This window comes from Heloderma suspectum, chromosome 3 (genome assembly GCF_057233095.1).
Source record: "Heloderma suspectum isolate Gila_16-S chromosome 3, 16-S_ref, whole genome shotgun sequence".
Taxonomy (NCBI): Eukaryota; Metazoa; Chordata; class Lepidosauria; order Squamata; family Helodermatidae; genus Heloderma; species Heloderma suspectum.
In genome coordinates, this window is record NC_139460.1 from 91,644,832 (window position 1) to 91,776,443 (window position 131,612).

Here is a 131,612-nt window from a genome sequence, read left to right on the forward strand (position 1 = left end):
GAGTTATGTAATTGCTTTGCTTTCCAATATCCCTAAGTGCAATTTGGTAGCAGTTAGCATCCTTGACACTTCACAGTGGCTTACGTGGAGATGAATCACTTATTGATTTGTTAGAGGTTGGATGGGTAAGTGAATCATGTAATAGGAAACCCAAACTCGCTTCTCAAGAAAAGCCTTTTGAAACTCAAGGGGGTTTCAAAATCACAAAAGAACTGAGTGCAGGAAAAGGACAGAGGTGAGAATTTCCTGAGATTCTGCAGGAGTTGATCTTGGAAAGGACACACCTTTTTGTCTTTTAAACTGCAGTCTTCCCTTGGAATGTGACAGAGAAATCAGATTATGCAGGCAGTTAAAAGAAGGGATTTTTTTCCTTGCAAGGGGCTGCTGTAGAGCAAGTCATTCTGCCTCCTCTCTTGCTGAGGTTTGCAGGGTTTTGTAACATGATTTTTAAAAATTGATTTAAAAAGAAAAAGCAACAGTTAAAAAAAAAGAAAAAATGAAGGAAGGCTAAATGAAGATAGGTAACATTTCTGCTCCCTTCAATCGATACTTATATTGTGATTGTATCATAATTATTTCATTGGGATACTCAAGAAATGACAGAAAGGACGAACAGGTACGAATAAATATATCAGAACTTCCTTAATTCTTCTTTTCTCATATCTGACAAGTGAGCTTGTGTATAATCAGAGGGGAGAATCCAATGCTGCCCATCTGCTAACGGAACTCGCTGCTGATTCTGCTCCGGGAGCAGCCAGCCCCACCACTTCTGGTCTGCAAGCGGTCCCTCCTGCTTGTGCTTGCAGAACAACAATTTAGTGCTTCCGGAAGCAAGCCCCCAAACAAGCAGACATTTTTGTTTCTGGAAGGGGGAGGGTCAGCAGATCTCCCTTATGTGAGCTCCGCTGACCTGCCCCCTTCCAAAACAAACATTTCCACTCATATTGGCTTGCCTCTGGAAGCGCTAAATTGCCATTCCGCAAGTGGTAGGGGCTGCTTGCAGATCGGAAGTGGTAGAGCTGGCCATGCGTGCAAGGGCAGGGTTAGATTCTGCACACAATCCCCCACACTTTGTTTATCCAATCTCTGCATGTGGGCAAGGTATGATGCTTCCATTTGTAAGCCCATGTCTTTGGCAGCTAAATGCAGTCTAAAAAACAAATCCTTATGCAGGTACAGTGGGTGATCCTTATCCAGAATGTGTTACAGAATCAACTTGGGATGCAATCCTAGCCTTGCTAGTTTGTCAACAGAGGGGCCTGAGGATTAGGAAGAGGCAGAAGACTCCCATAAGGGCAGAAGACTTGGGGAAGAGCTGTAACTCAGTGGAAGAGCACGTGCTTTGCCTGCAAGAAGGCAGTGGGTTCAATCCCTGGCATTGCCAGGTCAGGTAGAGCTGATGGGAATTGAAGTCCAACAAAATCTGGAAGGGCACATGTTCCCTCACTCGCCTAGAGTAAGCCACACAAAGTAACAGGATGGTGCCCAATTACACACATGGCACACTGTCCCCAATGGTTAATATACATGAAATAACATTTCTGTTTACTTCTAGGCAGCCTAACTGTAATAAGCAGTGCCTCTAGACAATTCGCTGCTGGGAGGAAATGATCATGAGCTTACCTTGTTGAAGCACAACCACATTTGGTATAAAACCCATTTTTGCACGTGCCAATTTTACGTACAGATAAGGAAACAACCGTAAATCTTCCAAACTCACAAACAGGAAGGAGCGTGACTTGCCTCCTCCCTCACACTTTGGTACAGGACAGCCCCCCACCTCCCATCAAGTTCAATTCTGCCAATATGTATGGAGAAATGAAATGCACACACACACAGGATTGTGCTTTCTCCAGGTGAGATTAAACGGTTTATAATTTATGCCAAGGTTTATAAGGGCCGAGACACAGAACCCATGTTCAACGCCCAATCCAATGCTTGGCGCACAGACAGTACTAAGAAAGCATGGTTCTGAACATGCGCAAAGTGCTACTGCCCTCACACGGAGTCAACACAACATGACTTACCGTTCTAGGAGTGAGGAAAGTAATTTTGAGGGGACGACAAAGGTTGTCCGAGAACATGGTTCTCAGGCAACCTTTGAGGCCCCCCCCCTTTCTTTTTTTGGAAACTAAGCCGGGCTTTCTCTCTCCGTCCGCTCTCTACCCCCACTCTCGGGTAGAGAAAAGTTGCCCTCAGCACCACCGCCCCTCCGCTCCCCTTGGACGGTGCTGGCGAGCCCGGGCGCACAACGCCGCGGAGCTTCTGGAGGAAAACAAGAGCACGTTTACCTGCAAGGGACAAGCTCCGCCCTCTGCTGCTCCTCAGCCAATCGCGAGCGACAGCGCGCCGCGGAAGAGCCAGTGGGACGCCGAGATAGCGCAGCCTGTGTAAACAAGCAGCCGGTACTCAGAGCGGTCCCGCCTCCGCCTCCTCCTGTTCAGTTTTTCCATTTTTTTCCCCGTTTTGGGGAGCTGGCCCAGCCCTCGCCGTTAGGGCTGCTGCAGCTGCTCTGGAGCGCTCTTCCAGGTTTTCGGCTCTCTCCTGCTTCTGCTCGCATTGCCCATCTTTTGTCCTGCCTTGATTGCAGCCTCTGGGGCACATGGCATGTCTGATGGCAGCCTTCTCAGTGGGCGCCGCTGTGGTGAGTGGAGGCTCCCTGCCTCTCTCTTTTTTCTTTCTCATCTGTTACTTTACCGTGTGGAAGGGCAGCGTCGAGCAATCCGGGCATGGCCTCTGCTCTGCAGAACTAATCCTAGCAGGGGCAGTGGAGGCTGGTGGCTCCGATGTCGGTGGGGCTGTGAATCCGTTTCAGTCAGAACCAGACAGAACTCTAAAGGAGCTATCCAAGGCGCGGATCCGATTGTGGAGATTGGGTTCGGCACCTCAGATAGCTCTTTTAGAGTCCTGACTGGTTCTGACTGAAACCCAGAGCGGATTTACAGCCCCACCGAAATCGGAGCCACCTGCCTCCCCAGAGAGCAGGATCCTACGTTGCATATATTGGGTCCATTTTGAAGGACCCGAGCGTGGGGAGGGGACAGGCTGAGTCTCTTGGGACCTTGTTTATTGGGCGGATTAAAGATGGAATTAATAAATAATAAATAACGATTGAGAGGTATTTAAAAAGAAAAGAAAAGCAAGGAGCTGGGATTTGGGAAGCTGGGTTCAGAGAGATCGCGCGTGCCTTTGGAGGACCGAACAGCTCCCGTCCCCCCAGCGATAAAACTGTGTAACAGTAGTGTGCCTGGGTTTTTTAAAACTCATCTTGCCCCTCCGGTTTTCTGGAGCTGGTCGCTTGTTCTGTTCTTTTTGTGTTGAAAATAAACAAAACCTGGACCAAGAGAAACCCTAGATATGCAGATCAGACGTTTGCTCGATCACCAGCGCTAAGCAGAGAGGGCTTAAAAGCGAAAGAGATAATATCAAGTCAAAAAACGGCGAGTTAAGTCATTACAGCCAGAGGAGAGGGGGCGGGGGAGAGGGAGAGGGAGCGAGAACCACTTCTAGTCCAAAAGTGATAGAGCCGGCACAAAGCTTGAGTCGGCGGCTGCCCCTTTAATCTGAGCTTTCCTGGGATGGATCAACCCTCACTTTAATTGGTTTTGTGTGTATGTGTGTTTATCAGCCGAGTGGGAGCAAAGAGGAGGCATCTAGGTTTGTTTTGCTTGAATGAATTGATCTGGGGCGATTCAGCACTGAAATTGCTTTGGTAAGGAAATATGTGTTGTCTTTTGCTGCATTGCGAATGGCTTTGATTCCGCCCCCCCCCCCCAATCGATAGGTGACATGGAAATGTTTTCCAGCGTAGTAACGAATGTGTGTCACGACTATTCCCACAGCCTCGGTGACATTTGCTCCCTTCGGGGCTTTGGAACCCTCCGAAGTTGTGTAGGGCTGTAACTGACTGTGGCACGGATGTTGTCATCTTGCAGGTATAGGCTGTTTAGAAACTGCGGCGTTTATTTTGTTTTTTTCCTCATTTACATCATCCTGGATTTGAAGTCAGCTGCACATAGAGGGGTTTGACCGAAAGTTACCTCTGCCTTGTGCTCATAAAAAAAGATGGAGCGAGGGGAGGGGGGAATTAGATGGTTTTCTGAGCATGCTCAGGCTTTCACGACTGCATCCTAGGATTTGAAAACAGAGGTACAGATAACCTTTCCAGTCATTATATAATGGATTTGGTAGGGTAACCTGGCAGAATGAGACAAAATAATAGGTTTTCTTTAAAGTAACTTTTTTGGTTGGAGGATACAGGTTTTTCACAATTTATGTCATACTACTTTGCAGAGGAATGTATTTATTGCTCTTGTATAACACGAAGCAATTAACATTCTCAAAAGTGACATTGTGATGACACACACACACACACCAAAAAAGTAGGGAGGTAGAATCAGCCTTAAAGTGGGGCTAGGTTGCATAAACTAGGCTTTCGAAAGCACATCAACATGCAACATATACATTAAATATACGTTACTTTAAAACAAATATTCATCATTAGAAAATATTAAGTTGGCTCATTGAGAGAGAGAAGTGTATCTGCATTATCTGAGAAAGAGCCATTTCATTTTTCCATCTACCCCAAGTATCCAAAATAACTAACTTCTTGACTTGATTATGACCTTTTGAATTTTACCAGGATAAGATCAACCATTCTTTTGAACAATGCAAGTGAATTCCTTTGTGTGTGTGTGAGAGAGAGAGAGGGGGGTTACAATCAGTAAATAGTCCCTAGACAAAATGAATGCCTGGGTTCATTTTTACAGGATATCCAGTTTCATAATCTGTCATTTAAAAATAGAACTTTCTCAAGTCTGTTCAATATCTTGGTCAACTTACTTTCTTTTATTTTCTTTCTTTCTTTACCACAAAACATCTAAACAAGAGGAAAAAAATCAACATAAAAGATGTCTGCTCTTGAGCTAAGACGGTGTTACATTTTTATAATTAATTATGAGTAGCCCAGTAGCTTAAGAGTGTGTGTGAATTCTTGATACTTTAAAAAGAGGTCTTCTGAAGCTACATAATCTTAAGTATTCAAAAACTGTGGCACCCAATTTTTGAACAGTTCTTCAAGACAATGCCCTTTAAAACAAATACCAACTGCATAGGAGTACTGTTTGATGGATTTCATTGGGTCTGCTAAATTTGATCCTTCTGTTATTCTACAAAGAAATATTGTAAAACTGCAAAATGTTCTGCTTACCTAATCTTATTTAGTGGGTAGAAACATTTATCCAGGTGTTTTTTTTTTAATAAAAGTTTTGCTGCTTTGAGACTTCCACTTGACTTAAATACTTCCAACAAAGGATAACCCACTACCTCCTAAGGCAGTCTGTCCCATAACTGAACAGCTCTCACTGTTAGGAAATATCTCCTAATGTTAAGCCGAAATCTGCTTCTCTGCAATTTCCATCCATTGGTTCTAGTTCTGCATACAGATCATGTGTGCCATGATATGCAGACTATGCTGACCGGGTGCCTGTTCACATTTCCATGTGTTGATAGATAATAGAAGGCTTATAAGACCGTTTAAAAATCAACTATTTTAAAAGGTAACAAATGCAGAATTCAGAACTCAGGAGTTGAAAATCAGTTCAGTTTGCCAAATCCAGTTAACTCATGCCCAGATATAACTAGGTAGGTAGATGTCCAACAAGACGTCAAAATGTCCAAGCAGCTGGCACGTTAATAATGTGATCTGAATGGATTGAAGTCCATCTATACATATAAATAAAAGGGACCGTGGTGGCTTAGTGGTTACGACACTGAACTACAGACCGGAAGGTCGGCAGGACAGCAGTTCGAGACCCGAGTGCCGCGTGACGGAGTGAGCTCCCGTCTTCAGTCCCAGCTCCTGCCAACCTAGCAGCTCGAAAGCAAGAAATTGCAAGTAGATAAATAGGTACCGCTTCAGTGGGAAAGGTAACAGCGCTCCGTGCACCTCGGTGTTCAGTCATGCCGGCCACATGACCACGGAAGCGTCTTCGGACAGCGCTGGCTCTTCGGCTTAGAAATGGAGATGAGCACCACACCCTAGGGTCGGACACGACTGGCTGTTAACACCTTTACCTTTAACATATAAATTAGCATATGAAATTGTTATGCTAATTGAGGTCCACTTTTTTGGTTATGCATTTCCCCAGTTTTGGCAATGCATAAGTGGCCATCCTTCTGACACCTCAGCTTGAAGTGGAGAATCCATGTTCTAATTATGTTCTCCTGCCTCCCTCAGATTCATTGCCTTTCCTTTGTCCAGTCATATCCTGGCAGTACACATACCAATAAAAACTGGTTTGTGTCCAAAAGTGGTTCAAGGATATGACTGGACAAAGGTAATTTGTGGACAAATGCTAATTGATATGTACATGTATAGTATACATATTTAGATATAAATATGTATTTATGGTTATATGTATAGATGGAAATTTAGAAATAATTACACTTTCATTAGAAATACAATACATCTCACCATAGTGGAGAAGACTGACAAGGCAGGCAGAAGGTAGATCTCCAGATGTGTTGGACTTCATCTCCCAGAAGCTCCCGCCAGCCTGGTCAATGGTTAGGAATGCTGGGAGTTGAAGTCCAACACATCTGGAGATCTACTTTCTGTGCACCTCTGGACTAGGTGACTTTTGTGCTTGCTCAGTCTGCTGCCCAGGTGCTAATTGCTGATGGGCCACTTGAAGGCCCCTGTTCTCCCTCCCTGTTTATGGTTCTTTGAATTTAAATCAGACTTGGACTGAGGACAGTCCATCAAATAGAGGACACTTTAAATTAGAGGACTGCCCACTGACAGTTCTCCAAAATAGAGGACTGTCCTCTGTAAAGTAGGACACCAGGCCACACTAGGTGTCAGGGAAGTTGAGGGCAGAACTGGGAGCCTTATGGGCTGGTATGAGGATGATGTTTTGACAGCTGTCATATAAACTACTGTCACCTATGTGTGCTCAGGCCTCAGAACTATCTTCAGGCACAGAATAGGTGTTTGTGCAACATCAGCTGCTTTGATTGGCAGGCATTACAATGCTCCGGGATGGGCCAGGTTAAGGGTGTTTTTTTGGATAGGCCCTTGACCTGTGGATGGCACATAATGATGGTAGCTTTCTTGGGGTGAAGGGATGGCACTCCCTTGGCCTCACAAAACATGGTATAGCTGGATCCAATTTTGCAGGTTGCAGCATAGGAAGAGCAACAGTTTGTAAAATGAAACTGAAATGTAAAATATTTATTAAAAACGTGCTGGCAAGGGTCTACCTATCAGATGCTTACTTTAACAAATAATCAGCATATCGGTCACCACATCAGGCCTTCCTGCTATATGATAATTATTTAAAACCATGTACTTGATATATTTTGCTTCAAAAAACATACAACCCCCCCCCCCCCGATAAGAAATGTTGAACAAATGCAACATGGTGTCACCCTGTTTCACTCTGTGCTAGGCCAGTGGCACAGTTAGGACTGAACTTTGGGGCATATGTATGGGGGCTCATGAGCCACAGCCCAGCCAAAACAGACCATGATCCACCTCCCCTAACTACAACTCCCTGTTCAGGCCGGATTTGATGGAGGGAATGTATGTAGGCCTAAGTTAGTGAGTGTCAAAACATCATGTAGTGAGTTGCTTACAGCACTAGGTGATTGCTGGTTGCCCCTCTTCCTGTTTTGCAACCAGTTTCCTCTCGAGAAAGATAGTTTTATGCAATAACTCACCATAGCCTAATAAAGTACAAACTGGCCAAGGCAAGAAAAAAACTTCATTGGGGGTGAGGTGGGGCAGGGCTGAAAAAAGGGAGGGGGTTAAAGAGCACAAAAAATCAGGGCAGCAGTAATAAACATGATGGGTAGGCCTGGGCCTACCCTGGAAAAGTGGTGGATAGGTTCAGTCTACCCTGAAATTATCCCCTGGGCCAGGACTCATATAAATACTGGAAGCCTAGCTGTTTGCCCTGCCTATTGTACTTTAGGCTCCAGCCCCACAGTTTCAGCCACTGACTTCAGCAGGGCTGGTCCCTAGACATTTTGTTGCCTGAGGCAAAGAATAAGATGGCGCCCCCTCTCATTCCATCTACAAAAGCTGACTGGACTGGGAGATAATCAGTCTTCAGCATCCTCCACTGCTCCTGAAGGCAGCAGCCAACCTAGGAGGTACAGGACAGGCCACAAGGGACACAGGTCTCTCCTCCAACACCTTGTTGCTGCCTCCCAGCATCTGCCACCTGAGGTGAGTGCTTCACTCTTAATAGTAGGGCTGGCCTGGAATGTCAGAAACCCTGATATGAAACACATCTTGTGTCCTGGGCTCTGATCCCAAGCAAGTTTACTTAGAAGTACATTATTTGGGAGTCAATGGGTCTTTCTCCCAAGTATGAGCTTAAGAGTCCAGTGCAAAAAGAGTTAGGATAATGGAAACAGACTCTGCATTATTCTACATGTAAATCACACAATCACAGTGCGATCGAAAATGAAGGAGGTCCCTTTCCTAAGAAAATATCCAGCTTTACTAAGAATTTTTTGAGGATTAAAACAAACAGTTATAAAAATGGTCATTCTATAAATGTTGTTCCTATAGTAGGATCCCTTGGTTCATAAAACAAAACAAGAAAAAGCGAATGAATTCTGCCCAACTATATCACCTTTGATAAAGTACAGATAGAGGCACATTGTGCAAGACATCCATTGAAATATCTATTTATCTTTTGCATCTAGTCTGCTCAGTACACTAAAACTGGACCTTAACAATACACTTTTCTCCTCAGGAGCAGTCCTGACCTTTTCAAGGATATACTTTTCTGGACAGATACTGTATATAATCTGAACAATACATTTATTTATTTTAACCTGTCTACACCAGCTATACTAAGGCATTATAATCATGGGAATTGCTGCTGGCCAATGTAATGGGTGTGTTCACATGTAATGCTTTAGCATTCTGAGAACAAGCTGCAGCATGACTTGGGCTCACACACCGCTGGCTGCCCTCCTCATCTGGCATGGCTACAAAGAGGTGTTCAGAAACTTTTGCTTGTAGGGATGGGGGAGAATTTCTCCCTGAAACTTCGGGGGGCCGAGTGCCAACGTGTTCAGCCCCCCGAAGTAGTTTCGGGGAGAAATTCTCCGCGCACCCCGCACCCCCCCTTGGATGGGACTTACCTTTCCCGAATGTCCCTCCCGGTGGCAGGTCCCGGCGGCGGTTCGTCAGGTCTTCGACAGGGGCAGAGGCTGCAGCCGGTCTTTTGACCGGCTGCCACCGCCGCCATTCCAATAAAAGTAAAAAAAAAACACCACGCCCCCGTGATAGGCTACGTGACGATTAACGTAGCCTATCATGGCTAGATTTGCAAAGTCAGCCGTGATAGGCTACGTAAATTGTCACGTAGCCTATCCCGGGTGACTTTAAAAAAAAAAAAAAAGCGCGTATGGCTAATGGCGGCCCCCATAGGGAGCCGCCATTCACGTTCCTTATTTGGTCGCTGTAGTCTACGTAAAGATTTACGTAGACTACAGCGACCAAATGAGGAACGTGAATGGCAGCTCCCTATGGGGGCCGCCATTTGCGTACGCGCTTTTTTTTTTTAAAGTCACCTGTGATAGGCTACGTGATGATTAACGTAACCTATCATGGCTGACTTTGCAGATCTAGCCGTGATAGGCTACGTGACGCTTAACGTAGCCTATCACGGGGGCGTGTTTTGTTTTGTTTTTTAACTTTTTATTTCGCGGCCGGGCAAGGCGAGGCGCCTCCTCCCCAGCCTGAATTTCAGCCGGGCGAGGCGGGAAGCCTCCCCACCGGCCTGAATTTCGGCCGGGCGAGGCAGGAAGACTCCCCCCCCCGGCCTGAACTTCGGGGGAGCAGCGAAGCTCCTCCCCCCCACCGCGAAGCAAGCTGCGAGACCAGGTAAGTGGCTTTCATGCACCCCTAGTTGTGATGTCTGAACTAAGTATTCTGGAGAAATTCGAGACAGACTAAAATGAGCTCAGGTTTCTAAGAATTCGACCTGTGGAGTCCGCTGCAGAGTGACCCCTCAGGCCACATGGAGTCCGTGGGCTTTCGGATGATTTTTTTTTACTTTCCCAAAATTTATGCATATAAATTCGTAGAAAGATATGTAAATTTCTGCTGAGGAAATGTTAAATGGAATGGGGGACAATACGCTAAATGTTGCATACTAAGGGAAATTATGTAAATACTTATGTAAATACTTACGTAATTATTTCCGTATTTTTCCGCATGACAAAAAAAATATTTGCAACCATCTGTGAGCAGATGACGGAACAAAAGGTGCCTGACAATCCACGAAACACGGAGTGGATTTTACACAGTCCTTACATCCCTAGTCTGAACCTAGAGAAACTGTGATTAGTCTTAACTATAGTTGGTAGAAAAAGCCAACTTCAAACCATAGTTTATGAAGCTGGCTTGTTTTCACTAGCCATAGTTAGGATTAACCATAGTTTAGGATTCACATATAATAAACTGCGGTTAATATAAAACACAAGCTGAAGCTTCCAATCTTCTCCTCACAACAACACCAGGGGAGTAGAGGGAGGGGGAGCGCACAAGCCCAAGGCTCTCTGTGGCTTATCCTCATAAAGCTAAATCATGGATGCACTATGTGTGACCGGGTCATTGTTTCTCCACACAAATGGGGGACAGGAACATTCCAGATGGTTTGTGAAGAAGAAATCTATGTTGTGTGACATAGCCCATAGGGTGCAGCTTTTCTAGGCGCAGAGTGGCTAATGCGATAATCCTGTGATTGCCATAGATTAGCCTTTCCTAACATGACACCCTCCAGATTTTTTGGAATTCAACTCCCATCAGCCCCAGCCAGTATGCCTAGTGGTCAGGAATACTGGGACTTGTAGTCCAAAACATCTGGAGGCACCAGGTTGGGGAAGGCTGCTATAGATTAATACTGGAATACTCCTTCCTGTATTGACAATCATGCTCTCTTCTAATATAGTTATGTTGGCATAATATCAGCAGAACTTCTAGATTTGTTTCCTCTTCTTTTTTCTTCTTTTTGACATTACTGTGAGATAAATGTTTAGTGAATGCATTTTCCTAGGAAAACATTTGTGGAAAATATTATTTTTTGTGTACCCCCACCCACCCTCTATTCTAGAATGCCAGCAATTCTGCATCTGCTATGCCTGAGCCAAAGTCGGTATGTGTTTCAGTGGATGAGGTGGTCTCCAGTGGCACAGATACTCAAGATGTCCATTTGCTTAGCGGCCATTTAAAAAAGCTGGAAAATGCTTTGACAGAAGCCCATCGCTTCTCCTACCTTCCCCGGAGACCAGCTGTGAACACTGAATTTAAAGAACTCTCCTACTCTATCCAGGAAGGACCATGGTGGAGGAAGAAGGGTAAGCCAATAAGACCTTTAGTATGCCTCTCAACCTCAATGAAGAATGGAAGTTAGGTTGTAGCAAAGGCAGGGAATGTGATGTTCTGAGGTTAAAGCAATTGAGCCTTTTCTGTTGTAGGACTTAAACCATAGGTGAAGAACCTCAAGCCCACAGGCCAAATCCAGCACTCCTAGGGGCCCAATCTGGCCCTTTGGCCATGCTTCATGCCCCTTTTCCCCAACCACAAGTTGGTGGTTTCCTGGCTTTTATGTCATTGTTCCCCATTCTGAAAGGTTAAAATGCATCTCCTAAAGCTTAGGTTCTATCAGTCAAAGCTTCAAGCTAAAATATGCAGGTATATTTTGACCTGAAAAATATGCCCCTGAAAACTTCTCTGAAATGGAATTCAGCCCTTGGGCTGAAAGAGGTTCTGCACCCGACTTAAACTTTTGTTTTGCAGAGGCATTGCATTGCGATGGCTGTCTCCTGTTATGGTGCTTTCTGTCTTTGGCCTTGAAGATATATTTTTGAGTAAAGAAATAAATAGCTTGCTGACTATTAAATATAAATGAGTGTTTTTAAGAAGGACTAATGGACAAGTTGTACCCATTCTTCTTGGTTGGCATGATAACTCACCCAGAGTCCACAATTCCTTGCTGAACATTAGGTTCAATTCCTAGAGCAGGTTAAGCCTAGCACAGAGTCCAACTTTGAATGCAAAGCTCACCAGTGAAGAGAACTCTTTATATTAGGTTCTTTCAGTTATCTGTGAAAGTGTGCCTTAAATGGTGGAAACAATAAGATAAAGGAAAATGCTCAGTCCATGACCACTAAGTAAGTTGGGAGTGGTCCTCAGATACCTTAAGGTGGGCTCCACTTCCAAGGAAATGTTCACAGTAGAAAAATGAACTGTGCTTGTTAATGAGCAACTGCAGCTGGGAAACAGGAGCATGACCTCTACAGCAGCGGTCTCCAACCTTTTTGGGACCAGGGACTGGTCTCGTGGAAAACAATTTTTCCACGGACCGGGGGTGGTGGTGGGACCGGGCCGCAGTAGGGGTGTGGGAACCCCCATTACCTTGAGTCTGCACAGGGGGAGGCGATCCGTCCCTCCCCACCTGGAATCCTCGCCGGCCCTGGCCGGCTCCGCTCTGTGGCAAATCCGCAGAGCTGCCGGCTGGCTGCGGCTGCTGGTGGACTTCCAGCCGCTGGGATGCAAATGGCGTGCGTTCCAGCAGCCGGAGGTCCACCAGCGTGGAACGGAGCCGGCCAGGGCCGGCGAGCATTCCGGTGGGGGAGAGGGACGGATCGCCTCTCCCCCCCCCCGTGGACCCAAGGTAAGGGGGGTTTCCACACCCCTACTGCGGCCCGGTTCCTAACAGGCCATGGACCGGTTCCAATCTGCGGCCCAGGGGTTGGGGACCCCTGCTCTACAGGATTCCTACACCTGTAGAAGTTGTGCTCCTGTTCTCTTTTTATGGGAAAAAAATGGACTTCCTGTAGTCTGAGAAAAGGTGGAAAAGCCACAGGATGACAATGATTGGGGACGGTCTTGTGTCAATGCTCCATAAAAAGCGAGTAACTGAAGCATGGCAATTCCATACTAAACCCTTAATGTGGAAACAACTTAAGTCCTAGTTCCACAGTTCTGTGAAATGCTGTTGTAACAGAAATATTTGTGATGTTGTTTAAAAGAATTAATATGCACCTCATAGCATAATGCTCCTTAGACCTAGAGTGAACATATATACCCAAACCACTTTTTCCCAATTAAATCTAGTGAAATCAAAGGAACTGATTTGGAGTAACGTCTTGTGGTTTGTTTGATTGTCTTCAATGTGCTGATTTTATAGAACCCCTAAATGTGCACTACAATCTTGCATCTTCAAACTTAGGATCAAATAGGTTATTTGTGGAATTGCATTCAGAACTTTTGAATGACACGTACTTGTCTCAGATTAGTTTCTCAAGGAATCAGGGAGACATGAATGTCACTGGACTGACATTGTTACTGCTCTGTGCAGTTTGAATTATTGCCCCTCAGCAATCTCTCATTGGTGACAAACTGCTAGGTGAGATGGACCAGAGGTTTGGCCCAGTGTTGTGACATTTATCTTTGGGTGAGCAGCATATGAGAATGCCTGATGTGTTTTTATATTCAGAGGAACGTTCTTGAACAAATTATCATCACTGCCATCATAGAAGCTTTTAGGGTCTGTTTTATGATAGACGTTTTCAGAAGATTTTTCCTTCTTGTGCCTTTGTCTGAAGTGCATGGTATTCATTTCAGCTGAAATGCTAAAATTGGTGGCAAACCTATACTTAGTAGGGCCCAAGAAAAGCGTCAGAGATGAATACAAAAACACATAAATGACCTGTTGCCCAGAAAGACCAGGGAGTCATGAGCCTAAAATCAAAAGAAAAAGAAAATATTATGATTTAGCTGTGGATGTTTGAATGGAGCTATAGCTAGATAATCCGGCTGAGCACATTTATTTTGCCAAGGCGAATGACCCCCTCGAAATGTAAAGTTGTGCATGACAAGGCCTATCTTTGGTGTTTCAGAAATAAAATATACATCGCCTGCTTGTTACTGTAGAGATTGTGTGTGCAGGGTGGGATATACCTGAATTAGGAGTTTCTCCTGAACCTGGCAGACTGTTTCTTGGGGTTTAACAACCTATAGAAATGTTGCATTTAAGTAGAAAGGGGTCTTGTTTGCAGCTGTCACACTTTTCATATTGTATAAATATTATCTAATCATGATGGGTGTTGCATTTCCAAAGATTTGATTGATAAAGTAGACCCATGGTGGCCCCAAGCCCCAAAATACCTTAATCTGGGGAGCCTGCAGTTGATGTGGAAGAGTGGGGTTTACTTGTCTCAGGCAAAAGATTATCCGCACTTGTTTGTGATCAGGCTCGCACACTAGGAAGGCTGCTCAGGGACATGACACTCTTATCAGAGTTTTCCAGAATATATATTTTTCAATACATCCAAAGTTAAAAAAACATGTTTGTGAAAAATATTTTTTCTGTAGAATGAAAACAGCAACAACGTTGTGTTTACCAGCAAGTTAACCAGAAGACCAGACATCCATCAGAAACCTATTTATCAAATCATTGTCTAAGGCTGCAATCGCACACGCACTTAACTGGGAGTAATCCCAATAGAACTCAGTGGGACTTACTTCCAAGGAGACTTGCATAGGATTGTGCTGTAAATCTACCAACGAAGTGGAAATTTGTTTATCTGGGGTTTATAAATAGGGATGAACAGATCAGAGCAGAGTGGACAGAATACATCACATTCAGCCAGGTCACAGGTCGCCCAACCTGTGACCTACAATTCCCATCAGCCCCAGCCAGCATGGCCAATGGTCAAGGATGGTGGGAGTTGTAATCCAAAACATCTGGAGGGCTCCAGGTTGGGGGAGGCTGCACTGGGCCAAGGACATGTCCTCTTTGACTCTCTGTCTCCCTTGGGTGCACTTGACCACAATTTTGCAAGACTGCTACATTGTTTGCAGAACTGGGTATTAAAGAATGGAGATTGTAACTTTAAGGAAGTCTTAGGAAAAGGTTAATCTGGCTCTTGCTGAAACAGTGAAACTTCTCTAAGCCCACAAAGGATTATTATACTCTAATTGTCATTTGCGACTTTTAAAAAGACTTTAAGTTGACTATCAGTGTCAGACGTTACTATAAAAACGTAGCTAGCAGCTATGTCTTTTCTTCTTCTTCATTTTAACTTTAAGCGCATAAAATGTCTGCTTAGGGTCTCAGGCTGTCTTTCTCCAATCCATGCTAAAGGACCCCATTGGAGAGTTATCGGTTGGGGTGCTGATCTGAGATGTTCCCTCCACATAGGATGACGACAAGGATGGAGGACCATTTTCTGTCTGGTCCTAATCTAGAACCTCTAACAATGGACACATCTGGCTCAAGGTCCAAATCTAGGGTGTTTCCCCCACAGAACAATTTTTCTATCTGGTCCCTACTTTAAGATCTACAATATCAGCTTGCGTGCTAGTCATTTGTCAACACTGACAAATGGCAGTTTTGGCAGAAACCGTTCTGGATTAGTAAACATATAAAGTGCAGGGGAACATTCAGTTGAAGTCCCCCCCCCCCCAAGTGATATGTGTCCTCCATGGAAGGAATGGGATTCCCAGCAGCAAATGCTTCCGTAAGAGGAAATTACCCTAGAGAAAAAAATGTAACTCTTGAGGCTAGTGTCACATCTTTTAATGAAGTAATTACATTTCCACATGGGTTAGTCTTGTACTGTATAAGCTGGCATGGCTGTTTGTTACCAGTTGTGTGCCTCATGCTTGTAGACCCATGCCGATACACACCACTTTTGACCTGAACTGCCCATTTTAGATGTGTAATTATTAGCGTTTGCTCTAATGCATGCTGAACAATTCCTTGACTCCCCAACTGCTACTTTGTGGGGAAATAGAAGTAGAAATTCTCTAGTTCGCTAAAAGGCTGTCTCTCTTCTTTTCACACATGGCTAGTTAGCAGGAGCTCAGTATGCTGAAGCGATTGTTCATTGGGTGGATTGAAGTCTGCTTTGCCCAAGGGGTAACGAGAGAGAATACAATAGTTTTTGAGAATTCTCAGAAGCAGATTTATAACAGGCTCATCTTTGTGTCTGTGGATTTTGTGTTGAGCTGGTTTAGCATAGTAGCTAAGGGAATGAGCTATGAACGAAGAAGTCCCTTGTTCGAATCTTGCCTCTGCCATCAACTTCCTAGGTGGCCTTGGGCAAGCCATTCTCTCTCTCAGCCTCAGTTCCCCCATTTGCAATATGGGAGGCGATACCACTGACTTAAAAGGCATCCTTTCCCAACCTGGTGCCCTCCAGATGGTTTGGACCACAACTGCCAGCATTTCTTACCATTGGCTATCCTGACTGGGGCTGATGGGAGTTGAAGTCCAAAATATCTGGAGGGCACCAGGCTGGGGAAGGCTGTTCTAAGAATTACAACTAGATAATGCACGTGAAGCACTTTGAACATGGGAATGTATGATACCAGCCTTGCCCAACCTAGTGCCCTCCAGATGTGTTGGTCTGCGGAATGCTGGGAATTGTAGTCGAACACACCTGGAGGGCACCAGGTTAGGGAAGGCTGTATGATACAGTCCTACAGCATTATTCTTTTTCTTTTGGTCATTTAAACAAGGACATTTTCAAAACAAGCAATACATTATGTTATTCTTTTGGTGTGGAGAAAGTGGACAGGGAGACATTTTTCTCCCTTTCTCATAATACTTCATCCCATGGAGCTGATTTGTTCTCATTTATCTACCACCATGCTTGTTTCAACTCAGGTCTGCATCAGATTGAGAGCCTTTTTTTTCTTGCAAGGAAATGTATACATATTTCAATGTGCATTTTTCTAAATGTACACATTTATACATATGCATTTCTTAAATGTACACATTTTTTCCAATGAGAAAAGCAGTTTTGTGCACATTTTTCAAATGTATGCATTCTTTGTGTACACATTTCAAACATACACATTTTTTTGTCGTCATCCACCCCCACCCCCCCCCGCCGAAATTTATTGCAAGCTTCAGAAATGTACAGATTTCATTAGCAAGATGCATTCTGTTCTGCATTCCATCTTGGGAGAAGCAAATTGGGTATTCTTGCATAAAAATGTGAACCCAATGAATTTCTCACCCAACCCTAGCGACAGGTGTCGGAGCAAATACTAAAACTTCATTTCCGTCAACACCAAGAATTGCTGCCGTCAAAGAGTGAATATAGACAACTTTTTACTGTCAAGAAATAACATAATATTACCACTCAGTAAATAATCAACCTTATTCATTCACCCCAAACCTTAAGGCATGTCCTACCAGGGCATTCTTTTGTTCACACTCCATTGAAATGAAGGGGTGCTGCAAAAGAGAACTACTGTACTTTTGTGCAACTTCCGTTCATCTTAATGGGCTTGTGCTGGAGAACTTCCTGACTGATCATGCCCATAATCTTTACATTTTCTTTGTCTCTCATTCTCATGTAACAAGTGTAATAATTGCACACTCTTCTTTCTAACAGAGAAAAAGTATGTCTCCACTAACTTCAGCTTGGATATTATCTTGGGTTCCTGTAAGCAAAGGATTACAATAACACCCACCTTACAAGACAATATGTATTGCTGCCTTATCAGTAGCTAACATGCCAAGTAATAACCATGCCTCCCATCTTGAAGAGTGTGTGTTAACAAAAGCAAATGTGCATCACTTTAGCTACATTTATACCAAACACAGAATCAAAGTAAGATAACTGATCAGAGATAAGAGATTTCTGCTACCTCCCCATTCCAAAGAATGAGCAGAGGGGCCTGTGTCAGGAGGAGAAACGCGTTGGCCAGGTGGGAATCTCCTCTCACCCATATCAAAAAGGATCTGATTTAGCATGCTTATATTTAGTGAATAAAACCTAAACCATATGCCACATTAATTTGACACGCTGTATAAATATCTGTTTTTCTCCATTAGTTGAAAGTATTTGAACTGAATATTTGATATTTTTGGGCAGGGGATCAACACACACTTTAAATGCTCAATTCAAAGCTTTGCTTGGAAATTATTTTTATTTAAATGCATGAAGGCACTGAAAATTGTTAACATGCTAATTTTGGCGTGCCATAACAGAGATATAGATATTTCCTAGTCAAGTGAAAAAAAATTAATCACAACAAACTTAATGCTCAGTTTAAATAGTATTGTATCCATTATGTTACTTTTTAATTTCATTAAACACTGGGTTGTAGCCAATGTTAGTCCTACTTAGAGGAGACCTATTGAAATGATTGGGAGTTAAGTCAGACTAACACTGGATATAACCCAATGGATACAACCCAGTACATTTTTAGAAATGGAAATTTTTCCATGGAAAAATAACAGCGGAAGGTTTTCCACTCCACATTATCACTTAGTAATTGGACATCTGTATTCACCCTCAATTTGTTGTATATAAAGATGTATATAAATCAGGCACCTGCCTGGAGGACTCCTATGTCTGATTTGAGATGAGAAGTAAAAAGTGGTGCAGAAGCACATTAGTTGCCAAAGAAGACTCAATCAAATAGGTGGAAAATGCCATTAAAGAATTTATCATAAGCAAGTCGATAGGGTCAGAGGGCCAAATTTTTTCCTGATGGAACTCGATTTGAAAAGGAAAGTCTGCAACTGAATCTTTGCATTCATTATTAATAAAATGACTGGTACCATAGATCCATCCATTTGGCAGACCATTTCCATCAGCGATTCCATTTTCAATAGGATGTTTGCTTTCAGGGTAAGTGGTCAAAGTTTAAAGTGCAATACAGAGATAGGGCGAATTGTGAGTCTTAGGAATTATAAGCATCCAATCCTGATTACTGTTTTTGTGTATGATTGAAAATGAGTTTCATACACTGAATTCAATCACTCTGAGCATATCACAGAACAATAATATAGGTTGGCTGGCTAGGAAATGCTGGGACTTGAAGGACTTTTAGGTCTAAACATGCACAGGATTGCGTTTGGGGAGAGCAATCCTATGGCCCCTATACAGCGTTTGGGGGGGCCATAGGATAGTTTGGATTCCTCGATTCGAGACTGGAGACAGTGCTCTGACTTCAGACTTAAGAGTCCGAGCTCCCTGCCTCCTCCCCCTCACAGCCATCGCAGAGAGAACCATTCTGGCTGCTTCTCTGAGATCACAAAGGTGACCTTGGAGAGGTGATAAAGGGGGCAGTTCTGTGGGTGGGGAGGGGAGGGGAGGGGACTGGGGAGACTGGCTTATGAGGAATCCTCCACCCACCCCAGCCTCCTTCCCTCCCGCTCCACAGAGCCCCAGTTAGACGGACGAAACCAGGCATCCTAATAGGATTGCGCCCTCAGTTACTTAATCTATACTCTGCATGTTCACCACTGCAGTATTCCCAGGGGATGTGAATGTCTGCCTGTCAGTTGTGGGGTAACAAGCATAGCTGAAGACTGTAGGAAGCTGAAGATGAGGTCAGTGAGCCCTCAGTGTGCTTAAGCATACCTTCTTCCACTCACTGCCACTCTGCCTATGGAAGGTCAGGGTTGAAAGGTATATTATACATGGAAATAGTGTTATAAACTAAAGTTTTTTAGTTACTAAAGGATAAAAAATTATCCAGGGCTATTTGGCACATTACTTGGCAGCAGAACAATTCTGGGTTTTTTGATGGGTGTACCAGTTTTGCACATCTGTTTCTAAATGCATGTGTGTGTTTTTTACTCATTCATACATTATGGGTTGAATCAAGATTTACGTTGGATCAACTGCACTGACCAAATTGGACTTCCTCACTTCCTCCTTTCCACAGCAGCCTCTCCAACCCCCTGTAAAAACAGAGAGTCAAGAGACCCTGCTGAATGGGGTGAGCTGTGGTATTTGGAGGAGGGAAGATCCCCAAAAATCAGGCGTAGAGACCTTCCACAAGTGGATCCCTTCCTCTCACAGAAGGCAGATCTTGAAAGCATCCCTATATTCTTGGGCCAAGAATGTGACTTTAACATCTTAGGCTGCAATCCTATACCTGGGAGTAAGCCCTATTGGATCCAATGGGATTAGGCCTGAGAAGACATGCCTAGGATTGCACTATTAGAACTTCACCTAAAAACCGTTTTACTTGATGGTTTATAGAATGCTTCAGTCATAATCCATTGGAATGTTTCCTCCGCAGGCCCCATTGAAATGGGAATTAGTAGGACTCTTATATACATCCCATTATTTCTAAAAATGTTCATTGGGGATTGCACCCATGAACATTAACTGTTTTGCCCCTTCATTGTACAGCAGTGTCTGAAAAGATGGTTCTGAAGCATTCTTCTCACAGTGTTGGGGTTATTAGTAAGGACAGGTATTTTTTTACTCAGGTTACATTTTTAAAACAACAGCAACAACAACAACAACAACAACAGAGGACTAGTTTAATCACCACTTGTTTTGTATCTGTTGTGAAAGCGCACACATTCTGGTTGGCTGTCTAACTCTTAAACTTCTCAAAAAACAAAGTTTGGGATGAATTTCACCTGGTAATAGGCTCCTGCTTTTTAGCTAAAGTATCTTAAACCTGAAAATGGTGTTTAAAAACTGGCGGGGGGGGGGGGAGCGGATTTCACAATAGGTTACACTCATTGTTGTCAAAATGACAAAACCTGGTTTAAATGTACTGTGTTTCTCTGTTTTTTAAAAAACATGTACATGTTTTTGAGGTACTGTTACAAATTCATTCTGACACATTCATTTAAACAAGCAGATATTTTGTTCTGTATTGGTTACTGCAAGATTCTATATCCTGAGCCTTTTAAAGATGCAAATGATCAAAAATAGGATTTGGTCTATATTATTTGCTAATCCTAGTCAGAAGAGTCAAGAAAAGCCTGTCCTTATCATAGCAGGTACACTGCGGCATGAAGCAGCACTCTCTCATTCACACTCGGTTACTGTCGGTCAATGCACTATAGTAACCTCAGACTGTGATGCTCAAGCAGTGACGAAGCAGCTGCTGATTGGCTGCACTATGTTGCTAAGATGAGAAAGGAAAAGAATGTAGAATACTAAGGACCAAACACATTGCTTGGGGATGCATCGTTCTATTCTGTAAAGCATTTGGATTTCATAGTTTGCACTCACATTAGAGCTTGCATTTTCTAATACAGCAACAAATGTATTTCCATCCTGGTTAACAAAACCATTAACCACATTTAAAAAGGGAAATAGCTAGGTAGTCTGAACTAACAGCAGGAAGTATAAACTTCATCACTGAAACACATTTTAAAAGCAATTCTTTCTGAATTGTACTTGATTGCTTTAAGTTTCCCCCGTTATTATTCCAGCTACAACGATATAGACCCACCTAATCTAAAGATTTTTTTTTCTTTGCTAAAAGGGCTATACAGTATTTTAGCATCTGACCTGTATAAACAGGAGCCAGTGACTTAATTAGAGTATGATGTTAGTGAAGCAAATGTTGTAGCAACCCTTCATTCCCCTTTTTTCACCTTAAAAACAAATAAATGAACAAAAAAAACCCACCAAAGCTTTGCTCTTTTAAAAAATGACCTCTTTGTGAATAGCATGCCATTATAATGCCTAGATAATCTAACAGTAAAGTAATATGGTGGACCTTGGATAGCTCCTTTAGAGTTCTGTCTGGTTCTGACCGAAACCCGGAGCGGATTTACCACCCCACTGATGTTGGAGCCACCAGCCTCAACTGCATCGGACCAGCTGACAACTGACCCTATGTGCACCATGAAACACTCTTTGGTGTGCATAGAGGGGAGGTGGAATGGGGTGCCCGGCTGGGCAACATTTTTACAGACTCAGTGCTTTCCTTCCCCTCTTCCTTGGTCTGTACTGGAACACACAACTGTGCAGTCTGACTTTCCCTTCAGCCATGGCCCCCTTTAAACACAACTGTGCAGTCTGACTTCCCCATTTCCCATGGCCCCCTTTTCATTCTTTTTCTAATAATTTATGTACGTTTGCAAACCTTGGAGTTTCCCCATGTCTGCTGACACCTCCCTGTTGTGTAAGGGTGGTGCATAACCATCAGCACATGAAGCCTGAACACTGGAAACAGAGGGAATGATAATAGTCCACTAAACCAGGGTGTTGCATAACCATCAGCACATGAAGCCTGAACACTGGAAATAGAGGGAATGATAATAGTCCACTCAACCACATTTAGATCAAAAATACATAGTAGACAGTTCACAAGGAACTTTAAAAAGCATGTCTCAATAAGCAGGTGCTATTTTTCAGAAGTGAAGGGCTGTGAATTCCTTCCTTAAAGAACATATTTACATTTGAAGAATTTCCCTCTCTGTGCGTCTCCCTGAAATGATGACATCAGAATCTAAGCTGGCAGGCTGTTGTTTTATAAACTAGATTCAAAGCATAAACAGCGTGGAAACAAACACCTACATTACAGGCATTAAGACATTTCCTGCCAATTACCTGTGGGTGAAATACATTTTGTCATACAGCTCACAGAGACCATTACCACTTAATAATGTATTAAACTGGAGATTTGACCTCATTAATTACATACTTGCAAGAACCAAAACAGGGCCGCGGTGGCTTAGTGGTTAAGATGCTGAACTGCAGACTGGAAGGTCAGCAGGACAGCAGTTCGAGACCCAAGTGCCTCATGACGGAGTGAGCTCCCGTCTTCAGTCCCAGCTCCTGCCAACCTAGCAGTTCGAAAGCAAGAAATTGCAAGTAGATAAATAGGTACGGCTTCGGCGGGAAAGGTAACAGCGTTCCGTGAACCTCGGTGTTCAGTCATGCCGGCCACATGACCACGGAAGCGTCTTCGGACAGCGCTGGCTCTTCGGCTTAGAAACGGGGATGAGCACCACACCCTAGAGTCGGACATGACTGGTTGGGGACACCTTTTACCTTTAAGAACCAAAACAGTACTATCTGCTATCCTAGAAAATTATAAACCATTTCCATTCCCCCCGCCCCAGCTCATGTGCATTTTTGTCTTCCCTTCTTTATGTGAATATAACTTGTGAATGTTCATAACTGCCTCATCCCATAATTTGACTAGCCATTCTTTTATTTCAGGAATGTTTGTTTTCAGTATTTCAAAGCCTTTCAGAAGTTATGAATAACTAAAACCAAGGCAATAAAATTGCTGCCATTTTTACCATGGTAGAAGAGCTTCTAATGGATGAAGATAGCAATTGCTATGTAAACAAGAGGAAGAAAGTAGCATTTTGACTCCTTTTGAAGCATTTGTCTTTCTGCCGGATATCTGAGAAAGTGATTGAGAAAAGTTGAAGAGTGAGAATATTACACAATTGAAAATAATAATTTGGAACGCTTACTGTGGCTTGTCATTATCTGAGTGTCTTTACATAACTGAATCTTTGTTTGCATGGGCATCTGCTCCTAGGGGCAAGGGGGTGCAACTGCGCGCATGCGCGCGCACACACACACACACACACACACACACAGATTCCAGTCATGATGTCTTTCTGAGAGCAGCAACAGGGCTGCTGCACCTTCCCGGTTTGACTCTTACTTTCAGTTTCTATCCACATGGGCAAGGCTCAGGACAGGACAGTTGGTGTTTTAGAGAAATGCAGATGGGGCTGTGACATTGATTGTAGCAACAGTGCAATTCATTAAGGTTTAAAATGGGTTGTTGTGATAATGCACGTGCGCATGCACACACACACACGAATGCCAGTTTTAGCTCTCTCAGGAGGCCGAAGTGGAAACTCTTTCCATCACTCTCTTAGTGTTGGCCTTGGAGCTGACAGTGTGTGCCATACAATTCCACAGAAGTTAGTGTTTTCTCATGTATTGTAGATATAAAGAAACCTCTTGTGAAGGTACCTGAATCTATTGTATGTTGTCTGTAGACCAGAAGGGCCATTACAGGGGTGAGGGGAGTCATGGAAAGAACTGAGGTTTCAGCTGTGGGTGAAAAGACGTCTGGACACCAGTTCTACCCAATGAGAAACAACAGAGGGGCAGACCTGGGGTATTTCTACATTAAGCAAAACCCCCACAAAAACCTTTCCAGAGCTTCCTGCTTTCAGTTTCTTTGTGGGATTAGGAAGGGCTTCTTTACATGGCAGCCACATGGTTTGAACTGAGGGAGTGCCTCCCTCCCTCCCTGGCATGCATGCAAAGGAGGGCAGGGGGAGTCTTGTTTTCGTAGCTTAACTTCTGCTGTACTGTTTTCTCGCAGCCCCCAGGAAACCTCTGACTTACTTCTGAGTAGATATAAAGTGTAAGATTGTGCTGTAAGTCTGCAACCCTTGGCACACTTATATGGGAGTAAGCCGCATTGAACTCAATGGGACTTACTTCTGAGTAGACATAAGATCGCCCTGTAAGTCTGCAACCCTCGGCACACTTACTTGGGGGTAAGCCCCATTGAACTTAATAGGGTGCCCTGAAACAACAGAGGACGTTGCTTGGGGTGCGGGATCAGATGTGTTTCCCTTTGTTGCAGGGAGGCATTTTACCCTCTTCCTTCTCCAACTGAGAAATGCAGAGGCAGGAGAAGCAATCAGTAGGCGATTCTTGCCCTTGCTCCTGTCAAATCTCATCCTGACCATGCCCCCAGCAACTGAAAACAAACACCAACAGCAGACAGACACAGCAGTTTCTTCCACTATTGGAGAATTTCATAGGAAGGTCATGGCGTGCCTGTTCCATGGGCTGGAAAAAATACCACATTTTTTGCGTTTAGGGAAAACATGAGTTAGGCTGGAGGAAATGACGGGAGACATCCTGGAGGGTAACGGCGTCATGTAAAGAGCCCGCAAAAGTCCGAGAGAGAGCCATCTCAATAGCAGGATAAATGTTCCATGTGGTGAACCTCCGGTTTACAAATTTCTCAAGAGGCTCAGTCTACCTATCTTGGTAGACCTGGTGCCCAGGCCTTATTGCTGCTTAGTCACCAGATCTACCAAAAATGGTAGACCTGTTTTCTGATGCTATTAGGGCTTTTTTAAAATATGTAACCATACACAAAATGTACAGTTCAAGGAAAAGTATGCAATTCTAAAAGAACTTTGCTGTAGCTCAACATTCAAGCCGTGTGAAAGTTGCATTGTTAGCTGATGTGAAAATGGCTGATAACAATGCGACAAGTAAAGTGAGTAGTCCGGGCTCCTCTAGAACCCTAAAACCTGATCAAGCAGACTCCACTGCTAAAGACACTCCCCAGAGACTCCACTGCTACCCTCTAGAGCTGCCTTCACCAACCTGGTGCCCTTCCGATGTTTTGGACTTCAATTCCAATCAGCCAGCATGGCCAATGGTCTGGAATTCTGGGGTTGCAGTCCAAAACATCTGGAGGAAGCCAGGTTAGGGAAGACTGCTGTAAAGAATGTTCACTAATGTTTCCAAGTTAAAGGAAATCATTCTAGGATGAGGCATATGAAGTTGTCAATGTTATGATAAGGCAGGTGAGGTCATAAAATATATGTTGTTATATTTTTAAGACAGCTGTACTCTGTCTGTGCATCTCTTGTTTTTCAATCTCTCACTCCAAATAAAGTTTTGTTGGAGTTTGTGATGCTTCTTGAGTATAACACTCTTCTGCTAGTGCTGTTTAATTCCTAGGATCTTCTACTACTCTGTGTAGGCTTCTAAAAGTCATGGAATGTGACACTAAGCAACTAAGAGCACACGTAAGGAAAGTGCACAGATGTGTTGTCGCAGTGCGTGCTGTGCGCATGAATTACAACTACAAACTACTGTGAAGCTTTGCCCCACCCCCCAAATTCCAGCGGATGCCTATGCATACACGAGTCCTATTGAAAAGTATCTGCAGCTTAGAACAGCCTTCCCCAGCCTCGTGTACCCTAGTGTAGTATGTTGAACTACAACTCCCATCATGCCCAGTATTAACACATGACATGAAAAAGTAGATATATTTCCACTTCTGATGAAATATAAAACATTGGGCCAGCATGGTTTTATTTATTTAACATTACATCAAGGCTTCGTGTAATGGTGGAACAATGGCTGTGATCCTTTTAACTTTCCAGCCCTTTGGTATAGGATTAGTGGGACCCCAGAAGGTATAGTCTCCATCCACTGCTATTGCCATTGCTCAAAGTTGTTTTTAGATATATGTTGTCTCTGTGTATACTGTCTGTTTGTATGTTCTTATGTAAATGATTTTTAAAGTTTGTAAACTTCCCAGAGAGCTTTGGCTATGAGGCGGTATAAAAATCTAATTAATAATAGTAATAATAATACAGCATTTGTTTCCCAAAGAAATAGCACTGACTAGAGCAGGAAACATGGCACCCTGTTAGGCATCTGCCACCTGAATCAGCTGAAACAACTGAAACAAAAAATAATGTTCTAGCACTTTAAGAGCGAACATATTTATGAACACTTATACCATTTGTTAGTCTTTATAAGGTTCTTCTTTGGTTTAGATCAGGGGTAGGCGACCTGCTGCCCTCCAGATGTTTTGGACTACAGCTCTCATAACCCCCAACCATTGCCCATGTTTGGGCTGTAGCCCAAAACATCTGGAGGGTACTAGGTTGTCTACCTCAGGTTTAGTTGATTTAGGTGGGTCCTCTTACTGCAACAGACAAACATTACTAAGGCCAGTTTGCCTAAGAATCAATAATCTAGTTAGGAGCCATATCGGATACAGGTCCTGGTACTTATTCTTACATTATTGATCATGTGTACTTTTGCATGTGCGCACGCACACATATACACACAAGGATGTACACAGAGTCTTTGACACCGCTTGTACTCTGGCATCTATACAGAATCTTTTCCACTATGTAGCAAAAGCCTCACCTACCTTTTTAAATCCTCACCTACAGGCCATCCTCTTATTTGTCAAGGAGGAAGTCCAGACAAACAATTGATAAACTTTGGGCTTCAGTGCCCCACTCAGACCCCAACTGGGCTGGAAAAACAGTGATTTGGATCCAGACTTAGACTTAAGTAGACCCATTTACATCAATGGGATTTAATTCCATCATTACCAGTTTAAGTCCGGTTATTTCAATGGGTCTACTGTAGGTATGATTAAATCTGGATGGACCCCTGTGTCTTATGGGAAAATCTGGAAGCAGCATTTTCCTTTTCGTTTTATCGCTGATACTATTCTAAAGAACCAACAGAGTTGTATTTTAAAAAAAATAATTCCTGCCCTACTTCTCAAAGGAAAATTCATTCGTGTTTTCCAACTGTGAACAAGTATAAATACACCACATCGATATCATTTAGTGCAATTAATTGCAAGGTCCATCATGTAAAGTAGGAAGCTGTTTTACAAATGAGAATCAAGTAAAATAATCTACCGGGACAGTTTAAGAGGCCAGGCTGATTTGGAGATAAGCCAGAAATGAGTCTTCTCTCAGATTTAACCTAAGCTAACCTGACCTGGATAGAGACCTACCTAGAGAAGTAGAATTTCAGCAGTATACTTGGGACTGTGTGGAAAATTTGTCAATGTTGTGAAATAGATATTTGCAGAGATTTCTATTTTCTAATCTATTGTCTCACTTAAAAAAAATACACAACTTTGCTTGTGTATTTTAGCTGAAGTCTTGAAGAATATTAGTTTCCTAAAAATTGTTAAATTCTTTTTTGCCATTTGATTATCCTGTGTAATAACTTGAAATGAATGGAGGACGGAGAGCGTAAAGAGGGACTGAATGTCCTCTCTGGAAAGGATGAACATTTATTTTCTGTGTTACCATTTCTCTTGAACAAGGTATTTATTATAATTTGACTTGCCAGACTCTTCAGAAGTGGCAATACAAGTATAGACAAAAAAAGAATAAATTCAATATGGAGATGCCAGCCATTCACAATATAATGAGGGTTTTTGTGTAGTGATGTGATTTGTTTCCAACAATTTGTGATTTGTTTCCAATGGGAAACTGCATACTTTGGAGGAATGTTTTGCTTATACCTGTTTGGATTTTTTTTAGAGGATATTGATAGTTCTTAACAAAAAATTGCTGGAATGCATGGTTTGTGAAATCAGAAATAAAATGACATAGAGATTATGCTGTCACATCTATTAAATCATATAACGACTTGGAAAGAATAGCAGTATGGTGGCGGTCTGGTCCACAGCTGTCAAACTATGGAGGTAGAACAGTTGTGGAGAACCTCCAGCCTGCAGGTTGAACCTCCAGCCTGCAGGTTGTATCTTTCCTACCACCTCTTCTGTGAGGCCACACCCCTTTCCTCAGCCATGGCACACCTATCCAACCAGCCCTATTCCACCTCTCCTGGTATGCCTTGCCTTGACTCCTTGTGTGTAAAACATGCCTCTTTAACTTGAGTGATGTTACAGCTGAGTACTCCGGGGATCCATGCAACAACAAAATGCTCCAGTATGCTTGTTTTTAAATCTTGTTCTGGGGTGTTTGTGCCCTTGTGGTTCTTCATTCTTCTCTGAAGCGCTTTGTTCTTTTCTATAGCTCCTCCCCCTTCCCTGCGGCTGAGTTGAACAGCCTGCTCTGTCCTGTTTGGTCATGACTAAACTTTTTCTGGTGAGTTCATCCTGGATTTTTAGGTGTTTTCAGGGGAGGGGACAGGAGAAGTGCATTTTTGGCTGGCCTGCAAGGATGGGGGAACCAAATGAGTGAAAGTGAATCAATGATCTACGCCCCCACTTTTTTTTTCCTTTCTGGATATTGTGTGTGGGTGGGATGCAGGGGGCGGAGGTGAAAAGTGAAAGTGTATATGTGTTTTGCTTCTGGTTTGAATTTTGGGATGCAATCATGGGGCTGATTTTTGTTGTTGTTGGCTGGCTTTTGTCTGGAAGGGTGGAGGCGGCTGTAGAGAAGCTGAATTTGAATCTGGGCAGCTGGATATTTGTGCATATTTGTTTTGCACCTTTTCTTTTCAACTAAATGGAGCCATTTGTTTCCTTCAGCATTTACCTTTTTAGTGCTTAAAACAGAATAATGTGAATAAGTACACGGAAAAAATAGTAAGATTCATAGGTATGCAGATTATTGTATAGACGGCATAAATGGAGCATGGTTATTCTGTATGAGCATTGACTAAATTATTTACCCTTTTACTGTAGGATGAAAATGTATTAAATTGCCAGATTCAGTGCTGTCTGCACATTATTTTATTAGCTATAATTAATCCAAAATACTGAATGTAGGTCAACTAGGCTTCTTTGAAACAGAAGGAAGTTCAGTACTATTATGGTTGCTCACTTCTCAAAGTCTGAACTATAGGAACAGTAAGAATCAGCCTCCTGAAACCCACTTAATGCAATTCTTTTTCATTCTGCCAGCAGTGATGCACTCGGGTTACTATTTAATGCTTCTACACATTTCAGAAGAAATTATGATGGCTAATTAAAGTTGTTCAGGAATATTTTAATAGGTCCTGTGTTCAGTGTGTTGTCAGTGAAAATATTTTTCATTTCTGAGACATCATTAATGCAAATGATGCAGAAGAAAGCTAAAACACAGTTGTAACGTTCTAGACATAAACTCAAGAGCTGGAAAAGATCCATAACTTGTTTCCACATTCGTTGCAGGAGTTATTTTTAGTACTCAGGAGCACAGATGCTACCGATGCAGTAATTTCTGGAAAATTGTGAAAACCTACCTGTTCCCCCATACTTTTAGAAATATTTAGTAGTATCAGTTGTTTTAAAGGAAATTGGTGGGTTTTTTAAGGTTATGTCTGTTTTGTTGCATGTTTATCCTTTGTACATTGTTCTAAACATTTGGCTAAGTAGGCCTTGTAATTTTTTTTTAAAAAGGACTTTTACATAGCAATCTTATGGTCTCTCAACAGCATCCCTGGGGCCAGAGCATTGTTTCTAGAGAACCCCCTCAGAGGACTTAGTCAGAGCTCTGACCTCGGAGGGCTTTTTCTGAAGTCTGAGCCCCCCTCTTGGCTCCTCCCAGCCACTGTGGGGGTTTCCATGGTGACCATCTACTGGGACCTCATAGAGGGGGAGAAATTGGAGTATCAGGGGTGTGCTGGTGGACAGGAATGGATTAGCCAATGATCGGAGGGATCCCAAGCCCTCCTAGCCCCCAACCACACCGACAGCATAGAGGGAATGTTAAATGGGCTCTGAGGCCCATCTAGCAGATATTCCCTTTTCGGAGGACGGGGAAACAAAAAATGCCTCCAGTGTTCCTCCCGCCCTGCTGAGCCTCCAGGATCAGAGTACTCTGTCAATAGGGCTGCCTCGCCCTTAGGACTGTTCTGTTAAAAGCATAAAATGTTGTAAGTGGTGGCAGCATAATTGGCATAGACATCTCTTATCCCATCACCCAGTGTATGTTCTGTATGAATATTGGTCTGTCATCTTCATGAATGCCTGTGTGTTTCTTCTTGTCAGGTGTTAGATATATCCTGCCAGGAAAGGACTCTATCCATAAGCAATGAGAGAGAGAGAGAGAGAGAGAGAGAATCTATCTATCTATTATGATCCAAGATCAGTGCATATAAGCAACTAAAAGATCTATTTAAAAAAAACCTCACTGCTTTACCATGCAAAATATTTGTATAATGTTTCAATGATTTGAAAAGAAAACATTCCTAGATTCCAAGAAAAGATTAAAATTGTGAACCATGCAAAACGTATTTCATCAAATTTCCTTTTATTTGGAGAGGAACAAATGAACAGATCATGGTTTTTGAGCAAAATGCATCATGATTCCTAATTCCTCAAACCTGTAGGCATGAAGTTTGCCCTGTGCAATGCATCACTGAATCACTTGCATGAAGTCTAGTGGGAGCAGGGTTATTATCGTTCATTGACCCATTTAAGAGGCTCTCTCTCTCACATCACTCTCTAGGATGAGAGTGAGTGGCTGTACCTAGTTATGTGTAGTGTTATGTTTCTCACACAATCCTAGTTTCTGCTTTCAGGAACCACATCCTGACTAAGTCTCCTTATTAAAACGTTTTAGCAATCTTTTAGAGATAATTTAATGTAGAATTGTATCTGTGTAGGATAATTTATTTACATTTTAAAATAACACAATTCTCTCTAAAATTTAAGAAGGATGTTAAGTGCCATAGCCTTTTCTCCATCATTCTTCCTTCTCCCACCACACCAGTGCAAGCCTGCTGACTGCCTGGCTTTCTTCTGTTATGCTGGAGTTAAAGGAACCAAGTCGTGCATCTTGGCATAGCTTACAGAAGGGGTTGGCAACGTGGTGTCCACGGGACAGCGTGCCCCCAGAACTTTTCTTGGTGCCCACCAAGGTGGTGCTGAGTGTGTGTGTGTGTGTGAGAGAGAGAGAGAGAGAGAGAGAAAGAGAGAGAGAGAGAGAGTCTGTGGATGATGAGCCACGGTGTGAGAGAGTGTATATGTGGTGATCCAGAGTGAGAGAAAAAAGGAGATGGGGGAATGTGTTTGCTGGTAGAGGGATGAAGAAAGAGTTTGCCTTCTCTAAAAGAGTTTGCCGTATATCCCTCTTTGAACTAATGTCTTTTCAGACGTTACGTGGTGAGATTGGGAGCAGTCCTTGGGCTCACACAGTTTTCCCCCACAGTGTGCATAGCTAGGAACACAGCTTTATAAATAAGCCCACAAGTTACTCTCTCTCTCTCAATCTCTCTCTCTCTCTCTCTCTCTCTCTCTCTCACACACACACACACACACACACACACACAGTATAGCCTAAGAGGCTAGTAGCCTGCATTTCCATGCTGGCCATGGAGGAGAAAAGCCCCCTCCTCCATGGCCAGTATGGAAACACAGGTTATTAGCCTCTTAGGGTAATAAAAAGACATTGACTTCTACCAAGTGGGCTGGCAGATGAGGGACAGAGCACTCTGTCATATGTCCCCCCTCCCCCAGCACACACACACACACACACACACACGTGTTTCCTTGTTAATCATGGTGGAATATGCTTTCCTTCCTCTGTGGCTAACACAGAAACCAGCAGGCTGGAGGAGATGGAATGGGGTGATCAGTCCCTCCTCTACCAGGCCAGCCCATTCAATCACCAGTATGAAATTCCATGCAGTTGCTTGCATGGACTTCCTGGTTGCCTATGGATAACCCTTATCTTGGATATCATACCCAGATAATCAAAGGAAGATATCTCAGTCAGATAATCAAGGGATCTACCAGTTCAGACTTTACTTACTTCACATGGTGGGAGAGTGAGGGAAGAACTTTGCCCACCATAGTTACCCACAAGACCCCAAACCATAGTTTAATCCTAATTTATAAGCAGACTATGATTTGCAAATCATAGTTTGGACACATGGTAAACTATGGATCCCCACTAAGTAGAAGTAGACATTTTTAATCTTCTTGCCTCATATGTGGGAGAAGTGGACGACGATGTGCACGTGAGCCCAAGGCTTTCTGCTGCTCCTTCCTTATTCTCCAAACCAGGGTTTGGAGGATATCCTGAATTCAGCCACTGTGTAGAAGTCATGTTGGTGATGTTACATCCAGAAAGTTCTATAACTTTGGAAGATTCAGATTTACTGTTTCCTATTTCCTTCTTTTCATTTCAGTTAGTGTAATTGTTCATATTTTGTCCCTATGAATCCTAATCATTATTTGGAAGATGAATATGAGATATTCCATGACATAGCTAGACCTGCCTTGGCACATTATTGGATGTGTGGGCTGCGAGGAGGCATATGTCAGGTCCGGCTTTCTGACACCCTCTTGCAACCTCTTGCAAAAGAACAGAACAGTAAAGTTCTTTATTGCAGGACATCAGGTTACATGGACCAGCTTTTCAGCACTCACAGCAAACTGGGCAGCATTTATAGACAACAATAAATCAAAAAGCATAGGCAGAGGCTATCGGCACATTGCTTTGTTCAAGAGAAAGTTCCAAGGCTGGAATCTTCTCAGAGTCACAGAGTTCAAGTCCAGGAACAGATTTCAAGTCAAGATCTCAGCGGTACAGGCTTTAAGGCAGACAGGAGTACAGCATTCATGAAAAGTCCAGTCAAGGAAGTTTTTTGGGCAATTAAACTGTTGTTCCCAGCAAAGGCTCTTCAGTCTCTCCACTGGCTTAAATACAGGGGAGCTAGAATTCTCCTTCTGATGATCTATCGTGACAGGGGAATCTGGCCTGTAAGCAAGCACTACGTCTAAGAGGGCATCTCCATTTTGCCCTCTTTAGTTGATGCCTTGTCTTGGGAGACTCCCACAAAGCCCCCTCCCCTGTGGAAACTTCCTCCCATTCGGTTCTCACAATCTCAGGCTGTAAATCAGAGGCCTCGTTCAAGGCTGAATCTTGCAGCTGTGGCTGATAGGGAGTATCACCCTCATTCGTCTTGCAATCAGATGGGAAGCTAGGCAGAGCTGAGCTCCCAGGCCCTGGGCGTCCCATGCCTGGACTGGGTTCTAAATCATCCTGCTCTAAATCTGAATCAGACTCTGGCTTCAAAGCCTTAGGGCTCACAGCAACGCTTGGTCTGGGCCCAACAGTATAAGTAACCTTTTAGTGTCTCTTTGGCTCACAAATGGCAAACTGACCTTAACATTTAGCCATTCCATTTTGTTATTGCTTGCTTTAGCAGCGCAAGTTCTGTTAAGGTGTTTCTGCCAGCCAGAACTATATTGTTACTGCCTGCTTCAGCCATGTCCTTAACACCACATTTTTGGTTCGATGAGTATGGTAGCTGGGTGCTGCTTCCTCCAACCTGCTCCTGATTCTTGTGACTCCACCCAAGATTCATATTCCATTTGGGGATTAGAAAACCCTGACTTAGTACTCTCCAAGTATTTTTTTGTTTTGTTAATTTGGTTCCAACATTTTTATGTATAAGTGTCCCACAGAACAAATAAGGTTTACAATCTTGGTGGCTGACAAGACTAGTACCACTTACATGACAATCCATACAGTGAATGGATGCAGTGGGGGGCATGAAGTGCTGTGGCAAGCCCCACCTGATCTTATACACATTCACTTGTCTGTCTGTATGGTATACAAAGGTATACAAATGGCACAGTTAGGGACCATGGGAGAAATCTAACGTTGTGTGAGTGGACTTCTACTCACACAGTGGAATTTTTCTGTGACTGCAAGTCAGAGGGGCTTGCCCAAGGAAAAACGGAGGTGAAGGGAGATGGGTTCTGCCATGTCATACCAAGAGGGAGCGGGGGAATTGGAAATACATAAAATGCTTACTATCCAAGTAGCCATCCAGTTGCAGATCCCTTGAGAAACATTTTCAATAAAGTTTTGGCCTGTTAACCAAAAACGATGCTGTCTTTTCTCTTTATTTGGGGGTCTGGCCTCAGTCATCTGTGTCCTTATTACTTTGTTGATTTTGAATAATTTCAGCAAGATTCATCTATATAGAGGAAGTTTTTAATGTTCTTTTAGAATTTTAAAGGGCATAATGTTTCCAAAAGATATGAGTTAACATGCATACAAACTCACCATATGGCAGTCAACGATGAAATTGTAGCAAAGGACATGTAGCTAGGCAGGAAAAATGAGGTCACGCCATCCACTAAACTTTGTGGCCACAAATGTTATAGTGTTAGGGGTCTATCTGCCTAGTGGACTGTCATGGCACATTCGTTTCTCTGAAGAAAAGCATTATTCAGTTATTAAAGTTATTCAATGAACAGACTGCATGGGGAAGAAAAGCATGGCATGAACAGCTTTATAAAGAGCCATAAACTTTATTTAGTCAAGACTTTGTTCTGTGACTACATAATGCTGTCTGTCGGATCTAATGCCTAGCTGAAATTTAATCCATGCCTCTGAGAGAACAATAAAGTTAAGGAGGTCTATTAGAGTTTCTTGAATTTAAATGCTAATTCAATAAACAATTTGAACTTTTTTCAATCCAAGCCATATTTTCTTACCTGCCCGATACCTACTTTTAGACAAAGGTACATATAGTGCCTAGTGCTGTCCAAAGTCTTAGTTAAGGGATCAGCGTTTGTAATCTCAATCCATGTTTCAATCCCTTGGAGATAAATAGTCGTGTCCCCTTAGTGGAAGATGTTGGTTGGGACACATGTTGATATTAAGAGTTTATCCCATTGGCAATCTAATTACTTCCTACCCATTTATGGGGACATATTCCCAAAAGGCATTCCTTCCTTTTATAGTTCTGACTCTGTGAGTGTCTTGAGACAGGGTTGATTCACATACAAAATATTTGCCTAGGTTTTGAAATCCTAACAGGTGAAGGCCTTTTTGTAAGATAGTTTCAGTAATAAATACTGTAGAAAAAAGAAAATATTCTTTTAGTGTCTCTTTAGCTCACAAATGGCAAATTGCCCCCAACATTTAATCATGCTATTGCTTCTTTGAGCAATACGAGATCCGTTGAGGTGTTCTTGCCAGACAGCACTATATTGTTACTGGAAACTGACTGCTCCTGATTCTTGTGACTCCACCCAAGGTTCATATCCCATTTGGGGACTGAGTCTTTAGAAAACTTTAGAAAACCCTGATTTAGTACTCTCCTCAAGTTTTGTTGTTGTTGTTGTTAATTTGGTTCCAACATTTTTATGTTCAAGTGTGCCACATAAGAAATAACAAATAAGGCTTACAATCTTGGTGGCTGACAAGAATAGCACTACTTACATGACAATCACGGTGAATGCATGCAGTGGGGGGCATGAAGTGCTGCATCAAGCCCCACCTGATCTTATACACATTCACTTGACTGTCTGTATGGTCTCCATAGGTATACAAATGGCACAGTTAGGGACCATGGGTGAAATGTAACGTTGTGTGAGTTGACGTCCACTCATACAATGAAATTTTTCCTCCCTCCCTCCAATAGTCCTCCACGCTTCCCAATATCTGGGTCTCCTAGCCCTCCTGAGCAGATCTTTTGGGGGAAGATGCAGGGAGCTGCAGGGAGGAGGACTAATCCCCCCCCCCTCCCCGGCATTCTGCAGCCAGAAGTCTTCAGTTGGCAGAGGCACACTAGTTGGGTTCCGCCCCCCTTTTTGTACACATATATAGTCCGTAATACAGGTGGCTAAGTGTGCAGAGGTCAGAGCTTGCTGACTTGCTTCCATGCCTCCCATGCACATTCATTATATGCACAATTGTCACATGAATAGTGCTAATATCTAACAAGGGAGACAAAATAAGTTTTCTTGACTCTGTGAACAGCTTGGGAGATGCTGCCTCTATTCATTTCAGTTCTGAAGTTAACCCCAAAATATTTTAAATAGTTTAATCTTGAATCTTCTCAAATAAGTGCCAGAACATGACCTCCTGAGGAATAAGGACTTGATTTACTTTTTATTTGGAAAACGTTTAGAATGTCTTGGGTTGCTTGGTGCTTTTAAACATAACCTATATCCATGGATAAAATGATAATTTCGCTAGAAATGTACTTGTATTGTAAAATATTTGTAGCCACTTTGTGCAGACGTTTCATTTTCACCTGTTGAGAGATCTTGTGTGAACAGAGGTTGCTATGTCGTTACTGTAATTATTTTTTATTATTAATAATAATTAATAATATTTTAGACCTCCTACAGTAACATGGTACTATACAGCAATCAAAACAAAGGCACATAAATAATCAGAGTATGTAGGGACTTCACAAACATTAATTTGACTTCTGTTGTTAATAGAACATTGATTTTATACCAGTTGCAAAACATGCACTCATTTGGTCTAGTATAAGTGACAGGCCATAGCTTTATTCATTGCAAACTATGCCATGGCCAGAAAAACATTTCCAATAACTAGGTGTAGTACTTTCAAGACCACATGTATGTATATTTTTAGAAACAAGCTCTCTGGAAACTATTTAGTGATTGTGATAAAATTTACTTATGTGTTGTTTATTTTAAGCATTTATATGGTGCTTCTCCAGCATGTGTTAAAAGCAGCTGACAACACTGGGAAAAAGAAAACGATAGTAATAATCACTTCAAACAAGCACTTACTCCAACTCTAATGGAACAGCTATTAACATTTCTCCAAGGTAGAGACTGTACTCTAAGGCAAAGTATAATGGGGTTGGAAGAGTCTTGATTGTGATCTCTTGTTCCTGTCCAGTCCAGTCCTGGAGAAATCCAGTGGCTTACCTGGAATTGTTCCAAATTGGTTAGTGAGATCAAAATCAATGTGGCCAATGAATATTTAAAGTAGGAAAAAACACAGCATGTTACTTGCTTGATGATAATAGTATGTTTGTTCTAAGGTCTCATGCTAAGGAAGTGCTTTGTTTCTCTTTAAAGTAATTGAGATGGTTTTATATGGTAATGGCGGAGTGCAATATATTCTATTGAACGTTTAATTTTTGTTGTGAGAATATGATAGTAATAAATTATTGCCAGCAATTGTATTTATTAAAGCATGTTGACTGAAAAGCAGCAGTTTACACACTTGCCACCAGATAAGTACTCACAGTGTTCAGTTTATCATCTGAAATGGTTGAGTGACTCCTCTCTTCAGGCCATGATCACACAGCTGTTGCCTTTGCTGTTGATTTAGCACTTAGTACATAATCAGACACATGAAAGGGTTTCTCCTTGCATTGAATAGGGATGCCCAACAGAAAACAGTATATGCACAGCTTGTAGTGTTCCAGGAAACCTTTCTCCATTAGCTCCATCAGATGGGTAGGGGACCAGTAAGATGACAACACCCCTCTAATCTAGGGGTGCAGAACCTCAAGCCTGGATGCCAAATCTGGCCATCTTGAAGTCCCAATCCAGCACTCTGTGTTCTCCAAAAGGCCATACTTCTTGCTCTGGGGCCTCTCCCTTTCTCCCACACACCTTTCATTTTGTGATTTTCTGGCTTCTGTGCAGTTTTCTCCCCATTCCAGACAGTGTCAATGGCCTAAAATATAATTGTATTTTTGGCTCTGCCCACCACTGGAATGCAGTCCCAAGAGCTTCTCCAAAATGGAATTCAGCCCTTGGGCTGAAAGAGGTTCAACACCCCAGCTCTAATCCATTTGCTATCCAGAACAACATTGTCTAAATGCAATGGAGGTAGTTGTGATAGAGAAAAAGGCTGTGTTTGCTTCTATCATCACAGTGAGACTCTGTGTCATGTTTATTCTGCTTAAGTTTCCTACCCGTTTGCAATTTAGCAGTTTTCTTGACCACCTCAGTATCCTTGGATCCTTGATAAATCAAGGAACAGTCCTTGCCAAGGGCAGGGAGAGATGCTTTGGAGGTATTGCAATGGCCAAGGTATATCGTTAATTTCTGAGCGCAACCAACTTGTGAGCAGTCAAATATTCCTGGAATCAGTATATGTGTATCAGAAAAATTAGTGTTTCAAAATATATAATCACAGGAAGCATGTGGTGCCAATTTAGAATTTATCGGTCAACAGATTCTAAGAAAGATTAGCCTCAATGTTCTGCAACAGAAAGACTAGTTATTTATGTCTCTGAATATTTTTAATCATTGATATGGGATTATAAAGGGCATGATGCTGGTGTTACATAATCAACACACATCTACTTGGTTGACCTTCATAAGCAACAAGACCTTTCACCCATTTCCAGAAAGCATAATGTATGTCATTGTGCTTTATGATCTTAGTAGCCTGAAATGCTAATTTACAAAATCCAAGTCTTTAATTGATCCTGTACCCTTCCCCCTTAAAAGAAAAATAATGCAGCTATGCATGTGCTCTATGTTATGGGTATGATTTGTGGAGATTTAGCCAAATACTTATGAAAGTAGTTGGGGTGTACGAAACACTTACCTTGTTCCGCTGGGGCCATCCGTGTGGGGGGGAGGCACTCCGCCCCCCCCGGAATCTTTCCTGGCCAGCTCCGCTCCATGGCGACTCAGCGGAGCTGCCAGCTGGGGCCGCCCACAGCCGGACCTCCATCTGCTGCTGGGCTGCGGCCGCCATAGTGGCCGCCATTTGCATCCCTGCGGTAGCCGTGATAGGCTACGTATATATTTACGTAGCCTATCACGACGCCATTTGCGTCCCTGTCTTTTGCCGTGATAGGCTACATAAATATATACATAGCCTATCACAGCTACCGCAGGAACGCAAATGGCGGCCGCTACGCCATTTGCGTCCCTGCCTTTCGCCATGATAGGCTTCGTAAATATATAAACCGCTACGCCATTTGCGTCTCTGCGGTAGCCGTGATAGGCTACATATATATTTACATAGCCTATCATGGCAAAAGACAGAGATGCAAATGGTGTCCCTGCGTTAGCCGTGATAGGCTACGTAGATACTTACATAGCCTATCACGGCTTGGCAGGGATGCATATGGCGGCCGCTACGCCATTTGCGGCTGGAGCCCAGCAGCGGCCGGAAGACCACCTGGGGTCGCCTCCACCGCCAGGTAGGCTCTGTCCCGGGGGGATTCCGCGGGGTGGCGGGGGGGTTGCCCCGTTCTGCCACGGACTCCGGGGGCCCGAATTCTAAAGAATCTGGCCTCACTGGAGTCCATGGCGGAATTCTCCAACATCCCTAGAAAGTAGCAGTGTATAAGACACTTAAAGTGCAATCCTATGGCCGCTACTCAGTGACTAGACGGCCATAGGTTGTCCCAGTCGGTTCCTGGGAACCAAGCTCGAAGCCCGCACTTTGAGGTCAGTTCCTGGAGAACCGACCCCCTCCCGTGCCGCCTCATAGGCAGCGCGGATTGGCCCCACACTCCACGCTTGGAAGAGCAACATGGAGCAGGGGAAATGGGGCATTTCCGGGGGTGGGGTGGGGCAGGGAAGTTGGAAGTGCAGGTACGACGCATCCTATGTGTCGACTGGCCTCCCCTTCCCACACTCTGGGGTCCCGTGGCTAGATAGCCAAAATCAGCTGTCTAGCTGCGAAAGCAGGGCTACGATAGTGGGGAGGAGATCCTCTCCTCACCACTCCTCCTGCCCTGCACTGGATAGGCAGTCGCCCCTGAGCTCGGAGGAGACCGTTGATGCCGATAGGATTGCTCCCTTAAAATGATTAGGCTGGTTTTGCAATCCTGTCGAATACATTAATGCCTAGATTTACATTTCTAAAATATATTATTTTTCTTTTTCAGCATGTAAACCCATTTAAAAAGTAAGGCTCAGTATACCTTTGCACTTCCATACATAACAGCCTCCTTTTGCTCTCCTCCCCACTCAGTGAATGTTTAAAGGGACAGGCAGTGACTGAATGCTGGGTTAAAACAGTCTCCTTTCAAAGCAGCAGGGCTGACTCCCATCCCCAAGGTATTTCATTACTTCTGGGTAGACATAAGTCCCTGACCCATGCAGCTTTTCCCTTCTGCAAATCAGCACCGCTTCCACCAGCCCGCACTGAAGCCAGCTGAGGTCACATGAACTCCCAAGCTCCACTGAAGCCGCTGGGACTGGAAAACCCACCACAAATAGTGCTCCCCAAACCCCCAGATTTAGGGCAAGAAACGCCACATTAGCTACAGGGAGAGGCATGCGTCATCTGACCTGATAGACTTGGGGGCAGAACTGGAGTAAAAGCCTGGTGTAGATGAGCCCCTTGTCCCAATGCTAAAGTCAGTGCAAGTCCCAAGAGTTCAACATTACAAGCAAACTCTAGCTCCCCCCCACCCCCCTACTCACAGATCTGGCTTTCCAATATTTAATGTAGTCAAAATAACTTTCTCATATTCTTCCTACAGCTCGGTGTGTCCCTTCCTGGGACATTCTATACTAGGGTGGCCATGTCATTGTCCTCTATTTGAAGGCATCCTCTGTTTGAGGGGATGTGCTGTCTAATTCCAGTTTAAAGATAAATAGCCGTCAGAACTGTTGCCCATCAACAGATAGCACAAGGACATTAGGCTGAACAGGCTGACACACATGTCACCTTGCCATAGTCTTCCACACTATGGTGAGAAGTACTATATTTCTATTTAAATTTTAGTAATTATTTCTAAATCTGCATCTATACATATATTATTAGCACATGCAAATATTATGCAAATCACTGGCTTCTTTTGTTCTCTTGTTTGGCAACATGTTTCCTCTTTTTTTGCAATTCATAAGTGACCACCCCTTTTTATGTACAAAACTCACTTACCTTTTCGAAGGGTGACATTTGCGGTGGGGGGGAGGCGCTCCGTACCTCCTCCTGAAATTCTCTCCAGTTGGCTGCGCTCTGTGGAGATTCTGCGGAGCCGCCGGCCGGGGCCGCCTGCAGCTGGACATCCGGCCGCTGGGCAGCCTGCAGGAATGCAAATGGCAGCTGCCATAGCCACCGCCATTTGCGTCCCTGTATTTTGCCGTGATAGGCTACGTAAATATTCACGTAGCCTATCATGGCAAAAAAAAGCAACAACAGCGGACGCAAATGGTGGCGGCTACGGTGGCCGCCATTTGCGTTCCCTTTTTTTTGCCGTTTTAGCCTACGTAAATATTTACGTAGGCTAAAATGGCAAAAAAAAGGGAATGCAAATGGCGGCCACCGTAGCCGCCGCCATTTGTGTCCACATGTTTTTGTTTTTCCGTGATAGGCTACGTAAATACTTACATAGCCTATCACGGCCTCCACAGGGACGCAAATGGCGTCCCTGCGTTAGCTGTGGTAGGCTACGTAATTATCACGGCTATAATGAGGAAGCAAATGGCGGCTGCAGACGTGGCTGCCATTCGCACGTCAGCGCGGACGGCAGCAGGTAAGTGCTCCGTTTCGCGCGCCTTTCGTGGGCTGCGTGGACAGGGGGCTTTGTTCCGCCACGGATTTCGGGGGGGCGAATGCACTGGCATTCGGCCTCACTGAGATCCGTGGCGGAATTCTCTGACATCCCTACCTTTCACCAAACTTAACAGGCAGAACAGGTTAAGAAGACTCTTTTCTTCAATTGAAAAGCCAGTGGATCACCTTGAATTGCTGCCTTGGCAACAACCGTAATCCCTTCTGCCATTTTATACAAAGGATGCAAATACATGTTCAAGCCATCCAGTTTGCTCTATGCAGCTTCACAATATTTAATAAAAGGAAAGGATAGTTTACAACTTCTTTATGGAAGACACCAGTTTTTGTGTGTGTTCCCCCCAGTTCAAGGTCATGGAGGCATCCACCAAAACCCCTCTTTTAATTACAAATTAGTCATGAATCAGAGAAACAATTTATAGTGAAAATCTTGTTAACCTATAGCGCGCCCCTGTTAACAGTTTCCATGACAATTTGGGTTCAGTTTTATACAGATACACCAGTTTCTCTGATCTTGTGAGAAAATTCGAAAATAGGATTATGTTTTTGTTTTATTTTTATTTTTTCAAATAACCTTTTCCATTCAAGATTCAGGTATAAACTTCAAGCTTTGTATTTCTTTGCACAAATACGTATGCTTTACTGCCCATGGGAGCTTTCTGTGAGCTAGAGCCACAACACAAGTAAGTGGTTCTTCGACTGTGTGTTTTGGTACACAGAGAATCATAAAAATCCATTAAGCAAGAAAAGACATAATTTTTACACAATGTCTTTTGGTTGACAGCACAAAGCCCTTCCATCTGGAAGCACTCAGTATCAAACAAGTGCTTACACTGAAACCTACCAGAATTTTTCATGGTTGCCTGATAAAGTCTAGTTTATGGAGAGAGAGAGAGAGAGAGAGAGATTAAAGGCAATGCTGGCTGGGGAATGCTAGGAGTTGTAGGACTGTTTCTGTCTAAACATGCATAGGATTGTGCCCTAAGTCCCAAATAAAAACTGGCTTGGAGCTTCCCCAGAATCTAGTATGTTTGAACTTCTAGGAAAGCATGGAGTGGATTTCTAAATATTACCTCCCCCCCGCTTTTTTTTTTTTTACAGGTTTCAAGACTCTATTGAAAGGAATTTCAGGAAAGTTCAGCAGTGGAGAACTTGTGGCAATTATGGGTCCATCTGGAGCTGGGAAGTCAACACTCATGAACCTTCTAGCAGGATACAGGTCAGAGATTGTAAAGTTCAATTCACGGTTTGTGTTTTTTGGATTCATACTTAAGGTTTTGATATGGACAACTCAAATCAGAGAGCCAGGATTGGCTGCATCTCCTTGCTGAGTTTACACACTGACCCAGTTTGCACATCGTTAACAACCCATGGTTAACACTTGGGCTTGGTTGTTGGATTCAAACTCTGGGTTGTTCATCCCACAATAACCCAGAATTCTGGGTTCAGATGTCACAATAAACAACTCAGGGCTGGAGCATCACAGAGGTGTTTGTTGCAGCAGCAGTAGGCACATGGGCACGAGCCAGCACGCATGCTCTTCTCAACAACCCATGGTTTGTTAACCGTGCGTTGTTACGATGTACAGAACTGTCACAAACCTGGATTGTTCCATCTAATGTATAGAAAGACCCTCTGATTTTTGTTCTTAATCAAGTAATTTCACTCTGTATTTATAAAACACTTGTTTCTGAAAGCTTAATTTTATATCAGCACCACTTTCACTCAAGCCTGTTTCACCAGATTCTTAATGAATTCCCTCGTTAAAGGTCTACATTAAATACAATTAAATTTTAGTGGCACAAATATTTTCAGTCTGGATGCTGCATTATTGAAGGAACTCCAAAGATGGTACAATTAATACAGTGCCACCATTATGAGGGCTGGTTTGCACATTGCATGTTTGTAAACATAGGACTTGTCTAAATTAGGGATGTACAAAAGTCACTTACCTTTCGCGGATTATGTTTATGTTGGGGGGGAGGCGTTCCGTCCCTCCCCCCGGAATCCTCGACGGGGAGGGAGGCGCTCCGTTCCTCCCCCCCGGAATCCTCCGTGGCCGGCTGTGCTCCACGGCAGCTCCACAGAGCAGCCGGCCAGGCCCGGCCAGGCCAGAGCCGTCCGCAGCCGGATTTCTGGCTGTGGAGGGCTCTGGGAAAAACAAAAAACAAAAACCGCGTACGCAAATGGCGGCAGCTACGGCCGCCGCCATTTGCGTTCCTTATTTTTGCCGTCTTAATCTATGTAAATATATATGTAGACTAAGACAGCGAAAATAAGGGGAACGCAAATAGCGTAGCGGACGCTATTTGCTTTCCCCTTATTTTCGCCGTCTTAGTCTACGTAGATATTTACGTAGACTAAGACGGCCCAAAATAAGGAATGCAAATGGCGGCGGCCATAGCCGCCGCCATTTGCGTACGCCTTTTTTTTTTTTTTTTTACCCAGTCGTTTTAGGCTACGTAAGTTTTTACGTAGCCTAAAACGTCTGGGTAAAAAAAAACATGCGTGGCGGAATTCTCCATGGCCATCCGAATTCTCTGCCATCCGTAGTCTAAATTCTTGTGATTTCCAAAAAAGCCTTTGGACTGTTAGGTGAGTCAGATGCATTGGTAAGAATCATTTCACACTTCATGTTTACTTGCATATGCAGAAACAGGGTTGACTCACATGCCAGTAAAAAAAAAAGTAATGTGCAAGTCAAGCCTTAGTTTTGTTTGGCCTAAAGAATATGAACGAAAATTTCAGCCATTGTTCTTTCCTTGACCAATTTCAGAGAGACCGGGATGAAGGGGGAGATTCTCATAAATGGACAACCCCGTGATCTGCGTTCTTTCCGCAAAGTGTCCTGCTACATTATGCAAGATGACATGCTGCTTCCACACCTTACTGTGCAAGAAGCCATGATGGTAAATTTAAACAATAAATCTCTGCATGACTTGAGCTCTTGTTTTTTACTGTCATTACAGTCCCTTAGGGCTGCTTCAGACTTTATGCAACACTCATGTGTGCTGTGGGTTCAGACAACACAATAATCCACACTCAAGGGTTGAGTATGGATTGAGTGTGTGTTGTTGTTGAACTGCTGGTTGTTGAAACGTGGGTTATCGTGCTGTCTGAACCCATCCACGCCAACAAACCATGATTTGCTAACCATGAACAACCCATGAAGACAACCCATGTTTTGTTGTTGCGTTGTAAAGTATGGATTGTTTGTGGTTAACAAACCATGATTTGTTACTGCAGCTGGGTTCAGACAACACGATAACCCACATTTCAACAACAATCCAAGCTTCAACGACAACCCACACTCAGCCCATAGTCAGCCTTTGAGTGTGGGTTATCGTGTTGTCTGAACCCAGCCACTGTGTGTGGTGTGTTACACTGATATACCCATGACAAGCATAATTAATGTAAAGAGTGTAAAGTGGTCTGTAGACTTGGCCACTCTAATCTTGCTTCGGAGCAGTCGATGGGAGATTTGCCATATATATGAAAGTGAGACAGGGTCCAGTTCATGGAGAGGATCCAGAGGAGGATTGCCAAGCAGCAATAATTTATAGGTTCTAGTTTTGTTTTGTTTTTAAAGCTTCCATTACCGAATCAATATTGTGAAAGGGCTGATTCCTCCATTACTTCTCCACCACTACCAGGGGGTCACTTGCAAGCAACTCTCCATACAGGAGTCAAAACTAATGTGTGAAGTAAAAACACATGGACCTAACAATCTAATCTATGTGGAAAGTGGTTTATTTATAATTTTATTTACTTGTTAGATTTCTATACTGCCCAAGTGGCAAATGCCCTCAGGGCAGCTTACAGTCATAAAAACAACAACAATAAAAGAAACATAAAATAAAACAAAAATTCAACAATAAAAATATCAAAGTGATTCAATATTAAACATTTAAAGCATTAAAAAATCCAGCATTAATAATCTAAGCCACAGATTAAGTATTAAATGCCTGCTGAAAGAGAAGATGCCAGGCTGTTCTCCATAGGAAGGGCTTTCCAGAGAAGGTATTTGATGTACAGAAGAGCTTGTCTTGTCAGTGGCAAAGGGCTGAAGCAAATGAAGGCCCTTTCCAGCCAGCCAGTTCTACAGTTTAGCTGCAGTTTTGTTTCAGTGATACCCAGCTCTAGTCTGTGTTGCCCTTCCCTCTCCCCTTCTAGCATGTCTGTCTTGGGGAGCCACCAGAATAAAACTTCCTTGTCTCTTCCTTCACTTCCTTGTAACAAGGTTGTATGTTCTCCATAAACAAGCACTGGACTTGAAGGCAAAGCCAAACCCTCTTCTGGCATGATGCCGGAGCAGCTGAACTGAACAGACACATCTAAAAATGTGTCATCTAGGGCTTCTGGGAAATCAGCCTGCCAGTTCTGTTTAGGTCTGCTGAGCCTTTGGCTACAGGGTCAACGTCTCTGGAATTTCTTGGTCTGCGTGTGGGCAGCAAGGTCAGACCAAAGCTGCTAATTTTGTTGTTATATATAAATCTTATTATTATCATGAGGTCATTCGGAAATACGATTTTCCTAGGTCATTTATTTGAATGATATGCAAACATAACATCTTTAGTATCAAATGTTTCAGAGTAGCCTCTTAATTATAGTTGTCTTAAGGACGCATTTGCTTGATTTTGGACAGGGGGGGAATTCAGATATGAAATTGTCCTGTTGAATACCTCCTTGCTGTCAAACCAATTACTTCTCAGTTTTAACTTAAAAAAATTAAAGTAACACCATAAGAAGAGCTATGCTGGATCAGACCAAGGGTCCATCTAGTCCAGCATTCTGTACACACAGTGGTCAACCAGCTGCCCATAGGAAAAACAAAAGGAGGACATTAGTACAACAGCACCCTCTCGCCCCAGCAACTGGTATACACCAGCATACTGCCTCTGATATTGGAGGTAGCATATAGCCATCAGGAGTAGTAGCCATTGATAGCCTTATCCTGCAGGAACGTGTCAGCATATAAGAAAGCATATAACAACATCCTACAGGGGTGTTGTGAGAAAGAGAGGCGTAGTAGCATGTCTGTTGGCCTGTTCAGATAGAGTTAGCATGCTAATCATTGATAACCTAGGTGGGCCTGCTGCTGATGTGTTCAGGCCACAATTAAACATGATGAGGTTCATGTGAAATGCTTGAGTCAAGCTGATCCAAGTTACAGCCTGAAAGGATGAACGTGGCGAGTGCGAGATTTATACAATTTGTTACCCTCCTTTCTCATCAAATTGATTTCTGATCTCTTTAAGTATACTGTATGCAACTCCCTTCTTCCCAAGGTTTGTTTGAGCCTAATAAATTATTCAAATATAGAATCAGGGAGGAAGGGAAGTGGTATAAGTACTCTTACAGGATCATACCACTTCTGAATAGAGATGAAGCATTGTTTGTTTGTAAGCACCCTCATATCAAAGTCACCTTGCACATGGAAAAGTTGGATATCAAGGAGAAGGCTTCGAATTAGCCTTGTCCTTGATGTGTAAAATATTTCTATATGTAGGACATTTTTTGACATGGGAATACTTTCCAACAAGCAATTCTCCCTATACAAATGTCTGAGAATATATAGTTGCAAAGAGGTATGCCTCTTTGCCTCTTCTGAACATGCCAGTCAGATATATTTGGGGGCAAGGGTTTAGGGGCCAGAAATCAGTAAGGGGTATTTTAGTAGTTTTTCTTTAAACCATATTTTTTTAAATGTAGTGTGCGATACAATTTTGTACCAAAAATTTGTTTAAATAAGCTCAGTATTTACCCAGAGACACTAAATCAAATACTTATATATCATTATAGAAATAAGTCAATATCCAATATCTGTTTGTTAGTTGCTATGGTGGCCACTTATGAATTATCAAAAAAGAAGAAATGCATCACCAAAGAAGAGGACAATAGAGGAGACAAATTTGCATATGCTGATTTATATGTATAGATGGATATTTAGAAAAAATTATTACAATTTAAATAGAAATAAAGTACAACTCTCCATAGTGTGGAAGACTGTGACCAGGTGACCTGTGTGCCTTGCTCAGTCTGCTGTCCAGCAATTCCTCCTGATGCTTCTTTATATCTTTAAACTGGACTCGGACAGTTTGACAGCCCTTCAAATAGAGGACACCTTCAAAATAGAGGACAGTTCTCTGGCAGCCCTTCAAATAGACGACTGTCATCTGTAACACATGGCTACCCTAAGCTACCTACCCAGATTATTTCCAAGTCAGCCACAAGCAGAACACACACAATTAGGGAAAAGTGGAACACCTTTGAGACATTTCCGTTGTCTTATTAAATCCGATTTCACTATTCCTCAGATGCTTCAGTTGTTGAAGAACAATCACATATGCCTCAAAAAAATTTTTTGCTGAAAACTGGTGGCATCCTGGAAGTGTGCAGAACTCCCTGAAGGAGTTTGCAAGGCCCTGTTGAAACTCTTTTGGCTCCTTTCCAAATTTTACATATATTTTGTCTAAGGAAGGACCCTTCAAATGTAGCTTTCAATTACTTTTCAGTAATTACTATCTATTATTGCTTGTCATCTTACACCAACAGATATTCATCCTAACTCACCCTGTACTTTGTCATGAATATTTAATCTCTTAAAGTGCTGTTTTCTGCAGAATAATCGCTTTGTTTTATTTCTGTTTCAAAGGAGCAGCCATATTAGCCACAAAAATTATGTATTGTAGGAATAGCATGTAGATCCATAGCATGACAGAGGCCCCAAAGATCACTGCTCCTAACAAGGATCATATTTGTGCTGATATTTTAGGTATCTGCTCACCTGAAACTTCAAGAAAAGGATGAAGGCAGGAGGGAAATGGTATGTATATTACTTGGCTCATGGAACAAATTTGACGCAGGTTGAGTTTTTTCCAATGTAATTGTAAAGAACAAGCTGCAAATTGGCACCTTTTTCTTGTGTGGGAAGAAATACGTATATCTGAAACAAATGTATTTAGAAGATTTTGTAGGACATTTGTGCTGGGGGTGGGGGGCAGATTTATGGTAATGGCAGTCAAAGGGTTAAAGTCACCGAATATAAGAATAAGAGGGTGGAGGGTAAATATGCTTAACTAAAGCATTCACAGAAGTCCTCAGACAATGACAGGGATGTTTCATTAAACAATTGGGTATTATATTCTTAGCTAGATTTGCAACTCAGGTTTTGATCTTTAGTAGGCAGCATTATAAATGGTTGTTACCAATATATAGTTAAAAAGGCATTAATTACTGCAAAATATATATTATCTATCTATCTGGGAAAAGAGGGCATTGAAGAAAAGTTGTACTGAAAGATAAAATCCAGTTTTATCAAAATGTTTCTAGTTAAAAATAACTCTATAGAACATGAGGTATTCATTTTTCCTCTACCTACTAGACAGGAAATACACTTCCTCTCTGTGGTAGACAAAGGCACCCTGGGAAATGGAGAAGTGAGCCTTACTGTGATACTGTTTGCATGGACAAAAGGAGTATGGATTCAGTTTTCTTTAAAGAGAACTCCATAGTCATGCTCCCTCCCAGCTTTAACTCCTTCATTGACAACAGAGTTGTCAATAAAATATTAAAATAATATTAAAACAGTTTGAGATATGGCCTAACAACAACTAAAAAGCTTTGGAAGGGCATAGTAGACTTGCATGAGAAGCAGAAGCTCCTGCATGTATTCTGCTCCCTAATAGCAAAAATACCATTTTGTTTCAGAGCCTTTAGTACAGGGGTGAGCAACATCTAGGGGTCAGGGCACTGGAAGCTGGTAGCACCGATTTTCGTGGGGCAGTGAATCCATTCTGGGTTTCAGTCAGAACTCTAAGGGAGCTATCCAAGGTGTGGAATCCTATCCCCAAAATAGGTTCAGCACCTTGGATAGCTCCGTTAAGAGTTCTGACTGAAACACAGACTGGATATATAGCCCCACCAAAATTGGAGTCACCAGCTTCCACTATGCCAGGGGCCCATTGCTCTCTAGAGTGCAAACCCACCAGGGACTGCACCCCACTCTACTGAATTTTTTGCTGCCCTTGCTGCAATCACTAATTTTGCCATGGCAGCAAAAATCACAGTGATTTTGCCGGTAAACAAGCCATGTCGGGAGTTCACGCCTTGCAGAATCTTCCAAGCAGAATGACACTTTTGTGAGGCTTCCAGGAGTGCAATTCTGCTTGCAAACAAAGGTCATGCTCCCTGAACACTTTGTTTCCCTGCAAAAGTACCAGAATTTTTGCTACCACTGCAGCAGATTTGGTAGTTGTGGCAGCGGAACACAGGTTTGGTGCAAAAACAGTCATGCTGTAGTAGATCTTGCCCACATATTTATCAGTTTTTCTTAGCATCTAAAATGAAAACAAAATGTTGATAATCTTGGGAAGCCAATTATGCCTCAGATTTCACATTTGTATATCACAGAACCAAATATGAGCAGTAGTTCTAGAAACTGTTTGTAATATTCCTGTTGTGTTGTTCCAGGTAAAAGAGATCTTGACAGCTCTAGGTTTGCTGCCTTGTGCCAATACCCGAACTGGAAGTCTTTCAGGGGGGCAGAGAAAGCGTCTTGCTATTGCTTTGGAGCTGGTGAACAACCCACCAGTTATGTTTTTTGATGAACCCACTAGGTAATTTGTGTTTCATAGGAAATATAGATGATTATAATGATATACACTGTAAGATGTACTATTCTTTGAATAACAAATAATGGGAACTTCCCTTTATTATTACATTACATTTATATCCCACCTTTTTTCCTCTTGCAAGAAATCCATAGTGGCTTACATGGTCCCCCTCCTCTCCATTTTATCCTCACAACAACAGCCCTGTGAGATAGGCTAAGCTGAGAGTCATTGACTGGCCCAAAGTCACCCAATGAGCTTAATGACCAAGTGTAGACTAGAACCCAGATCTCCCGAGTCCCAGTCCAACACTCTAACCACTACACCACACTGGCTCTCATTGACTTCAAAGTGTGAAGTAGACACTCCTAAGAAAGTGCAGGCACATTCCACAGCCCTACATTGTATGTTTGGATTTGGCAGTGGACTAGAATGATAATCCATGCCTTCTCTCTCCCATTCAGCTCAGTGCACATAGCTGTGTGGTCTGTAATCCCCTGTGCACTGTTGATTTATGGCAATGGAAGTGGCAACACCCCCCCAACCCGAATATCTTACCTATATATCATTTGGTAGCTTGAGAGCTTTCTTTCATCAGCATGCACAAAAGTCCCTTGCAATCAGAAACCTTTGCATGAGTGTTCTAGTATAGATGTCATTCCTTTTAAAAGTTCTTGTCCAGAAAGCAGGTTTTGTTCTGAATTTATGAAATGGAGGCCAACAAATGTACTGAGATGTATAAGTACTTCAGAAACAAGATCCTTTAAAAATAGGACATATATTACTGACAAAAAACTATACGGTGGGAAACAGCTTAAAAAGGAGGGAGGGAGAGAGAGAGAGAGAGAGAAAGGTACTTTATGGAATAGAAATCTTCTTGATGTAATGGAACCTGGCAAGAGTAACCTTGTAATGACAAACTAAAATGTGAAAAAACAATGAGAGATGGTGGTTGTATTAGGCAAAGCCCACTGGAATATCTCCTGTCCACATCTGGGTGAAATTGCAGAGTTCCTGTTCATTTAACTCCAAGAGCCTATTTTGAACATTAGTCTGTGGAAAAACAAACCTGACCAACTACTTTTTCTTTCTCTCAGTGGCCTGGACAGTGCATCTTGCTTTCAAGTTGTATCCCTGATGAAGGCCTTAGCACAAGGTGGCCGGTCCATCATCTGCACGATACATCAGCCCAGTGCCAAACTCTTTGAGCTCTTTGATCAGGTACTGTTTTGATTTGTGTGTGGGTGGTGGTGGTGGGGATACACTGATGTATAAATATTGTGCCCAAGATTGGATCATCTTTTCTAGGGCACAACACTGAAATATCATAATGTTCCACATGTAATGTATTAATACACAAAATGATTAGCTTTTAAAAACCCAGTTCATAGTCAAAGTATATTTTGGTCCTCTTTCCCTTCCTGCATAAGCTTCCTGTTTTAAAATTCTCTGGGTGTTTTAAGCGGTGTGTCTTTCCACCTTAGATATTGGCAGGCATCCCTGTGAGACATCAGGGACATATCTTGGGAAGGGAATGAATGAGGGCGGGAGCATAGAAATGTATTTTCAGAAAGCTTTACATTTTCAGGAAGGTGGCAAATGCAGAGTACTGTGAATCTTCAGAAGAAGGAAAATTGAGAGTTTAGCAGTAGCTACATAAATGTTTTCTTTAGAAGGCTTAGGGCCAATTCAGCTCTTCAGTTACTCAGTCACAGTCTTCTCATGGGACTTTTCTACCTCAGGATGCATATTGGGGAGACTGCTTAGTTGCAAATGTCTTTATGTCATAATCTCCTTTTGTAGGAAAACACACAAAAACCTAAATTGGGGAGAAGGCTATAGGCTGGTTCTGATATGAAGATCTGTTTCTATGTGATGCATCTTGACTGTTCCTAGGGATGCATTCACATGGAGAACCTAATGTGGCAGCTGCACCCTCCCAGAGTTAATTTTTTGTGATCATGGTAACACCCTTTTCAGTCAGCACAATGAAACAAAAAATGCTTCCAAGAGGCCCAACTGGGGATAGGTCATACTTTCTCCGAGGGCCCTAATAAAACAAAATCTGCAGATGTGTGTGCCTAAGCCCCGATGTAACTGAACTCCTTTGGGAAGGAGGGGGCACTTTGGAGCAGAGCACTGGAAGGTGGAAAATTAACCCAACTCCTGCTTGCTGCTTCTCCACTCCAGATCATCACCCCATTGTAGTAAATACATGTTCGGAAACCCACAAAGGGAAAAGCAGCACCGAGCACATGGGATGGGTTAAACCGCCCCCACACACAAACACATACTTCTTGACCCAAAATTAACCTCTCCTGAAGCTGCTTTTTCTTTTCTTTTTTTAAAAGAAGCAGGCATGGGGTTACACACATTCTGCATTTAATATTTAGTTAACTCCTGAGTAAATGTGCCCCAGGGACAAACAGGATACTTCTCACAGAAAGTATTTTAGATGGCTGAACTAGTCCAGGTACAAGCCTTCCATATCAAAATATAATGTCTGGGTGGTTTCAGATAAGCCAACTTCAACATATATGAAATGTGTCAGCAATTAAAAATATAGCTGTAGTAAAGAGGAGATACAAAACATATAGTTATGAAGTTGTGGAGGGATCAAAAGCGTTAGCAAGGATCCAGATACAAAGACGGTTTAGAAGATAGGACAAATGGAATCAGTGGCAGGTATATTGGAGGGGTATAGTGGTGCATACTAGCATGCATAACAAGGAGTATGTTGATGTTTGGGATTGGTTTACATTTTCTTTAATCTAGGTCTTTGGAGAATGCCTGAGATAGATAGATAGATAGATAGATAGATAGATAGATAGATAGATAGATATAATATGTTGCACAGTCAAAAGGACCACAGAATTGCTGTGCTTTCTTTTCCCATTCCTCTCTCTTTGATGGTTTCCTTTTCACAAAAAAGGCCTGTTTTCTACTGTATTTGAAGAGATAGTTTAGTAGATACAAACTCTTCAAATATTTTTTGTTTTCCAGATATTAAGGCCACAATCCAGGAACCACTTACCCCTGAAAAATCCCATTACTTCCTGATAAGTGTACTAACGTCCTGCAGACTGAACTGTATTCCAGTGTTCTCTAATTACAAAACTTAGCAGGCAATCTTGCTACTTTTCCCTAGTCAGACAGCAGTTTACTGAATAGGGTTACAGTGCATAATTCTCTAGCCGGTCTGGAACATTCTTCATCATATCTTGCTTTTCTTTATTTCAGCTCTATGTCCTGAGCCAAGGGCAGTGCATTTACCGTGGGAAAGTGTTAAACCTAGTTCCCTACTTGAGAGATTTGGGTTTAAATTGTCCAACATACCACAATCCAGCAGATTTTGGTGAGTAACATGGAGGCGTTTCTCCTCTCAAATGCACTTCTTGCTTCAAGCTCTTCAGGGTAAAACTGAAATTTCTTCTAAAGGTATACTGTATACATCGTGAAATGATTTTTTTTCTTGTTAACGTGTACCCTCTAGTGGTAGGTAGGGTTATTGAACTCCATGCGGGATAAAAGTCTTGTGCCTTATTAATAATGACAATGAGAATTTGGGCAAATGAAATTTCCCCCTCATAGAACTGCAGTGATGAAAGAAACTGTATGTACTGAAATTCTTCCTTCTGTGTCACTGCTGAAGACACAAAAACTTGGTCACATTTGAATCTCACAACCCTAGTGGCTGGAATTACTAATAACTTTGGATTTTTAAAATTTCTAACCGGAGTGCAAACTAGCTTGAGTGTGTGTGTGTGAAATTATTCTTTATTATTGAAATATATATTCTGCTCTTCTATAAAATAATCAAGGAGGTTTACAACAGGAGTACAAATGCACAACCTTAATCTAGAAATGTATGCCCACATATATGCCCAATAATCTAGAAATATATGCCAATTTTTTTTTTTAAATAGTTGTTTATACTGTGGTGGAAGAAGTCATTGGGACTACATTTGCTACTCCAGCTTAAGTGTTTGTGCACTGGATTGTTTATTTGGGGTTTATACCTAGCTTCTATGAAAACAATCCTAATTATTTTAGCTCTAATTATTATAGAGCTACAGGTTTTAAGTAGGAATGAGTGGATACCCTCACTTCCATTCTGTAAATTTTTTATTAATTTAAACTCAAAATTGATGGTTGAAAAATTGTGTTCCACAGTGGGGTATAACATTTCCAATAATTTAAAATAATCACGAGTTCTGTGGCATAACTGTTCATGGTTTAGAACCCATTTCTTCAAATGCATGGAGTGCTGACATAGCTACTAGGGATGGGGGAAAGATTAATTCAGTTTGCATGTTTCACACTCTTGAACCATCATGCAAACGGAAATTCAGTTATTCTTCAAAATTTGCACTTCTCCGAATTTTGTAATGGAGTTCTCCAGTTAAAATGCATACAAAAATGTGTATATTACAGAAAATAATGTTCAGCAATGCATGTGTATATTAGACAGACATGGATACAAAAATGCATGTATCAGGAGAAATGTGCATAAAAACGCTTCCAAATTTTCTTGCAAACTTAAAAAAAACCCCTCCAAGTTCAAAACTAAAGTTAAGATTGGAAAAACTAGGGGGGTGTTTCCACAACAACAGAAGAAGAAGTGAATGGAGGTGTACCGGATTTCTTTAAAGGAATCAGCTTTGCTGTGCTTTGGTCCATGCAGGGCTCCATGAGCGAGTGTTCTGCATCAGTAAAAATCATTTCACAGAACATACTTCCAGGTGAGGGTGGGGATTGGAGTGAACATCATCTGACTGGCAGGGGCTGCTCAACCAATAAAAGAGGCTTCCCCCCTCTCCCCCCTTTCTCCTTTCCCCTGAAAGTCCAGATGCACCTGCATTTCAGGAGCAAGCCTTATTGAGCACAATGGGAGTTACTTGTGCTAGGAAAGAGCGCGGGGGGACACACACGCAGGGATGGGAAACCAGCCCCCTTTCTAACCCGATGCTGTGCAGGATCTCTATAATGAAGGTGTGGAGTAGTTACTTCCTAAGGCAATAAACCAAACAACAGAGAATTGGAGCCTCGTGATTGTGCTTTACAGCCTTTAGGGGTTTTGTGCTTTAAACTGTGCCATTTCAGTTGAGGGGGATCTCTATAAATTCTGATGTGGGCATTCAGCAGACAAGCCTCATTGACCACAATGGGAGTTACTTTTGAGTAGACAGTAATTGGTTTGTGCAGGGATGGGAAACACACAGGAAACACCCTTTGACCAGGGTCATGGTGAAAGGCACACCCCTGGGCAGGGCTAGCATACCTGAGCTAAATGTGGGGGTTGGGGCACACAGCAACTATACTGGGGAGAACCTGACTTGAGGAAAAGAATCGGACTTTAAGCAGTCTCAGGAAATCCGGTTTTTCCCTGATAAGCTCTGGGGTGGCTGCTGGATATATCCCTAACAACCTCCAAATGCAGCTAGCTCAGAGTAAATCGCTCATGGAGACACCCCCTAGTATTGGAGAGATACCCAGACTGACAGATTGAACCATCCTAGTAGCTACCACTATCCAAAATGCATTTCTAGGCATTTTGGCCCCACACAAGCTTTTCCCCCTCTGTATATATACATACCTGCCAACTTTGAATAATGCTTCATGCATCTGACCTTTGTCTCTTCCATGAATTGTTCCCCTGAAGATGGATTACATAGTTTCCTTCTGTCTCTTTAGTGATGGAGGTAGCCTCTGGCGAATACGGAGACCAGAACAGTCGGCTAGTAAGAGCAGTCCAAGAGGGAATGTGTGACGCAGATTACAAGAGAGACTCTGGAGGAGAAAGTGATCTGAACCCCTTCCTATGGCACAGACCATCTGAGGAGGTAATTCAGATGAAAATGGTTTCTAAAATGTGAAGGTGTTGAGAAAAGGCAACCAGGCTAATTGCCACAGTCCTCCGAACAACTTCTTTAAGGGCAATGCCCTTAAATTACCCAGAAATAAACAGTTCAGAATACAATTCTCCATGACTGTTGGTGCCATTGAAACCAACAGGTTGAGCAAGGATGCCAGAAAGTTGAGGATCAAAGCCTACATGTAAATATTTATTTATTCATTCATTTCATTTCTATACTGCCCAATAGCCGACGCTGTCTGGGTGGTTCACAAAAATTAAAACAAAAAAGCGCAGGATAAATCAATATAAAATATGCAAGTATTAAAACCACAATATAACAATACAACCAGAATAAAACCTAGCAGCAATGCAGAGTTTTAAACTACAGATTTAAAATACCAAAGCTAAAAGACTAGGAAGCTAAAATGCTAAAATACTGGGAGAATAAAAAGGTCTTCACCTGGCACCAGAAGGAGTACAATGTAGGTGCCAAGTGAGCTCATTCCACAGCTGGATTGCCACAGCAGAAAAGGCCCTCTTCCTGGTAGCCACTCACCTCACTTCCTTTGTCAGGGGCTCCCGGAGAAGGACCGCTGAGGATGATCTTAGGGTCTGGGCAGGCACATATGGGAGGAGGCGATCCTTCAGATAACCTGGCCTCAAGCCATTAAGGGCTCTGAATGTTAATACCAGCACTTTGAAACGGACCCAGAAATGGACTGGCAGCCAGTGCAGCTGGAAAAGTATTGGTGTAATGTGATCTTGTTGGCCAGTCCCTGTTAACAATCTTGCTGCCCCTTTTTGGACTAGCTGAAGTTTCCGGACTGGTTTCAAAGGCAGCCCCACTTATAACACATTGCAGTAATCCAGACGAGAGGTTATCAGAGCATGGATAACTGTAGCTAGGCTATCTCTGTCCAGATAAGGGCATAGCTTGTATACCAGCCTAAGCTGATAAAAACAAATACATTGTGTTTTTAGCATTTTAGAGCACAGCCAAGCCTGTTAAGAAAAGGCCTTAAGGAAATTGTCCTAACTAGAATTTGCTTGAAAACATTAATGTTGACATTCTCCTAATTTGATTCCCCCAATATAGTGGATTTAGGAGTTTTAGGCACTCTATAAAGTGTAAAAGAATTCAGTTGGACAAGCTAATGTTTAGCAACGGGAGCAGGGGGGACACGTGGCCTTTCGGATTTGGGTGGACTGCAACTCCCATCAGCCCTAACCAGCATAGCCAATGGTGAGGGATGATTGGAGCATAGCCAATGCTGAGGGGAGTTCTGGTCCCACAACATCAGGACGGCCATACGTTCCCTTTCTCTGGTTTAGCATTTGTGTCTTATAATGAGTCAACAAGAATCACAATTTGAATGGTTGTTTCTTAAGTACCCATCAGTATTGAATTATAAAAGTTAAATGTAATGTCTAAAATTCAGCTGAGTTTAGAGATCATATGAAATGTTTTATTCAGAGTGCTTTAGAATGTCTATCATTCATCCTTCTCATCTGAAACAGAAGAGAAATCAAGGTCTCATATAGATCAAGAAAGCACTTCTTCATACAATGACCATCTGTTTCTGGAAATCACTCCCACACTATGTGTGGTGATGGACACTGGCTTACATTGCTTTACAGGGGGGTTAAATAAATTCATGGATAAGTCTGTTGGTGGTTATTAATGATGCCAGCTAAATGGAACCTCCAGGTTCAGGCAGTGTACCTCTAAATACCACTTGCTGGGTGGGGGTTAAACCGCAAGGGAGAGCTATTGCCTTTTTGCTATGGTTGTGGGCACCCAGACACAAATGTCTGGCTACTGTTGGAAATAGGATGCTGGGCTAGGTGGACCTTTCATTTGATTCAGTAGGGATCTTAAGTTCTTAGTTCAGCCTCCCCCAACCTTGGCCATGCTGGCTGGGAATTATGGGAACTGCAGTCCAAGACACACCTTGAGGCCACCAGGTTGGGGAAGGTGTCAAGGAGAGAGCTTCAGCTATTGGGCGGTATAGAAATGAAATAAATAAATAAATAAATAAATAAATAAGGAGAAGGCCTCATGGAGCCAAAGATATGGTGGGAAAGCGTTTACTTTGTATTGCATGATTTTAGGTTGTGTTTTTAGTGTTTTATTGTAGGAGGGAGTAGGATCCTGCAGGAAGATTTGCAACTCAGGCCACCTGGAGGGAGGAGGAAATGTGGGCCATCCCAGGACTGAAGGAGCCAGGCCGGAGGCCTTATCAGAACTCTAGGTCATAAACCAGCTCGGCCTGCCGAAGGGCCAGCACAGCCAGAGAGATGTGAAAAGCCCAGCTCATCCTCCTTGAGGGAAGGGACAGGGGACAAAAGAACTAGAAGCTGGGCAGGGACTAGATAAAAGAGGCAAACAGCCACTCTTCTTTTGTCCTTTGGTTTCATTCTGTCCGGGTGGAAGGTGTTGGCATTCTGGCTATGACAAAGGATCCTACCACTAGGTGTGACTAGCTAGGCCAGGTAGTCTGTTATTGTTTTATTGTATGTTGGGTTTCCAAACAGGGAATTGGTACTTGTGCGAATTCTAAATTGTGCTTTATTTTGTTTCTCTTCCCATTCCCTTACCCCTTAACTTGTAAAGAAATATCTACCTCAAACTATTGCTACTATTTCTTTCCTGGGTTAAATTCAGCGGCTACTGTTTTCTTCCCAAGGTGGGGAGCAGGTTGGAGGTTCCTCTTGGGTCTGGCTGAGCTGGCTCAGAGAGGTGGTGGCAGTGGATCAAGGGGGCTAGTAGAGCCTGGGGGTCCTGCCTTCCTTTATAGAAGGCTATCTTAGATCATGATCTAATGGGTTGGATCTGCACTCCGTTAGTTGAACTTAGGTCCCATTAAAATCAATGGGACAAGGTAGTCATGGCTTGAATGTGGGTCCTATGCTCAGAGATTTGCATCCAACCTTATCTTCTTTGGTGCTTCTGCTGCAACTTGAAGAAGAAAAGGCCTAGCTTTTAATTTCATGTTTCATTTGTCTATTCCATCAGGATTCTTCATCCATGGAAGGATGTCATAGCTTCTCAGCCAGCTGCCTTACACAGTTTTGCATTCTGTTTAAAAGAACTTTTCTCACCATAATGAGGGATTCGGTAAGGCTTGCTTGAATTTTCAAAAACAAAAAAAACAAAGATGCATTACCAGTTATCAGTTCTGGAACACAAAGTCATAGCGTCTGAATTAGATGTGCATGAATCAGAAAGAAATATATTGGATTCCTTTGGTTCTTACCATTATATAATTTGAATAGGAATATTACATTAGCCTGGTTCACATGATCACAGTAGCCCACCATGGCAGGCCCCCCCGGATTGCCAATTCAAGCCCCCTATTGTGGTTTTTCATGTCATCCAAACCTGGCAAGGGTGTCTTGTTGAGGTGGTTAACAAACTACAACAGGCCTTGCGTTCTGGGTGGTTTGTTAACCACCTCAACAAGCCACCCTCACCAGGTTCAGACAGCACAAGAAGCTGTGCCCAGTGAGTGTGATTACTGGGCCAGCATGTGACCAGCATGAGCAGGGTGGTTATGAGGGTGGCTTATTAACTATCCTTGTGTCATGTGAACTGGCCCATAGTTTGTTATTCAGTAAACAAATGCTGTATCTACTGCCAAATATAGGCACGTTACACCACTCGCTAAGCCGAATATTCTTTAATACAAACATGATTTTGCGTTCCTACCAGGTCCTAACGCATCTACGGATCACCTCACACATTGGAATTGGGCTTCTCATAGGATTGCTGTACTTGGGGATCGGAAATGAAGCAAAGAAGGTCCTGAGCAACTCCGGCTTCCTCTTCTTTTCCATGTTGTTTCTTATGTTTGCTGCTCTCATGCCAACAGTCCTTACATGTGAGTAATGATGGTGTACTCTGTAATCTATGAAAAAGGTATTTTAGATGACACCAACATTGGTGAGACATGCCATCTCACAAGGAGGGGTGCGGTTGAAATATGTGAGAATTGTGCCAGCAACTGTGGTTGGTTTGGCTTCCATAGAATATTTATTTGATTTTAATTAAAATTGGACAGGCAAAGTTAATGATTGCTATTGCAGTGACTGAAAAAAAAATCTTCCTAAGAAGTCCGACGAGTAAAATATTGTCTTTATTCAGGACCCACCAGCAGGCGAGACCCAGGTGTAAACCACCTTTCCACCCTTTGCGATTCCATGTTTTTAGCCCCTGCTGCTATCAGCTTGGTAGGCCACTTACAGGGTTCTTGAGGTCATATAACAGCGTGCACCTGTTGGGAATCACATATATCTTGCTTTTCCTAAAAAAAAGGAAATACAAGTTTACAGTTAGGGCCAGTATATACATGCATGCAAAACCACCCCCAGCAAAGCACATCCTTTCTGGGTAAAGGAGTGGCTGGATGTAGCAAGGGAAGAATAGCAGAGGTACAAGGGAGCATCTGAGTGAGGCATGTTGGACCAAATCTGGCCTGCCTGGGCCCCCAATCTGGCCCTCTGGGATTCCCCAGGAGGCCATGTCCCCTTTCCCCCAACAAATGATCATTTGGTGGTTTCCTGGGTTTGGGGCTGTCTTTAGCCATCTGAAAGGTCGAAACGCCTCTCCTAAGGCTCAGTCACTGGCAGTAAGCTTTAAGCTATGCTGGTACTTTTGGCCAGCCCCTTTCGCCTTCGCCCACCACTGGAATACACTCCCCCAACCCCGAGCTTCTCTGAAATTCAATTCAGACCTTCCCCTTACATTCACCTTCCTGAATACAAGGGTCAACACCTCCCCTACTGTAGTCTGTCACATGTGGATAGTAATGTTGTAATCTAGGGCTGCAATATGTGTTTATTTGTTTCAAGTATTTTTTTTTAATTGTTCAACCTAGTTCCTCTTGAGATGGGCGTATTTCTTAGAGAGCATCTGAATTACTGGTACAGTCTGAAGGCCTACTACTTGGCTAAAACGATGGCTGATGTCCCTTTTCAGGTAAATGTCGTTATGCATCTCTCTTTATTGTGCGCCTGAAAGCCCACAATTTTATCATTAGAATTGCACCAAGAAATATAACTCAGGACTGAGATATTTATTTATTACATTTATGTCACGCCTTTTCCTTCAAGGAGCACATGCATGATCCTCCCCCCTCTGTTTAACCTCGCAACAACCCTGTGAGGTAGGTTGGACTGAGAGTCAGTGACTGGCCAAAGTCACCCAGTGAGCTTCATGGCTGAGTGGGGACTAGAACCTGCATCTCCCCAGTCTCAGTCCAACACTCCAACCACTACAGCACACAGGCTTTCATCAGGTATGCAGATAAAGAGGTGGAACAGCTTCCACAGATGGTTCTGTTAGATCAGTTTCTAATGGCTCTCATTAAATTCTGTAGTACAAAACAGACTAAAAGTATCTGGGAGGCAATCTCTCATCCTAGATACTTGGTTCACCAGTGAAGTTATAGCTCTGCTGCAAGGATATCCCTGAATACACCTTGTTGTTCTCTTCCATAGAAATGAATGGCTCACATTCACACTGATATGAAAAAAAGTTGTACTTGGGGGCAACATTGCAGTAGGGACAAAATGCATCTTCCTCTAGCAGTAGGTGGACTAGCCTCCATTGACAGAGGCCCCATGGGAGCAATGTCTCTGACCCCCTAGAGATCTTTGTAATATGCAGATCTCCCTTTCACTCTCACCCTACCTATACTAAGAACTGGCATTTTGCTGTAGATTACTTGAAACACTTTTTTTTGTTTGTGTGTTTATTTATCCAATCATATTTTTATGGATACCCATCAACATATGTTCTCTGGATGGCTTACAGAATAACATACCATACTAAGATACAATACATTTGGCCAGTTTGCACAACACAATAATGCAGATTTTTTTTAATGAAAGTGGGAGCAGCTAAACAATGCACAGACCTTCTGTGCATGGTTTGTTTAGTGTTATGTGTGAACCAGGGACTCAGGCTTGTCTCTCCCTCAACAAGCTAGAGAAATAACTCAACAACAAACCATAGGTTATTTCTCTGGATTGTTGGGGAAAAAACAAGCCAGAGTTCCTGGTTCACATATAACATTAAACAAACCATGGACAGAACTTCCATGGGTTGTTTAGTAACACCTGCTTGCAATGGGAGCAATTGGGCTCCTTCATGATAACCCACAATTTTAAAAAAATCCGAGTTCTTGTGATGTGTAGACCAGGCCACTGATTCAAACACAACAATAGAAACAGTAAAATCCAGCCTAAAAAAACTTTTTCTTTCTAATAGCAGAAAAATATAATCGGTTAGCAGCTCACATTATAAAGCGAAGTGTTACTGAGACTTTAAAAGTTTTCTTTAAATTAAAAAAAAGGATGTTCAAGAAATGTTTAAAAGGCCTGGGTAAACAAAGAGGTCTGGGTGAATGTTTAAGAAGCCTGGGTGAATGTTTTTTTCACCTGGCACTGAAAAGACAATAGACAAGGTGCCAAGCAAGCCTCTCCAGGGTGGCCATTCCATAGCCGGAGTGCCACCACTGAGAAGGCCCTGTCCCTAGTAGCCACTTACTTCACTTGGTGGGGGCACAGAGAGCAGGGCTCGTAAAAGGTTCTTAAAGTTCAGGTAAGTATATATGGAAGAAGACTATCCTTCTGGTATTTTGGGCAAATGCTTACAAAATAATTCATATCAAAAGATGGTTAGTGCTCATCAGGAAGATGCCGGTGGACACTAGCAGAGGTTCTGTTTCTAACACAGCAGGCGGGATATCACTCACATTATAAGATGTCGAAAAAGTACTATCCCTTCTCTCAGGTGTAATCACTGGATACGGGAAGGAAAGATGCCATCCAACTAATATACCAACATTGCTGATATAGTGCTGCTCTGTTTTATTGTTTTTTCTTTCTTTTTTTTAGTTGTAACTGTTCGTTGTTATATTGTATCAGTAACAGTGGCTTTTAGTATTTTTGTATGCAAATTGCTTAGAGATTTTATTCTGTTAAGCAGTGTATAAATATTACTAAAAGCAAGAAAAAACATTGTATATAATGTAACCTCTTTCAGTTTTGACACATATAATATCATATACGCTCAAACTTGTTTGTTTCTTGCAGATTATGTTTCCTGTAGCTTATTGTAGCATTGTATACTGGATGACAGCACAACCCTCTGATGCTCTACGATTTGTCCTGTTTGCAGCCCTGGGGACCATGACCTCGCTCGTGGCTCAGTCATTGGGACTTCTGATTGGGGCAGCATCCACATCACTCCAGGTCTTTGCTCTTGCTTGTTGTGATACTCCTGCCCCTTCTGGCATATATGTTTATTTGCCCTGCTTCAGCATGCTGGATACTGTCCAACAAATACCCCTGACACTGACAAATCTATCAGAGGGGATAATTCAGACAAAAATTTTAGCTGTGTTTCCGCTCTTGTTTTTAATCTCTTGGTTTCTGGCTCTTTTTTATTTTTAAGGTGGCAACGTTTGTAGGTCCCGTTACAGCCATACCAGTTCTCCTCTTCTCAGGATTCTTTGTCAGCTTTGATACCATTCCAGCATACCTCCAGTGGATGTCCTACATCTCTTATGTCAGGTAAATTGAAAGGATGCCTCTGGGTCCTTCGAATTTATTTATTTATTACATTTATATCTTGCCTTTTTTCCTCCTTAAGGAACCCAAGGCAGCATACATTATCTTCCTCCTTTCCATTTTAGCCCCACAACAACAACCCTGTGAGGTGGGTTGGGCTGAGAGTCTGTGACTGGCCCAAAGTCACCCAGTGAGCTTCCATGGCCGAGTGGGGACTAGAACCCAGATCTCCCGACTCACAGTCCAACACTCTAGCCACTACACCACACTGGCTCCACTGACCTGTCCGGTTCCACAATTACACAGATATAATTGTGTAAAGGCTTTACCATTTATAACGCATTCTCATGGTGGTGAAATAGGTGCTGGTGTTGTTTTTTAAAGTGTTATCGCTTTTCAGATAAGGAATGTACTTGTTAAAGGGATGGATGAAAGAAAAAGATTATGTAGTTTGGCTTTACAGAGCCCACATATGCCTAAGACAGTTCAATCAGCTGGATAGTATATTGGGCTTTGGCTGAACAGCCCTTTGTTCAAAGCTTAGTTCAGCAAACTCCCCGAGTGGCCTTTGGTAGGTGGCACATTCTCAGCCTTTGCTCCATCTATAAAACGGGAGTTGTACCCTTCTGTCTCATGGATTTGTTGTGCAAATGCTACAAGTGTGATCAATAATTACGGTCCCCATTCACATTTGCCTTCATTCAGTCCCCTCATCTGCCTCCCAGCAGACGATTGGTGCTAGTAAAAAGGAAAGCATCAATAATCTCTTTGGTCAGTTCACAGCAATGACCCAGCAAGGACACTGGATTTCTTTGGGGTTTTATTATTCCATACAGCACCTCTGCAAACTGAGTAAAGCAAACCATACATGGAAACCTTCTTCTGCATGTGGATTGCTCTTACCCAGCGTTCACCTGGTGCCCTCCAGATGTGTTGGACTCCATCTCCCATCATTCCCAGCCAGCCTGGCAGTCCAACACATCTGGAGGGCACCCGGTTGGGGGATGCTGCCCTTACGTAATTGTGCTATCTAATATTACTTATTTAGGTTTTTTTTCCTTTTTCTCAATATGAGTAATTTCGGCTGGCTTTTCCAAACCTTTGTGAATTTATTTTCTGAGATATGTTTGTGTCCCTTTTTCTCTTCACAAGAGCTCCTTGAATTAGATTAGCCAGAGGTTATGATTTGCCCAAGATTTCACATTATATTTTATGACTGAGCAAGGTCTCAACATTTCATCCAAGTCCAGCACCGTATTCCCTCAACAAAATACATAACAACCACAAATAGAAATTAAGGCTACTGGTACTGGGCAGAATTGTATGCTGCTCATGCACTAATAGGATCTACCACATCACAATGGGAAGCTATCAGTTCTGGAAACAACTGAAAACAAACAGAAACAGACATTTTTGGAAGCTTCTAGGAACTCCACTGACCTGTCTAATTGCAGAAATGAGTGTTTCCGCTGATTTCTGGGATTGCTTTAGGAAGCACCAGTTCCTGCTGTGCCAGCGATGGGCCCCCTTACCACAACAGAACTAGTGGAAGTGCAGCAGCAGTATTGGATACGGCCCATTGTGATTTCTACTCATTTGGTACTATACATGGATCTTGATAGGCATAAATATAATGAACAAAATACCCAGCACTTTAAACAAGAATGAATTCAATTACTGCTGCTAAGAGACACTTGCATTTTTTCTATAGTATATACTTCAGTCTGCTTTGGCTTTGACCTTGCAAACTCTTCTTCCCTATAGATACGGATTTGAAGGTGTCATTCTTTCCATCTATGGTTTGGATCGAGAAGATCTTCACTGCGACAAAGATGATACTTGCCATTTTCAAAAATCAGAAGCTATCCTCAAAGAGCTCGATGTAGAAAATGCTAAACTTTACTTAGATTTTATTGTGCTTGGAATTTTCTTCATCTCCTTACGTCTCATTGCCTACTTTGTCCTCAGATACAAAATTCGAGCAGAGAGGTAGAGAGAAACCAAATGCAAGAACATGCGGTTGTAGACTGTTCCCATTTGTCTGATTGTGGCAGACGAGTCTCCAGTGCCCAGTTACAAATGGTTGTGATCTAGCCCCTAGAAAACCATGTCATGTTGGTTTAGTGGATGCATAGTTACATTAATGAGCCCAGTTGGGTTATAGTAGGTTATATTTCTGTTATACTTTCTAGCTTTTTCTAGGAAGAACTAGAAGGGAATCTTGTTTGAAATCTGGAAAAAAATTGCTACTGATCACAGGAACTTTTTCTCATGGAAACTGTGTTTCTTGTAAGGTTGCTGTAGTCCTCGCAACAAGGTAGAAAATGGCTGGGGATATTTAATCTGCATTCTGTCATCTACCAAGTGGAAATGTGAGGAATGCAGGATCATCTTTTCCTGTTCCATCTAGTCTTTCCCCCATGAAAACAGAAGTCTACAAATTCTTCAAACCTTAAGAAAAAATCTCTCTTTACAATGAATGGATATATTTGTTTTTAAAGGATGTGAGTAATTTGATATTTGTTGTTCTCCTTTACATACAGGGTTTTGGAGCTTTATTCTCACGAGCTGGTCTCATACTCCAAAATTGTAATTTTAGAATAAAATGACAAATTCCTAGTGAATAATGTAAAAGAATTCTTGAGTGCAAATATCTATCGGCTGCCCACAAATGACTCTTTTTAGCATACTGCTTTTATGATATCCTTTCAATCCAGTTTTCTCGTTGTATTTGACATATCCATTGTCCACATTAACTACCTCCCAAGAATTCAGAAGCTAAGAATTCTAGTGCTGGTGATTTGATGAAGTCATAAAGAAATAGAATCAAAAGCCTATGAATGTTTTAAAATAGTTTAATAACACACAGCATGACAGAAGGATGGCCAGTGGTTCAGTGTGCCAGTAGTTCCATCTCATGAACGCTTATGGGATAGTAAAAAGTCCCTGTGATGCCTATAAAGTTCTCCTAGTTTTTACAGGATCAGCATGCAGAGCACCATGCAGAACAAAACCCATCAGTTCTGTTTTCCACCAGTCCTAACATACATTTCTCAAAAAACTGGCTCAGTGTTAAAGGCAGAACTCCTTCAACTTCTGGTCATGAAATTATAATACAATGCATTGATCATTGTGCATATACTTTTCACCAATTTGCAGTATCTCATGAAATGTACCAGATTATTGATGGAGCTAGAAGAACTGCTAGAAGAAAGTCTTATGTTTTGCATATAATAAAATTCCATTGTGTTGGGTTTTATTCTGGTGCCTCCTTACACCAGAACGCCATTGCAGCTTTTAGTTTAAGGCAGTGCTGGTTTTGAACACAGTAATCATGTTAGATTGGAACTGAGGTGTATGTGAAATTCTTACCTCACCCGCAAGAATCAGTCTGGTGAGAAACAGAATTGGTACACTCTGTTGGTACAAAGTGAAAATGTAGATGCCTCCTAGAGTGTGTTTATGCTTTAGTGTTCAAAGCTGACATTAGAGTGTTCTATTCCCTCTTCATGTCATTCTTTGCACTTGGCCCATTTGGGACAATGCATGTGTTGTGAGTGGCAGGAAAGTCTCCCAGTTGTCCACGTATTTAACCAGATATGATTTATCATAATAAATATCTCAAGGCTCCTCATGGGTAGCGACTTCCATATATTGCCATGAAGAGGCAAAGGGCTAAATCTGCCTAGAGCAGCAGAATGTGACAAGATAAATAACACAACTGGTAATTTTTTTAAAGTAATTTCTTGTGTATTGGAACTGTTCATATTTTTCAAGAACATTAGTAAAAGGAGAATACAGGGCACAATCCAGCAGATACAGCTGCTACATTTCCTCCATTCTTTTCAACGGGATTGTGTGGGATCCCATCTAGGTTTCATTAGAATGAATGGAGAACTTGCAGTAGCAATACATAATGGTTTATGCCTATGCTTTGTAAAATTTGCAGTCCCTGAATGTGAAGGTATGTGGCAAATAAACTTCTGTTTACAGTTCACTGGTTTTAAAAGATGCAAAACAAAATGAATTAACTTTCTTATCCTGCTTGACCAGCTTTAGGAATGTATCACCTCAGCTTAGAATTACTGTACAGTCACTTGTGCCTATATATCTGAGTCTGTCAATCATCTTTGCTCCATTTGTTACTTCAGTGGCATAGCTTCATGTACAGCATCCATCATATTGTTCTGTATTAGTATTCCCAAGATACTGTACAGCATGACATACTTGTCATCACTTTGAGGCTATTGGTGGAGCCTTGCCCTAAGTATCTACTGCAGAATTTTGCTACCAATCCTAAAGAATACTTTAGGACAAGAATACTTTTTTTTCATACTGTATTGTCCTATACTGTTAAATAGATACATGAGCCAATTACCTCTTACCTTTACCGCTCCCAATTTGCCATTGCCTTGTTAATTAAATATAATCTATGGAGGTCACACAGGGTAAGAAAGAGGCCTTCCTTTGAGGAATTCTTTTTTTTCGAGGGGTGGTGGTGTTTCAAAACAACAGTCACCTCTCCCAGTGGGAGGTTGATGGTTGACAAGCGAGGGTTGAATTTTCTTCATGCTGCCAGGGAATATCCCTTGCAGCAGGTGGTAATGTGTAAGCTGCTAGCCCTGGGCTCACAGCTGGGAGAGGATTGTCTTGGCTGAGGAGAAGCAAACAGTAGCTCACTTCCCCTCAGCCAATGACCAACTCAACTGATGAGCAAATATGAGGATGCCCTTGCTGCATCTTGAGAGCTCTTGGATTGCAGTGATGGCCTCGCTAGCATCCCTTTACCTACTGGGGGACACATTTATGGAAAGGAGGAAGGGGGATGATATGCATAAAAAGACAAAATGTCTTTCTTCTCTCTGTCCTACTTCCCCATCCACCCAACACCTCACTGTAAATTCCTTATGTATTTCCTTATGTATAAGGAAGATCCTTATGTATTTCCAAATTTAGTCCCAGTGACTTACATTGACTCACAAAAGCCACATAGCTTGCATTTCCCTTTGGACTTTTGTTGTTGTTGGAGCAAACCAAGCATCACTGAAAGAACAAATAGTAAGGTAGATGTGATAACGTATGAGATGAGCTGCCGTTTCAAGAACCCACAGGTTCCACAGGGTGTTTTTTTTGTAAAGGTAGAATGTAATGACTTCCTATTAATGTTGTCTGTCTTGGGGGGCGGGGCAGGGTTAGATTCTCATAAAATGATGCATCTGAGATATTTCAGGGATGACAGCTAAAAAAAATAGCATAACATTGCCTTGTTTTATTATAGTGTATGTGTGTTTACGTGTAATCCGTATCTGCATCAATCACTGTTACCTCTTTTAAATCATTTGTGCATCACTTTTACTGTACTTTGTTCCAGTCATTCCTTTTGAGGGATGTTTTCAAAGAGAACAATGTTATTTGTATGATATAAATGAAAAATAATATTTTCAAGTCTTCACTGGAATGCCATATGCAGGGGCCACAACAATATGTGGAGCGTAAGAGGAATTTTTTGAAATACGAAGTAAACACGTATAAAAGGTTCCCCCCCGCCATGCGTTCTCTGTTGAAAAGACACTTTGTCAACTGCATAACTTTGTTAAGCAAAGCTAGAATGTGTGGAGATCTATATATCTTTCTGTTTGTGAAGGAGCTGCAGATATCTGTTAGCCATTGGGTTCAATCAATGCCTTTTCCCCTCCAGAAGCAAGGTGAAAAGTCTGTTGAAATAGTATATGATAGTAGCTCACCATAATTATTTCTCTGCCCTGAAGTCATTATATCTAGCAACCAAGAACAAATGTGTGGAAAGACAATTCGGTCATAACCACTTGGTGTTTGCTGATATGACATATTTTTACATGTTTCACCACCACCACCCAACCACCACCACCCACAGATAATAGCAAATTGGGACCTCTGTGCTTGTCAAAAAATCATTTAACTCATCCATGCAAAAGATTAGGAGCCATTTGCCTGCCCAAAGCAAAGGTCCTTCTCATATAGTAGCAGCAGACAGCTACAAGGAATTTCCACCCTTGCTAACGATGAATGAGATGTGATCAATTTACTTAGAATGAAATGGCATTTTCTTGATTGGGCAAGAAGAACTGACTTTACGATGCTTTCAGCTATGGGCTACAGAAGCCTTACCAATATGACCACTCAATATTTTCAGTTTTTGGACTTGATGCTGCATTTTTCTGACCACATTCATTTTTAATAGTTTTATCCCCCCCCCCCGCTACATATTACTGCATAACTTCTGCAAATATTTCTGGATTGACTTATTTCCTGACTAAAAATGCAATTTACCAAGCTGCAACTTGTTGACATGGTTCAGATAACATGGTAGGTTACCATGGGTTAATTAACCCACAATTAGCTGTGTGATGTGCAGCAACCATTTTGAATATGCAACTACCAGTCGGGGGTTGTGGCGCGTCATGCAAGTCTGGCCATCATGGGTTGTTTGAAGGTTAAACAACCCATACTTCATAGTTGGGTTAATTGTGGGTGGTTTAACTCTTGATGGCCAGGTTTACACAACACACCGCAACCCCTGATTGGAGGTTGCCTATTTAAAATGGCAGCTGCACAGGCGCCAGGGCTAATATTGTGTTAATTAACTCATGATAAGTGAACCGGACCTATATCTGGGTTCCACAGCACAGTTTTTTTAAAATGAGAAAGGAAATCTTTGTCATCTTAATATAGCAAACACGAAACCTTAATCCTGCCTTCATTGTACATTTAAGCACTTAACTTTCCATTGATCACAATGTTAGCGGGCACTTCAGGACAGTAATTTTGTTTTCCATCACTCTGGGGACTGATACAGCCTGCAAGTTGTTTCACGAAGGCCTTGTCCCATTATATAGAGACATCAAATTCTATTGTACTTTTTAACCAATATATAGCATGAACGGTTTTGAGTCTAGGCTTTTGATTTAAACCCACTGGCAGCCATGAAACCAAACTTGTATGTTCTTTATAGAGCATGTATAGAGCCAGAGCATGGTCAGACCTATATGCACATGTTGGCTTGACTGGTGGCTTAGAACTATTATTACATCTCGTATTCATTTTGACAGATTATATAACTGCATCTTCAATAAGTGAACCATGCACTGGAGGGAAAAATGTTCCTGGCTGGGCATCTAGTGGGTTAGAATCATCCTGCTTGCATTGGTGTTTCCATGCCATTAGAATAATAAAGCTTGAGAAATGCATATAGAGATCAGAAAAACTACAGCTTGTGAAAGAATTGTACCTGTAACTTTTTGATCAGTCATTTAAAGATTTGCACAATTTTTTGCTCCCTCTGCTGAAAATAATAGTCACAATAGTTAGCACAATTTCCCTTTGGTTGTAAAAACACCTGCCAATGAGAGCATTTGCTAAGGTATGTGAGCCATCTGTTATCACAGCAATGGCTGCCCTTCCCACTGAAATCACCTTGGACCGGATCATGCTCAAACTGTTTGGTTGTTCCTTGTAAACACACCCAAGTGGGTTCTGCTTAGAGGACAAACTAGATGTGATGTTACTACGATGAGTCATTTGATGCACTGGGTAATCAACATAGACTTATGGAGATGGCTATATGCCAGCCAAACTCACTGTATCAGTAAGTTTTCTTACATTTGAAATGAACATAGGATGCCTGACATGTAAAGTTAGCACTGGTAACTGCACAGTTTCTATTATTTCTTCCCCCACTAACACAAGGTTTTCAACTGAGATTTGTTCAGGACCTCCCTTCTGGCTTTCTCAATAAGACAGAAGCGGGCAACTTGTGGCCTACAAGTCCCATGACCCCTCACCATCAGGTATACTGGCTAGGGCTGATGGGAGTTGTAGGTCAAAAAGCTGGTGGGCCGCAAGTTGCCTGACCCTGCAATAGGAGTACTGCATTGGCCATTTCATCCATTCAGTTAATATGTGGGTGTGGCTGATACTTAGGGCTGTGCTTGTCTCCACATGGTTGGGAACATACTTTTATAGGATTGTGGGGTAAAGCCCTCCCACTCACCAATGTAACATTCATGCTGTCCTTTTAAGAGCCTGTCAGTACAAAGCCTGTGCTCCTTCTCTTCCTCAGGTTTTGCTAAAATTTTACTAACCTGTTACTCCAAAAAGAGCCCAACAAAATTCATCCTTGTAGCTTGAGAAGAAAGTGAATTATCATAGGAAGCATCTTTCTTTTTTAAAAAAAGAAAAGAAAAACTGTCTTCTGTATGTGAGTTGCAGTGTGACAGTATTGCTGAAAGATTTTTTAAAAACAGATTCCAAACTATTTGTGCAATACTAGCTCGCAGTTGTGGTGAGCTGTTGCCCTTAAATCTTATTTATGGTGCAATCCTATGGGGATAGGCGGCCGCCTCCGAACTCGGAGGTGACCACCTATCCAATGCAGGGCAGGAGAAGCACGGGGGGGATTGTTCTCTCCATGCTTCTCCTGCCCTACATTTGCAGCTAGACAGCCGAAGCGGAGCGGGGAAGGAAGCTGCCAGACAACACACAGGATGTGTCATACTAGCATTTCTGCCTTCCCTGCCCTGGAACGCCCCCCGGAATGCCCCGTTTTCACCGTTCCGCGCTCATCTTCTGAGCGCAGAGCTTGGGGCTGTTCCACACTGCCTGCAAGGCAGCGCGGAAAGGGAGGGAGGCCGACCTCGGAGTGCAGGCTCTGAGGTCAGTTCCTGGAAAACCACATATCCCATGGCCGTCTGGCCACTGACTAGCGGCCATAGGATACCTCTCTCAGTTATTTAAGAGGTGTGTGTGTGTGGTTTTTTAAATTTTTTAAACAAAAAGCAAGAGTCAATGCAAGTTATCTGTCAAAAACTCAGCGTGCTGAAGTGTGTATATGCTGTATATCAACTAGGTCTTCTATCTTGGATGTGTAATGCACACTGCATTACTTAGGATTCCTGTTGGTTTTGCTGTTTTAGAGACTACTGCTGCTTGCACGCTGTGATACATTTGCACTGTTGTAGATATATGTAAACACTGGGGGGGGGGTTGTTCGAGGTGGCTTGTTTATCTTTTGTAGTTCAGAAAATATAACTGATTGAACTCCATGTACCTGATCTCATGTGTTTAATTAAAGGACTTAGGATGTTGGGCATTCTAACTCTGTACTTTAAATAAACTAACGTTAAAGGCTTTATATATTTCTGTATAGTTGATTCCTGTAGGACATTTGTATGTCTGTTCTTTTGCAAATTAGAGCTCTTGTTTTCTGAAAATGGAGAACACTTATGATCATGTAACAAAGAAAGACTAAAATAAAGTATTGCTATTTTCAGATTAATATCTTAGTCCCTCTTTAATCTATGCAAAATTGCCAGATTTCAGTGAGTTGTCTTTAGCTTTTCAAGCCTATGACCTGTCTTTAGCTCTAATCTAAAATGTGGGATCCAATCTTTATTCTCTGCCATATATGTCTATCTTTCTCCTTTTTCTCTATCTGGCCCCTCCTTTAACTCTCTTTTTTGCTAATCAAAATAAACCTTGCTATATGAAAAATCCTGTGTAATTCCAAAACTTTCATTCAGTAACATAGGGTGATAGGCTAAATGCAGTTTAAGGAACTCCTTCTTCTGCTTTATGCTGTTTCCCGCACCACCAAATTCCTTGGAATATAGTCCAGAACTGTACACTACAGGGTGCTGTGAGATTTCATAAGCAAGGTGTGACTCCAGAAAGAGTCTTTGCTAGGGATGGCGGAGAATTCCATCACGGACCCACGGAGCCCGTGGCGGAACAGAGCACTTACTCTACCTCCCTGCGGAATCCTCTTCGGCTGGATCCTCCGGCTCCGGAGCGCCAGCGATATGGCTGCCATGCCATATCGCTGGCTGAAGGGAATTGACTGCAGATGCAAATGGCATCCAGTACGCCATTTGCAGCCGTAAAGGTCGTAGTTTAAGGTAAATGCAGCTGTGCAATTTCTTGTTGAGACAGAAAAAGGGACTACAGCTCCCGGCATGACCTAGCCAGCCATGCACAGGATTGTACCTTAAAGTGATGGGATAATTTGGAGCAGAGAAGTAGCCTGGGGAGGAGATGCGTAACCCTTTGCCTGTCCTCCACTGTAACTCCATTCCCTTACATAAGAATGTGTAGAACCAAACATCACATTCCTCTTACAAGAGTATTGGAGAGGTTTCTTGGCCTGCATTTGCTAGGCATAGGGTGGCTATTTGAAGGGCTGCCAGAGGCCTGTCCTCTATTTTGAAAAGCATCCTCCATTGGAAGGGCTGTCCAATCCAAGTCTGGTTTAAAGTCAAAAGAACCATACGAAGCATCAGCAGGGGCCCTGAAGGTGACCATCAACAGTTAGCACCTGGCTATCAGAGAGAGCAGGCACAGAGGTCACCTGGTCAGTCTTCCCCACTCTGATGAGATTTATTGTATTTCTATTTAAATTATAGTATTTATTTCTGAATTTGCATCTATACATATACATCAACTGTGGTGAAGGTGCTGAGAATTGTCAGAGATTCCTAACCCCTCACAGAGCAATTGCTAGGATAGGAATGGTAGAGAATTCCACCACGGATCTTGGGGAGGCCGAATGCCAGTGCATTCGGGCCCCCGAAATCTGTGGCGGAACGGCCTGCCCCTCCTGCCCCCCCAAGGATCCCCCCGGGACGAGACTTACCTGGGGCGGATCTTCCGGGAGGCGGCAACTCCGGCGGCTGTGGTGGCTGGTCTTCTGACTGGCTACCGCCGCTGCCATTTGCAGCTGTTTTTTGGTTTTTTTACACCGACGTGATAGGCTACGTAAGTTTTTACGTAGCCTAAAACGTCTGGGTAAAAAACAAAAAGTGTACGCAAATGGCGGTGGCTACGGCCGCCGCCATTTGCGTACGCCTTTTTTTTTTTAACCCATACATTTTAGGCTACATAAAAACTTACGTAGCCTAAAACGACTGGGTAAAAAAAAAAAAAAGGCGTATGCAAATGGTGGCGGCTATGGCTGCCGCCATTTGCATTCCTTATTTTGGGCTGTCTTAGTCTACGTAAATAATTACGTAGACTAATACGGCGAAAATAAGGGGAACGCGAATAGCGTCCGCTACGCTATTCGCGTTCCCCTTATTTTCGCCGTCTTAGTCTACATAAATATTTATGTAGATTAAGACGTCAAAAATAAGGAACGCAAATGGCGGCGGCTGTAGCCGCCACCATTTGCGTACGCGGTTCCCCCCCCCCCAGGGCCCTCTGTGGCCGGAAATCCAGCTGCGGACGGCTCTGGCCTGGCTGGGCCTGGCCAGGCCTGGCCAGCTACTCTGTGGAGCTGCCGCGGAGCACAGCCGGCCAAGGAGGATTCCGGGGGGGAGGAATGGAGCGCCTCCCCCCCGTACAGGATTCCGGGGGGAGGGACGGAACACCTCCCCCCCCCATAAACAATCCGCGAACAGGTAAGCGATTTTCGTACATCCCTATGCTAGGATTGCATGGGGAAAAGAAATGACTGTTAGGGTGCATTCCTACAATTCCCAACATGCCCCAGCCAGCACACCTGGCTCCTTAAACTCCTTAAGGCACAATCCTATCCAGATAGGCAGCCGCCTATGAACTCGGATCGTTCCTTCTGTGCCTCTCCTGCCCTGCTTTTTCTGCTAGTCAGCCGCTTTTGGCTGTCTAGCCGAGGGGAGGGGGGGCGACCGGGCGAGGAGGCTGCTGTACGATACATAGGATGTGTTGTACATACAGTTCCACTCTCTCCACCCCGGAACACCCCCAGCCCCCCCTTTTCAGCCACTCCATACTCCTCTTCCAAGCACGGAGGATGGGGTTTCGCGCTGCCACTGAGGTGGGACGTGGTGGGAGGTCGGTTTTCCGAGAACCAACCTCAGAGCGCTGAGCTCAATTCCCGGAAAACAGCATATCCTATGGCCATCTAGCCGCTGTCTAGTAACCATAGGATTGCTCTCTTAAAGGACTTTAAATCTATAGTGTAGTGGCCTTCTCTCTCAGCCTAACCTACTTCACAGTATTCCTCTGAAGCTAACGTGTTACTTTTTGGTATTTTTGAGGAAGGAGAAGCGCGAGAAACTTAATCAACAAAGCTTCTCTTTTTTGAAGGGAGGGCTTTCTTCCTTAGGTTTGCAGGCCATTAAAAGTACAGAACTATCAGAACTATGCAGCTGGTCCACCACTGTGTGAACAGAATGGAGCCTTGGTCTGATCCAGCATGGCTCTTCTTAGGTTCTTATCAAAGTTCACTGGAAAATCTGATAAAAGACAGGAGAAAAAGGAAAAGGATTCACTGGTATACCAAAACCTGCCACCTGGATCCAAAAATATTACTATCTTTGTAAAAGTATTAGAAAAGGTCCCTTTATTTCTACACACACACACACGCACCCCTTTTGCCAGAGATCATAGTCTTGAGAAAATACAATAAAGTTTTCTTGCGTTCTTTATTTTTTAGGGTGCAGAAGAATATTGATGTCACACACCGTTGAAAGCCAAGTTCAATTTTAGGAGTAGGAGAGCATATGTGGGTGCACAGTTTAAAGACTAGTTTTGTTTCTTTCCGAAGAACCTTAGAATCGAGAGGCAGATCCATGGGTGACATTTCTTTTAGAGGCTACATTCTGAAAACAAAACAGCACCAAAAAAAATAAATAATAATATTAGCAGCGTAACTTCAATACTTCAAGACTGCAATGGCAATGCACGCTTGTTCCAGTGTAAGTCTGGTTGATCTCTTTTTTTCTGAATAAATATGTATAGCAGAGATGGGCAATCTAGAGGCATGGTGGGCAAAGAAGCCCTGGAGACTACTTGTGCTTCCGCGGCACAGGCAGTCTCCAGGGACACTTCACCACTCCACTCTGAGGAAGGACCCCTCAGAATGAGGCACTGAGGGGGTGGAGACATTGGGGATAGTAGGGAGGCGGTGGCGGGAGGGTGAGAGAGGGCAGCAACATGAGAGGAGAGAAAGGGTGGTGGTGGCAGCAGGGGGAGAGTAAGGACGGCAGCACCAGGAGGACAGACATGGTGGTGCACACCGTGCATGTCCTCTTGCCTCAGGCAGCGGAAAGTGTTCTGCTGGCCCTGCACTGTGGGGGACAGAATGTTGGACCAGAGAGGCCTTTGGCCTAATCAAGTATGGCTCTTCTTTTGGTTTTAATTTATGCCCAGCTGCCCTGATATGAGAGCTCGTGCACACACACATATACATGTGCTCACAAACACACACCGCTTGTGGAGAATGGGCCCATAACCAGCAGGGGGGGGGGCGGGCTATGCCCCCTAAAATGTTATCTGCCCTCCTTAATTTTTTACAAACAAATAATTAACTCTATTACGGAAATTTTAGAAAACCAACAAAGAACGTTTTTGTTTTTCTTCTTACAGGTACAGATGCTATTATTTGGGGGGCAGTGCCACAGTGGAATCTGCCCACAGATTCCTAATAGTATGTGCAATCGAGACTACACCTGAAATTAAAGAATATGTTGACTTATGTGAACAGTTCTATGAATTTTTTTTTAAGAAGGGGCATGTTACTCAGATTCATAAAGGCAGTTCTTTAAAATGCTTGTTGGTTCAACAATGGACTGGACACTTGGATTCAGTTACAGTTATACATTTATGAAGAATTCATTCTTTCCACATTTAAGTTAATGTTAATCAGTACATTAGGGCCATCGAGTCCAGAATCTAATGCAACCTGGATTCCTGCACTGAGCAGGGGGTTGGACTCAAAGGCCTAAATGGCCCCTTCCAACTCTTATGATTCTATAAGAATACTCCTGTTGTAGCTTATTCTTGATTTTTTACTGGAGGGTTATTCTTGATTATTTTTTTACCCTTTTTGTTAATTGGCAAGAACCATAACAATTGTTGAAGTTGCTTAGTTGCTTAGTGAAAATTTTTGAATGTACATAAACTGCAGTAACAACAGTTTACAATTTTGTTTTTAAAAGGCCTGCAGACCAGATAAACGGCCCCCTACTTTTTTGGCACCTCCGCCCCCCACAGTTTTTAGGCTGTCAAGAAGCCTGGTAGGGGATGCTGCTTCATTTTGGATGAGGTTGCTCTATGCTTGTGGAGAACAGGAAGTCTGACTTGCTTACCATGAGCAGAATCTCCACATACCACCACGTACAAGTCAAACTTTAGGAAGCACCTAATGCTCTTGCCAGACAGGTATGTATCAGGTCACTGCCTAGGGACCACTGGAAGCACAGTATAAGCCTAACACATCAACATAAAATGATCCACAATATGGGTTGAGCTAGCAGTGGCTTGCAAAACGGGCCCTGATCGTGGCAAACAAGTCAGGTGATCTGTTTTTACCATGAGTAAGGAATTAGAATGGGCAACAGGAAAATATTGGCACTAAGATGTAAATGCCCTGAGATGTTCTCCTGCATGAGGTCAGTTAATCAGACATCCATAAGGGCCCATTCCCAAACTTTAGAAATATCTCAAGCCTAGCGGAGATTTTCTTTCTCTACATAGAATAGGCAATTGATACAAGTGTCACTGATGCTGTTCAGAAATTTGGGCAAGAGGGCAAAGGGATTCCTGATATTGTTATTATACTGTTATTGCTACCATTATTTTTAATTGCCGTTGAATTATAGTGTTTTTAATGGTGGTTTTTGGTGTATTTTGATGTTTGTATCTTTTAAGATGTATATTGTATTTTTATGTTTATGGAAGCTGCCTGTAAAGGCTTTGCTTTAACAGGTAGCCTAAGAGGTGGGCTAAATACATGCATATGTATTCATACATACATACATACCTGTCCCATATCCATCTCCAGGAAAAAAGCACCAGATGGCACCAGGAATACTCGAATCAAAACAGCATCCTCTGTTGTTGCATTCCTCAGCACTGATGTATGGGTATCCACAGTTTATTCTCTTTCCTGGTTGCAGTTCACATTGTCCTGGGTCTGTTAAATACAAAGCCCAAATGAATCTAACAACTTTGTTTGGTGAAGGGCAGGGCCATGATGCAAAGTGATTTTTAAAATGCTGTGTGCCAGTTAGAATACTGGAATACTATACATAGAAGCACAGGGATACTGGTTTTCCCATGACTTGTCTGTTGGCTAATAGCAACTGATTGTGAAGAAGGTATTGCTCTAGAAACTGATTTCAAGAATTGTGTCTCCAGGGAAAGGTTCTGTGGCATGACATAGTTCAGTTCTTTCTGCTATTGCTTTGCAGGACACAATATTAGACTTCACTCAACAATGCGGATCAGCCTGCGTAGTATTCTTTGGTCATATGACTTGGCCATTGAACAATCCTTTTTCTATGCAATAAGCAATCTTAGAAAAGCAAGCCCAGTGAACTAGCTGGGGATTGAACCTAGGACCTTTGGCATGCAAAGCATGGGCTCTACCAGCTGTGGTCACTTTTTTCCAGTTTTGCACCTAATGACAAATTGCAAATCAATTTTGTTGGGAGACCTCCAAGTTTTAATACTATCCACTTTCTCTACAGTATGCATACTTTTACAAGTCTCTGTCATGTCTCCACTTAGCCTTCTCTTTTCTAGATAAAATAAAACCAAAACCAAATTCTCTCTGACAGGAGAGATGTTGGTTGCTGTGCATGCAAACAGGTCTGAGAAACCAACATCTCTCACACAAAAGAAAGGGGTAAAGACCACCATGTTTAACAGGTCAGGAAACAGAGGGTCAAGAATGAATACCGAGGTGAGCAACAGCAGCACAGCAACTTTGGACACGTTTGCTCTACTTGGGCATTTTACTAGTCTGGTATGAGACCCATCTCAAAAGGTTTGCAATATCTGAAAATATCGAATCTTGACAAAAATCCCAAGCCTATCACATCCCCCATTCTTTTGTTCAGTTCTTTGTCATCCCCTGGGTAAAGGGACTTCATTTTTGGACTGGATGACCATGCAAGTTCCTTCCAGTTACAAGAATTTATGGTCATATCACTAAGAAGTTCCACTAGCAAACAACCTGGGCCATGGCATCTTCCACACTTTGTCTTCTGTTCACCACAGTACATAATATCTCACACATCCAGATTTTAAAATAATACATAAGATGAATATACTGAAATGAATAGCTGCTATATTTGCTGAATTTCAGATACAATAGAGCATGATTTTACTGGGATGAATCTTCCACATTCATTAGTATTTTGCTGCAGTGTCATAGTCTGTATTTCACACTTCCCTGGAAAACAGAGCTGCTCCATTTCTGTGTCAGCCCTTATGTCTACTGCAGCTGCAGGTAAGGTGGCCACTTAAGCGTTGCCAAAAAGAGGAAGTGCATCACCCAAGATGAAGACAAAAGAGGATACGAATTTGCATAATATTTGGCTATGCTCATTTATATCTATAGATGCAACGTTAGAATTGAGAACTATAATTTAAATAAAAATATGGCACATTTCACCATCGTCAAGAAGACTGATCAGGTGATCTGTGTGCCTGCTCAGTCTGCTGTCCAGGTGCTACTACCTGTTCACGGGCAACTACAAGGCTCTTCCCTCCTCTCCCTTCTTATAGTATTTTGCCTTGAAACCAGACTTTGATTGTGGACAGCCCATCAAATAGAGGACACCTTCAAACAGAAGACTCTCCTCTGGCAACTCTCCAAGAGAAAGGATTGTCCTCTGTAAAGTAGCACCCCTGGCCACCCTAACTACAGGCTACCATCTATGCAGCTCCAGAGAGATGGGAACTGTGCAGACAAACAGCTACTGTACATGCAATTCTCCAGCCTCAACCACCTGCTTGGGCTGCAAGTGTGCCACCCTGGTTTGGCAGTCTAATTTGTGCCTATCGGTAATTCGGGACTGAAAGCAAGGGAATGAATTTAGTGCCCTCCCCCAGGGCCCACTCTGCCAAACAGCTCATCAGTCAGTACGACTCAAGAGTCTCTAGCTGGGGGTAGCACGTGCATAGCTTCAAACCGGGGCCATAATATATCAAAGGGAGATGTACCTCTCCAGATACTTGAGGGCATGGGGGGGGGGGGAAATGCTGGGGAAGCTGAAATTGGCTCCAGCTCCATGGCAGATGTCCTCTGAATATTTGCAGACTTATGTCTTCCCTCCACACATCAGCAAATACTGGTGTGACGGCAGTGTAGCCAAAGCCACGGCAAAAATGCTGCTGCATAAAGTATGATATGGAAAGCCCTTAATTAAGCTGAATTAATATCTCCCTGGCCTTAATTTTTTTTTTACCTGCTGCCACTTGTTTTATTTTTAATGATGTATTTAAAGCTGCATCTTAAAATTATACTTTTTCATAATTTAGCTGTTTTGATATTTATCTCTCTTTTAAAAATTATTTTAAATGATTGTTGCTGCTTTTAAATTATCATAGTATTATAGAGTTGGATGGGGTTATTTAGGCCAACATTAGCCAACCCCCTGCTCAGTGCAGGAATCCAGGAGCTATCCCTGACAGATGGCTCTCCAGTCTCTGCTTGAATACCTCCAGCGACAAAGAGTCCACCACCTCCCTAGGCAGTTGGTTCCATTGCCTGACTGCTCTGACCATTAGGAAGATTTTCCTGATCTTGACCGAAAATCTGCCTTCCTGTAACTGAAGCCCAGTATTATATGTCCTAAAATCTAGGATGATAGAAAACAGGTACTTCAAGTACTTGAAAAGTGCTATCATATCCCCCGCTCCCCTCAGTCTTCTCTTCTCAAGGCTAAACATACCCAGTTCCTTCAGTCTTTCCCTGTAGGACTCAGTTTCTAGCCCCCTGATTATCTTTGTTGCCCTTCTCTGAACTCATTAAAATTTATCTGAATCCTTCTTAAAGTGTGGTGTCCAGAACTGGACACAGTATTCAAGGTGAGGTCTGACCAGTCCAGAGTAGAGTAGAAATATTACCGCCCTTGATTTTGAAACTATACTTCTATTGATGCAACTAAAATTGTATTTCTCATTTTTGCAGCCACATCAGCCCTGCTGATGCATATTCACCTTGTTTTATTTTAACATGTTTTCTCATTTGTTTTATTGTCTTTGTTCTTATTAAGTGGGGATGCTCTGACTTGGATTCCTGCATTGAGCAGGGGGTTGGACTTGATGGTCTTGTAGGCCCCTTCCAACCCTACTATTCTATGATTCTAAGTATGACTTCAGCTTCAGCTATAGGGCAATTCATAAACTGAATGAATGAATAAACAAATAAACAATACCCAATAAAAATGAAAGCATTCTACTTACATAGTTGAAGCTGAAATCCATTAGCCGGGCTGCTGAGTCCTACCATAAGAAAAATAGCTATTAACAAGAATCTCTTGTGCTCCATGGCAGCTTACAGTGGTCTTCTCTGTTCTGAGCCTTCAGATCTCCATAAAAACACACACAACGTAAGGGCTAGGCAAAAGATTTGCAGAAAATAATTTTTATACCAATCTGTTTGTGCAGCCTTTTCAGATAATGTTTATCTTGGGTGGCTTAATTTTGTGTCATGACTCCACCTGTGTTTTTATATTGATTAGAATTTGTATATATACAGCAGATACATTATCAAGCAGCAAAAATGACAGCTTGGCTGTTAACCTTAGCAGCAAAGAGAGATCAGCCCTGACTTCTTTCCCGATGAATCATCCCTCTCCGCCCTTAAATTAATCCATGTTCTTTCAGTACTGGTTCAGTCAATCACAGTAAGTGCCAATGGATTAGGCAGATGTCAAACTGTGTTAGGGCAAGGAGGCATTGCTCACTCTGCTGCCTATAGAAAACCATGTTGCCGCAGTCTAGCCATAAACAAATAACAAAGTTGCTGTATTGCAGCTTGGAAAATGTCCTCTTTGTGTGGGCATCTGGAACTGCCATGTCCCCTCTGGAGGCCTTCTTTTCAGAGGATGACCTGGAGTTCCCCAAGCTGAGCATTATGGAGCAGGCCCCATGAGGTATCCAGGGCCCTCAGGAGAGACAGCCATCATCCCTTCCTCTCAGGACACACACAGCCCACTCAGACCTGGAGGCAGAGGCTGAGCTACCATCTAGCCCCAGGGAGTGCAGGCTCCTGAAAGTGCAGGCTCAGCTGGCTGCCGCACACCTGCCGGGGGAATAAGAACTTCTTGTGAGCAAGGCTCTACTCATGAGTAAGGCTCAACTCATGAGTACTCCATTCCTCACGTGGGACAATGTCTGCCTTATTTTCCCCCTTGATCTTCTCTGGACCTTCCTATCACAGTAGGCTGGTGGATCCAGTTTCAGTGGGGCAGAGATTCCATTCTGGGTTTTAGTTACAAACATCCAGACATCTAAAGAAGCTATCCAAGGTGCTGAGTGGTATCCCCAAAATGGGTCCAGCACCTTGGATAGCTCCTTTAGACGGCTGGCTGGTTGCGACTAAAACCCAGAATGGAATTGTCGCCCCACCAAAACTGGATCCACCAGCCTCCCCTGCTTCCTACGCTTGGACCTTGCACTGCCTACAAATTGTTTTCTTACTGACGACACAGGCTACATATATTTTCCCCTCTCCCAAAGCAAGGATCGTGGCACTGTCTGTTCTCAGTTAAAATGCTCAATAGGGGTTTTGTTCTGGCTCATGGGACAACATGCTCACAGTTATGGACAATAATGGGGCTTGGGTCGTGATGGGCTGGTACAACTTATCTATTCACACATAGATAAACTTATTCTGCCCCTCTGCTAGCATGTCAGATTCTTATATTTGCACGCAGATATATTGTGACGTACCGGAGTCTTTTTGGAAGTTTTTATCCTCTTCTTATCCTGGCACCTCAAGTGGTCAGTGGTGCATTTTGTTAGATGGGGTCTAGCTATCCAGTTTTAATGCTGAGGCTAATGCCACCCTAAAGCACAATAGATTAGTATTTCTGAAACCTCTGATTAAGAAGTAGTGCTCTTAACAGCCATTTATTTACTTTATTTCTTATATTTATGTCCTTCCTTTTCTCCAAGGAGCCCGAAGTAGCGTACATGGTTCTCCTCCTCACCGCCATTTTATCCTCACATCAACATTTATCAACATTTTTATCCTCACATCACATTTATCTCACATAGGCTGAGAGTCGGTGACTGGCCCAAAGTCGCCCAGAGAGCTACATGGCCAAGTGGGGACTAGAACCTGGGTCTCCTGAGTCCAAGCCAACACTCTAACCACTACACCACACTGGCTCTCACTAGCTGTTGGGGAGCACTTTCTTCAGTTTAGAGATGTAGATATGTATATCACCAAGTTAAAAGTCTGCCAGCTTCCAATCATAGAATCATAGGGTTGGAAGGGGCTTACAAGACCATCAAGTCCAACCCCCTGAATCTCTCTCTAAACAACTCCCTATACTGTCTCTTGATAATTTGGCTGGATGGACTAAAGCATTTACACAGTATCAGATAAGCCTATTAGAATCTCTAACGTATATTTTTTAAAAAGCATAAACCTGCAGTCAAAGGAACAAACGGCAAAATATTGTTTCGAACTTAACACTTTCCCTAGAGGATATAGCGGAATAGTTTATACCTGACTTTGTTAATGAAGATCCAAGCAAGAAGGAGTTCCTGAACTAGAAACCAAAGTCCCTCTCTGCCTTCTTGGAAGGAAATGATAAAGCATAACTTTTGCTAACTTCTAACTGAAGTCCATTTAACAATAGCCTTTGATTATAGGAAAACTTGGCTGGGAACTAACATGAGGGTGCAAAGTAATGCACAGGGTAGGAAAGGTGGACTGTGATAGGCCAAGTGGACTCTGATGAAGGCCCTCACATATGGGTAGCCACAACAAAGAGCCAGAAGAAAGAGGTCCCCCTAAAGCTGAGCTGTTCCAGGGAGAGGCTTGTTGTCGCTCCATATAGAACATAGGGCGAGGAAAGTCTGGGCTTGCCTTAGCTGGAGAAGGATACTTCGGGGATGATTTTGAGATGTCATAAAAGAGTAGCTCCTTGAAGCCTGGCCCTTCAGTAATGGAGGCTGCCTGGCTCAAGAGGATAGATATTCAACTTTAAACAAAATACAGTATGTTAAGCGACACATATATTTTTGTTTTTTTATCATTACCAATGAAGGTACAATTGGTACCTCATTGTGAGTAATTAATTGACAAAGGGTGCAGAGGATAGAAACTAGGTGCTGTGAATTAGTCACACAAAATCACAAAACAAGCCATCAATACACTAACATCGATAAGTCTCTAGAGCCTATTTCACGAACAGGCCAGAGTAATGGTTCCTGAGCTGTGTCAAAGTTAGCCTCCTTAACTTAAGAACATAACAAAAATGCCTTTCTGATGAATCTACATTACAACTTTAAACTGGTTTCAAACCGGTTTATCTAAAGGGATCCTGCAGTTTCAAGAGGGTACTGAGAATTCTTTGCTAGAGGCCCCTGTCCCCTGCCCAAGCAGCCCCTCTTCCTAGAGCTACAATTCCCAGAATTCCTGTATTTGGTAGCCATAATTGCTAAAAACAGGTTTGAAATCAGTTTAAAGTTGTAATGTAGATTGCCCCTCTGAGTCAGACAAAAGTCACTCTAGGCCTGCACTTTGCCTCTAGTAGTGGCCAGCCATGGCGAGTAGAACGCTGCCCTTTCAGTTCCTAGAGGCAACTGTAGAACTGTTTTAAAAGTGTATTTAAAATATATTATGCAAAATTATGGGCAATTAATCTCATATCCAGGCCTTAAAAACAATAACACACAGTTCAAAGCTAACTTTTCCTTCCTTCCTTCCTTCCTTCCTTCCTCCTTCCTTCCTTTTTTCCTCCCTCCTTCCAGCTTTTTCTTATGAGTAAATTTGTCTAGATCAGAAGCTGCTTGTGATCCATATTAATCCATGTCACTCTTCTACTGAATTGTATGGGGAAAGTGGCCACTCATGGGAATTAAGTAGGGAAATTCCCTACACACACACAGACATCCACAGAGAGAATTAAGTAGGGAAATTCCCTACACACACACAGACACACATAGAGAGAGCGCGCGCAAGCGAGAGCAAGCAGAAGGATCCCATCTTGCCTATTAGCTTTGTTGCTCATCAGCCTGAGGAATTTGGAGCTAGTGTTTCTGTGACTCCTAAAGAAACACCAAAACTATTTTACAAACTTCAAAAGCATAAATAGCAGTGAAACTCCCAGGATGAAGTGTGAACAGATTATCAGAGGACTGCTCAGCTATTGAATCTTGATTTTTTTAAAAGTAGAAATGTAGTTACCAACAATTTCATTCTCCAGATCCCCAACGGCCAGGCAGAGGAAGCAGAGATAAGCATCCTTTGGAAGCCAGAAGAGAGAGGGTTAACTGTTAACCTGAGGGCTTAACTGAGGGATAAATTGAGTTAAATGTGTGAAGGAAGAGCCTGAATCCACATCCACTGCCACTAGAATCCAAAAACATTTTATTAAGATGCTGCTGATGTATAGCACAAACCCACCTGCACATGCTGTCTGAACAAATGCCCCATCATAAATGATAATGGGTTGGATCTAACCTTCCCCACTCCCTGAATGGAGCACCACCCAGGATGCTCCAGCCAGCAGCACGGTAGGGGGAGGCTCTCTTTGCCAGTTCGCTCCTCCTTTTGCAGTCCCAGTGCCACCTCCAGTGCTGTTCTGGAGGGTGCACCAATCCTCCTGGGCAGGTTTTCAGGGGCCCCAGAGCACTGCAGGGAGAGGACGGAACTGGTGAATATCTTCTCCCCCATTCCACCAGTGGAAAGCTCTGCTGGATCGAAAGCCTTCCGTGGATGTAGGAAGCCCTTCTGTCCACAGCAGGGAGGCCTCTGGATCCAAGCCAATGCTGATTATCTTTATGCCCATTTTGCCATGAGGCTCAAATACAAGAAACAGAAGCAGCCACCAGCAAATCCAACTGGTCCGATCTCTGTTCTCTGGGGGGATGACCAGTGAAGGCCAAATGTATATTTTCACATTTCCTGCTATAGTAAACACATATTAAGAACACAGAATATGCTAATTTGACCATGGACTTGCTACATAACCAAATTATGTGAGTACTAGCCCCAGGGGGGCGGGGGAGCGATGTTCTGCTGCTGCTCTTTTAGCCATGTATTAATTGCAAATGTTCCATAATTTGCCAGGTGATATTTTATATCAGCTCCATTATTACACAGTCAGAGTTGTTATGGTCATGCCTGTGTACAAAAAAAGCTCCGTCTCTCCATTTTCATTATTATAAATGGAAATCAGATCTGTACTCTGAGTAATGCATTGACCAAAGGTGTAGCTGATGGGAACTGGACACTGTGTTTACATCAAATCACCCAGCAGCATGGCGCAAATGGGATAATCTACTGATAAAGACTCGGGAGACAGTTTCCATAGATAAGCAAGAGTAGCGATTCTTTAGCTGTTTTTTAGTGATCCTCCCTAATCTGAGATTAAGCATTAAAAACTCTCCAACAAGGTCAAAAGTAGATTACTTGGTTGACTGGGGCCCCATCTCTATGGCACCACTTTGACCCCCACCCTGTCACAACTGCACAGCAGTGCAGCTTTGAATCAGCAAGCCCTGCGATACACTCGTGATGTACTGCACGCTTCCCTGACAGACTGTAATTATACTGAAATGCGCAGGTGTGCAGTCCCATGAGTGTGAGGGGCGCAAGACTTCAGTGGTTGTTTTGTATTTGAGGGGCTCTGCTGTGTCTTTCTATCCCTTTTAAGATAAAAAGTGGGTGTTCTGTGCTCCTTCATTTCCGCACCATCAGTTTGTCAGTTCCCCAGCCTGAGACTCTCGCGATGGTTCACTCACAACCGTGAGCGCTATGTGCCTAGCCATTGCTCCAAAGTGGTGGCCTGAGCAAAGTTGGTCCTCTCCCAAGACGCCCCCCCCCCCAGCCCTTGGGTGCTGAGTCCAAAAACAACCATTGCGAAGATACGAAGCTGCAAAAATGTGCAAATGTGTGATTAAATAGATGAAAATGCCCCTCTGTGCCTCTGTAACTGTGCAGCTGCGAAGGGATGGGGGGAATAAAGGGTCGTCATAGAGTGACACAGGCACTACGCACGCCTACAACACGCCCACTGCAAAATGCGAAGGTGGTTTGGGGAAGGGACAGACGGCACACAAGTGCGGGGAAACCTGCAGCAAAGGAAAAGAATCGCAGCAAAATGACTCCCTGGAACTCCGCATTTTCCAGGTGAAAACCATGGAAGGCTGCATGGTTGCAACTATGTCATCTATCACAAGGGACCTTGACTCGCCCCTGCCCCAGAGTAAAAGTCGAGTGTAGATGGGGCCTAATACAGGGCATGCCATTTCGAGCATGAGGCGCTTGCGTCTGTGGTGGGCTCTACCGTTATAAGGGAGGAATCCAGAAAAAACACATTGATGAAACAGAAGTCATTGCTTTGTGGGATATCACAGTTCAGCATACAGTGGGGTGGGGGGATATATATGGCCTCATTAAGAGAGGGCAGGCCTGCAGATGAGATGTACAAGTCTGCACATGCTGTAAAGTAGAGAAAGCAAACATTTACTGACATGCATTTCTGCTTTCCCTGGTTCTTCTCTCATATAGGAAACAGCTCTCCATGATTATTTTAGCATTGCTTTTAAAAATAAATAAAATTGTGTGATCAACTAAAGTTTCATTCTTTTCTCCACTAGGGGGTGCTCACAGTATATGTGTAAGGGTTCTGTGCAGAACGGACCTCACTATCTAAAATTCCATCCAGCTGCCATCGCCATAAGTACTGTATATAAACCTGAAACTATACATAATGCTCCATGCATCTGATGAAGTGCCCATGAAAATGTATGCCAGAATCAATTGGTTAAGGTGCCACAAATCTTTGTTGTTTTTGCTGCAATAGAGTAACATGGCTGCCCTCTGGAAATCTTTATAAAATGGTCACTCCCGCTAATAGCAACCTCAGGTGATGAGCGCTGACAAAACTGCAGCCAAAACAAGGCTACTAAGAAACAAGAGGGAGGGATCAGCGTGCTCAAAATCTGCAACTCTTTAAAAATATATATATATATATATATATATATATATATATATACACACACACACACACACACACACACATTTGAAAAAGACATAAGGGGGCAAAACAAAAAAACAAAAACAAAACACCCACCCTCAAAATAGTCTAATGAAAACTGAGCATGTTCAGTAGCCACAGAATGGGAACATTTGGTGATGTAAAATATTTCTTTTTTAATTAAAAAAGCCAGAAAACTCGGCAAGGGGCAAGGGGCAAGGGGATGCCTGCTTGGCTGGCTGGAATCCTGAACTGCACCACTTCTGTTAGATGATGAGGACATGCTGCAACATTTTGTTGGAGGTCCCACTTGTTCGAATATAATGGCAAATGTATTCTAAGTAGAAACATGAAACTGGAAAGTGCATTCTGAAGTTTAAAAATTCTTGAGGTTGGGTCACAGCCCTCACTTTTGAAATACTGTAGTGATGGCTGCCATTACGGTTTGAACTGGAAGCTGCTGTAAATGTGTAACTGTCTGAGGGCCAGTCCATATTACAGTGGTTCCCACACAGCTGGCTCAGGAGTACAGCACGTGCAGGTGTTGCCGGCATGGCAGAACTGTATGTGTGAATGGAGGCTGCAGTTCACACAAATGTTGCCTCCACCAGAGTACAGACGTTCATGATATCTCTATGGAATACCCATGAACCGCATAATAATAATAGTGAGCCAGAATAGTGAGATGACCATCCTCAAGGTTTCTGTGCTTTACCTGGCATTGGGTCCATGGCCACCTCATCAGGGGTTGGGGTGGCCACTTGGACATTGCCAAAAAAGAGGAATTGCTTCACCCAAAAAAGATGACAAAAGAGGACACCAGTTTGACTGACATTTGCATCTGCAAGTTTATATGTAGAGATGCACATTTAGAACCAATAACTATAATTTCAGTAGAAATACATCCCACCTTAGTGGAGAAGAATGACCAGGTGACCTTTGCACCTGCTCAGTCTGCTGTCCAGGTGCTAAATGTTGATGGGCCACTTCAAGGCCCCTCACTGCTTTCCCTCTTTATGGTTCTTTGACTTTAAACCAGACTTGGACTGTGGTCAGCCCATCAAATGGAGGTAACCTTCAAAAAGAGCTCTGTCCTCTGACAGCTCTCCAAAAGAGAGGACTGTCCTCCATGAAGTGTTGGGCTTTTTCCACAGGTACCTTTCTGCAGTACACATCTTCTCTGATCTTTTTTTAGTGTGGCAGGAGCAGGTGAGGTAAGGCTGATGGATGGATGTCCACTATTGCCTGGGGAGTTATACCCAGAAGGATCAGGTTCTGGACTGTATCCGTGTTCTAAAATAAATTTCATGACATCTAGCTTATTCAGAAAATGTATTTGTTTTACTCTAAAACCCTCTTAAGGTGTTCATTTTGTGTAGAGATGAAATGCATGAGGAGAGGGAGTGCTGTAGCCCTGCCCCCTTCTCAGACATTTGACATTTCTGTCCCTCTCACCTTGTGGAGGGCAACAGTCTGAGGAGGAGAGCCTCCTGTATCTGTGGAGGCTCTCCACATGATCAGCCATCCTGGATCATTCACAGATACAGGAAGCTCTCTTCAGACCAATGCCCTCCACAAGTAGAGGGTGACAGAAATACATGAGAAGGGGGCACTCCCTTCTACAGCACTCCCTCTCCTCACATGTTTAATTTCTGAACACCTGAATAGGGCTTAAGGATCAACTACATGTTACTTTAAAGAAGTAGCTAGCAGTAAAGGTGGGGGACCCAATACAGATCCTAGCATGGAAGATACAGCGCTTTAACCCTTTGCCTCCAGCTTTGGTCCTGATCTGGATCAGCTTCCCATACCTGCTATTGCATGGAGAACCCACACTAGGATCCCAATCTGGATGGCATCCCCATGCTTACTTTAGACTAAGGGGAAAAAAGATGTAGCTGCTAGCTACATTTTTAAAGCAACATGTAGTTTGGCCCTAAGTGGCAGCTGGATTACAGTTGAAAGAAGAAAATGTGTCAGGTTCATTAAAAAGAGAAATACAACACACAGTATTTCAGTAATGCTTCAATAGCTTTAATGCACAAAGTAGTTTCTTAAAGATAATACAGGCAGAGGAGAATGAGATAAATTTCTACATACTATGCAGTAATGACAAAGGTTGACAATGGAGCTATGGAGCTGAAACTATCAGGTAAGTTTAGACTTGTTGTTGCAGGAAAAGATTGTATTGTATGGAAATATTAGGATTTATGGCAGTCACATGCAAACAGATATGGACTGACCTATTTTGTTTCATCTTGTTCAAGAAAAGCAGCAAGAAATCAGGAAGAAAAAGCAGGAAATGCTTTTCCTCAATGTCAATAGAAATCAATAGCTATGCCAATATTTTTTCTCTTTGAAAGATTCCATTGGTGGAGGTCCCAGATTCCTGCCTTTGTTTTGTTCTAATCATCTGAAGGGAAAACACAAAAAAGCAGTTTTACTTTCAAAGGGATTTGGGAGGAATTTCATTGGCTGTGTGTGTTGGAGGGTTGTCCTTGCTCTACGTGGCTTCCTGTCGAGGTTGCTCACTATGACGTTCATGTCCTGTTTCCTTTCATCTGCTGATTTTTCCACATCCATTCAATTTCCATACCCTTCACCCTTTCTATTTCCTTCCACCCTTGTGTTCTTCCCTTCCAGTTCTTGCCCAATTTTTAAAATTCTCATATATATTCTAAGAATTAGCAAACTTCTTTCTTTGTTACACTGCACCTCAATAATGGAAAAAATAGACACACATACTTATTTACACACTTCAGGGCATGAAAAACCCTGCCACCTTTTTCTTGAAAGATAATCTTGCATACACCTACCGATCAGATTGTCAGCTTTGAGGACTGTCATTATTCAGAAATGTTGGTAACTTTCTAATCACAACTAATGTCATTATTCACACCCATGGGTTTTCTTTTGCAAAATATTTTGCTTTGCATTGTCACTAATGGGGAAGAAGTAGAAGTGTAATGTTTCGAGATAATTTTTTCCCCACACAACCGCATTATACTCACTCATGCCGGAAACACCATTTCACATTACGGATACTTTTGTCAAAACAACAGTTCCTGCTGAGACATGTTTCTCGAGAAATCCCTTTCCATCCACACTCTATTCTCCTGTTTGGAGGTACGTTACAGGAACGTTTTTGATCTATTCAGCAAAATTAAAAATAAATGCAGAATTCAGAACTCATTGTGAAAAATGGCTTCATTTGTGTTGAGCTTAATACTAGCCTGAGAGATGATCTTGAGTCAGTCATTCTCCCTCAGCCTAACCTACCTCGCAGAATTTTGGTGAGGAGAATATGGACTAACCATATGTATGCACCCTGGGCTCTTTGGAAATGCATCTGGATACAAATGTAATACATTTTTTTTTAAGTAGGAACATATGGTCCTACTTTCTGGGAGAGTCCCATTTTCCTGAACTGTCGATCTTAAGAAACCTTCAACTGTTTTGAAACATTTTCCAAAACCAATGCAAAAAAAGAAAAGAATCCTGACGAAATGGTCACATAGAATCTTAGAATAGTAAGGTTGGAAGGGGTCTACAAGACCATTGAGTCCAACCCCATCCATAAGCCGCCTTCACACATAGCTTGCATGAAGCAAAGCATACTGAAAAGGAGCTGCAGGGCTGTTCCTTTAACCCCATCATCCACTTGAGCACATAGACATCAGAGGCAAGGAGGTCTCAATGTGTAACCAACCTTGATGTATGCAGGCTTTCCTGGATCCTTGCCTCATTAGGCTTCCAGGACCCAGGGAAACCTTGGGGTTGCTGAATTAAAATGTCAACCCAGTGTACAGCCACAGTAAAAAAGGCAAACTCCATGTTGGGCATAATTAGAAAAGGAATTGAGAATAAAACTGGCAATATCATACTGAACTTATACAAATCTATGGTGCAACCACACTTAGAATACTGTGGTGTACAGTTCTGGTCACCATACCTAAAAAAGGATATTGTAGACCTGGAAAAAGTGCAGAAAAGGGCAACTAAAATGATCAAGGGGCTGGAGCATCTCCCCTATGAGGGAAGGTTACCACAGCTGGGATTGTTTAGTTTGCAAACAAGGAGGGTAAGGGAAGACATGACAGATGTACAAAATTATGCATGGTGTGGGGAATGTGGAGAGGGAGACATTTTTCTCCCTCTCTCACAATACTAGAACCCGGGGTCATCCCATGAAGCTGATTGGTGGGAGATTCAGGACAGATAAAAGGAAGTACTTCTTCACACAGCACGCAGTTAAACTATGGAATTCGCTATTACAACATGTAGTGATTAGGGATATACGAAAGTCACTTACCTTTTCAACGGGGTGATTCACGGTGGGGGGGAGGCGCTCCGCACCTCCCACCAAAATCCTGATCTGGCCGGCTCCGCTCCACGGAGATTCCACGGAGCCGCTGGCCGGGGCCACCTGCAGCCGGACATCCGGCCACTGGGCAGCCTTCCGGAAAAAAAAACACCGCGTATGCAAATAGCAGCGGCTACGGCGGCCGCAATTTGCGTTCCCTTTTTTTCGCTATTTTAGCCTACATAAATATATATGTAAGCTATTACAGCGAAAAAAAGGGGAACGCAAATAGCATAGTGGGCGCTATTTGCGTTCCTTTTTTTTTCGCCGTTTTAGCCTACATAAATATTTATGTAAGGTATTGCGGTGAAAAAAGGGAATGCAAATAGCGCCCACTATGCTATTTGCGTTCCCCTTTTTTTCGCCATAATAGCTTACGTAAATATTTACGTAGGCTAAAACAGCGAAAAAAAGGGAACACAAATGGCGGCCGCTGTAGCCGCCACCATTTGCGTACGCTGCTTTTTGTTGTTGTTGTTGCCGTGATAGGCTACGTAAGTATTTACATAGCCTATCATGGCAAAGGCAGCTACACAAATGGTGTGGTGGCCGCCATTTGCGTGGCTGCCTTTGTTGTGATAGGCTACGTAAATACTTACGTAGCTTATCACGGCAGCCTGGCCGGACGCAAATGGCAGCCGCTATGGTGGCCGCCATTTGAGTCTGCAGCAGCCAGCCGAGAGGCCAGCTGCCACCGCTGGAGCCACCGCCGGAGCTGCCGCCGGAGCCACCACCGCCGGAACATCCGCCCCAGGTAAGCTTCGTCCCAGGGGGATTCCGCGGGGGGACAGGGGGGAGGCCGTTCTGCCACAGGTTTTGGGGGGCTGAATGCCAGTGCATTCGGCCTCATTGAAATCCGTGGTGAAATTCTCCGCCATCCCTAGTAGTGATGGCCATTAATTTAGATAGCTTTAAAAGGGAGTTAGATAAATTCCTGGAGTAGAAGGCTGTCAATAGCTACTAGTCCTGATAGCTATGTGCTACCTCCAGTATCAGAGGCAGTATGCCTATGTACACCAGTTGCTGGGGAACACAGACAGGAGGGCACAACCACTGTTGCATTTATGTCCTGCTTGTGGGTTCCCAGTCAACAACTGTTTGGCCCCTGTGTGAACAGAATGCTGGGCTAGATGGGCTGTTGGTCCATGGCTCTTATGTTCTTTTTATGTTCTTATGTTCCATGTGGGATGGTCTGTGCGCAAAACTTCCCTGCCCCAGACATCCATGTGAATGCGTGGGTTGAAGGTCCAGGAAGAGCCGGGCAACATAGGGGTGGGTCTAATGTATGAAGGCGGTTTGCAGATGAGACCAAAGGGAGACTGTACACATTCTGGTGCTTATTGCTGATTCTAACAGGATCCATTCCATTATCTTCCAGTTGGCTCATTGTGTTCAGGGTTCCTTTACTGCATTGATACTGGGAAATCAATACAGTGTGGCAACCCATCACCCCCACAGCCCCTTTCAAAATGTGCTGCCCCTTCACATTAAGGTCTCCTTCATCCTTTTAATTTATTTATTTATTTATTTATTTATTAAATTTATTAATCGCCCATCTGACTGGTCACCCAGCCACTCTGGGCGATGTACAACCCACCATAAACAATTTAAAACAATAAAATTTTACCATAAAATTTTTTTTTAAAAAAAATACCCTAACCCACCCCAAATGCCTGCCTGAACAACCACGTTTTTAATACACGACGGAAGCTCATTAAAGAGGGGGCATGACGGAGTTCCTGTTTGGCCCCTGCGTGAACAGAATGCTGGGCTAGATGGGCTGTTGGTCCATGGCTCTTATGTATATGGCTCTTATGTATAGCTTTTAAAAACTATATAAATGACTAGGAAACTGACCTGGCTTTGCACAGGTTGGAATGGCCTTTAATTAGATACCGCAAAGCCTTCAAGCAAACTTACATAGCTGTCAGAGTTGGCCACATTGTGCCCATCCTGTTTGAGTGAAGGCACACCCACTGACATCCCTAGGGACAGCCATGGTACATCCCGATAGCCCCTGCGGGAGGGCACTGTCCACTCCATTCCTCGGGGGGTGGGGGGGACTGGCCCACAGTAGTGAGGAGGGGGAGAAGCCATACAACTCTGCCTCTTGGCCTGCTAATCTCTCTTGGCTTCAAATTGCATCAGGACATTTCCTAATCCTGCCTGAAGGCCTTTTAAGGCTCCTCCTGCCGATCTGGCAGCTCTTCAACTCATAAGATTTGGGACTGAGTAACCAATGCCCTCAACTCTTGCGCTGCAAGGTCAGGATTCATATCTCCAGCATAGCGACAAAATAATTAAATAAATACTGGGTGGGGGGGAGAAGCCATATAACTTGGCCTGCTAAGCTCCCCTGGCTTCAAACTGTGTCGACTGCAAAGCTATGCACTGGTTAGGGAAGTCTGCCCCTGGTGACTGAAAACATTACTGCAGCCTTCAGCCACATGGACACATTTAAATTAATTAAAATAAATTAATGTGTTTTAAAAACAGAATAACCCTGAGGTGCACACCCTTAGGGGTCTCTTAGTATGCATGCCCATTTTAAGGTGTCTAGGTTTCAGGGCCATGGAGTTTTGGCTTGGGAGATAGACAGACAGACAGACAGACAGATACACATCCTCATTTATTATTATAGATTAAAACTGGGGGTTTACCTGGGTATTGCGGATGTTGCGGGTGTTGCGGGTGTTGCGGGTGTTGTGGGTGTTGCGGGTGTTGCGGGTGTTGCTGGGCATCCAACAGAGTGCTAAGTCCTGCAATCAGGACAATGGTGAAGAGCCAGAACCATTTGCACCTCATCTCTAGTTGTAATCTTCACCCAGTCGTCAGATATGTTTAAAAATCTCAGATCGATGGTGCCTTGGTAGAGGTTTGATTGGTTACTGTGAAGAAAAGTTTAAGAAATTAGGGCTTGTTGCCAAGTACTCAAATCCCAATATTGGGTTGGAACTGGACTGGGATCCATTTTCGCCTCAGAGAGAAAGGGCCAGGCAGCAGGCGCCGTTACAGAGGTTGGAGTGCAGCATATCCTTCTGAGAACTGTGTGCTGTGATACCCTTTACCTCATCCCAGTTAAGTGTTGCTTGCCTCCCTGACTTAACCACTGAAGATCCTGTTTTCCTCCCTCAATATAACATGTTAAAAGTTGTAACATGCTTAAGGCACTCAACAGGGAAATGTCTGACTGGGAATGAATTCAGCCATGTATTAATTGGGATCATTTCCCCCCCTCCCATTGAAACTTAATTGTCAAGTGTTGACCTTGACAACAGCTTGTTTTAGTATTTTAATCCCAGGACGGTTGAGGTATTGGGAGTGGGGGCCATCTTTGTTGTCTTTCGGTTAATGATTAAACTCAGAACCAGGGATAAAAGGTGGGCCAAGAAGCACTAGGAATCTTTTACCCCAGAAAAGAAACCTTGGCTTCTTTTCTGTTCGGAAACTGCAGCTGGTACAGAACGCGGCGGCTCGCCTGATTAAAGGCAGCCGCCGGCGAGATCACATCACTCCAGTGCTGAAGGAGTTGCACTGGTTACCAGTTGTTTTCCGGGCCAAATTCAAGGTGTTGGTTTTGACCTTTAAAACCCTATATGGTTCCGGCCCAGCCTATCTTAAGGAGCGCCTCCAGCAACACCAGACAGGCCGCTTAACAAGATCAGCCTCTGATGGCCTTCTCTCTGTCCCATCAGCCAGGACAGCTAGACTGGTGGGGACGAGGGAGAGGGCCTTCTCTGTGGTGGCCCCCACTCTGTGGAACTCCCTCCCTAGGGAACTCCGTCATGCCCCCTCTTTAATGAGCTTCCGTCGTGCATTAAAAACGTGGTTGTTCAGGCAGGCATTTGGGGTGGGTTAGGGTATTTTTTTTAAAAAAAATTATGGTAAAATTTTGTTTTAAATTGTTTTATGGTGGGTTGTACATCGCCCAGAGTGGCTGGGTGACCAGTCAGATGGGCGATTAATAAATTTAATAAATAAATAAATAAATAAATTGGCTGAGTCTACACATAGCAGTTATACCGTTATCATAACTATTGGTACACATGACACCAATGGGCACCAATAGTTATGATAATAGTGTGTAGATTCAGCCCTCGTTGCATGCTGCAAGTGAGTGCTCCCATGTATCAGACCCTAGCTGCACAGGCCATAATGACAGGTGTATCTCTTCCACTAACTGACTCCCCAGCTGAACAATTAACTAGTAGTAACAATGTTTAAATGCTTTTTCCTAAAATCTTGGCAGGCTTTTCTATCATTTACCTAGTTTTTGCGAGCTCCAAGGACATTTGGCTATCCCACATTTTTCTTTTTCTTTTGGAGAGCACCTAGATCTCACTGAATAAGACGGAGTGCCTTTTAGTCACACAAGGGCTATTCACACAACCCAACATGCTAATCCGCACTCAGTGGTTGAGTGTGGGTTGATTTGAACCATGGGTTGTTTGTTGAACTGTGGGTTATGTTGTCTGAATGCAGCCAGGGTGGCTTGTTAACTATGCAGTGTGGCTTATTTTCTCGGACAAGCCACCTTGAGGACCCATGTTTATTGTTGGGTTGTCCCGGGTGGTTAACAAGCCACCCTGGCTGTGTTCAGACAACACAATAACCCATCCTGCAGAAAACATGCTGTGTTCATAAAAGATGCTAACCCATGGTTCAACAAACATCCCACAGTTCCAAACAACCCACACTCAGCCACTGAGTGTGGGTTAGTGTGTTGTGTGAATAGCCTCACTTTCTTCCAGGCTCTTTGAGAATTTTGTGGTAAAGGGGGTCAACCCCTCTTTTGGGTATTGAAAACAACTTGTGAGGCTGCATTCTCCTTGAGAATGAGGACTCTCATCAAAATATAAGTGTACACATGCTCAGTGAATTGAATCGGCCTTGGAAACCAACTTTGGGGTCCTCTCCACATTTCCTGCCTGACTGTGTGAGTTACAAACTCTTCTCCCTTTGCCTTTAAATCTCTCCTCTGCTCACTCCATTCTGTACCTTTGTTACAACCGAAGACCTGTGGTTCAGTCCAGTGACAAGACCGTCTTACAGCTTCTCATTTGCAAAACTGCCACCTTAAGAACTCTAAATCAGACCATTCCCTTGTCTATCTTCCTTTCTCTCTCCTATATCTGGACACACATACACTTGCTAGAAACTGTATACACAGCACATGTTGTACTTGCTTTGCTAGTCATGGTTTTGCTTATTTGCCTGTATGTGCTAAGACTGCTAACATCTATGGCAGTCTTCATAGAATCCATATTCATAGAATTCATAGATTGGAAGGGGCCTACAAGACCATCGAGTCCAACCCCCTGCTCAGTGCAGGAAGCCTGTTTCCCAGGTGGTCTCCCATCCAAGTAATAACCAGGGCTGACCCTGCTTAGCTTCCAAGATCAGATGAGATCAGGCACATCCAGCCCTTTGGCTTGGTCTATTGTTGATTCAATAGATGCCTGCTCTTATTTAATTGCCTTTAAAATCACCTGTTTAACTTGTCTTTCATTTGAATTCTTAATAAGCAGCAAATTCTTTTGAAATCCTTGTCTCTGTCTTCCTAATTACTCTAATAAGTTCAAGTGGCCAGCAGTGGCCTAGAGTTAAAAAAAAAAAAAAATCCCTTACATGTGCTTGGGGTGCATGTATAAAGCCAGATGCATGTTAGCCAGTACATGAGTTAACTCTGGTTTGAAGCTAGCTATAGTTAACATCAGTCCAGAGCAGATAATACTTAATTCTTAACATTTGTCTTACGCTTCCAAGTGTTCAAAGTGCTGTGCGTGCATTATCTAGCTGTAACCCTTACAACAGTCCTGGAAAGATAAGTCAGTATTATTAGCCTCTATATTGCAGATGGAGAGACTGAGGCTGAAAGGGAGAGAGAGAGGCTTGCGTAAGGCCACCTAATGAGTTCATGTCAGAGGCAAGATTCAAACTAGAGACTTCCTGATTCATAGGGGAAACTCACATGTCTGTGGGGAGAAGGGAAGGGGAGACTGCATGAGCACATGGAGAGTCATGATTAGGAGATTAGGAATGTTACATGTGCAGTAACATGTGCAGCAGGACTTTATACCTTTGGTTTGATCAAGCGAAGCAAATAATCAACCTTTGCTCTCAACCTTTCTGCTTCCCACTCTATCAGGGTGCCAGGAAAGGAATAAAATGAGGAAATATAAACAAATATAAAGAAACTTGAGGGACAACAGTTAGAAAAACATGTAGAAATCCAAGATAAAAACATTTGGAATTCGGAATAAATGACAAGTTACCAAAATATGTCTGGCATATTTATAATGCTCCTTTCTTGACCTGAAACACACCAGCTTTGGAGAAACCTGAATTCTACCAAATTATACCTGCCAAGCACAACTCAGCTCAAAGCTAGCTCATGGAAATCAAAAGTGTTCACCAACACTCACCTAACTCCTTGTTGGATTGGAAATTTATGCTCTTGGCAGAACTGAAATATGTTACTTACCCCAGGTGGACCTGGTGTCAAGCAATGTAGCAAGGGATAGCAGCTCATCAAAACACAGATAGGCAAGCCCACTTATAGGGGGAAAGAAGCTCTCCTTTTTCCTGTTCCACGCCCCCACACCCAGGCTGTCCCTGATGAAACTGGTATCAGCAATTGCCCAAGAAAGTCATTGTTTCTTATATAAAAGGAAATAACTGGGTGCTGGAGTGGTGAAACAGTTGTAATTGGACTACTGTGGCAATTTTTCAGTTGATACCTTATACGTTACATGTCAAAAAAGCCCCACCGTTCTGTGGTCACGAGAAACGGCTGCTCCCCTGGATTGTATTTTTCAATACTTGAGCAACAAGCAACTGAGCTTTAGGACATATTAACTGACAATTGCTCTCTTTACCTCAAGGAAGGAAGGACCAGACTTTAGCAGATATATTTCGCTTAGCTATCCCAAACTATGTTCTACTTTTAAAAGGCACTGGTTCCATAAGAAGAGTGTTTTAATTCCTACAACTAATAGTGTTTTATTTCCTGCAACTCCCAGCATTGCTGGGAATTGTAGGAGGTTTTTTTAATGTCTAAACATACATGGGATTGCACCCTAAGACAATTTTCCTCTGAGGACAAGACACGGGTTTTCAGGAGCTCGGTACACTCATCCTTACATTCATTTAGCATTCTCTGAACTTTTCTACGCAAGGCATTTATTGTGCGCTCATCATTCCCTACTCACTGGTGTTTACAGGTTCTTTAGACGATGGTGCAACCCTCCAGTTTTGCTTTTGTGTTAAACCAGCACTTTCAGCGAGTTTTTTAGAGCAGGGAAATTGTGGCATTTAATTGTGAAAGAGAAATAAAGCCCTTTGTCTACTCACGTAGTAGTGCTATACCACTATAGCACAGAGCCAACCAGAGGTATATAGCTGAAAAGCAGGAAAGGAAATGCTCTTCGTGTAGTGCTCAGATCTCAATTCTGCAACGAAACCAAAAGTAGATACAGCAGATAAACAGCCTCGCATACAAAAGCCCTCTGACAGACGATGTCACTTTCCATGCCATAATTTTTCCATCGAGTTTGATATATCACTGAATATTTATTTCTGTCAGTGTTTTACCTTTCAAGCTGCCTTTGTGGTAAGGATTTGGGGCTGTGTAGGCAGAGCAGAGATGTACTCCGGGGACAGGAGAGGGGAAAACAATTAACACTCAGACCTAAAAGGGTGAAATACTGGGCCACCGCTTTACTGGTTACAGCTTCATTGATTTTGGTGGGGTCATAGAGCACTGATTCAGTGATCAGGCAGCCTGATACCACTGACCCTGCCTGTGCTGGGTCAGCGGTATTGGCGGGGATGCACGGCCCACCAGGGCATAAGCCTTTCTTGTGAGATTTTCCTGTCTCTGGGTGTGTGGCCGACTTCCCCGGCCCCAAGCTGGGCAGAGCCTTGCCGCTACATCCCCCAAGTTCCCTTAAGGGGTTCCCCACCCTGGGGAAGCAGGGAGCCCAATCCCACTTCCCTTGAAAGCAATCCGGCCCAGTGCTTCTAATGCCAGAAGAGGCAGGAGGGTTACCTCCCTGGCTCGCCACCAAACCCGAACCCAGCCCAATGCTTCCTGTGCCACAGACTCACTGCCGAACCTACTGCTGCTGCAACCCATTTTCTAATTCCTGACCATATGTCCTTCATCCGCTGCTATGGCTGGTCTTGGATGGATGAATGCCATCCAGCTTGTACAGCTCCCACTGGTTGAATGAAATGCCTGGATGCTGAATAACATGCCCACCCCTGGCCTCCACAAAGTGCCATCAAGCCTTGTTGATCTTTCTCCTGGCCCCATCGGTTTTTGCTGGGTCCCTTCCCACCACCAGACCTGCTGTTCCATCAAGTCCAACTACAGGATTACTATGCTGGGGAACTGGCACAGCATCCACTGCATGTCTGCTCAGGCTGCGTTTGTAAGTTCGAGGCCCTTCCGTGTCCCCGAGTGTTTCTCCCCCAGTTGAATGACGACTGCATCTGGTGGGCTGTCCACCGCAGCTTGTCCTTCCGCAGCAGCCCAGCACCACCACTGCACAGGCATGTAATCTGCGCCCACTGCTGAAAGCCCCATTGGTCCCTGAGTCCCGATGTCACAGCCTGCTGCCCAGCCCAGTGCGCAATGCTGTGGCTGCAAGTCCACATAGGCTCTGCTGCTAAAAACAACAAGGTTAGCAGCTAGTCTTTTGCTGTGGGCAAATATATGACCTAAAGGCAAATGACATCCATTAGCTGATGGCCCAAATCTACACTGCAGGGACACCCCATTCTGCCACGGCTGTGGCAGCCCCATTCCTAAAGGAATGTGACTGAATTCAGAGGAATGGGGGAGGCCTACAGAGCTGATGCAGGAGTGTAAGATGTTCACAGATTGATACTTGGGGAATGGGGAATGATCCTGGTTTGTGAACAGTGGCCCTGCACTTGCAGGTTGAATAGCCAGGAATGCTCAGACCACCCTTAAAGGACATGGGTCACCAGCTGGAGAAGCCTTCGAGTGGGTTTTGCTTCCCCTCCCCCACTGGCCAGTTTCTGACCACCTGATCTGGAGCTGTACTCCCTTTGGCATTACGGGGACAGACCCGGTGCTCAGAGCCCAGGTTGCATCTTTTTTGGACAAGGCAACTAATGTGCTTACTCTCAGAGCACCAAAAAGCGGGCAACTATTTTAAAGACATAGCTAGCAGTAAGTGCGGAGGACCCAGTATGGATCCTCACATGGGAGGGAGAGGGCTTTAACCCTTTGCCCCTGGCTGTGATTCTGAACAGCATCAGCTTCCCTGAAGTTACGTGGAAAGCAACATGAGTGTCACAATCTGGATCACATCCCCTACACTTACTTTTGACTATGGAAAAAATGGATGCAGCTCCTAGCTATATAGGCTGGCCCTTAGTGGCAGCTGGATTGAAGTTGAAAGGACAAAAAGTGTCAGGTTCATTAAAAAGAGAAATACAACACACAGTATTTCAGTAATGCTAGCTTGAATGCACCAAGTAGTTTCATAAAAGGTGTAACAAAGGCAGAGGGGAAGGAATCACATTTCTACATTCTAAAGAGTAATAGCAAAGGTTAACAATGTAGGTATGCAGCTGAGACTATCAGGTAAATTTAGACTTCTTATAGAAAAAGACTGTGTTGTGTGAGAGTATTTTAAATATTGAGATTTACAGAAGTCGTGTGCTGGCAGATATGGACTGACCTATTTTACCTCATCTTGTGCAAGAAACGCAGCAAGAAATCAGGAAGAAAAAGCAGGAAATGTTTAAATCAACAGCTCTGCCAATATTTTTTCTTTGAAAGATTCTGTTGGTGGAGGTTCCACATTTCTGCCTTCAGTTTGTTCTAATCATCTGAAGGGAAAGAACAAGAAAGCAGTTTTACTTTGAAAGGGATTTGGGAAGAATTTCATTGGCTGTGTGTGTTGGCTTCCAGTCTAGGTTGCTCACTATGGTTTTCATGTCCTGTTTAGGGATATCAGAGAATTCCGTGATGGATCTCGGTGAGGCCGAATGCCACTGCACCCACGAAAGGTGCGCGGGACAAAGTCCCCGCCGCCCCCACAACACGAAAGGCACACAAAAGGGAGCACTTACCTGCTCCCGTCCGCGCTGCTTTGTGAATGGCAAATTCGCTTCCTCTGCTCAATAGCCGTGATAGGCTACGTAAATACTTATGTAGCCTATCACGGCTAATGCAGGAATGCCATTTGTGTCCCTGTGGAGGCCGTGATAGGCTACGTAAGTATTCACGTAGCCTATCATGGCGGGTGGGGGGAAACCCAGCGTACGCAAATGGCGGTGGCTACTGCCATTTGCGTACTCTGGTGTCATTCCCCCTGCCATGATAGGCTACATAAATATTTTTACATATAGTAAATATTTACGTAGCCTATCACAGCTCACTACAGGGACACAAATGGCGGCGGCTACGACAGCCGCCATTTGCGTCCCTGCAGGGCTGCCCAGCGGCCGGATGTCCAGCTGCGGGCGGCCAGAGCTGGCCGGCGGTTCCACGGCTTGGCTGCGGAGTGGAGCTGGCCAAGCAGGATTCCGGGGGGAGGGATGGAGCGCCTCCCCCCCACAGCGGATTGCCCAGCATGGAGCGAGGTAGGGGTTTCGTACATCCCTAGTCCTGTTCCTTTTATCTGCTGATTTTTCCTCATCCATTCAATCTCCATGCCCTTCACCCTTTCTGTTTCCCTCCATCCTTGTGTTCTTCCCTTCCAGTTGTCAACCAATTTTTAAAATGCTCATATACATTTTAAAAATTACCAAACTCTTTTGTTGTACACTGCACCTCATTAGTGAAATAAATAGACACACTTGTTTATTTGTCTTATTTGGATTTGTCTTATGGTTTGGTTGATTGCTTGAAGTTATTTTTAGATATATGTTGTCTTTGTGTATATTGTCTGTTTTTGTGTTTTTATGTAAATAGCTTTTAAACTCTGTATACTGTATTTTAAATGTTTTTAATCTTTATAAACCACCCAGAGAGCTTTGTCTATAGGGTGGTATACAAATGTAATAAATAAATAAAATATTTTGCACATTTCAGGGCATAAGGTTTCCCCCTTTTTCTTGAAAGAGAACTGGACTGTCAGTGTTGAAAGTTCTCATTAGTGCTGTCAACATCATTGTCAGGAGCATCCTAGCTGCCTCTTGCAGTCCCCACCAATAGCCAACTCAGGACACAGACAATGAAGATTCTTTCCGAGACTTTATTCTTTTATTACTTTAAAACTCTTTCAGAATACTAGTCGCTAGCGCCAAAGCAAGGAACAGCACTGGGGAAAGATAGCAGAGTAGCCTAAGCTCCCAGTAAGGCAGTTGGTCCCCGTTTGAAGGAGAACCACGGGAAGACCCTGAACTTATGGGCTAGGGAGAGATCCTCCCTCTTTCCCTTGGGTCCTTGGGACACGACCGTTATTTGAGCGCCAAACGAGCGGAATGCCTCCTTTCTGCACCCTCCATCTGTCGTTGCTCCCTGCGTCTGCACCAAGCATCCAGCAAGCCCCCCTCCAGCGCTCTCTCACTGCCAGGGTCACTATCTATCCCAGGAATGCTGGCAGGAGGAATCTCTGCCAGCTGCTGTGCTTGTGAGAAATGAGCGAGCTCCTCTCCCACGGATTGCTGTTCCTCCTCAGATTCAGAACTGCTCTGGGGCTCTATTGGCTCAGTTTCCACCCTGAAAATCATCATCCAGAAATGATGTCATTATTCAGAATGTCATTATTCAGAAATGATGGCACTTTTCTAATCACAACTAATGCCATTGCTTACACACCTTGGTATCCTTCTTAGTAATTGGTTTTCTTCTGCAAAACATTTTGTTTTACATCTTTGCTAAATGGGAAGAAGCAGGAGTCTGATGTTTCAATCTGAATATAAATTTGACACGAATGCTTTACTCGCACATGATAGAAACACCATTTGGAATCAGGGATGTGGCTGCGAAAACAATACCCGTCACTTTCACATTCCTGTTGAGATAGCCTTAGATATCCACACTCTCTTCTGCTCTACAAAGCCACACTACAGGAAGGTTTCTGTTCTATTCAGTAAAAATAATAATAATGCACATTTCAGAAAATTCATTGTGAAAAACGGTTTTATTTGTGTTGACCTTAATGCTAGTCAAGAGGATGACTTTGGATCATTCATTCTCCCTCAGCCTAACCTGCCTCACAGAGTTTTAGTGAGGATAATATGGGAAAACCACATTTATGCCACCCTGAGGAACTTGGAAGAACATCTGGATGCAAATGAATCTTTGCACTGTTTGGAAACATTTTTCAGAATCAATGCCAAAAAAAAAAAAAGAAACCCTGAACAAAATGAGTCACATTTGCATGCCCTCTTCAATATCAGCTGTGTGAAGGGGCAAAGCATGTTGAAAGGGAAAAGAACTATCAATGCCAGTTTCCAGTTGAGTATATTTATTCAAGAATCAAACAGAGAGAAGTTCAGAACTGGTCACTTGCTTTTAAACTAAATGAGCCATAGAATTAGCTAACTAAAAAAAGCAGCTTGCAGGTTGTGGGTGGATGAGGACTCATCTAGGACTCAGCAATGTGGCTTAGTCTTGTCTTGACTGTTTGCCAGCTGCTCAAAGACAAAGGGGCTGTCTTCATGAGCGATTTGGTGCACAGTTAGAGCAGTCTGCCAGTCTGAGGTCCTTTGCGACAGAGGACAGATGGCAAGAGATGATGTCATCACCAATCCACTGCAACTAGCTACTTTCCTCTTGAAAAGCTGCATTGTCTGAAACTCCTTTTACTCCAACTTTTTTTTACTGAAAGTGGCTCCCTGGTGGTTTTGCCACAGTGTGCCATGTCCCCCCCCCCTTAAACCCTGGGCATGCCTCTGTGACCTGGCAGTGACATGGTCAAGGGAATGGGATGCCCCATTCCCTCTTGTTTCCCCAGTGGAAGTAGTTTTCCCATTGAGAAGATCCTCAGGAGCACAACAGCAACCCCACATATTACCGCAGGAGCAGGGACACTCATTCACCTTAGGTAGCCTGCTTTTAATCTTTAATGTATCCCATCTCTTCTGAGCATGTTTACTCATAAGTAAGAAATAAATTTCTCTCCCCCGCAGTTAATTTTTAACATATCCTAGTGCTCTCTGTAAAGCTCTCTACAAAGCACCCCCCCTTCTGTGCATGTTTACTCAGTAGTAAGAAATTAATCTTGCTCCCCTGCAGTGAATCTGTAACATATCTCTATGTATACGTACCTTTTTAACCTGAGTCATGGGGGGCCGGGGGGGGGTGAGGCAGGGAGATAGTCAAGCCTGAGATGTGGAATAAAACAGTTTTTTGGTGCCTATAGATGCTTTGTCATGCCTGGATTAGAACTGCGTATAAATGCTGTTTCGAAATTCTCCACCCTATTGGTGGGCAGAAAAATTGCATGAGATAGCATATGGCTATAAACTTAAAAGGGCAGATTTTGGGTAAACAGTCTGGTCTAGGACTTTAAACAAATTATCATTAAAAACAAATCTACTAGTACAAAGTGTGGTTATGACTTTCGGCCATGGAAGTTCACTGGGTGACTTCGGGCAAGTCAGAGACTCTCAGCCCAACCTACCTCACAGGGTTGTTGTCATGAGGATGAAATGGAGAGGAGGAGGAGGATAAGTTCCTTGCAAGAGGAAAAAAGGCGGGATATAAATGCAATTAATAATAATAATAATAATAATAATAATAATAATAATAATAATAATAAAAAGTTTCTATGGCCAGGAAGCTAGGTTCATGTCTATACGAGTCTAGTCAGGTAGACTAGGACCGTGTTTGCATGACAACGGAAGGAGAAGCTAATGGAGGAGTACCGGATTTTTCAAAAGGAATCAGCTTTGCAATGAGCAGGGTTCCACGAGCAGATTCTCTGGACCAGTAAAAATTGCTTCACAGAACATACTTCCTGGTGGGGGTGGAGGTTGGAGTGAATGTCATCTGACTGGCAGGGGCTGCTCAACCAATAAGAGAGGCTTTCCCCCCTCTCCCCCCTTTCTCCTTTCCCCTGAAAGTCCAGATGCACCTGCATTTCAGGAGCAAGACTCATTGAGCACAAGGGGAGTTACTTCTGAGTAGACACACATATGCTTGTGCTGGGAAAGAGGTGGGGGGAGAACACAAAGACAGAAACCAGCCCCCATTTAACCTGCAGGACCTCATTGATCACAAAGGGAGTTACTTCTGAGGAGACAGTAATGGGTTTGTTGTGGGAAAGAGACCAGTAAACACAAAGACAGAAACCAGCCCCCATAGTAACCCGCAGTATATCTATAACAAAGCTGTTATAGTGAAGTGTTATAGTAGTGAAGTACTTACATCCTAAGGCAATGAATCGGAGCCTCCAGATCAGGCTTAATTGGAGCCTCGAGATCACACTTAATCACAATTAAGGAAATGGGCTTTACAATGTGCCATTTCAATTGAAGGGGAATCTCTGTAAGTTCTGATGTGGGCATTCAAAGGCAAGCCTCATTCAGCACAATGGGAGTTACTTCTGAGGAGACACTAATGGGTTTGTTGTGGGAAAGAGCTCCCCTTTTAATGGGTTTGTTGTGGGAAACCAGCCCCCATTTTAACTCACTAGATCTCTGTGAGAAAGCTGTGCAGTATTCACTTCCTAAGGCAATGAATCAGAGCCTTGACATTGTGCTTAATCGCACTTAAGGAACTGGGCTTTGATATGTGCCGTGTCAATTGAGGGGCTTCTCTGTTATTTCTGTGGTCACTGAGAGGGCAAGCCTCATTCAGCACAATGAGAAGAAACACCCCTTGGCTAGGGCCATGGTGAAAGGCACATCCCTGGGCAGGGCTAGCATACCCGAGCTAAATGCGGGGGTTGGGGCATACAACAACTATACCAGGGAGAACCTGACTTAAGGAGAAGAATGGGACTTTAAGTAGTCTCAGGAAATCCAGTTTTTCCATGATAAGCTCCGGGGTGGCTGCTGGATGGCCACAACATCATGTATCCCTAAAGACCTCAACACGCAGCCACCTCAGAGTAAATCACTGGTGGAGACACCCCCCTGGAGAGTATAGAAACACATTAAAAACCATAGAACTGTCTGTTTGGTAAGGAGAAATAAGAGTTTGACTCTGGGTGTGGTTTTCGAAGCTTTTCATGTGTAATTGCACAACCTACAGGGGCACAGAGGTGGTTGCTAAAGTCTCTGGTTGTTGAATCAGAATTGATTATGATCCCCTCTCCAAAGTAAACTTAAGAGTCACAGGGCAGTTTTGAACTGCAGGGTTGTTAACAGAAGGGGAAAAACAGTTGTACTTTTAGACACTCCTCAGAAATCTTATGACTGGCTAGGCTAGCCTGACCTCTGCTGAGGACTGAGACTTGAATGAGGAGGAGAAACTCTTGAGGCTGCTTTTCTCTAGCTAGGCTGGGCAAGCATATAACATGACCCCCCCCCTCTTCTCTCTCAGCTGGCACACAAACCTTCAGATGGAACCAGCTCTTCCGCAGGCAAAATGCAAGTCTTTGCTAGGCAGAAGCTGAATCTCAGGACACAGCCGGGAGCAGGGTGTGGGGTCACCTTGTTCTTGCATTCTTCACCCAGACATCAATCTTCTTCAGGAGCCAGGGGAGTTGAACTGCGGCGCTTGAAAGCAGAGCTTCACAGTTTTTAAATACTAGCTAGCAAATCGAGCTAGTCACAGAGGATGGTGTCCTTCCAATTATAAATCCTGGATTCAAAATGTGATGAGCTAAAGGGCAACTGAATGTTTGGCTTCTCGATGGTGACGAATGACCCAAGCCAGTCCTGACCTGCTGGGGTTGCAAAAGGAAAATAGCCTTGGTATTTGACCTTGGAGAAAGGGGGTTCATTTGTAGTTGTAACATAATGTACAGCGTCAGCTAGTAGGTCTTGGTATTTTTGGAGACACGGCTACTACGATGTTTTTCTTTTCCAGTTGAGGCTGGGACTCCCAGTTTACCGTGTTTGTTGCAGCTTGCAGGAGTGTTGTAGCAGCATTTTTGGTGGGCTTGGAACATCCTGTCATGGGCCCAATCTTTCAAGCACACACTCTGGCAATCTGACACAGGACACTCAAATCAGTGAGACTTCTTTATTGTAGGAAATCCCATGGCAAAAGCTCAGTGGTTATACTCTTCAGAAATCAGATAGCTGATGGTCATTAGCTATAGGATCTATGTAATTCCAGAACAGTCAAAAGCTAAAAACTACAATCATGACAACTGTACAACAAGTTTCCCCGTTGAAATGTCTGTGGCTCAAAACACAGGGGATGGGGCTCAGGATTCCCGGGGTCATCCTTCCCAGGCAATTGAAGACAAGGTTCAGTAACCTGAATGATTCCTGGGGTCATCCTTCCCAGGCAAACAAAAACACAGATTTCCAAAAACAGCACAAGGAACTGGAATGATTCCTGGGGTCATCCTTCCCAGGCAATCAAAAACACAGATTTCCAAAAACAGCACAAGGAACTGGAATGATTCCTGGGGTCATCCTTCCCAGGCAATCAAAGGCATGAGTTCTAGAAAAGGCCCAAACAAAATACACACCGAGAGAGACTTCATCCAACCTAAAACCTTCATTGGGACCTCTGCACTAGACAGTCAAAGCCTATTAAATCCAAGAGTAAACCCACACAAGCAAAGAGTTCAATAACTATAGCTTTTGCCTTGGTAACTCCACCCTGCATGAGTCCTGGCAAAGAAAAGTCCAAGAGTCAGGATCAAACCCAGCCTGCTGGCACTCTGGGCTGACGACAAGGAAGACACATAGTCCACAGCAAACAAAAGTTCAAAGTCTATGAAACGCGTCACAGTACTTTTCATGGGAAGTCCTTAGCAATCCAAAATTCCAATTAGAAAGAGAGTCCATGTGCAGAGCGCCTCCAGAAGTTCAGATGATGGTAGATGCATTGCATTATTACTACATTTCTGTACCACCCAATAGCCGAAGCTCTCCGGGCAGTTTCAGGCAATGAGGACGAGGATGGTCCTAGCAAAGGCTTCTCACCTTTGCATCAACTTAAAAGGGGAAAGTGTGACTGTAAGACACTTCCTCTGGACCTCTTGATGGACAAGGGATTTGGGCCTTTCAGCTAGGCCCCTGTCCAAACAGGGTGTCTCTGTTCAGCCCTCCAGCGTAGACGCTTCAGCCTTGGTGACCCTTCTGCAAACCCCACCCCAGTACTGTCAGGTTCTCATGGACAGCTTCCAGCCTCCCTCCTTGCCAAGGCCAAACCAGCAGGTGGACGGGGAATAGGCTGACTCCCCACAGCTCTGCTCTAAGAACACTGACAGATTCTGATTCTCACACAGGTTCTCACAAAGATTCTGACATTCCACAAGGTGAATAGGCCCAGACCCTTCCAGACTACTTATGATTGAATTCTAGCTATAAACTACAAAGCCCACTGCAGGGCTGAAGCTGGCCCCTGACATTCTCCTCCCAGTGTGCTCTGCTCTCCTCACTGTACCTTCCAACCTCTTGTCCCTCCACTCCTCATCTTGTGGTGGTGATCAATACTAGCCAATTTGAATGTAAGAACACCGAATATGGCTTCTTTCTCTTTCTGTCCCCTTAGTCCTTAGTCAACTGCATTGGCATAGCCGTGAGTTCTAATACAGGGAACAAGACCTCAGGGGTGTATCGTGTATGTGTGTCCTTGTGTGTGTGAGTGCTTGACCCCTTCTCACACTGGTTTGTGTCAAAGTGAGTTAAAGTGGTCTGTGTTAATCTGTTCATGTCTCCTACAGCACATGTTGCTGATCTGAAAACTCAGCTGAAACATTTTTTTTAAAGGAATGCGCCAATGGTTTATTTTTACAGCAAACTCATCTGTGGACTATGAACGGCATTCCCTTTCATTCTTCGTACATGTATCCCTGAACAAACAAATAAGCAAGCAAGCAAGAAAGGTGCTCCCCATGCTTTTTGTTTCCAGTATGGTCTGAAAGATGTGCATAAAGAAATGGTCTAGAGAATGGAGAAGAGCTAACATGGGAATGTGACAGTCATTCCAGACGGACCAGCAAAAGGCTGGTCACTGGATAGCATGGGCCAGGAGCCGGGAGTAGGAGTGTACAAACCCCACTTACCTGGGTCCACTGGGGGGTTTGCAGGGGGGGAGGCAATCCGGTCCTCCCCCCGGAATCCTCCCCGGCAGGCTCTGCTCTGTGGCAAGCCCGCGGAGCTGCCGGCCAGGGCTGGCTGCTGCTGGACTTCCAGCCGCGGCCAGTCTGCGTCCGCAAATGGCGTCCGGCGTAGCAGACACCATTTGCATCCATGCACTTTACTGTGATAGGAAGAAAAGGTAGGAGATCCAATCCTCCACGGACTTCGGGGGGCCGGATTCAATGGAATCTGGCCTCACTGGGGTCTGTGGAGCATTTCTCCAACATCCCTAGCCGGGAGTCAGTAAAACAAGCCTTTATATCATCAGTTAAATACAAATGGGGGTGCAGACAGAGAAGGAAATACAGACTTACATACAGAATAAGTAGTAGCCTGTGTCCCACTACAAAATTCTGTTGCATTTATGCAAAGGGAGAAAAACAAGTTTATTTTTTGCCTTTTTATCAGAATATGAGAGAAACATCATGGAACACAGCAGGCAGTTTAGACTCAAGCCAGCATCCTCTCTGCTCACAGGTATCAGTAGGGATTCCTGGGTTTCCACAGTTGCTTCTGTTTTTCACCTCTGCAGGACATACCTCTTCATCTGTTTGGGGGGGGAAAGCATTATCTTAAGATTAGTGGATCCTAGTCACAGTTTAGTCTTCGTTCATCTCAGAATATGGCTGCTGATTATATCTAATCTATGTCTATCTGAACTATCCATCTCCATCACATAAGTCTAGGTTCTCTGCTGTGTGACGCCCTCTGTCTTGCAGCTTTCGCTGTGCTGTGCTTGTCCTTGTTTTATTACAACTCAAAATCCATTAACAGTTTTGCCACTAATTCCTTTGATATCACTGAAGAAGCCTTGTGTGTACAGAAATGTTCTGCCTATCTATTACAGCCACTTTTAACTTATCTGGGCACTAGGACCACGAACTCACAAGCAGCCCTGCACCAGGGAGTGATAATGTTCATATTAAAAATATAATAAAATATTTATATAAACATGTATATTTACACACACAAAAACCAAACTCTTGAGAAATTCAAAACAAACTCTTAAGCTCTGAATAACCTGCTTATGACAATTATGTCTTTTTCTTTTTAATGTAAGACCTGTTCTGATGACCATTTTCAGCACTGGCTTGGCAAAGTCGATTAATGTTTGTAACTTAGGTTATGTTTTGTGGATGCAACAGTGCTTTCATGGGACCAATACCCTGCATGTGGCATCTAAATATGCCCCTTCTCCATGTAAATCACTGATGTATATTTATGGGAGGGAAGAGGGTCGCGATTTCTTGCATTATGTCAGTTGGCATCATTCAAGGATTTCTGCAGAACACCTATGTAGCATGGCCAAAAAGAAACCCTAGCCTAGCATCTCCTTCATGTGGGTAGCTTGAACCTGTATATCTGAGGTCTTGATGTCTTACATGACATGACTGAACTGCTTCATGCCCAAACTGGAATGAGCTCAGCAGCTAATCAACCCATATTTCAAACATAGTTCAGCACAGGCTGAAAGAGAGCACACATCTCTACACCAGCCTAAAATCCCGCATTTAAAATGGGGCCTTCTGCTTCTGTTTTAAATGACTCCCTTTTTCACATGCTTCCTTTCCCCCCACCCCTTCCCCCCACTCCTTCTCCCCATATCTGAGTCTTCCATTATCTTTCATTTATCTCACTCCTCTTCTTACCACTTTTCCTCTTTTCACGGAGGGAACTCAAGCGGAACACAACACATAATTTGATAGCTCATTATCTGCGATCTATTTAAAAGCTGAACAAAGGGCATTTAGTGCAGGAGATGCCCTGGAGGGTCACGGCATCACATAAGGAGCCCGCAAACTTCCATAAAGGAGCAATCTCAATCACAGGATAAAAAAGGCTGTCTATTTCGAACAACATATATTTTGCACTTATATATCATTTTTGTTTACAATTAACATGATGAACACTTCAAGCATAAGTGTTGATAAATAAAATGACCAATTAATTCTATCTACATATGTATCTATATATCTTAGCCACTGTGATTGAGATGTCCAAGTCCTTAATGATATCAGGAATGAACCCAATGGCTGGTAAACAGTGATCTACCATACGTGCTTGGAAGGATACCATATCTGCCTACAAGACAGATATTAATCCAATTCTTCCTGATAAACAGAACTCATCCATCCCTCTGACAGGCATATAATTTTTAAGACCTGGGAAAATCAAGCATGATTTACAGAGGTACATTACATGTTGTGGGGGCTGGAGCAAAGCACCAGGGCATTCCTGGGACTTGGGAACCGAAGCAGCATCCTGCATCCCTGCATTACCGGGGAGTAAGTCCAGGAGATCCACTCTTGTTTCTGGATCTGTTATATCAGCATTCCATTGTTGGAAAAACTCATGGTTAGCCAGTACACCAATGTTTGGCTCGTGTTTGCTTCTTTAACACACAGTGTGAAGCGGAGATCGCCATAGGGGCTAGAATCTAACTTTCTTACAAAAAGAAGTTGGCACACTGCCTCATAAATGGACAAAGGCAGATAATGGCTTGTTTACTTTTCAAAGCTATGGCACCATCCTGCATGGGGAAAGTGGAGCAAGGCCATCCTGTGGTGGTGTCTGACAGTAATTTTTTAAAGGTTGCTACCACTACCAAATATTAAGTGTGTACAGCTACGACAGCTGCCTAGGCGAGGGCTTGACTTCTGCTGATGGACACACACCATATTTGTTTGGTGGGTAGCTCTTTAGGGAACGTGTTCTTGTCTGTGGTTTTGTCTGCAGGATTTCATCCTCTGGGCAGCTCTGAATTGTGTGTGTGTTTTAGTACCTTGGCATGTGTCGGATAGAAAGAACAGGGGGAGGAATGTGGGGGCGCCTGTATAAGGGTGATCATGGTTCGGGGATGTTATGGGATGGGGAGGAGAGGAATCGGCAGTTCAGAGGACATAGATGGGTGCTGGCCATCTCCCCTGCTGTCCCTGATCCCACAGGTGCTTAGTACCATGGCTGCTAGCCTCCCTTGACTGGTGGTGGTGTTGCAAAAAGCCCGGTCAGTTCATAACATGAACTTATCCAGATACTACGATCAACATCTGAGGCCTTCTTCCAAGGGAGGCTCAGAAGGTGGCAACAAGGGAGATGGCTTTCTCAGTAGTGCCCCCCCCATTATGGAATGATCTCCCCACTGAGGCCTGCCTGGCACCAACACTGTCATCTTTTCAGTGCCATGTTAAGACCGCCCTGTACTCCCAGGCCTTTAATAGTGTATGAAGGGGCATTTATGTCAGCTATCTTTATCAGGTCTAGTATTTTGCTGAAATTGTTTAGCTGTTTAACTTGTTTTAAGTGTTGTATGTACAATATTTCATACTGTGTTTTATTATCTTGAATTTTATGGTTTGTAATTTTTGTGAACCACCCCACAAGCTTCAGCTAAATAAAATAAATAATAATAAAATAAAATGATGACGACAACAACAATGATAGCTGACACATCTGTGATTTGATTTGAGCAATACAACAATGGAACCAATTACCTAGGGAGGTGGTGGGCTCTCCCACACTGGAGGCATTCAAGATGAGGCTGGACAGCCATCTGTCAGGGATGCTCTGTCTTAGATTCCTGCATTGAGCAGGGGGTTGGACTTGATGGCCTTGTAGGTCCCTTCCAACCCTACTATTCTATGATTCTATGATTATGGATGAGGGAACTGACCTGGCATGAGTCACTGCATGGGAGAGCTGTCTGGGGTCAATTTGGCCCATCTTTGCCCACCTGGGTATTCAGTGCAGCATCAGCCCAAGCTAGAGAGCCAGGGGTGGTCAATAAAAATACCATCTTACTCATCAGGAAACCCCTCCAGACTGCGGTGGGTTATGAGGGCCTCTACCTGGCTTTGGGCCAGTGAGACAGATTGTGGATACTGGTGGTGTACCACTCAACCTACTGCCCAAAGCTGCCTTGACCCAACTGGCTAGGGGACTTCAATATCCATGCTGAGGCGGCTTTGACTAGGACTTCATGGCCTCCATGACAACCATGGGGTTGTCTCAAGTTGTCATCAGCCCAATGTGTAGGGCAGGGCACACTCTTGATTTAGTCTTTAAATCGGTGGTCCAGCAGATACTGGGGGGAGGGCTGAAGTTATCCCATTGTCATGGTCAGACCACTACCTGGAGAAGTTTGGTCTCATTACATCAGTTTCCCCCTGCAGGGGTGGGGGATCCTGCAGGGGTGGGGGGTCTGCCCCCAGAGACTTATGGTATCCAATGGATTTCTGAATTCTCTGGGGGAGTTTCCAGTAGCCAGCCCAGAGCTCATGATTGTGTCAAGGCTCTTGTAAGACACAATGGGCTATCGACAGGACTGCTCCTGACTGCCCTGTCCAGCCACTCCCTGGTTTTCTGGGGAGCTCCAGCTGATGAAAGAGGCCAGAAGATGGCTAGAACATAGGTGATGTGAGACTCGTCATGACACCAACCAGATATGGGTAAGAGTGCATAATGCTGCGTGGTAGCCAAGGCATCCTGCAGTAGCTGTCCAGCAGCACTTTTCTGGGTGGTCCAGAGTGTGTTATCATCTAACCTGGTAAATCCTATGTTAGAACACTTGGTGGTCTATTGTAAACCTTTTTTAGGCATTTTGAGGATAGCATCACTTGGCTTCATATGAGTTGAACACTGCTTTTAGCACAGTATCTGGCAAGGTGTCCAGCGCACCACCTGGTCTAGTTATACGGGATTGGTTCCAGTTTTTGAGGCCTGAGGCCTCAAAAATAGCCAACAAGGCTATGGACTTGTTGCTGCTTAGTCTACAACATGTGTACTTGATCTTTGTCCATCCTGGCTTATTTGAGCTAGTCAGGGGGCAGGGGTTGGCTGGATGGTTTCAGGGAGTGGTTAATGCATCTTTGCACAATGGAATGATGCCCGGCACCTTGAAGGAGGCAGTGGTGCATCCACTCCTGAAAAAGTGAACCTCCCCTGGACCCAGAGTTTCATACCAGCTACCACCCAGTCACTAACATCCCCCTTCTGGAGCAGATGTTGAGAAAGTGGTGGGTGTGCCATTGCAGACATTCTTGGAAGATACAGATAACCTCGAACCATTTCCATCTGGGTTCAGGCCTTGTTTGGGGACAGAATCAGCTTTGGTCACCCTGATGGATGACCTTCTGTGGGAGAGAAACAGAGAGAGTGAAATTCTGTTTCTCTTGCTTGATCTCTCAGTGGCTTTTGATACTACAGTATTCTTTTGGATCATCCCCATGAATCGGGAGTTGGAGGCCCTGTTTTACAGTGGTTCTACTCCTACTCACAGGGACGCTTCAAGAAAGTAGCATTGGGTGACTGTGGCCTGGTACCCTGGCAGCTATGCTGTGGGGTACCACAGGATGCCATCTGGTCCCCCCCCCCCCAGGGCTGTTGTGTTAGGGGAGTGGGGATAACTGTCCTCCTGTGCAGGGCTGGTATCAAGGGTTGGCATGGTTGGTCACCTGCCAAAGGCCCACACCACAGCAGAAGGCCCACTGACAAACGCCCCCAGACCTTTTCTTCCTCTTCAACATCACGACCTGCTTGTTCACCTGCCTCTCGCTCTGGTCCTGATGATGGTGGTGGTGGTGAGGAGGAGCAGCAGATGCCACTGCCTACATCCTCACTGGCTCTCTGCTTGGCAAGCAAGCAGGTAGCAGTGATGAGGAAGAGGAGCAGCAGCGGGTGAAAATGCTGGTGAGAAGCAGAGGTCACGGAAGGAGAAGGGCCTATGTCTCAAACATGGGCCCTCCAAAACCTGGAGCTGGCACAGATCCTGTGCTATTGCCTCAACTTAATTCCCTAGACATTTCTAGTATCTGCCATTGTCTGTGTCTGTACGTGGCGGGGAGACTAGTACCTGTATTGTATGCAGGATTGGATCTGTACCTTATCCAATCATTTTGGAGCTCAATCTACAAAATGTTCAGTGAGTTCAATGAAAGAATTGAAAATTAAGTTCACAGCTCTCGTCTTACTGATTTAAAGAGGCCAGCTTTCTCCAGAAGGTACTTCTTGATATGAATTAATGTAATGCAACTTTAAATTGGAAATCCAAACAAGTTTTTAAGGCCTAGGGGTATGAAAATCTAGTACAGGCTCCTTGGAATAGCTGCGGAATCTAGGAATTTCACTGTGTACAAATCTGTGTTGGACGCATTTATACCTGATGTCCTTCTATGATTTCTTTTCTGATGCTCGTGCTGTGACCAGTGTGACCTGGAAGAAATGTTTTCTGTAGGCATTGCTCCCCTCCACCTCACTTCCCTTCCTTAGCACTATCAGCATTGCCACATCTAGAAGGTTGATGCATAATTTGGAACTTTGTGTCCCATAAAAATTATCTCTTTGGATGACATAGTGGATGACTGACAGGATGCTCTGAGCTTGACTGCTTGCTATATTTGAGGCTGGGATGGAAGACATTTTCCCCAGGTCAACTAGACCCCCTCCCACACCTTGCCAGCCTGCATCACATGGAATGGCTCATCTGTTTATGTCATCAGGAATGGGTTGTTCCACAGGTACCTTTCTGCAGTACACATCTTCTCTGATCATCGTAGCACTGATGGATGGATGTCCACTATCGCCTGGCAAGTTATACCCAGAAGAATGATATACAAGCCATCTTGCCTAGGACCCTATGAGTAATGCCAAGTTCTGGACTGTATCCATATTCTAAAATATATTTCAAGATATCTAGCTTATTCAGCAAATAGGTTTGTTTTACTCTAAGGTCAACTACATATTAGGTAGCTAGCAGTAAGCATGGGGGGACCCAATACAGATGTTAGCATGGGAGGTAGAGGGCTTTAATCCTTTGCCCCCAGCTGTGGTCCTGATCCAGATTGGGTCCCCCCATGCTTACCTTTGAGTAAATAAAAAAAGAGGATGTAGATACTGGCTACGTCTTTAACATGTAGGGCCAAACTACATATTATGCTAATTGCATAAGGTGGTTTATTTACTCTAGTGTAACTGTGTACAGTCCCAATTTTGATCAGGACCAAAGTGTTCCAGGAGGGTTTGGAGTGACTGGAGTCAATGAAGGCTTTTTTTCTCTAAACTTCCCTACAGGGTGTGTGTGGCTTTTTGCCAGTGATGGTGATGATGGCGTGGCAGGGGAGGTCATGGTCCTGAGCCAGACTGGGGCTGTGTGCAATACAGGAGTACAGCTGGAGAGTAGAACTCCACTATGCATCCCTTAAAGAACATATAGTTTGGCCCTCAGTGGCAGCTGGATTACAGTTGAAAGGAGAAAAAATATCAGAATCATTAAAAAGAGAAATATAACACATAGTATTTCAGCAATGTTTCAATAGCTTTAATGCACAAAGTAGTTTCATAAAGATAATACAGGCAGAGGGGAATGAGATAAATTTCTACGTTCTTTGTAGTAATGGCAAAGGTTAACAATGGAGCTATGGAGCTGAAACTATCGGGTAAGTTTAGACTTCTTGTTGTAGGAAAAAAATGTATTGTGAGGAAGTATTGAGATTTATGGAAGTCACGTGCAAGTAGATATGGACTGTCCTATTTTGTCTCATCTGGTTCAAGAAAAGCAGCAAGAAATCCAGGGGAAAAGCAGGAAGTGTTTAAATCAATAGCTATGCCAATACTTTTTCTCTTTGAAAGATTCCGTTGGTAAAGGTTCCAGATTCCTGTCTTCATTTTGTTCTAATCATCTGAAGGGAAAGAACAAGAAAGCAGTTTTACTTTGAAAGGGACTTGGGAAGAATTTCATCAGCTGTGTGTGCTGGGGGGTTGTCCTTGCTCTACGTGGCTTCCTGTCAAGGTTGCTCACAATGGCCAATTTAGCACGATCATGGTGGGGGATATAAGCCATGGTGGCTTATTTCCCCCGCCTCACGCGCTGAAGGGATTTGCATAATTGCCCTCACCAACACAGCTTGCCGTGTCGTGTGAACCCGGCGAGGGTAGCTTGTTGCCACAGCGATATGGCATCCTCACCAGGTTCGCATGACACGACAAGCCACACTGGTGAGGGTAGTTATGCAAATCCCCTCAGCACGTGAGGCGAGGGAAATAAGCCACCATGGCTTATATCCCCCACCATGATCACGCGAAGCAGGGTCAATGGCTTTTATTTCCTATCTCCCTGTATCTGCTGATTTTTCCTCTTCCATTCAATCTCTGTGCGCTTCATCCTTTCTATTTCCCTCTATCTTTGTGTTCTCCCCTTCCAGTTCTTGCCCAATTTTTAAAATTCTCATATACATTCTAAGAATTAGGAACTTTTATTGTTACACTGCACCTCAGTAGTGGAATAAACAGACACCTATATTTATTTGCACACTTCAAGGCATTAAGTTGCCATCTTTTTCTTGAAAGAGAACTAGACTGTCAGTGTTGGAAGTTGTAATTAATGCACAACCACTGTCACGATCCAGAAATGGTGGTATCCTTCTAACCATGACTAATGCACAACTTATTCACACATGCTGGTATTCTTCTTACAAATTGATTTTCTTTCCCTTTTGATTTTTTGCATCATTGCAAAAAGGGAGTAAGTAGAAATCCAACGTTTCAAAGTGAATAAAAATTGGTCACAAATGCAATACTCACTCATGAAAGAAACACCATTTGGAATGACGGAAGCGGCTACTAAAACAACACCCCTTTCCTTCACATACACTCTTAGATATCCCTGGATAACCACAATCTTTTCTCTTCTGTGGAGGTACATTGCAGGAGGAACCTTTGGGTCCTATTCAGTAATAACAACAACAATAATAAAATGCAGAATTCAAAACTCATCATGAAAAATGGTTTCATTTGTGCTGAGCTTAATGCTAGCCAAGAGGATGACCTTGGGTCAGTCATTCTCCCTCAGCTTAGCCTTTTTTTGCCCTATTCAGTAAAATAAATAAATAAATAAATAACTTCAGAATTCAGAACACATTGTGAACAATTGTTTCATTGGTGTTTTGCTTGATAGCTTTATATATTTGTTATATTTATATCCTGCCTTTTCCTTCAAGGAGCACATAGCACCATATATGATCCTCATTCCGTCAACAGTCCTGTGAGGTAAGTTAGGCTGAGAGTCAGTCACTGGCCCAAAATCACCCAATGAGCCTCATGGCTGAGTGGGGACTTGAACCCGTGTCTCCCCAGTCCCGCTCCAACACACTACACCACACTGGCTATGTTCAGCTTAATACTGATGGGTTTTATCTGGTGTTGATGCCACATATTAGAAAGGCAGTTAGCGAGAAAGGCAAAGCAGAATGAGCATTTCACCAGTTCACACGCACATACAAGGAAGAGACCACACTTTTTCTTTAGTTAAGAAAGTAAACAGCTTTACTCGCATATTCTTGCAGATAAGATGCAGCCACAGCTTAGTTTCAAAAGGGTTTGTTCAAGTCCATTTCTACAACACCCACAGGAGAGAGCGCAAGCACACCATGTGCTCTTAGCGATGGAGAAAGACAGAGAGGAGGAGGAGAAGAGCAGGAAGGAGGAAACAGGAAACCACTGTAGGCTATAGAGAACCTAAGGCTAGCTGTGCCCACGTTCCTATGCATTAACTAGCTAACTGGCAAACTGTCCCCTTCCTTTAATTTGCAGACGAGGTTGCAAGATTCCCAACAAACACTAGCTAGACATTTAACCTTGGGCCCGTCATTTATCTCAGCCTAACCTGCCTCACAGAGTTTTTGTGACAATATATGGAATAACTGCATTTATCAGCCACCATAAGCCACTTGGAAGTACATCTGGATACAAATGTAATAAATTTAAATAACTGGAACAGATAGGCCTACTTTCTGGGACACCCCTGTGTTTCTGAACTGTCCATAGTAAGAAATCATTAACTGTTTTGGAACATTTCCCAGAATCAGTGCCAAAAAGGAACGTGGAACAAAATGAGTCAACTGGAAGATAATGGAATGGATCCTGTCAAAATTGGCAATAAGCAGCACAATATATACAATCTCTCTTTGGTCACATTTGCAAGCCCCCTTCATACATTACTTACAGGAAGAGGCAAAGCATGTTGACAGGGGCCGAAGACTTGTGCCTTTAACCTTGCCCCCAATGTCATGTTGCTCCTCCCAGCCCCATCATCTACTTGTTCACTTAGACATCAGAGGCAAGGAGGCCTCCATGTGTAAACTGACCTTGACATATGCAGGCTTTTGTGGATCCTGGTACCTGCCTGATCAGGCTTCAAGGGTGGTCTCTGCACAAAACTTCCCTGCCTCAGACATCTATGGGAACGTGTGGGTGGCATGTCCAGGAAGAGCTGTGCAAGGTAGGGGGTGGGGCTAAAGGGGAAGCTCCCCCCCCCCATGCATTTTCAAAATGCTTTGTTCCTTCACATCAGTAACACACGAAGGGGACTCCTGAAATCAGGAGTCAGCAACTAGATTGACCAGTGGGCCAAACACTGAGTTGACAGGCTCTCTCTCAGTGCTAGGAAGAACTACTCTCATGGAGGCCAGTATTGTGTGGCTATCCTCTCTTATTCTTTGTGGTCTGTGAAGAATGTGAGGTTCAATCCTGTAATGTTCATGATATCTTTTGTCCCTGAATTTCATGCAGTAGGATTAGGGGCACAGCTGTAGAATACAAGATTTTAAAACTATATAAATGATTAAAACTGCTAGCTTACTTCGTGGTGGTTTGGGTCGTATTGGTGGTGGTCTTATCCTGGCCTCTGCCATACTGCTAAGTCCTGCAATCAGGACAATAGTCAGGAGCCAGAGCCATTTGCAGTTCATTTCCAGTTGTAATCTTCACCCAGTCGTCAGACGCCTGTGACTGGTTTCCTGTGAAGAAAGGCTCAAGAAACTAGGGCTTGTTGCAAAGTGCTCAAATCCCAATATAGGGTTAGAACTGGACTGAGAGGAAAGGGATCCCAGGGATTCTCTCACTGCAGAGAGAAAGAGCTAAGCAGCAGCCCACCTGTCCAGTGGTTGCAGCTTAGCATATCCCCTTGAGGACTGTATGCATGGTAACCTTTTCCTCACCCCTGGCTACAGGCCTAACGTAATTGTAGGTTAACCCACAAAGTGTCCAGCTCTGCACATCATACAGCAACCTACAATCAGGCTGATCAGAGGCTGCACATTCAAACTCGAAGTGGAGCATGCGCGGCACGCAACCCAGCAAATCGTAGATCAATTAATCATTGGTTAATTAACCCATGATTTGCCGCCATTACATGCAAACCAGGTCTAAGTCTTTGCTTGTCTCCCTGACTTAATCACTGAAGATCCCATCTTCCTCCTTGCAAAACACATGTTAAAAGTTGTAACATCCTTCAGGTGCCCACAAGGCATAGGTTGTGAGGCAACGTTCCTCTTCTTGGTAGCCCCTGATAGTGAAGACTCTCACCAAGATATAAATGTACACATACTTCATGGATTGGATCTGCCTAGAAAACCTCTTCCTCTTCCATATTTCCTGCCTGACTGTGTGACTTATCATTACTCCCACACTTATGAACCCCTGTCCCTTTGCCCAGAAATCTCTCCCCTCCTACTCCATTCCGCACCTTTTTTACACCCTGTGGTTCAGTCCATTACCTCTGTCCTCTTAGAGCTTCTCATTTGCAAAATCGCCTACTTCAGATCCCTAAATTGGATCATATTCATAACCATGTCTATTTCCTCCTTCTCTTTCTCATATTTGGACACACAGAGACACACACACATGCACACCTTCTTGCTAAAAAAAGCATACACAGCACATGTTGTATTTTATGGTCACTGTTTTGACTGTACTCGCTAGGGCCACTGATGAGCAATACGACAATGGAACCAATGACCTAGGAAGGTGGTGGGCTCTCCCACACTGGAGGCATTCAAGACGAGGCTGGACAGCCATTTGCCAGGGATGCTCTGACTTAGATTCCTGCATTGAGCAGGGGGTTGGACTCGATGGCCTTGTAGGCCCCTTCCAACCCTACTATTCTATGATTTATGTCTATGGTAGTCTTGAGCAATTGGTAACCCAGTAAATGCTACTTCTGATTTAAACACCTTTAAAATAAACTCTCACGCTTGATTTCTTAAGAAATGGCATATTCTTTTGAATTCCTTGACTCTGTCTTCCTAATTATTCTAATTCCTGGGTGTACACTTTCAAGTGGCACACAGTGACCTACAGTGAAAAGATCCCTCACGTGTGTTTAGGATCGATGTATGAAGTCACATGCATATTAGCCATTACATCTGTTAACAGGCTTTCTGGTTTAGAAAACAAGATGATAGTGTGGGAAATGCTGTAGGAGTTTATAAAGTTATGGCTGATATGGAGGGAAAATGAGGAATCTTTATGAAGCTCTCTTCACAACCATCGAATGAGAAGCACATAGAAGGATTACCTGGATTTTCATGGAATCGGCTTTGGTCTGTCAGGGACACACAAAGCAAGAAATGCTGAGTGTACCACACCTTTAAATCCGGTTTTCAGGAGTCACACAGCACTTGAAAGGCACATACTTCTGGGTGGGGGGAGTAGAAGTGAACATCTTCAGATTGGCAGGGGCTGCTCAACCAGTGAGAGAGGCTTTTTTGTCCCCCCTGTCCAGGCTCCCCTCTGCTATTACATTATTATGAATGGAGACCAACTAATTCACAATTCTGAAGGCTCCCCCTGCTACTACATTATCTCCCCTCTTTTTCCCCAATGTGCACACTTTTGCCTTGAGAAGCCAGAATTCCTGATTCTGGAATGCATAATCTGAAGGCTTCCCATGAAAGCAGCCCAACCCTCCAACTTTGCCCCATTCCAGCATTCTGCCATGGAATTATTGCTTCCAACTCTCCACCCCTTTCTACCCCCCTTTCTCCTTCTCCCTGCTGGCAATGAGATGAAAATCTCCCATGATCTCGAATGATCACTGTGACTCTATGTGTCAACAGAGAAACTACAGAACATTAAATAAAGAAGCACAGTTTGAGGTCTCGATTTCATGAAGAAGTAAAAGAATGCTTTACGGCAAGTTACTGAAGTTAGCCTTTAACCCTTTAAACGGTTTAACGCTTTCACGATTTATCGTGGCTCTGTATGCTTTGAGATCTGTTAAAGATTCACTGTAGGGGGGTGAGATTTACTTCTTACTTCCCAGTAAACATGTACAGAAGGGGGTTACTTTACAGAGAGTCCCATTCAGCACTGGAATATGTTAAAGATTTCACTGTGGGGAGCAAGATTTATTTCTTATTTATGAGCAAACATGCGCAGAAGGGGAGGATATGGGGAAAAACTACATCGATTGGGGAAACAAGAGGGAATGGGGCATCCCTTCCCCTTAATCACGTCACTGCCAGGTCACAGAGGCACACCCAGGATTTAATGCGGGGGGGGGGGGCAGATATGGAACACTGTGGCAAAACTGCCAGGAAGCTGCTTTAAGTAAAATAGTTGGAATAAAAGGAGTTTCAGACAATGTGGCTTTTCAAGAGGGAAGTGGCTGGTTGGCAGCAGATTAGTGACAACGTCATCTGTCGTGAACCACCTCAGACTGCTGTAATTTTGCACCAAGTCACTCATGAAGGCAGCCCCTATGTCTTCCCAACAGTCTCAACACCAATTTTCTTCTCTTTTCTGTTTGGACCTAGCCCAGCCGTTAGGTTGCATCTTCACTAATATTAACCACGGTGAGCTCAAATCAGAGTTTGCACACTCACTTTAACCATGGTTGCACGCTCTGGTTTGAAACTAGCATTTTGATGTCCAGAATAACTAAGACGTCATATATCGCATTTGCATTACACTTTCAAGTGCTCAAAGTGGTTCATGTGCATTTATTGCTTTCGATTGTTCCTGCCCAACTGCTAAGATCATCTTCAAAGACACTTCTCTGGGTGCCACTGCCCACAATGGTGCAATGGGTGGCTACCAGGGAAAGTGCCTCCCCCCATCTGTGGAATGACCTTCCTGGGGACATCCACTGGGTATCTTCATTGAATACATTTAGATGCCAGATTAAGACCTTCCTCTTCCACCAGGCATTTAATCTTTAATCTCTTGTTCTGATCTTTACGTTTCCTGCTGGTTCTTGAATGTTTTTATTGCTTTAATATTTTAATATTTTCATTGTTGTACTTCTTGTTTTTGATTGTGATTTTATTTATGTTTTTGGCATTTTGTGTCTGTAAATCGAGTCGAGGTCATTTGCTAGTTGGGCAGTATGTAAATTAATTAAACAAATAATCTCGCTGCAACCCTCACAACAGGCCTGTAAAGGAAAGTCAATATTATTAGCCTCCACATTGCAAATGGTGAGACTGAGGCTGAGAGGGAGGGACTTGCCTAAGGCCACCTAATGAGGCAAGATTCAAACTAGAGACTTCCTGATTAATAGGGGGAAATTCACATGCCTGTGGGGAGAAGGGAAGGGGAGGACTTCATGAGCATAAGGAGTGCTCCCAATCACCTGGCCATGATTAGGAGATCAGGAGTGTTATGCTGGACTTGATACAGCTTTTGTTTGATCCAACAAGGCAAATAATCAGCCTTTGCTCTCAACATTTTGCTTCCCACTGCATCAGTGTGGCAGGAAGGGAATGAAAAGGGGGGGAGAGAGCCATATATTAAGGAACCTGAATGACAACAGTTATGCAAACATATAGAAATCTAAGATAAAAGTCCTGAAATGTAGAATAAATTACAAGTTACCAATATAACAGAAAAATGCATCAGAAACAAACAGCGGGTGGCTACCAGGAACCAGGCCTTTTCTGCTGTGGCACCCCAGCTGTGGAATGAGCTCCCTAGAGAGGTTCACCTGGCACCTACATTGTACTCCTTCTGGTGCCAGGTGAAGACCTTTTTATTCTCCCAGCTTTTTAGCATTTTAGCTTCCTAGTCTTTTAGCTTTGGTGTTTTAAATCTGTATTTTAAATCTCTGCATTGCTGCTAGGTTTTATTCTGGTTGTATTGTTATATTATGGTTTTAACGATTTTATATTTTATATTGTTTTATCCTGCACGTTTTGGTTTTAATTTTTGTGAACCACCCAGAGAGCTTCAGCTATTGGGCAGTATAGAAATAAACAAACAAATGAACAAACATAGAAACAGTTGCAAACATGTAAGTAAAAGTGTTAGGGCTGCATATATCATTCGCTGCTTGCCATATTTATAACGCTCCCTTTGTGATCTAAGACACACCAGTTTTGGAGAAACCTGATTCTACTGGATTATGTCTGCCAAGCACAACTCAGCTCAAAGCTAGTCCATGGAAATCAAAAGTCTTCAACAACACTCACCTAACTCTATTGGATTGTGGACTTATGGTCTTAGCAGATCCACTTGACTCCAGCGTCGAGCAATTTAATGAGGGATGGCAGCCCAATTATAGGGGCAAGAAGCCCTCCTTCTTCCTGTTTCAGCCCGCCCCCCCAATGGTGAAACAGCAATCAATAATTGGCCAAAAATATAATTGTTTGTTTCTCATCCAAACCTGGGTGCTGGACCAGGGAAACAAAATGTGTAAACGGACTTGTGTGGCAACCTATCAGTTGAGGTCTTATATTTTACTCATGCTTGCATTTCCAGAATGTCCAACCGTTCTGTGGTCACAAGAAACCACTGCTCCCCTGCATTGTATTTTTCCATCCTTGAGCAACAAGCCACTGTCAATCACTCTTTTTACCTGAAAATTCCTCCTGCGAGGAAGAACCAAATGTTAGCAGATGTATTTGGCTTAGCTCCCCCACACGCACTATGTTCCAGTTTTAATAAGATCGGTATTTTAATTCTTAATTGAAAGGGACTTTGATGGCTCTGGGATGAAGTTTATATTCTAGACTTGGTATGTTTTAAAACATCTCTTTTCTTTGAGAACAAGGAACAGGTTTTCAGGAGTTCAGTACATTCATTCCTACATTCAGTTAGCATTCTCTGAAAGAAACTTGTCACTTCATAATCTATCCATCCACTTTGATATACCTCTGAATATTTATTTGTCTCTGTTCCAACTCAGTTTCAAGCTGGCTTTCTGGTCTATAGTCCAGGGGTGCTTCCAGATCGAGGGTCTCTAGCAGGGCTGTGCAATCCTCTTCGGGGCTTCCAAGGCAGGCCCAATTTGCTTTGGGTTGATTCAGGGGATATCTACCTCAGTCCCGAAGCAGGATTCGGATGGCTGAATCCTGCTTTGGGGGGCCCCTGACACCGTCATGCACACCCCCAGCTCCCTATCTGGGCTGCCACCACCGCTACCTCCTCCTCCGCCACCACTGCCACTGTCACCACCACCACCATCTCTGGAGCCCTGGACACGCTTTTAAAATTGGCGACTCGCTGCAAGAAGGGCTGGTGCATGTCCAGGGCTCAAGAGTTGGCGGCGGCGGCAATAGTGGCGGCAGCGACGATGGCAGCGGCGACAGAGGCAGTGGTGGCGACGGCAGCAGCAGAGGTGGCGGCGGCGACTCCTGTGATGGCTCAGTAAGGAGCTGGAGGCGCCAGCATGGCTGGCCAGAGTGCTGACGCTCCAAAGTGCACCGAGTGCTTTGGAGAGCCCCCAACCCGCTTCGGGTCACTTTGTGCCCCCTCCGCTTTGCCTCAGAAGGGGCCTGGAGCAGCCCGGAGCAGCCTGCTTCGACTCGGGACTCAGGCCACAGCGGTGCACAGCCCCAGTCTCTAGTGCTACCGCTCAAAAGGTGAGGTGCAGCTGCTCTGTATCCCCTGCCCCTCAGCAGAAATTTTCTTAAGCAAAAAGGTGGAAGAAGCAGTGGGAAAACATGGGAGGGCTACAAGTGAAAGCCTTTGGCATCTGGACCTCCCCTAACATTTCATGAATGAGGCAGGGTGGTTGCACAGGAAAAGCCTCATCTGGAAGTGCCCTAAGTCACATGTACTCTCTCATAGAGATGGTGATGATGGGATAGGGAGGTGGTAGCAACTGGCCATTTATGTCCAGAAAGCTACAGGAAGCTGCTGCCAATTTTAGGGCAAACTTTTCCACCTGGTGCCCTTCAGGCGTGTTTAACTTACAACTCCCATCACCCCAGCTAGCATGGCTAATGACTGGGATGGCTGGGGATGATAGAAGCTATTGCCCAACTGATCTGGAGGAAGGCTGTGCTAGAACACTGGGGCCCAGTTTCTGCAGTGGGAAATAACATCAGTAAAACCTGTTTCAAATCAGTCTGAAACTGGGGGAAAGCTGCAGTTCCAATGTATCCCCAGGACAAGGCTAACATGAACAGGCTCTCTTTTCTGACTGAGGCAAGTGTGTTTGTCGCTTCATGGCCTCCTCCCAAATGAGCAAAGCTGTTCCCAGGCTCAAGGACATCTCTGTACACATCGTAATTAACTCCCAAATACTGAGCAATTGAGTGACTAGATCACACACGTGCCAAGAGCATGAAAAGGGGAAGGGACCAAGCATAACTGGCAAACTTCCTTATTCTACTTCTGAACCCTACACTTGTCTCTGCTAGAGAGCAGGGAATCAGCTAGGGATGGCAGAGAATTCCGCCACGGATCTCGGGGAGGCCGAATGCCAGTGCATTCGGCCCCCCGAAATCTGTGGCGGAACGGCCTGCCACCCCCCCCGCCACCCCCGCGGATCCCCCGGGACAAGACTTACCTGGGGCGGATCTTCCGGGTGGCGGTGGCGGCGGCGGTGGCGGCTGGTCTTCCGCTGCCATTTGCAGTTTGTTTGTTTTTACACAAACGTGATAGGCTACGTAAGTTTTTACGTAGCCTAAAACATCTGGGTAAAAAAAAAAAAAGGCATACACAAATGGCGGTGGCTACAGCCGCCGCCGTTTGCGTTCCTTATTTTGGGCCATCTTAGTCTACGTAAATAATTACGTAGACTAAGACGGCAAAAATAAGGAGAACGCAAATAGCGTCCACTACGCTATTTGTGTTCCCCTTATTTTCGCCGTCTTAGTGTACGTAAATATTTACGTAGATTAAGACGTCAAAAATGAGGAACGCAAATGGCGGCGGCCATAGCCACCGCCATTTGCATACGCTTCCCCCCCCCAGGGCCCTCCGCGGCCGGAAATCCGGCTGCGGATGGCTCTGGTCTGGCTGGGCCTGGCTGGCTGCTCCGTGGAGCTGCTGCGGAGCACAGCCGGCCGCGGAGGATTCAGGGGGGGAGGAATGGAGCGCCTCCCCCCCCCCATCCACGATTCCGGGGGGAGGGACAGAACGCCTCCCTCCCCACCATAAACATAATCCGCAAACAGGTAAGTGATTTTCGTACATCCCTAGAATCAGCTGTGCTATGTAAAGAGGTAGGCCGGAAGTCTCAAGCATTGTTTCTGCTCTTTTCATTTTCTGTTTTTCCTGAGGTTTTCCTCTGGGGAGTGCCTCTTGAGACCAGGTGTTATGCCTAAATAGAGTATATGAGCACAAGTAAGAGGGATGGGGCCACACATGCTGCCCCCCACCCTCTAAGTCCCCAACCTCCCTGTACTGAGCAGGCAGGATGGCAGGGGGCTTCTACTCATGTTTGGCTGAATGCAGGTAGAAATTTTTGTGCGATCAGGAAGCCTGATAATGCTGGGTTCCAGTTTGCAGGGGAGCTTGTATTTGTGTTTAAGCCAATGTGAGTAAAAGACCCCAGCAGCTCTGCACACTCAGTGCACGGAGGTCAGAGATATTGGGGGCGGGCCTGACATGCACGGCCCCATCCCTCTTCCTATGCCCTATTCAGGCAGAATGACTGAACAGGGCTTTACTGTGATTTGATTTCACAGCTGAAAGTTTTCTCCATACTTTACTTTTTTGCTTAATAAATTCTAGAAATGCATACTATGAGTACTTGGACCAAGCAGATGGAACACATCTTTCCAATCTTAAGAAGCAATTGCAATTACTCATAATTGCGTTTCTGTCTTCAATTTAAGTTGCCAGAGCAAACTTGGAGGCCCTAAATATCTTGGGACTACAGTTCCTTGAGGATCACCGCCTCACACACAAACCTGCCCAGCTACAACAATCTTCTTCACAGGTCCTTTTTGGGGGTCCCACCACCTTCAGAAGTGACATGGTTGGTGATCTAGGATAGCGTGTCCCATTGCTAATACCCCTGCCACATGGCTTAAAAGAGAGGCTATGAAGCTGTCCAGTGAGTCAGAGATCAGGTTGTTCAGGGTAGCTGCCCACTTCAGCAAGGAGTGGCAGGGAGCAGGGCCAGTATCAAGGGTCTACACCCCAGCAGGGACCCCCTGACGAGAGCCTCCTGGAGTTGCTCCTCTTCTTCACGATTCCAATCCGCTTGCTTACCTGCCTCTTGCTCTGGCCCAGAGTAGGAAGTGCAGACTCCTGTTTTGTACAGCCACTTTGAGTGAGCATTGTCTGAAAAGTTGGATTTAAATTCCTCAAACAAACAGACAGACAGACAAATGTCCCTCATATCTAGCTGTTTGATTTATACCTCACATACCGCATCCCAGCTGAGGCTCTCTCCTCCCTGTGTGCTTTGCTCTCCCCACTGTACCCTCCAGCCTCTGACCCCCCACTCCTCATCTTGCTGTGGTAAACTCTGTGGTAACTACTAGCCAGTTTTTACTGTGGAACCCGAGATATGAGGCACAACATTCAGGAACGTTCCAATCATTTTGTGAGAAATGGACTGTCATTATGTCCAATTGTTCCGTGGGAAATGACCCTGCTGCCACCTTTCAGTTTGTTTAACCAATGAGTGAAGTTGCAGCTATGATCAGCATTTGGTCATAGAGACTTGTCTGCAGAAGGGACTTGCTGGTTCATTTTGCACCGCCCTTTTATTCTTTTAATCTACCGTCGTGGAATAGTGATTACTGCCTATAGAAAATAATTGGGAAATGCAGAGTTTTAGTGTAGCTAAAACTACACTATGTTGGACAGTAGCATATCCAGCCCCAAACAATGGGTAGTGGAAATTACAGTTCATATTCTTTCTGACTCAGGTCTTATTTCATGCAAAAAAGAAAAGAAAAATATTTTTTTACTGCATTTGTGAGCATTAAAAACACACCTGCCAATGTAAATAAAGTCTATCATTATACTCTTATTGTGCATATGTGCGTGTGTGTATGCGTGTTGGGGAAGGGTGGGTGGGGCGGAGGCATTGTGGCTGACTATGGGTTATGTCAGCACTGCAAAGTAATCCATGTTTCGTTATACCCATATTGATGGGAGGAGTGTATGACATCATTGCAGTGTAGTCCATAGTATTATCTAGTCTGCTATTGGGTTTTAATGAAAAGAAGGATACTTTCCTGCATTACATTTTTTAATGAATTGCTTTAATAAAGACAGCCAGTGTGCTGAACTGGTTAGAGTGTTGGACTCAGACTTGGGAGATCCAAGTTCAAGTTGCCACTCGGTCATGAAACTCATTGGGTGATTTTGGGCCAGACTGTCAACCTAATCAACCTCACAGGGTTGTTGTGAGGATAAAATGGAGAGGAGGAGGATTTTGTAAGCCGCCTTGGGTTCTTTGGAGGAAAAAAGGTGAGATATAAATGTAATAATAAATGAAAAATATTTATTATTACACTTATATCTCACTTCTTGCATTTAATTTCCTTCTGATCTCACTGTTTACAATCCATCCACTGCACCATATGTACG

At 43.6% G+C, this 131,612-nt stretch overlaps 3 protein-coding genes and 1 long non-coding RNA gene across 9 annotated transcripts; 1 reads left to right on the forward strand and 3 right to left on the reverse strand.

The window, feature by feature from the left end:
* Positions 1-2,500: 2,500 nt before the first annotated feature.
* On the forward strand, positions 2,501-66,166 carry ABCG1 (ATP binding cassette subfamily G member 1). The gene is made up of 15 exons (XM_084843803.1): positions 2,501-2,644; positions 11,139-11,382; positions 42,594-42,711; positions 44,269-44,401; positions 48,268-48,318; positions 49,965-50,110; positions 51,202-51,325; positions 53,345-53,459; positions 55,799-55,947; positions 58,978-59,079; positions 59,674-59,842; positions 60,839-60,939; positions 63,060-63,218; positions 63,421-63,539; positions 65,301-66,166. The coding sequence occupies exons 1-15, from the start codon at positions 2,603-2,605 to the stop codon at positions 65,527-65,529; spliced, it is 2,001 nt and encodes a 666-aa protein (XP_084699929.1). The 5' UTR covers positions 2,501-2,602; the 3' UTR covers positions 65,530-66,166.
* A 9,709-nt stretch (positions 66,167-75,875) lies between these two features.
* Positions 75,876-82,536, reverse strand: LOC146349925 (uncharacterized). The gene is made up of 3 exons (XR_014788823.1): positions 81,744-82,536; positions 78,310-78,462; positions 75,876-76,147 (listed from the first exon to the last, which is right to left on the reverse strand). It is a non-coding gene; the product is annotated as an uncharacterized LOC146349925 (long non-coding RNA).
* Positions 82,537-90,516: 7,980 nt separating this feature from the next.
* LOC146349926 (trefoil factor 3-like) lies at positions 90,517-109,641 on the reverse strand. 6 transcript variants are annotated; one of them, XM_084841730.1, is made up of 6 exons: positions 108,356-109,640; positions 102,581-102,731; positions 100,218-100,315; positions 95,525-95,752; positions 91,513-91,651; positions 90,517-90,914 (listed from the first exon to the last, which is right to left on the reverse strand). In XM_084841730.1, the coding sequence occupies exons 4-6, from the start codon at positions 95,667-95,669 to the stop codon at positions 90,911-90,913; spliced, it is 288 nt and encodes a 95-aa protein (XP_084697856.1). In that variant the 5' UTR covers positions 95,670-95,752; positions 100,218-100,315; positions 102,581-102,731; positions 108,356-109,640; the 3' UTR covers positions 90,517-90,910. The 6 variants fall into 6 exon arrangements, with proteins under 6 accessions (XP_084697856.1, XP_084697854.1, XP_084697859.1 ...); XM_084841728.1 differs by having other exon boundaries at positions 102,590-102,731; positions 108,356-108,983; XM_084841733.1 differs by lacking the exon at positions 108,356-109,640 and adding an exon at positions 104,668-104,934.
* A 9,994-nt stretch (positions 109,642-119,635) lies between these two features.
* On the reverse strand, positions 119,636-126,365 carry LOC146349927 (trefoil factor 3-like). The gene is made up of 3 exons (XM_084845505.1): positions 126,305-126,365; positions 121,696-121,852; positions 119,636-119,772 (listed from the first exon to the last, which is right to left on the reverse strand). The coding sequence occupies exons 2-3, from the start codon at positions 121,802-121,804 to the stop codon at positions 119,636-119,638; spliced, it is 246 nt and encodes an 81-aa protein (XP_084701631.1). The 5' UTR covers positions 121,805-121,852; positions 126,305-126,365.
* Between the last annotated feature and the right edge of the window lie 5,247 nt (positions 126,366-131,612).

Excerpts from the sequence above, each read along its gene's own strand:
- ABCG1 (XM_084843803.1), top strand. The coding sequence starts at position 2,603 with ATGGCATGTCTGATGGCAGCCTTCTCAGTGGGCGCCGCTGTG. Across the intron at positions 53,460-55,798 it reads CCACAATCCAGCAGATTTTG|TGATGGAGGTAGCCTCTGGC; the intron begins GTGAGTAACATG and ends CTGTCTCTTTAG. Across the intron at positions 59,080-59,673 it reads TCACCATAATGAGGGATTCG|GTCCTAACGCATCTACGGAT; the intron begins GTAAGGCTTGCT and ends CGTTCCTACCAG.
- LOC146349926 (XM_084841727.1), bottom strand. The coding sequence starts at position 95,669 with ATGAGGTGCAAATGGTTCTGGCTCTTCACCATTGTCCTGATTGCAGGA. Across the intron at positions 91,652-95,524 it reads GCAACATCCGCAATACCCAG|ATCAAAAACGTTCCTGTAAC; the intron begins GTAAACCCCCAG and ends TTTGCTGAATAG.
- LOC146349927 (XM_084845505.1), bottom strand. The coding sequence starts at position 121,804 with ATGAACTGCAAATGGCTCTGGCTCCTGACTATTGTCCTGATTGCAGGA. Across the intron at positions 119,773-121,695 it reads ACGACCCAAACCACCACGAA|GTTCCTCCTGCAATGTACCT; the intron begins GTAAGCTAGCAG and ends TAGGACCCAAAG.